Genomic DNA, 139,716 nt, shown 5'->3' with positions numbered 1-139,716 from the left:
TAGTTCCAACTGTGTACAGTACAGTCAAACACAGTTGTCTCGAAGTAAAATCTTGGTCCCTACATATTCTTTCTTTATTCAATCATTATTTAACCTGGGCTGAGTCTGGAAGTCCCTTCCAGTCCCAGATATGTACTTCCAGCACATGTTTACTCTGGTAAGTGGATCTCGCCTGACTCATCGGTCATCACCATTCAATTGATGATCAATAATGAAAGAAATGTTGAACATTTATTTCAGTTTTTTGTTCGTGTGTTGCATATGTTTTCCTGCCAGTCGGTAAATGTATCCCTTGTTTATTTCTCAGTTGTGTCGAACCTCAGATAACTCCAAGTATTTACGTAGGTCTGTTTAACTTCGACACAGTGATGTTTGACTGTACATTCATTCCTTCAGACACAGACTACTAGTTCCTCATCTCAAAAACCACTACAGTAAAAGTTTACTGAAAAATACAGCATTCACAGCGAATCCTTCTGTGAACCCACCAGGCAGATTGTTTTGAAACATACGTAGTGTTTCAATCTGTACAGAGAGGTAAGATATTCTTTTTGAGATATTTAAACTGGCTATGGAAGTTCAATGAAATGTGGTGTATCTAATCAGATCTCTATAAATATCTTTGGGACATTTCCACCAAGCATGGCCATTTAAGGTCAAGGTCAAAAGCTTATGCATACAGTATGCATACTTCTGTCAAAGTTCAAAGTCACATGTTCCCAGAAAATAAGGGTTGTAAACAGTTATATTTAACAATGAACTGGGTCATTAGCACTTTAAATACTATATCTGCAGGTGGTTTCTTTCACTTAGTGCTTGCAATGTACTACCTGTACATGCTGCTGAATATAGCCGCTCGCAGTCACCTGACTGTCGACCTTCAGTCGTAGTGTAACCACTTATTAAAACTCAATGATGATATTACTTGAAAAGTGCATTTGCTATTTCAGTCATTATTGTCAGTACTGTTCCTTGCTGCCGGAATGACTTGTTTTCACTGATCATCACAATATTTCCGGATTCTATTTCAAGTGGCTAGGACTCTGAACCAAAAGTGTATGTATCTTTTATACTGAGGTAACTAGAGTCATGGGATTTTAATAACCAGAAATGATTTCATTAAACTGGAAGTGCATATAACTTTCTTATTAATGTGGCTCCAGATATGAGACTTACTATTTTACTATTCTTTTATTAGACATGTATGTTTCAAGATTGGAAGTGATTTCGTTAAACTGGAAGTGCTTTTGACTTTGTGATTAAGGTACCTACAGACAACAGTTGTCATGCAGTGAGCGTATTGTTTCCAAACTGAAAGTGATGAAAATGAAACAGAAGCACTTATTTTAGGGCAGCTAGAGGTACAGGACTAAGTTGTACTGCATAGGACCACAGAAGGGACCAAAGTTGAATATTGATAAGGGCAGCTGTGAGCTGATTTGGAAAAGTCAAAATGGACGATGGTACATGATTCTAGTGGCAATGTTTTTGGGCATTATGGAAAAGATGCACATGGATGTGGCTGCTTCTATTTGTGCAGAGAATGCAAACACCTTTCTGGTTAGAACAGTTGTCTGTCAGTTTCATCCAGTACTCTGAAGAAGTTATTTGATAAGCATGTAAAGAGTATATTTAGAGATAGGTATGTAATATACTACTCAAAACAACTTTTTTCATATAATTATAGTTATCACACTCCAGTTTCATACTGATGTAAGAACTACATCGAAACATGGCTATATGTAATAAACCAGAAGTTGTTATCCATAAAGTTGTAGATTTTCTAGTTATAGTTAATCTGTCATGCCTTGAGAGATAAACTATAGTCATGACAAACATGGGTTTGGTGAAACTTGCGGCATGGCAACGTTCAGCTTCAAAGGTCCACAGGTTACAAACACTAAGCAGGTGAGCTACCCGGGGGGTTTGCTCGTCTGACAAGCGAGGTCATAGGACACGAGGGTGCAGGCGGGGCACAGTTGTGATACACCAGACTATTTTATGGTTTTCCTCTTAATTTAGGAGCAGAAGAAAGGTTGCACATATTGTAGATAATTACAAATGAGACAGACATGCACCCTTCTGAAGTCCCAGGTAGATCTCGCTGTGCAGAGTTGCATCCCTTGAGTACACCAGAAACCAATGATTGTGGGTTCAAAGCCCTTTTTGCCCAATTGTTTCTAAGCTTGTCAGCACCATACTTGTTCTCCAACATCAAGATGACACATTGTGATATAACTAGAAGACTAGAAGCCAGGCCCTGTAGGGAGGGATTGGTAGACCCATTGCCAGGCCCTGTAGGAAGGAATAGCTAGACCCTTTGCCAGGCCCAGTAGGGAGGGATTGGTAGACTCATTGCCAGGTCCTGTGGGGAGGGATAGGTAGACCCATTGCCAGGCCCTGTAGGAAGGAATAGCTAGACCCTTTGCCAGGCCCAGTAGGGAGGGATTGGTAGACTCATTGCCAGGCCCTGTAGGGAGGGATTGGTAGACCCATTGCCAGGCCCTGTAGGAAGGAATAGCTAGACCCTTTGCCAGGCCCAGTAGGGAGGGATTGGTAGACTCATTGCCAGGCCCTGTAGGGAGGGATAGGTAGACCCATTGCCAGGCCCTGTAGGGAGGGATAGGTAGACCCCTTGCCAGGCCCTGTGTGGAGGAATAGGTAGACCCATTGCCAGGCCCTGTGTGGAGGGATAGGTAGACCCATTGCCAGGCCCTGTGGGAAGGGATTGGTAGACCCATTGCAAGGCCCTGTAGGGAGGAATAGGTAGACCCATTGCCAGGCCCTGTAGGGAGGGATAGGTAGACCCATTGCCAGGCCCTGTGGGGAGGAATGGGTAGACCCATTGCCAGGTCCTGTGGGGAGGGATTGGTAGACCCATTGCCAGGCCCTGTAAGGAGGAATAGGTAGACCCATTGCCAGGCCCTGTGGGGAGGGATAGGTAGACCCATTGCCAGGCCCTGTAGGAAGGAATAGCTAGACCCATTGCCAGGCCCTGTGGGGAGGGATAGGTAGACCCATTGCCAGGCCCTGTGGGGAGGGATAGGTAGACTCATTGCCAGGCCCTGTGGGGAGGGATAGGTAGACCCATTGCCAGGCCTTGTAGGGAGGAATAGGTAGGCCCATTGCCAGGCCCTATAAGGAGGAATAGGTAGACCCATTGCCAGGCCCTGTAGGGAGGGATAGGTAGACCCATTGCCAGGCCCTGTATGGAGGGATAGGTAGACCCATTGCCAGGCCCTGTGGGGAGGAATAGCTAGACCCATTGCCAGGCCCCGTGGGGAGGGATAGGTAGACCCATAGCTAGGCCCTGTGGGGAGGGATTGGTAGACCCATTGCCAGGCCCTGTAGGGAGGAATAGGTAGACCAATGGTCATGCCCTGTGGGGAGGGATAGGTAGACCCATTGCCAGGCCCTATAAGGAGGAATAGGTAGACCCATTGCCAGGCCCTGTAGGGAGGGATAGGTAGACCCATTGCCAGGCCCTGTGTGGAGGGATAGGTAGACCCATTGCCAGGCCCTGTGGGGAGGGATTGGTAGACCCATTGCCAGGCCCTGTGGGGAGGAATAGCTAGACCCATTGCCAGGCCCCGTGGGGAGGGATAGGTAGACCCATAGCTAGGCCCTGTGGGGAGGGATTGGTAGACCCATTGCCAGGCCCTGTAGGGAGGAATAGGTAGACCAATGGCCAGGCCCTGTAGGGAGGGATAGGTAGACCCATTGCCAGGAGAATAGGTAGGCCGATACTGCTGACTCCGTTGATTGTGTGTCCTGTACCTATCGTATTCCCGTCCCTAGGCACATCTAGAAAACTGATATATAATATGAAGGAATGAGGGGACACCGCAACAGTAGCTGGTGCGTCATGTATGCCAATGGGTTGGATCGACGCTTACCACCAGCATAGGACAAATTCGAATGTGGAATGTTCACGGGAGTGGAGCCATGTGTGTAACTGGACATTGTCTCAGTGTAATTAGGGTCATCATTAAACAAGAGTTAGAAACGTTCACATTGGTTCTTGAATGACTTGATCCCAACTTGGATCAATATAACGACCTAATCTTATAGTCTATAACACGTCCTGCCTCCCATCCAAAGTTGAGCTTGTCTTTGGTGTCAATATGTACCCTGATCGGCAAGGATAGTTGTACGTCGAAACTGAAAGTGGAGTAACCTTACTAGCGTGACCTCAATAGTAATACACCCACGTGGAGTATGCCAGGTTCCGTTATGAGTTCATTGTGTAGAGTGAGGCATACAATTAAATATAACTCAGATTTTCGATTGCGGGGGAAGGGTTATTTCCCTTACATACTTCCCGCTCGCCCCAAAAGTGCAGATTTTATTAGACGGATGCTATCTTACAAGGTCGGCCTTGACTAAGAATGTACTTCCAGAAATAGGCTCTCTTCTCCGGCTATAAGGACAATAGCAGTATATTAAAGCGTTTTAATATGATAAAAGAGCATTTTACAACACCATGTGTAGCAAGGCCCCAGGCGTGCAGTTTTCATATGTTTGTACTCACAGCTGCCTGAGGAATGTACTTTTCAATTACTAAGATTGTGGATGGTGGACATAAACAGCATAGCTTTTGATGCAAACTGGAGAGTAATTGAGTTAAAGTTTAAGGTCTTATCGGCATTATTTCATCCACATAGCTACGTAACTTGAAGAAGAAACGTTACCAAACTGAAATTTGGACATGTTGGGTCCAAACCCCGAATAGTGTTTACGATATGTTTGAGAATCATTCGCCCAAACACAACAAAAACAACTTGCTGAGTAATGCACGTACCACAGTACCCAGATCAATGGAACTTGAGTTTGAAGTGAAACTTTGGCTGCACCTACATGCCAACCTACAAAGATATGGGTACAAAACGAACGATGTACTGTTCCTTCAAACCCGAACGTTGGACAGTGACAAAGAACATGCTAAGGTTAACGCTAAAACAGACAAAACAATCTGTTGGTATGATATATCAAGGAGCAACACATGACCACATCGCAAGGAGTTTGGGCTGTAGCTGAAAGAACCGGATCATGTCCTGTTAGAGGCAAAGTAGTCCAGGCAAAATAAAGTTTCACTCAGATCCAATTGCAACAGAATTTATTTCACCACAATGCATTTCTACAAGGCCCCGAAAACAACATACTAAAAGTCCCAAGCAATCCCAATTTGGGAAATATGTCAAATTTGCAAAGTCCAATATGGCCACCAACTATCAATATATCTTCCATGTTTCAGATGAGGTTCAACGTTTTCATGTAAAATAAAGCATGTATTATACTGCGAAATAGCCGTATTATGTTTCTAAAAGGATATTTTCAACTACTGAACGTTTTCGACTATTGACAAATCTGCAAAAATTCAAGATGGACGACAAGATTCCTAAATGGGTGATTACACTGTATGTGTGTGTTAACAGTGTGCTAGAACTTATATGCCTATGACTTGGAACGCTAACTCACTGAAGTATAGTTAACACTTTTAGATAGAAACTTTGTCACCAGAGCCCCCAGGTGGCCCAAAATTCCAAGATGACCGCCAAGAGATTGATGGCTAGACATAGAATATCAATACACTGTTGGTCTCTGATGACATATTTGAGTAATTTGAACTTCTACATTGGGGTAACCAGACCCAAGGCGCCATGTAGAATACTCAGTCATTTGTATAAATCCAATATAACCACAAAATATCAGTATTTATCTCTTAAATGGCATGTTTTGGAGAGTTTAAATTTCAATGTTTTTGTCTGAATCTACTTATTAACATGACAATAAACGCTATGACAAGTTTCGTTTTCATATTGTAAATACTTGTTGGAAACAAGTATGACCTATATGAGGTCTTTTAGAATTTACCCAGGACCAGTGGTTTCACAAGAAGTCGATGAGTTATCTCCCTTGTAGTTTATTTGTGGAATTCCAATAAAACCACCAAATACCAATATTTGAATATAAATCTGAAAACGTTTGATCCTCTGCTCATTCCATTACATGACTTTGTGATTCATGAATATTATAACGCGAAGAGTAGTGGCAAAGTTGTCATGGTGAATGCTGTAGATATTCATTGCAAGGTAATTGCCTCCTGCCACTACCACCTAAAAAACGCTACATGCGTATCCTCCATCTCAGGAATCATATTCAGTAATTTCTGTGACGTCATTAGCTGCGTCCAGAAGACTGTGTCGCTACAATATCAGGGGTCCGTTGCAAAGCGCCAATCGCTAGCAAGCGATGTACAGCGATTTGCCCCACAACGGTGCCCTTACTTTCAGTTAAGCAGCAATCGCTGGCTGAGGTCGCTTCGTTCTCAAACCCAAATGGCGGCAGGATTTAACAGCGGAACCAAAAATTCTTGACTGGATCAACTGGGAAATTGGCAAAGGCAGCTAACATCGAACCACTCTCAGTCTGTCCCACATCTACAAAGTAGTCATACATGTGTCGGCTTGTCATCAAACTTCTGTTACGTTGTTCATTAGGGCAAGGCAACCAAGCAGTAGATGCGCCGCCATTTGGGAAGAGTGAGCAAGCGCTTCGAGATGTTGCAGACCCCAGGTGATAAATCTCCATACTCAAAGCGATTCGTGGCTTGCAACGCGCCCAAGGGCTTTTAGACCATTACGAGACGTGACGTTGACACTGGAACAGAGACATCGAGGGGCTCGAGTTCTGCGATGCTGGTAGGACAGAAACTGGCAGAGTCATGTTCACAGGTGAACAGATTCTATCGTTTCGGAGCAGATAGAAGCATATGTATCCACCTCCGACGAGAAGAACGAACGTCGCGTTTTTGCGTTCAAGACGGTTGGAGGTAGCAGCATCTGTAGACAAGTCTATGCGGCATCATTAGCCCTGTCAAGGCGGCATCTGTGGCCAAGTCAAGACAGATCTGGTGATTTTGGAAGGAAGCGTTGGTAGCGTTACGTTGACCAGTATCCCTACCCTGTTTACCTATCGCTCTTGCAACAGAATCCCCGGACCCAGTTTCATCAAGATAACACAAGGCTTATACAACATCTTGTCTTGGCCAGACATACCACCAATAAAACACTTGTGAGAACACCTTGACCGTCAACTTTGAGCTCCACTAGGTCGCCTTATATCAAGGATCAGTTAGCACAGGTCCTGTGAGAAGAGTGAGTGAGTTGGGTTTAACGCTGCTTTTAACAGTATTCCAGTTATATCGCGGCGTGTCAGCTTAATGTGGGAGGAAAGCCCGAAGTGATGCAGGTCTCAGACGTTTACCACTTCGTTGAAACCCACGAGCACGGGTCCTGTGAGAAGAATGGCGTTGAATCCCATTTCTTGTGACCTGTCCGTCGTCGAGTTAGGGCGTGCATTGATGTTCGTGTTGTGCATACACAATACTGATTGAAGATTGTGACATTTTGAAGGATTAAAGAAAGTGTCATGTGCTGATTTCAATCTTGTTGGTTACTGAACAACTGACCCCATCCTCCAAACTGTGGACACAATACCTTCATTTTTGTTCTCATTCACGTCATAACTTGTAATGATACTGATAATTTATGTGAGAGTGGGAACGGGTTGTCAGATTAGGCTGAGTTTCATGGCGTATACGATAAAACAGGGGGCTGACCTGAGACCCAAACGTTTGTTTTAGTACATGATATAGACAGAATGTCGAATTATATCACATATGAGACTGTCTACTGTATATTCGACGCCAAGTGTCCATGACATCTTATACCTTGCTACAACCGTCTTGTCTCTGTGTCACACATCCCTACACACTCCAAGGCAGCGCTGACTTAGCATAACACCAATGCCACAGGCTAATTTGCATATCACGTGCCCGTTTCTCTTGTTTGTAAACAAAAGCGCTTTTTCAGAAATCAGAATAGAACAGACTAATGCAAGTATTTGGGGGGGGGGGGGGGGGGGGGGGGGGGCGCTTTACATATTGCATAATTATAAGAATATGCTACTAAAACTGCAACAGTAAGTTGCATCACAATACATATTTACATATGAAAGTGACCGAATCGATAGCTCTCCGTAGGGCTACGATGACAACACAATGTAAACATAGGATAACTACGCAAATAGAAGTAGTTTTTCACGATTTAGGATATTTCTCAATGAAAGTAAACCATTCTATGACATATGTTTAAATAGATATGTAGATTTGTCAAAAATTAATTTTTAATTTTTCTTAATTGTAATAAAGAAGTTGTTCATCCATAAATTCTTATCCTTACTTAAAAATGAAACAGATGAAAAACATATGCAATATCTTGAATGGACTGTGTAAGATGCGACGAATGGCAGAGGTACTGCTGGTATACTATTTTAATGACGTAGAACACATCAGGGGTACATACAAAAGTAAGAATGTGTGCAGTTATAACGGAAAAGGATTACTCTCGTAACATCCCCCTTTTCTTCCAAAAGTTAAGTAATATTAAAATACTGGTATATTGTGGCAGATAGGTTGAGAATAATGTACAGATTAGTTTCTTTAAAATATTCAAACTGCTTTATAAAACTTAACATGTTAACTAAGTAAAGTCTCTGTGGAATGTCCCTGAAATTCCTGTAGACAAAATACCATACTGAGAACACAACAAAGAAATTAAAACACAATGCTCTTTTTGCGTTTGAAGTCAAAATGAAACACTTCACAAATTGTGCTCATTCCTTGGCACAATTAGTAGGTAACAAAGTCTTTCAGTCTGGTTGGTGGTTTGACTGCTCTTGTCCAGGTGGTCTTGATGTTTTCCTTAGGAAGCTCTGCTGGTACTGGTGGTGATGAAGGAGGTGGTTTCACAACAGGCGATGTCTTGGTAGCAGTTGTCTTTTTCGCTGAGAATCTGGTTCAATCTCACTGGTAACTTCCGGCAACTGATTGCGCCTGTACTCTTGACCATCAATGTCAACAATGTATGACCTTGTCGACACTTGTCTGACGCAAGTCCCGTGACACCATTTACCCGTTGTGTCTGAAGGCACTGATTGAACACTACTGGTTGACCAACTGTGAGTTCAGGTAGCTACCTAGCATGATTGTCGTAATAGAGTTTAGCCTTTCTGTGCTTGAGGGCTTCCTTGGCACTGGCACTGTCAACAAGCTCAGGTTTCAGAAGTTGTGTAGCAACTGGGAGAGTTGTGCGTGTTCGACGCGACATAATTCTTTGTACAGGGCTACTGTACATACCTTCAGCAGGGGTATTACGCCATTCCAGGATTGCTTTCCATGGGTCTTTGCCTTCTCTTTGTGACTTTTTGATCAGCTTCTTTGCAATCTTTACAGCTGATTCGGCCTTGCCATTTGACTGACTGTGATAAGGCGACGTCGTGACATGGCTGAATTCCCAGTCTTTGGCAAACTGAGCAAACTCTCATGATGTGAGTTGTGGACTGTTATCCGACACTACGGTATCTGGTATGCCATGTCTACTAAACTGTGCCTTCATACACTCAACAATAGATGTGGAAGTTGTGTCTGTCAGCTTGTCAACTTCCCAGTAGTCTGAATGGTAGTCTACTTGAACAAGATATTCCTCATTATGTAGAGTGAAAAGATCCACACCAATCTTACTCCACGGACGTTCAGGCACTTCATGTGACACTAAGGTTTCCCTCTGCTGTTTGGGCCTCATTTCTGAACACACTGTGCATTGACCAACATGGTCCTTAATGTCTACAGTCATATTTGGCCAATATATAACATCACATGCCCTTCGGATGCATGCTTCGGCTCCGAGATGAACACTCAGTTCCTCTCGGAATGTCCAGTAGTCTCTGACACACACTGGAGTGTCCTCACGTTGTTCTGGCCAGCCAGCTAAGATGGTGGACTTGAGAGTCTGGAGATTGATGTCTTGTTGAGTGAGACGCTGAATTTGATCGAGACGCTGATCTGTGACAGTGATACATTCTGCAGCGTTAATATTCTCCATTTCGCTGATGAAGGAAGTGTCCTCCGAAACAGCAAAGACTTCATAATCTTTCAAAGTCGGCTCTATCTTCCTGAGTGTAAGTGAGGCTCGCGACAGGAAATCTGCAATGTACATCTCTGTGCCCTTCTTGTAGCGGACATCAAGGTGGTACTTTTGCAGACGTAGTATCATTCTCTGTAGCCTTCTGGGAGAAGAGAGAAGAGATTTCTTGAAGATAGTCTCAAGTGGCTTATGATCGGTTTGTACATTGATCAGCTCACGACCGTACACGTATTGATCAAAGCGTTCACAGCCGAACACCACAGCTAAGCATTCTTTTTCAATTTGTGCGTATTGCTGCTCTGTAGGAGTAAGGGATCTGGATGCAAAGCACACAGGTTGACCATTTTGAAGCAAGGTTGCACCTAGCCCTACTTCACTTGCATCTGCTTGTATGGTCACTTCTTCACGCACATCATAATATCTGAGCACAGGAGTGTTAGTCACTAAAGTCTTGATGCGCTCAAATGCAGCCTCATGGTGTTTGCCAACACCACACTGCGTCCATGTCCAGGAGACGTCGCAGTGGTTCACAGGCATCTGACAAACAAGGTAAGAATTTCGCCAGATAATTGATGAAACCAATGAAGCGTTGAACAGCTTTCTTGTCAGTTGGCTTGGGCATCTGTGATAGAACACACTTTGTCAAGGTCAGGTTTGAGACCTTCTGCTGTAAGAAGATGACCAAGGTAAGGTATTGCTGACCTCCGAAGTTTTAGTTTTGTTTTGTTCAACTTCAGGTTGATTGATATGCCTCTTTGTAGTAGACCGATGAGATTCTGGTCATGATCTCGTGTGGCCTCTTCAAATGTGTCTCAACAGCCAAAAGGCATTCGTAGCCACCTGTATCGTCCTAGAGGAGTCCAGAAGGTAGTTAGGTAGCTACTTGTTTTATCCAGTTCTATTTGCCAAAATCCATCTTTGGCATCCAAAGTCGAGAAGACTTTGGCTGTTCCAAGGAAGCACTTCATCAATTGTAGGAATCTGGTAGTGTGAACGTTTCAAAGCCTTATTCAAGCCTTTTGGATCCAGGGATATGCAAATCTTGTTTGGCTTTTTCACAACAACCATACTGCTGATCCAGTCGGTTGGTTGAGTCACTTTTGCCAACACACCTTTGTCAACAAGTTCATTGATTTTTTTCTTCACTTCACTTTTCATAGCAACGGCCATTCGACGAGGTTGATGCTGTACAGGTTTAACTGTTGGATCTACATCAAGATGGTAGGTTCCTGGCAAGCAGCCCAGTCCTTGAAACACATCACCATACTGGTTCATGACTTGTTCAAAGGTCAGAGGAGTAGCTTCACTGCTCACACTGTGAATGCTGTCATCAACTGTGACTGTCATCAATCCTAAAGACTCACAAGTTTCAGCTGATAGCAGTGGCTTCTGTGCACCCTCAAGGACTTGAAATTCCAGCACATGAACCTTGCCTATTACCTTGCACTGAAGTGACACTTTACCAAGAGGTTGAACCATTATATAACTTGAGCTTTGCGTTGCTCTCTTCGATTACAGGGTTTCCATCTTGAGCAATGTAGCTCAAATCTTTGTAGCTGACAAGATTACATGTGGAACCTGAATCTAGTTGACATTTAATGTCTTGAATCCACTTGGACCCTGGATAGTGTAAGTTCAGAGAGACAAATCACTGTTTGCCCTTGGATTTCACTGAGCCAACAAAGTGTTCATTGTAGAACACAGCCTCATCAGAACTCTCTTCACTGTCCTGATACTCCGAATCATCTGTGTCAACGTACCGCACAGTCTCTCGTTTTCTGAACTTACACACACTGGCAAAATGGTGTAATTTCTTACAGTTAGAACACTGTTTGATTTGCGTGTCGTAGTGCCCCACGGCAAATAGTAATCACAAATCTAAAAACTCCAAATGTTTATCGACTAACGGGATCGGCTCGCTGAGTTGGCTGATGCATCTCATCGTATCCCAATTGCGTGGGTCGATGCTCATGATGGAAATCACTGGATTGTCTGGTCCAGACTTGATTATTTACATACCACCGTCATATAGGTGGACAGAGGGGTATATATGTACTCGGAAACGTGTTCCTCATGATTAACAAGTTGACATTTATTTGTGAAAGGGGGCCCTGCAGCTGGTGTTCATCAAAAGGATAATAATTCCGGCCCTCCCGGTAAAACACCATTTGCAGACTGCAGCTTACACTCCCATTGGTTTTAGGAGATACACTCACTCATTTATTCAAGCCGGCCAAGCGTGTACCTATACACGACGCTAACTAGGTCAAAGTACTGAACTGAATATACGGGCCCGCGGCTGCATATATGATCGTGTGTACTAGCTGCACATTACATAATGCTACGCACAGGCAGTCGTGACTCATTGTATGTCACAAGGCTATTTGATCATACATTTGGTATTATGTTTGTGTGACCTTGTTTTGATAACTTCCTGTCTGGGTTTTCCTGACGATTTCCCCGGGGCGAGTGGGGAGTTTTAACTGTTAATTGGACAAATTGATAATAGATTCTGCATGATGCATGGAATTAGTGAATGAAAATAACTTTGTATAATACGGGAAATATTTCAGCTACAGGACGGTATGAATGTATATCTCTATTAAATGTTAAAGGTAAAGGTGTTTAATTGCATCGCACTCTTTTGTCCAACTCGGAAATGCCCTTCACATGTGAATCATCAAACGCTTTAATAGCTGTGGCTGTGAACGTTGTATCACCTATTAAGCAAAGGCTGCTGGACTATTGCTCGACATAGAGGGAAATGTTGAGAATAGGAAAGTTGAAAAAGTCATGCCAAAGTGACTAAAAGCTCCTCACAAGACTATATGACGAGGGATGACACATTAATGTTTTGTCTGATTCAATAAATTGAATTCAATAATTGTCAAGATCTTCGAATTCACTTTTAGAACAGATTTCAGGTGGGGGATTCTATAAATCTCTGATTCCAGGAAATGCAGGAATCTGGGATATAGCCCGTATGAAGTATGGAATTGTTTTCAATGCATATGTGGCAAGGCACCATGGCAAGGACCTTGTTGACTCCTTTAAAATGTCGTCAACTGAGATGTCCCAATCCAGTAGCTCCTGCACGCATCCCCCGTGTATCTGACAATCCGCGTGTGGTCATCATTATTTGAAAAAGCGTAAATATTTGTATTCACATCCATAAAGAGGCTGTACATAATGTTGATATCTCATATAAGAAATAAACAACTTGTGGTCGTTTGTCGTACAATAAAACACTGCTGGGAAATTAAACCACTCGGGGCTGCGGCCTTCTTGTTTTATTCTGCCCCAGTGTTTTATTGTACCATAAAACAACGACCAAGAAATGTTTATTTCTTATGTAAAAAAGATTATGGCTTTTTGTAACTGCACTGCACGTCGACAGATGGTCCTCCCTCGTGTATTTGCGTGGTCAGCTTCGCGCTGCATTACAAGTATCAGTAGCTTCGCGCTGCAGTACATGTATCAGTAGCCTCCCGCTGCAGTACATGTATCAGTAGCCTCGCGCTGCATTACATGTATCAGTAGCCTCCCGCTGCAGTACATGTATCAGTAGCCTCGCGCTGCAGTACATGTATCAGTAGCCTCCCGCTGCAGCACATGTATCAGTAGCCTCGCGCTGCATTACATGTATCAGTAGCCTCCCGCTGCAGTACATGTATCAGTAGCCTCGCGCTGCAGTACATGTATCAGTAGCCTCGCGCTGCTGTACATGTATCAGTAGCCTCGCGCTGCAGTACATGTATCAGTAGCCTCCCGCTGCAGCACATGTATCAGTAGCCTCTCACTACAGTACATGTATCAGTAGCCTCCCGCTGCAGTACATGTATCAGTAGCCTCCCGCTGCAGTACATGTATCAGTAGCCTCCCGCTGCAGTACATGTATCAGTAGCCTCGCGCTGCATTACATGTATCAGTAGCCTCTCACTACAGTACATGTATCAGTAGCCTCTCACTACAGTACATGTATCAGTAGCCTCTCACTACAGTACATGTATCAGTAGCCTCACGCTGCAGTATATGTAGTGGGGAGTGGGGAGTTTTAACTGTTAATTGGACAAATTATCAGTAGCCTCCCGCTGCAGTACATGTATCAGTAGCCTCGCGCTGCATTACATGTATCAGTAGCCTCTCACTACAGTACATGTATCAGTAGCCTCTCACTACAGTACATGTATCAGTAGCCTCTCACTACAGTACATGTATCAGTAGCCTCACGCTGCAGTATATGTATCAGTAGCCTCGCGAAATAGACGAACTGTTCATTCTAAAATATATTCACATTCTTTCATTTGTGTTAATCAACAATTTTGTGACGACATGAATTTGATTCCTTTTCGCCTCTTGAATACCAACTACATTGAATGTCATTGTTGTCCTATTACTCTATGTACCTATCCAGAACATGACGGAATCTTAAATACTAAAACATACACAGTGAACGACTCGATGAAGACACGTGTGATGGATACATGTAACATCATATTTCATATTTGTTACGCTCATAATGTTTAAGCTAAATTTGTCCTATTCAAAATGCCGCTCATCTTAACCTAGTTTCGAAAACATTTACGCTCAAATTACCGGCTTCGTATTCTGCATTTTCTGTTGCTAGGATAACAGGTGGCCTTGCAGAAGGGGGCATGGGAGATAGGGTGGGAATGCGGATGTATCCGATGTGCACTTCACGCCACGCTTTGCGTCACTCAGTAACACCCAATCTATGTTTAAACCTGCCACAACCACATTGGCATTCTCCTCTTTTCCCTGTCACCCAAATGATTGTATATGTGATTTAAGTATTTTCTGAAGTGAAAGGTTAAATGGTTTGAAATATAGTGAGGAAATGATTGACTCCGCTTGATTGCAATATTTTCTGCGGGACCTATTTCACAAATTTACGATAACCCTACAACCATTGTTAGTGTCACAGAAGCTCTAGCCTGTGACCTTCATGCAGAGTGGCCCCTGACCAGTAGGCACAGACTCCATGTTGACTGTTAATATTCATCGATGAACAGTTTGACTCCAAACTATTGCAGTCAAAACAACAATCATACTACCGAAAACGTTGTTCCTCAGAATAAAGAAGTTGACATCCATATATTCTCTTCCTTATGATATACCAGTATATTAAAAATAGATGCGCAAATCTGATTCGTATGCACTTGCATAACACATACACCACCAGGACTTACAACGAACTTGGAACAGTAATAACATGCAAATGTACAACTGATTTGCGCATCTAATTTCTATATCTTATATTATACATCTTATCTATGTTTGACTTCTTGCCTAATGATATGCACTCATTTTAAACATGTTTAAACGTGTTTAAATTCTAAACATGTTTAAATGTTTTTAAATTCTAAAGATGTTTAAACGTGTTTACATTCTAAACATGTTTAGCTTATGGGAATGTTGTGTTTAGGTGGTGTTTAGGCGGTGAGACGACAGTTCATTTCATTTGCTTAGACCCTAATCCGTGTTTATATAGAACGCACTAAATGTGTATCCCGCTTTGGATATAAACACTGCCCTAAACATGTTTAGATCTAAACATGTCTTGTATGTGTTTACATTCTTAACATTTTTACAGGGTATATGGGTTGGGAGCAGCGCATTTGGTGTCATGCGACAAATTACGTGACCTGGCATCTGCTTGTCGCCGGAAAATTCAAAAAAAAGTTTTAACATTGTTGACAGCTTATCAATGTAGGTACACAGAGCACGACAATGCCGTTTCATTTTGGAAATAATGCAAGCTGTACTTGTGTGTATATCAAGCATTATTCTAATGCTACTGTACATAACACTTTGATATTTATGATACTGACAGCTATATAATGTGTACAAATCAGCATAACACATACAGCGTCAGTGATGTAGAGACCAGTGCCTGCCGCATTTCCCTTTTCCCGAGTCTCGTTTGCCTTGATAACTTAAGAAGGGCCCTCAATTTTAAACAATCCATTTCATCATCGAATTAAGAAATTCGTTAATGCATATTTCGGTGTATGAATGCTATCCTCATAGGCGACTGATTGTAGATCGTTCTATTTTCCCTTTCGATAGCCAGGTCTTGTGAATGAGTTGATATATATGATAACGCCCCCGAATAGTACACGCAGAATAACATACGGATCCATCATGTTATTCTTTTAATTCGGCCAGTCTCTTTATGACTCTATACGTAAAATATGTGATGGTGATGCCGGATTGAGAAAAACATTAGACGAGTAATTTACTGCATCCGTGAGTGACTCAACAAATGGGTTCAATGATGAACGCCTGTGCGATGTGACTGAATCTTCGCAGCCCAGTAGCTACGCGAAAAATACCGTCTTTCTTCTATTAGAAGCCAGTTTTTCCTATACTTTTCTCAATTTATGGAACCTATGGAATCTATTTTGCACTTATACTACCGTGGGTGGTTTTCGAGATATAAACAATTTTCAAATTACCAAGATTCAAGATATGAGAACTGATACACAGTAGAATGTGTTACTATTTACAAGTGAACATAAAGTTTGAACGACAAAATCTGAAAACCCACATCCATAATGTCTATGAATGGAATGTAGGGAAACGGTTAACAACAATAGAGAACCCTATCTATGACGTGAATCATTCATGTATGCAGGTTAGAAGAATTTAAATGTCCAATATTAAAGCAAATGCTATTAATGGACGAATCTTGGACATGAATAGATTCAGTGTTATGGCTTATATTTCTGCTATAATTATGTTTCTCCACTTTAAAATGTCAAGATACAGAAGGGGTTTAGCATGCTTTTATTAAATGTTAACTTGTTTCAGAATCCTTTTACTTTTTACCTTTGTAACGAGTTACCATTTAGAGATGATCTCTTATCAGGTTAAAACACCAGGGAAAGAGTGAGTGAGTGAATGTGCATTACTAAATCTGAAACCTGGTAAATCTGCCGGTGAAGATGGAATACCACCTGATTAGGTTTTAGGTTATCAGGCACAATTCTTATACCATATTTAAAATTATTATTTAATAAAATTTGGAATACTGGAGTGTTTCGGGAGTCGTGGAACGTTGGTATAATATTACCATTGTACAAATCGGGTACAAGGTCTGAGCCCAGTATTTACAGGGGTATTTCTGTTTTAAATGTAACGGGAAAACTTTTATTACAGAAAGGCGTCTTAGAGTTTGGTTGGATGTGAATACTAGTACACGTAATCTTCTCTCTGAATCCCAGGCTGGTTTTCGCCCAAACTATTTAACGGTTGACAATTTATTTATATTGCAAGCTTTATGTTGCAAATATTTATGTAAACCTAGGGGTCGCTTTTATTGTGCATTTGTAGATTTCAAAAAAACGTTTCGATTATGTAGATAGAGAAAAAAATGTTATATTTACTTCTTACCAAAGGATGTCATGGGAAATTGTTTCTTGTTCTAAATTAAATGTATTCATCGGTAAAAGCTTGTATTAAAACACAGTGGTAGAATACAGTGCTTCCTAACATCTAATGGTGTACTCCAGGGATGTATATCATCTCCAGTCTTGTTTATTTTTTTCACAATCTCATCAAAATCAGACCTTTGTTCTCGCTACCGCTAAACAAAGATCTGAAGACATCCCATTAGGGGTCACGTCAGAATGACCTTTCATCCGACCAATGAGAGCGCCGCTTACCAGATCATGAAAGTGACAATCGGAATGTGAATTCTAATCATACAACCTCGAAAACTTTAACACGGGGTATTCCGAACGATATTTACAGGTTTAACGACTGATTCCATACAATCTAGACCATCTTATTGCCATTCCAGAATGTTCTTTTGTTTAGGTTTCAAATTTGTAATCGAGAATTTGTCAAAGTATGTTTCGAAGCGTAGTCGCCAATTTGAAATTAGTGCCGTAAAGCACGAGAAAGCTGCCTTCTGATTGGTCATTCTATTGGTCGGTCGGCAAGGTCGGTCTGACGTGACCCGTAATGGGATGTCCTTAGATCTTTGTTTAGCGGTAGCGAGAACTAAGGTCTGATTTTAATGAGATTGTTTTTTTCATTAATGAGCTTGTCACAGAAATATATAACGAATGTCATCATAGTGTGTTTGTCACACAAGCTATGAGAGATTTAATGTTACTTCTATTTGCTGGTGATATTATAATGTTTTCATACTCAGTAAATGGTCTACAGAAACATTCTTTGTGCAACAGATGGGGTTAGAAGTGTAATTGTTTTTAGAAATGGAGGTATCATTGCCAAAAATGAAAACTGGACGTATAGTAATATTTGTTATTTTCACGTGATTATTCCTTTGTTTCGATTCACGTCATGGAATTTCCATGAAAAAAAAAGACTTCTGACCAATCATCAAACACAAATGTGTTCACACCACGAGGCAAGTTTGTAAAACCTAGATACTACAACCTGAAAATAGGTTTAGAAGTGACCCATTTCAAAACTTAGGTTTGGAAGACGAATTGGTTTACAGGTTGTCAGGAACCTAATGCAAAATAGAGTAATACGGTGATAGGTTTATAAGTTGATATTCAACTCGTTTATGTTCCCCTCAACAGTTTGTAATTCAAACAATAAGACTGTGTACATGACCTCGGTATTTAGTTATTGGTTCATAGAAGTAAGGCTGAGATTGTCGGGTGGATAACAATTTAACCGGCTAATAAAACCTCTAAGTGTACCCAGGTCCCCACTGAGACTCACACGATGTGGATACATAGCCAAATAGTATTCACGACATTTGAGTGTTATTATTAGCTACACACATCTGTATGACTAGCAAGTTAAGGTATGCCTGGTCAACCGGTAATACCGCCCTACATATAAGTTTGTGCTCATACCACCAGTGTCTTTGGGTGTATTGGACAAAAAAGATTTTCTCAAGTATGTATTAAACCGTGTAAAAATGACTTCCTTAATGGTCAGACAGATGGTATTAAGTGCGTGGTGCATAAACAGGGTGTGTGCTTTGTCTTTGCGAGGGTATTTCGTGTTGGACAGGGTGACGCACTTAGCCGTATCCTATTAACGTATTGTGACAAGATTTAACTTTAAATCATCTATTACCCGATGATGAAGCTATAACACAATGTATGTTATATTGCGATCGCATACAGAGGAAAAGTGCATTGCCTAAAATACTTGCTGATCAAACGAGTAACTCTACTTTAGTCACATATTGTATCCGTATGGCATTGCACGATTCCTTCATAGAAAAGATAAACGAAACTATTAATTCACACCACTGTGTTGAAACCTGAACTTCTTGTCATTATTGTTAATTAAACATCAATAATGTAAAAACACCAATACATATAAGTTTATAAATACAATCATGCGTATAGAGCTATCTAGTCTCAGAGCTATCGTTTCTTTGTAAAATCTCATGCCACAACATGTGTTTAGAATTGTCCTATATAAACGTGATATATCATATATGTGGTGTATCCTTCGGATCTCAGCTTTCGGTATTTGTCTGTAAGGGGTGAAAAAGTTGAAAGCGCAATCTGGCTCTCGTAATTCAACTTCATAACTCTGGGGATATGCTCCAAACCTCTGCTGCAACTTTTTGTTATTTATGTCATATTTTTTTTTAAATTCAGAACTACAAAACTATTTTCAAAATGGTATCGCCATCGCTGCGTATTTTTATCTGTTCTGTCAGTTTTAGGACATTTATTTGCGAACAACATTGAAAGCATTTTATCTTGCTAAAGTATCTCCGTTATCTCTGTTAGAGCTCTGGGGGACATATATCAAACATCCTCCACTACCTGTGTTTAGTATTAAGGGTACCCGTGGGGATTTCGGTTTAGAATACGTCCACAATCCATGTGACATCGTACACCGACGGCGCGGATTGTTGCTTATCATATCAATTACTAGGCTGACTGGTCCACACTCGAGTATTAACAGGTCACCATCATATAGCTAGGATACTGCTAACAACACACGCATACACGCACGCACGCACGCAGGAACGCGTACACCAGTATCAACATGGCGAAAGGTAGTTAGTGATGGTGTTTGAGAGGGGACATCGCCATATCGCCCAGAGATATCCAGGCAGTATCGTGACAAAGCGATAGTACGATACGGAATATGTTCGAAACAAACCATTTTATAGCCGTTGTGATAAAAGTCATAAATCTATTAAGAACCTCCAGTTTCTTGTAAAAAGTTAAATCCACATACTTTTTATACTCCTTAAAAAAGAAACGCTTAACAAGAGTTTTAGTGTAGAAAGTAACACACACCGTACGCCTGATCACGTGTTGAGTGATACCATGCTGCAGACAGGACACATGTCCGACATGGAGACATGATATCAGGTGTCAGGGTCACGAGAACTCTACATCACGTGTTGAGTGATACCATGCTGCAGACAGGACTACAGTGGACACATGTCCGACATGGAGACATGATATGAGGTGTCAGGGTCACGAGAACTCTACATCACGTGTTGAGTGATACCATGCTGCAGACTGGACACGTGTCCGACATGGAGACATGATATGAGGTGTCAGGGTCACGAGAACTCTACATCACGTGCTGAGTGATACCATGCTGCAGACAGGACACGTGTCCGACATGGAGACATGATATGAGGTGTCAGGGTCACGAGAACTCTACATCACGTGTTGAGTGATACCATGCTGCAGACTGGACACGTGTCCGACATGGAGACATGATATGAGGTATCAGGGTCACGAGAACTCTACATCACGTGTTGAGTGATACCATGCTGCAGACAGGACTACAGTGGACACATGTCCGACATGGAGACATGATATGAGGTGTCAGGGTCACGAGAACTCTACATCAAGTGTTGAGTGATACCATGCTGCAGACAGGACACGTGTCCGACATGGAGACATGATATGAGGTGTCAGGGTCACGAGAACTCTACATCACGTGCTGAGTGATACCATGCTGCAGACAGGACAACAGTAGACACATGTCCGACATGGAGACATGATATGAGGTGTCAGGGTCACGAAAACTCTACATCACGTGTTGAGTGATACCATGCTGCAGACAGGACTACAGTGGACACATGTCCGACATGGAGACATGATATGAGGTGTCAGGGTCACGAGAACTCTACACCACGTGCTGAGTGATACCATGCTGCAGACAGGACACGTGTCCGACATGGAGACATGATATGAGGTGTCAGGGTCACGAGAACTCTACATCACGTGCTGAGTGATACCATGCTGCAGACAGGACACGTGTCCGACATGGAGACATGATATGAGGTGTCAGGGTCACGAGAACTCTACATCACGTGTTGAGTGATACCATGCTGCAGACTGGACACGTGTCCGACATGGAGACATGATATGAGGTGTCAGGGTCACGAGAACTCTACATCACGTGCTGAGTGATACCATGCTGCAGACAGGACACGTGTCTGACATGGAGACATGATATGAGGTGTCAGGGTCACGAGAACTCTACATCACGTGTTGAGTGATACCATGCTGCAGACTGGACACGTGTCCGACATGGAGACATGATATGAGGTGTCAGGGTCACGAGAACTCTACATCACGTGCTGAGTGATACCATGCTGCAGACAGGACACGTGTCCGACATGGTAGACATGATATGAGGTGTCAGGGTCACGAGAACTCTACATCACGTGTTGAGTGATACCATGCTGCAGACTGGACACGTGTCCGACATGGAGACATGATATGAGGTGTCAGGGTCACGAGAACTCTACATCACGTGTTGAGTGATACCATGCTGCAGACTGGACACGTGTCCGACATGGAGACATGATATGAGGTGTCAGGGTCACGAGAACTCTACATCACGTGTTGAGTGATACCATGCTGCAGACAGGACACATGTCCGACATGGAGACATGATATGAGGTGTCAGGGTCACGAGAACTCTACATCACGTGTTGAGTGATACCATGCTGCAGACTGGACACGTGTCCGACATGGAGACATGATATGAGGTGTCAGGGTCACGAGAACTCTACATCACGTGTGTTCACCGTCATGTACTGTAATAATACTTCATGTAACAGAGAAATTATGAGAATCTGCGGTTGATACACAATTTCTTTAAAAAATCATAATAACTAATGTTGCGTCAGTTTTAATATTTCTTGAAACAAAGCACGTTTTAGAATGACCATTGAATTCCTGGCTCAGAATAAACTGCAAGAACAATAGCATGACGTCATCGTACATATTTAATCATATTTATCATTACTATTTTCGCTTTCATTTATTACACAAATCTATTTTTCTACACATGTATCATACAAGAAGATTGAAGATAGGTTCATTCTACCAGCTTGTATGATTCAGTGATAATTACAACTATCCTATACAGTCCAACTGATCAGTCGTGTCGCCAACGAATAACAAAACGCTCATACAATGTGACTGTGGTTTTGCGGCTGGGGTGGAATAGTTTGTTATAGAAATACAACGAATCGTGCACCCATTAGGTGCATGGTAGTGTTATCGTCATGTCGTGTCGTTCTGTCGCTTTGTCGTTGTGTGTTATCGCTTTTTCGTTGTGACTGTATGGCAATATCGCTATATGGTCTCGTAATATCGCTTTATCGCAATATCGTGCGTATATCTCACGGCGATATAGCGATGGCCCCTCTCAGCCACCATACAGTAGTGGACTTTGCTTCGCACGGCTGTCGGGTAGCCTAGTGGTTAAAGCGTTCGCTCGTCAAGCCGAAGACACGGGTTCGATTCCAGACATGGGTACAATGTGTGATGCCCATTTCTGGTGTCCCCCGCCGTGATATTGCTGGAATATTGCTAAAAACGGCGTAAAACCATACTCACTCACTCATTCAATTTGCACGACTATTTGATTTTGCCACCATCAACGCGCTCTCGTACACCACTCAACTTGTGACAAGACAAGGCTAGTCTATTTATAAACGTGAGGTCATCGTTATTGGCGATAATCAATATCCAGATATTCGTGCTTGTCCAAACTCCTTTATATATGTGTGCGTCATGTTTGCTCTAGATATAATCGCGGTCATAATACCTGAGGTTATTTCCACCGTATCAGCGGAAACTAGTGGGACTTCCCCGTGAATTCCGCCCTGCAGGTCTGGGCTTGCTACACAGCATGCTTGCATCCATACCTTTGTATTTAAAGAAAAGGTACTTTATCCTCCTTCCCCACTGTGACTCTGAAACACCCAGCTCATAATGCACTACACGCCATATATGATAAGATTATATTTAGCGATTTCATATATAATATGCCATATAACCCCAATCATAATTGACTAGTTAACACAGATGACAAGCTGGAATATATTTAGTTGACGTCGATACCGAGCTGCACCAGTAGAAACGATTAATAATACAATCTAGATGATTGAAGATTAACATCTCTATGGTATCTAGGTAGTACTTGACAAACACATTCATAAATCGCAATACGACAGATTAAAATCTCGAAATTGAGCCACTCTTCCCTCTAAACCCCACCCTTTCTCCCGCCCTTCTCTCACAACCACACCCCTCACAACCACACCACTGCCCAGCACTTACTCATAACCACACACCTCACAACCACACCACTGCCCAGCACTTACTCACAACCACACCCCTCACAACCACACCACTGCCCAGCACTTACTCATAACTACACCCCTCACAACCACACCACTGCCCAGCACTTACTCACAACCACACCCCTCACAACCACACCACTGCCCAGCACATACTCACAACCACACCACTGCCCAGCACTTACTCACAACCACACCCCTCACAACCACACCCCTCACAACCACACCCCTCACAACCACACCCCTCACAACCACACCACTGCCCAGCACTTACTCACAACCACACAACTCACAACCACACCCCTCACAACCACACCACTGCCCAGCACTTACTCACAACCACATTCCTCACAACCACACCCCTCACAACCACACCACTGCCCAGCACTTACTCACAACCACACCCCTCACAACCACACCACTGCCCAGCACTTACTAACAACCACACCCCTCACAACCACACCCCTCACAACCACACCACTGCCCAGCACTTACTCACAACCACACAACTCACAACCACACCCCTCACAACCACACCCCTCACAACCACACCCCTCACAACCACACCACTGCCCAGCACTTACTCACAACCACACCCCTCACAACCACACCACTGCCCAGCACTTACTCACAACCACATCCCTCACAACCACACCACTCACAACCACACCCCTCACAACCACACCCCTCACAACCACACCACTGCCCAGCACTTACTCACAACCACACAACTCACAACCACACCCCTCACAACCACACCACTGCCCAGCACTTACTCACAACCACACCCCTCACAGCCACACCCCTCACAACCACACCACTGCCCAGCACTTACTCACAACCACACCCCTCACAACCACACCCCTCACAACCACACCACTGCCCAGCACTTACTCACAACCACACCCCTCACAACCACACCACTGCCCAGCACTTACTCACAACCACATCCCTCACAACCACACCACTCACAACCACACCCCTCACAACCACACCCCTCACAACCACACCACTGCCCAGCACTTACTCACAACCACACCCCTCACAACCACACCCCTCACAACCACACCACTGCCCAGCACTTACAACCACACCCCTCACAACCACACCCCTCACAACCACACCCCTCACAACCACACCACTGCCCAGCACTTACTCACAACCACACCCCTCACAACCACACCCCTCACAACCACACCACTGCCCAGCACCTACTCACAACCACATCCCTCACAACCACACCACTCACAACCACACCCCTCACAACCACACCCCTCACAACCACACCACTGCCCAGCACTTACTCACAACCACACCCCTCACAACCACACCACTGCCCAGCACTTACTCACAACCACACCCCTCACAACCACACCACTCACAACCACACCCCTCACAACCACACCCCTCACAACCACACCACTGCCCAGCACTTACTCACAACCACACCCCTCACAACCACACCCCTCACAACCACACCACTGCCCAGCACTTACAACCACACCCCTCACAACCACACCCCTCACAACCACACCCCTCACAACCACACCACTGCCCAGCACTTACTCACAACCACACCCCTCACAACCACACCCCTCACAACCACACCACTGCCCAGCACCTACTCACAACCACATCCCTCACAACCACACCACTCACAACCACACCCCTCACAACCACACCCCTCACAACCACACCACTGCCCAGCACTTACTCACAACCACACCCCTCACAACCACACCCCTCACAACCACACCACTGCCCAGCACTTACTCACAACCATACCACTCACAACCACACCCCTCACAACCACACCCCTCACAGCCACACCACTGCCCAGCACTTACTCACAACCACACCCCTCACAACCACACCCCTCACAACCACACCACTGCCCAGCACTTACTCATAACCACACCCCTCACAACCACACCACTGCCCAGCACTTACTCACAACCACACCCCTCACAACCACACCACTGCCCAGCACTTACTCACAACCACACAACTCACAACCACACCACTCACAACCACACCCCTCACAACCACACCCCTCACAACCACACCACTGCCCAGCACTTACTCACAACCACACCCCTCACAACCACACCCCTCACAACCACACCACTGCCCAGCACTTACTCACAACCACACCCCTCACAACCACACCCCTCACAACCACACCACTGCCCAGCACTTACTCACAACCACACAACTCACAACCACACCACTCACAACCACACCCCTCACAACCACACCCCTCACAACCACACCACTGCCCAGCACTTACTCACAACCACACCCCTCACAACCACACCCCTCACAACCACACCACTGCCCAGCACTTACTCATAACCACACCCCTCACAACCACACCACTGCCCAGCACTTACTCACAACCACACCCCTCACAACCACACCCCTCACAACCACACCACTGCCCAGCACTTACTCACAACCACACCACTCACAACCACACCCCTCACAACCACACCACTGCCCAGCACTTACTCACAACCACACCCCTCACAACCACACCCCTCACAACCACACCACTGCCCAGCACTTACTCACAACCACACCCCTCACAACCACACCCCTCACAACCACACCACTGCCCAGCACTTACTCACAACCACATCCCTCACAACCACACCACTCACAACCACACCCCTCACAACCACACCCCTCACAACCACACCACTGCCCAGCACTTACTCACAACCACACAACTCACAACCACACCACTGCCCAGCACTTACTCACAACCACACCCCTCACAACCACACCACTGCCCAGCACTTACTCACAACCACATCATATTACGTTCCCACACTCCCTTTCCCCGACCCACCCTTCCTCTCCCAAACCATCCCTCTCCCTCAGCTCAGTGTCATAGCCACCGACCGCGACACTTGGCCCCCACCCAATTCCCCCCGACCGATCCTCGGCTTCCTCTATCTCTGTAAATTCCAGCTCTATAGATTTCCAGGAATTGCTGGGAAAACCGGTCAAAAGTTTCAAGAAAGTCCAGGCAAACCCCAGAAATGTATATGTTGCCAATCCTCACCACAGGAACACCGACCCCAGCTGGAAGGCAGCGGCAAGGTCACGCAGCTATCAGTCTGACCTGTGGTCTTGCAGTGAGGTTATGTGGTACAGAAGTAATGATATGAGGACAGCAGTAACTGAATCAGCTGCAGTAACAGAGAAAGCCAGGATGACTGTCTTTGAAATGGCTGCGCTCTGCCCCTGCAGTGATGATGAAGACGTGGCGGTTGAGTGATTCACAGCGAAACCCTCACACATACGCCGGTGTCCCTAACACCTTAAATCTAATAATTGTTAGAAGAAGAAGAACCTTCGGGCCGTCTGCGAGTTTGTTGGCTATCATTAGTTATATGGCCCTGTGATCGGGACAGACTAAAATATAATGATAAAACCCATGTTACACGATCTTAGCAACTACATGGTGAACTGTTGAGTCTGGGGAGTATGCACCGTGGACATGCCCTGACGCATCGGTTCCACCTACAAACACAACGCTTCCATCGCGGTCTGGCGGTGTATCAGTTGTAATTGTAAGTGTAGGATGATGTACATAGATGTATCTAGGTGTATCCAAATATATATACATGTATCATGATGTGTCTCTAGGTGTATCATAGCGTTTCATGATGTATGTAAGAGTATGATGATGTATTTAGGTGTATCTGGGTGTATCCTGGGCTTCGGCTATATGATTTGGTTTTGCGCTGTTTCACGGCTCTCTATTCCCGTCGTCAACTTGCGCAACAAGAGTACATACTTTCTTTCACTCGGCAGTTTATATTGTATGCGTGGCTCTACACATGTACACACATATACATTTTTTACATATGAATCTTGTTCATATATCTGAGACTATTAAAGTTTTCTGAATGATTAATCTTTTGTCGCATAGCAAAGAATATGTCCGACTGAGTTTACTATTGTTTTTCTCACATATCGATATCATCTAGGTAAATTACATAAAGATATTAATTTAGGAAATGAATATAATGTGTAACATCTGAGGTATTTTATTCAACAGATTTTTGTACACTGAGTCACAGATGTCAGAAGTGTACAGCTGCTGAAGGTTCGGTACACTGTCAGTACAGCTGCTGAAGGTTCGGTACACTGTCAGTACAGCTGCTGAAGGTTCGGTACACTGTCAGTACAGCTGCTGAAGGTTCGGTACACTGTCAGTACAGCTGCTGAAGGTTCGGTACACTGTCAGTACAGCTGCTGAAGGTTCGGTACACTGTCAGTACAGCTGCTGAAGGTTCGGTACACTGTCAGTACAGCTGCTGAAGGTTCGGTACACTGTCAGTACAGCTGCTGAAGGTTCGGTACACTGTCAGTACAGATGCTGAAGGTTCGGTACACTGTCAGTACAGGTGCTGAAGGTTCGGTACACTGTCAGTACAGATGCTGAAAATTCGTGTCAGCTTAAAAAAATAGTGCCTGCATGTAACATTCTGATGTTCCCCAAAGCTAAGGAATAACCAGACTATAGAAACACAGAGATACGAATAAGAGATATTTAATAACGAATCATATATTTGCGCAGGCAGGGCCAACACATACGCTGTTGGGCTGTGTTTCCGCGGAGAAAAGCACTTCCACGTCAGGTGTTTTGTGTTCTCCCTGTGCGAATCTTCGGCATCTTCATGACGTGGACTGACGCACTGTGTTGACCCACACGTATCACCTTTTCATAACTGTCTTAGCTATTCCTGCACACTTGTCTGTATAACAGAAGAGGGAGTTTATTATATGTGCGGGTCATATATTGCAGGACAGCTTACAGGGGGATACAGCTTTTTTGAAAAGGGGGGTGCACAAGTAAGATCTATCTATTGTCTTTGGTGGTTATTTATACAGAAATAAAGATATTTTTCGCCCATGGCTTATATTAATGCCAAAAGGCATATGAGACACGATTTTTACATATTTAAATTTGTTATATTTGGGAGTTAGCGATACCTAAAAATATCACAATATGTTAACGCTTGTTTAATAACTACAACTGTGCACGTATTCTACGATGAAACATGAATGGTATACAGTGAACGATATGCAAGAGCGGCCAGAGGCCCAGATTGCATCACACATCATTTTGGGAATGATGGATTTAATATGCTGGCTGTCGTACAGACACTATATCTAATACCTGAATAAAAAGAGCATGTAGTAAGGAAATGGCATTCATCTTCGGTATCTGTGTGAGTACAATAATGTTTAACGTCACTCATGGTTCGCTTTCGCTCGTTTGATACGTTTTAAAACAACTTGTAAGATATATGGTATCTGACAGGTATACACCTTATATCGCATCACTTTAGCATCAATCAATGCATTTTTTCTATTCTCATGATGCAGTGGCGCATTAATACTTAACAGATACTTAATACTTATTAAGTAATTTCGTTGAGGTGAAAATTCGTCTTCTTGATAATCCACAGATATGGCGGAAGCCTTTTAGTGTAGGGTCACATTAGTTATGAGTAGTTGTTAGTCGGATCACGTCACTCGTGATAGTTGTGAGTGAGAGTGAGTGAGTATGGTTTTACGACGATTTCAGCAATATTCCAGCAATATCACGGCAAGAAACACCGGAAAATGGGCTTCACACATTGTACCCATGTGGGGAATCGAACCCGGTCTTCGGCGTGACGAGCCAACGCTTTAAGCGCCAGGGTACCTCAGCGTCTGCATGACTGTGTGTGTTATGTATTAACGAGCCAATGCGAAAATGAGCATAGACAAAATGCGTCGAGTGGTGTGATTTTCGGGTAAGAAACACTCTTACTGCACTCGTGACTCTCATATAACATTTATCTCACAACTCGCTTTCTCTCGTTAGATTCGTTTTGAAGCAATTCGTTGTAAGATAAATAGTATCTGACAGACACTCGTGTATTAAACACTATTTATTGCACCATTGATGTTGTTGTCGGTATATCGACAAGCTTTGTTCTTTGGTTGGAATCAGGGGACAGGTAGTCCACAGGTCACAGCAACTCGCGGGTCGTGCATGTTTCGAATCTTAGATGCGCCCTGATTCACCATGCGCGTGGTCGTTTTCCAGTGTCATCAAATTTAGATCTTTCACAAGAGAGCTGTCGTGTCCGATTTAAAACACTGATTTTAAAGACATTGCTCGTTTGTTTTGCCTGTGTGGCAAACATGGACGATTTTGATCACTTTGTCATTCTTCCCACACCATTAACTGTAAATCTGGACACGCGGCGCTGAATGACAAACTGCTCACTCACTGCTCATCTTTGTTGTATGACTTTCTTACAGCTGACCATATAAAGAGTTCAAATGTACATTAAGTCCATCATAGGTGAGTGCACTGAATCCGGTTGTCAGCTGGAACATTGCAATCTTCAGAACGTCAGCATGTGACAACTCTGTCATAACATAAGCAACATTCATCAGTGTTTCATATGGGTTTAGTTTAGGCACGTGTAACAGCGTGTTGTATCATCATTCTGTTATTTTATGCTAATGCTGCGTACACCCATGATGGCTGGCAGGGCCTAAACCCATCCATTTTGCGGCCTTCTGAATAGCACCATCTTTCTTGTGGCCTCTCCGTTCAAGATATATTAACATTAGATAGTGGATAAATGTGTTATTTATATATTTAATGGTGATGCTCCAGTTTCCTAAAAAAAACGTTTTAGAAAGAAGGTTAATAATCCATTGGGGCCTCGGTGCACCCGCTGTAACGTGGTGAACTACCCTTCTTCATATTTGCGCTATACATGGCGATTCTAACTTCATACACACTTGTGCAACAGAAAGTAAAATGTACAAATCCCAGAACTAAAAAAAAGACGGGAATTCCATTGTGAGCATATTTTCTGGGAACTACCTCTTGTCAATCAATATACACCGACGTCGTCGCTGTGAAGTCGTATTACCGTCACAGGATAAGACAGGGTCGGACGTGCAAGGCGCTGCAATGTTAGATGTATCAGATGTGATGACTTTCCATTACTTCGACAGTCAAGTCATGTGGATTTATATAGCACTGTGCGCTGCTGTAATGGGTGAGTATGATTGGCATATCTTTTAGTGTTTTATAATCTAAAAGCAGTGTGTTATAACCGAAATCCGTGTCAGCAATAACTACATATATCGATATCACTGTTTTGGTTAAAAGCAGCTTGACGTTACGGCCGACTGTATTTAAGAATTGACTTTCACTTTGTGTGAGTTTACTGGAAGTATGAACCTTAATAGAGTGAGGGCAAAACTGTATGAACGTCAGAGCTTGCGTCATACAATGTTTGGCCAATGTTTGACGTCACGGCCGAGTGTATTACATGTTCGTGTTGAGAGAAGGGCAGATAAAGGGGTTCTTGACGACACGGCCGAATGTATTAAGGATCCGTGTTGAGAGAAGGGACAAATATTGGGTTCTAGATGTTATGGTTTCGCATACTTTTTTAAAAATAAAACAACTAACAACTTTCGTAGGCTTTGTAGCATTATTGCGGCGAGCGATGTCACTGCTATATTACGTATTATCGTCTACATTTGTTTTTTAACGATTAAATACATTTAATTAGTCTGTGAAATTATTATTGTTGATGAATTTAGGTTTTTAAGAAGTGTGCAAAATCATTTTGGTTACAATGCCGTTCTCGTGTTCAAATATAAGGGGGAAAATATATATGTGTGTGTGTTCAAATATGTGTGTGTGTGTGTGTGTGTGTGTGTGTGTGTGCAGACACTATACTGGAGATTTTACGGCTCGCTCCGCAGCGCGGTGGAACATCGGCGGATTTCCCTATTTCACTCCGCATATCGTGGGGGGATATACATATACATAAAGGTGGATATACAAACACACACAAACTACATGCTATCTTATTGCATCATATTATTCTGTATGGCGTATGATGGCCAATCATCAACTGTATAAATATCCAAATGACGCATAAACCAATTGCAACATCTTCGTCCCTGTTACTGGTGCCTGGCCTGCTCTGTATTGTCAGATATGTGTACTATCTTAATCTCGGTATACCATTCAAACATCGGAATAAAATCGAAATACCTTACTGCTTAATTATAATTCGTTTACTATATTGCATATTTATATTGTATGTTAGGGAGGTCACATGGAAAATGTACGGGATTTTGACTGGAAATTATGTCACAGCTATTTTTGACAAGGCGGCTTTTCCCGTGTAAAAGTGATTCAGAACAATTCACGGTGCAAAGCATTTCAACATCTGAACGACGACTGACATAGGCTGTCTAATACCATGTTTGCTCCACAGAAAGGTTTTAGCTATGGCAGCTATAGCGTATTCATGTGTGCTCTTATGTACACTGCAGGTATGTGAACAGTTCAACTCTTTCCCGGTCTATATCTACAATGTACACCAACTGTCGGAGGGCGTCCCTCTCTATGCAATGTTTCAGTATCCATGTCCCAGTTCCATATTAACTGATATTAAAACCTATTATTTGTGTATTTAATTAATGTAACTGATTAAAACTACTTAAAAACATATATTTAATTGAGAAATGTATTGCTATAAAAAGGATGACCTAAATAACTTTAATATAAAAAATGACCTTTTTAAGTTTGAAATTTGACTTTGTTTCAAAACGTTTACATTTTTCATTTTAAGTGCATCATGATATATTGCAGTCTGAAATATGTCTATAATATGACTGAATACTACTGTAGTTTACAACTCTTAGAACAATAACAATTATAAACAAACAAAAACCTGATGTCTAAGTTGAACGAATGAGTGAGTGAGTTTGGTTTTACGCCGCTTTTAGCAATATTCCAGCAATATCACGGCGGGGGACACCAGAAATGGGCTTCACACATTGTACCCATGTCGGGATTCGAACCCGGGTCTTCGGCGTGACGAGCGAACGCTTTAACCACTAGGCTACCCGACCGCCCCCTAAGTTGAACGACCTTATGAATGATATGTATTTTAAATAAATAAATGACTGTCTCGTTTTATTTGAATGATTAACATACAGGTTAATACAATACAATTATTAATTGTTTATGGTGATGTCCAATGATTGAGCTCGGTAGTACTGCTCCTGTCGATGGTCGTGTGTCAGTTTATCTAAATCGAACGTTATATAAATGATCCAGATTAAGGAGTCCGGATGACACCTGTTTAATACGAACAAAGCATGAATCACACAGCAAGGTGAGCGGACGGGAAATGGGGTTTAACATCGCTGTCAGGATTACCATTACTTGACAAAGTCTTTAGTACAGGTAAAAATAGAAACACGTACATATCTGTGTTGGTATAACCAGGACAATGCTATACATATATAACTATATATATCAAGTCCACGTCATGTGTACACCCCATGCATCCAATGAAATATGTTTACGGTCTCCACGCGAAGCTTTGAATGCGGTCGATCTTTCACATTGATCATAGTTTCTCCTATGTTGCTTACAGTGACACACAGCATCACGTACATCATGAACATTTTTTTTCACAACGAAATCGGCGCTGAGTGAATAAACAAAGCTTACACAGGTTCCTGCAGGCTGTGACCACATATAAATGTGGCTGATCGTGTCGCCAGGGTACGATCTCACACAAGTCAACCAGCTCAACAGCTGGGGGAGGGTGCGCGTGTTCCAAATTTTGCATGTCTTCGAGTACCGTAGAACAGTTCAGACAAGATATCGAGGGTGGGAGTAGTATCAGCATCTGTATGACGTGCTTGTGTTTCAGCGCCTCGTGTTGACGGAGAAAAAATTTATGAGTGCTTTGTGGATGGACAATTTGTTCGTACACCAGCTGGTCACTTCTGTTGTAACCATAGGCTGGTGAGGGAAGGAGACAAGGGCTGCTGCTATGGTAAAGGTTAGTATTTACAACGCTCACTCTCAAATACTATATCATCTTGCAATCCTTCCACGTTGTCATCTGGTTGGGCTTGTTAACCGTATTTTGTGGTTTTCGAAATCGAAGAAGGATTTTATCAAATCAATTTTAAGTCCAAATCGCATATGTAATGAAAGGCTGGGAACGAATTCTGATATTAAACAAGAAAAAGACAAAATTAATTGCATAACAAGATATGTAAAGGGACGGTTGATGTAACAACAACACTGGGGACTAATGCCTCTCTGTTCCAGACACGACGGTGTTCAACACGAGGTACAACATCTGTTGTGCGGGGAGGGTCATGCCTAGGTATATCATGGAGTCTGGTGGAGAGGTCGAGCGCACGTGTTGCGGCAACAGGGCGATTCTTCTCAACCACAGCACCTGCTGTAACAATACAGTTGCAGAGTACTCCAAAGCAGGTGAGGTCTCGTAGGCAATAGTAGAATATATTTATTGTACTTCTCACTGAGAAATATTAATTTGGCTCCATGCTGTTGCTGACACCTATATAATTGTTTTGATAGTTTGCGAAGCACCCTTTGCAGTGTGACGAAGTAGACTGTATCAGTGACGGGGTACATAGTGTTCGCCCTGATTGTTGCCAATGTGTGCCCACCCCACACCCTATGTCAGCCAGTGTGCCCGTGTGATCATGTGTAAGCCCGTGTGATCATGTGTAAGCCCGTGTGATCATGTGTAGGCCAATGTGATCATGTGTAAGCCCGTGTGATCATGTGTAAACCCGTGTGATCATGTGTAGGCCAATGTGATCATGTGTAAGCCCGTGTGATCACGTGTAAGCCCGTGTGATCATGTGTAAGCCCGTGTGATCATGTGTAGGCCAATGTGATCATGTGTAAGCCCGTGTGATCATGTGTAAGCCCGTGTGATCATGTGTAGGCCAATGTGATCATGTGTAAGCCCGTGTGATCACGTGTAAGCCCGTGTGATCATGTGTAAGCCCGTGTGATCACGTGTAAGCCCGTGTGATCATGTGTAAGCCAGTGTGATACTGTGTAAGCCCGTGTGATCACGTGTAAGCCTGTGTGATCATATGTAAGCCCATGTGATCATGTGTAAGCCCGTGTGATCATATGTAAGCCCATGTGATCACGTGTAAGCCCGTGTGATCATGTGTAAGCCCGTGTGATCATGTGTAAGCCCGTGTGATCATGTGTAAGCCCGTGTGATCATGCGTAATCCAGTGTGATCATGTGTAAGCCCGTGTGATCATCTGTAAGACAGTGTGATACTGTGTAAGACAATGTGATCATGTGTAATCCGGTGTGATCATGTGTAAGCCCGTGTGATCATCTGTAAGACAGTGTGATACTGTGTAAGACAATGTGATCATGTGTAATCCGGTGTCATCATGTGTGAGGCCGTGTGATAATGTGTAAACCCGTGTGATACTGTGTAAGCGTAGATAATGTGTACAACAATGTGATAATGTGTAAGCCAATGTGATCATGTGTAGTCCAGTGCGATCATGTGTAAGCCTGTGTAATCATGTGTAAGCCCCTGTGATCATGTGTAAGCCTGTCATCATGTGTAAGGCCGTGTGATAATGTGTAAACTCGTGTGATACTGTGTAAGCGTAGATAATGTGTACAACAATGTGATAATGTGTAAGCCAATGTGATCATGTGTAGTCCAGTGCGATCATGTGTAAGCCTGTGTAATCATGTGTAAGCCCCTGTGATCATGTGTAAGCCTGTCATCATGTGTAAGGCCGTGTGATAATGTGTAAACTCGTGTGATACTGTGTAAGCGTAGATAATGTGTACAACAATGTGATAATGTGTAAGCCAATGTGATCATGTGTAGTCCAGTGCGATCATGTGTAAGCCTGTGTAATCATGTGTAAGCCCCTGTGATCATGTGTAAGACAATGTGATCATGTGTAAGGCCGTGTGATAATGTGTAAACCTGTGTGATAATGTGTAAACCCGTGTGATAACGTGTTAGATAGTGTGATCATATGTGAAAGCCAGTGTGGTCATGTGTAATCCAGTGTGATCATGTGTAATCCTGTGTGATCATGTGTCAGCCCGTGTGATAATGTGTAAACCTGTGTGATAATGTGTAAACCCGTGTGATACTGTGTAGGCCTGGATAATGTGTACGACAATGTGATAATGTGTAAGCCAATGTGATCATGTGTAGTCCAGTGTGATCATGTGTAAGCCTGTGTAATCATGTGTAAGCCCGTGTGATCATGTGTAAGCCTGTCATCATGTGTAAGCCCGTGTGATAATGTGTAAACCTGTGTGATAATGTGTAAACCCGTGTGATACTGTGTAAGCATGTGTGATAACGAGTAAGATAGTGTGATCATATGTGAAAGCCAGTGTGATCATGTGTAAGCCTGTGTGATAATGCGTGCCTATTCCCTCCTCCAGCCAACCCTGGTGACATGCAGTGCTGTGGAGGTCAGTTGGTCAACAGACATAAAACCCTCTGCTGCTATGCCGAGGACAACCCCAGCCAGGTGAGGAAACATGTGTCCGGCCCAAACTTCCAGTGCTGCGGCATCAAGGTGATAGACCAGAGGCTCCAACAGTGCAATAGGGTGAACGGCAAGGAAGTGGCTGTGGATCTCCAGAAGCAAGTGTGTGGAGGCCGAGTCATCAGTCTCCGCACTCACAAATGCTGTCTTGGTAAGTGCACATACCCAAGAATCATCAGAGAAGCAGCAAGGGAAAAGCAGCTTGACATATTTGGGACATATCTTTTCCAAATTTGGAATTTGTTTGTGAACTGTGGTTGGTAGCTTAAAAAGTCATTTCACACTTATTTTTCGGTTCTTTAAAAAAGTATGAGCTACATAGAAAATGACATACAAAGTGCATCACATGTTCACGCTGACTGCAGGTATAATATACTTTTACAAAATAATATACTTTTAGTCCATCAAAAGATATTTTTATATTATATACCAATACTTTATAAATACTTTTATTTATGTATATCAGACAGGGTGCACAATGTCCCTCACCTCAACCCGTGGAACATCGGGCAGGAAAACCCTGATGTACAGTGCTGTGGCCGGGCTGTGTACAACATCTCCACACAAACATGCTGTCCAGGCACAGGTCTAGCTGGCAACGTGGTGGGGAGGACAGAGCACCTGGCATGCTGTGGGGCAGGTGTGTATATAGCCGTGGGAGTGTCTCGTATGTCCGTGGGAGGGTCTGTTATGTCTGTGTGACGGTCTGTTATGTCCGTGTGAGGGTCTGTAATGTCCGTGTGAGGGTCTGTAATGTCCGTGTGAGGGTCTGAAATGTCTGTGTGAGGGGTCACGTATGTCCTCGTGAGGGTCTGTAATGCCTGTATGAGGGGTCTCGTATGTCTATGTGTCTGTAATGTCTGTGTGAGGGTCTGTAATGTCTGAGTGAGGGTCTGTAATGTCTGTGTGAGGGTCTGTAATGTCCGCGTAAGGGTCTGTAATGTCTGTGTGAGGGTTTGTGATGTCTGTGTGAGGGGTCTGATATGTCCGTGTGAGGGTCTCGTATGTCAGTGTGAGGGTCTGTAAGGTCCGTGTGAGGGTCTGTTTTGTCCGTGTGAGGGTCTGTAATGTCCGTGTGAGGGTCTGTAATGTCTGTGTGAGGGTCTGTAATGTCCGTGTGAGGGTCTGTAATGTCTGTGTGAGGGTCTGTTATGTCCGTGTGAGGGTGTGTAATGTCCATGTGAGGGTCTGTAATGTCTGTGTGAGGGTCTCTAATGTCTGTGTGAGGGTCCGTAATGTCTGTGTGAGGGTCCGTAATGTCCGCGTGAGGGTCTGTAATGTCTGTGTGAGGGTTTGTGATGTCTGTGTGAGGGGTCTGATATGTCCGTGTGAGGGTCTGTAAGGTCCGTGTGAGGGTCTGTTTTGTCCGTGTGAGGGTCTGTAATGTCTGTGTGAGGGTCTGTAATGTTTGTGTGAGGGGTCTCGTATGTCCGTGTGGGGGTCTGTTAATTCAGTGTGAGGTTCTGTAATGTCCGTGTGAGGGTCTGTAATGTCTGTGTGAGGGGTCTCGTATGTCCGTGTGAGGGTCTCGTATGTCAGTGCGAGGGTCTGTAATGTCCGTGCGAGGGTATGTAATGTCCGTGTGAGGACCCATAAAGATCCGTGGTAGAGTGAGGGGTCCGTGTGAGGGTCTGTCATGTCTGTGTGAGGGTCTCGTATGTCCGCGTGAGGAGGCTCGTATGTTCATGTGAGAGTCTGTTATGTTCGTGTTAAGGTATCGTATGTCTGTGTGAGGGGTCTCGTATGTCTGTGTGAGGGTCTGTAATGTCCGTGTGAGAGTCTCGTATGTCCATGTGGGGGTATTGTATGTCAGAGTGACGAGTCTTGTATGTCCGTTTGAGGTAGCCGAGAGCTAATATGGGGACGTGATGTAGGGTCATGTCTTGGGAGACCAATGTATCAGTATTGATGAGCAAGTGCATATATATTCAGTCATGTCACATGACAGTTGATACCTCCAGTATTGTCGCGTGACAGTTGATACCTCCAGTATTGTCACATGACCGTTGATACCCCCAGTATTGTTGCATGACAGTTGATATCTCCAGTATTGTCACATGACAGTTGATACCTCCAGTATTGTTGCATGACAGTTGATACCTGCAGTATTGTCACGACAGTTGATATCACCAGTATTGTTGCATGACTGTTGATATCTCCAGTATTGTCACATGACAGTTGATGCCTCCAGTATTGTTGCATGACAGTTGATACCTCCAGTATTGTTGCATGACAGTTGATACCTCCAGTATTGTCAAATGACCGTTGATACCCCCAGTATTGTTGCATGACAGTTGATACCTCCAGTATTGTCACATGACTGTTGATACCTCCAGTATTGTTGCATGACAGTTGATACCTCCAGTATTGTCACATGACAGTTGGTGCCACCAGTATTGTTGCATGACAGTTGAGATCTCCAGTATTGTCACATGACAGTTGATACCTCCAGTATTGTCACATTGCAGTTGATACATCCAGTATTGTTGCATGACAGGTGATGCCTCCAGTATTGTCACATGACAGTTGATATCTCCAGTATTGTCACATGACAGTTGATGCCCCCAGTATTGTTGCATGACAGTTGAGATCTCCAGTATTGTCGCATGACAGTTGATACCTCCAGTATTGTCACATGACAGTTGATACCTCCTGTATTGTCACATGACAGTTGATAGCTCCAGTATTGTCACATGACAGTTGATACCTCTAGTATTGTCACATGACAGTTGATAACTCCAGTATTGTCGCATGACCGTTGATACCTCCAGTATTGTCACATGAAAGTTGATACCTCCAGTATTGTTGCATGACAGTTGATATCTCCAGTATTGTCACATGACAGTTGATATCTCCAGTATTGTCACATGACAGTTGATATCTCCAGTATTGTCATATGACAGTTGATACCTCCAGTATTGTTACATGACAGCTGAGATCAGTATAGTCCTGCACTGTGTGTTATACTAGGTTCAGTGGACACTCGACATCAGTTGTGCTGCAAGGGCCATGCAGTGGCCAAGACCTCCCCCCAGGATCAGTGCTGTGGCCCCAAGGTCTTCAACCCCTACACGCACAGTTGCTGCGACGACATCACACCCTTCAACACACTCACTCATTACTGCTGTACAGGTAGGAACCTTCATTCAGTCTGACTTAACACACACTTAAGCTTGCTATAATGCTGAAGGACAGCACCCTGCTGCATGGAACATCTTGTAACCATCTTCCCAGTGGAAGAAACAGTACAGCATAAGCAGGTTTCTGCCTAGAGCTACAGTTGTTGTACATTGCATAACCCATTTTCCAGTCTTTAAAGTTTTACCTGTTGCTGATCATGTGACACGCCATATTTACAAGATACAGCACCACTTGACCCCCATTCTCTCCATTATCTCGTGTCATGTCTGCTGCAGGCAGCCCCAGTCAACCACTCAGGAAGGGCCAGGACTGCTGTCGTGGTTTCCCGATAGCCAGTCACCAGCTGTGCTGTTTTGGAACAACAGTCAACAAAATGTCAACACAGCATGACAGCTGCTGCCGAGGAGGAGACATCATCAACACATACAACAGCACACTGAAGGTATGTGCCCTCTTGCATCAGGGAAACACGATCACATGTATAGTGGCTCCATCATCACCAGACAGACACTAAACTTCTTTCTTGATGGCAAGCTTAGAACTGTGACCCTAAGAATCCATATGACTTTGTGTACTGCAGACAGACAAACAAATGACACTGACTTACACATACTGAACAGCAGAAGCATACAATGTGACACTGTGACAATGTGATCATCAGCATCCATATGGTGTTGTGTCCTGTAGAACTGTGACCATCAGAATTCATATGGCTTTCTGGTCTGTATATAACTGTAACGACACAACTCCACAACATCTAAGAACACACAGTTCATCACAAGTTCATAGATAAATCCTCCCCTTTACCTGTAATTTAAGATGCAAAAATGACCTTGGACAGATAGAACAGTAGTTACTTTTCTTTTAGCACTAAAGGTACATTTCATAACACTTGTTAATTGTGTCAGGTCATCCTCTGAACCAGGTTGAGACCTTTGCTCACAGGCTTTGTATGTTCTAGTCATGCAACCACTATACGGGAGATATAGAGATGAGGATCAGCCCCCGGGACACAGTGTGTGAGGGTGTTCGCTTCCTCCCTGAACAGGCTGTGTGCTGCAACAGTCAAGTCCACGACTTTCCTCCCGGAGACACTCTCGGCTGCTGCCGGCGCTGGGATCTGCAGCAGACAGTCTACAGTGAGACCACCCAGATGTGCTGCCAGGGTCACGTCCAAAATGAGTCACCCAATGAAGCGGAGTAAGAGAGCTTTGTTTGCCCTTCTATGATATCTCAACAGTACCACAATACAACACAGATGAAGCAGCTGAGATGCATTGATAATTCTGTATGGTGCAGTGTATGTCACAATGGGCTAAATATATGATTGTATGCTACAATGTTGGCTGTATAAAGATGCAAGAAAGTCAGCACTATTCATTCACTCAGTCATTTGTAGTGATGTCTCATCATGCAGACCACAATTCAATTTCCTATAGGAGTGAAATGTGTCTGCCCATTCTTAGTGTTGTGCCTTCATACAAATGACAATGTTACCATTTCTGCATGTGTCCCTGACTGTGCTGTAAATGGAAGCTTCCTAGAGCCGTGCCTGGAGCTGCTGATTGTGGATTCAAGTCCCTGAAAATCCTGCTCCTAGGGTTCCCAAGAGTAGTAACTTGTCATTGTCTGTTACCTGTGCTGTTATATAACTGAGACACTGTTTCAAGTGGCATGAAATTAAACTCATCATCCAGAGGACTAATATAGTGCTTACTGTAATGATAAGCAACTCCATGTATACTGTATGACACTAGTGATCTTGCTGTTATATCCAGATGCTGCAGGACCCAGGCCTATCACCTGTACAGTGGGCACAACCCCTGCCTGGTTTGTGTCCCAGGGGATGTCCTGCCCCCTCATCAGATGTGCTGTGTCAACCAGACATATGACAAGCGGTATGACGGGGATGCGTGCTGTGGACATGTGCCCTACTTCAGTCATGAGGAGACCTGCCGTAATGGGCAGGTGCAAGATGGTGACAGTTCATGTCAGTACACACAACAGCCTGGTGCCCAGATTAGCAGCGCCTGCAGCTATGGCTTCCCGTCGGTCCCTCTGATGGTGGCAGTAGTCCTGCTCTTCATGAACAGCAGGCTTGCATCTCTGTAGCACTAGGGCTGAACAGTATGGAGCAATACGGGTAATAGCTGCATAATCTCAAGCCATTATGCAGACAATCCACCAAGACGGTAGTGTATTTACTGGGAAGTCTTTCTGCAAGGTCACATGGTCAGAGGAAAGTACACAATCTCTGTGACTGGTGTCTCTGCATTGTAGTTTTCTATAATTGTTTTGATACAACAGTCACATTATGTTCTTGTCTTTTTTCGTAAATATCTCAAAAGTTACTGAATATCATAAGATTAAATACTATCGATGTTATGTATTTTTGCAGTCTAGTGAGTTATATATTTCATGGCCACCCAAATTATTTGTAAGCAATTTTCAGAATCACTTGTAGTGTCCTTACTAGGGCTAAAGAGCATACCATGGCCACTTGATGGACATCTGTTGACTGACAGAAATAGTGACCGACCTCGTGAAGTGAGTATTGGCCCTCAGTGATGAGGTCAGACAAATATTGACCGACCTTATGGCGTGGACAATAGTGACCGACCTTGTGATGTAGACATGCAAATAGTGACCAACCTCGTGGTGTGGAAAGACAAGTAGTGACTGAACTCTTGATGTGGGTATTCAGTATTAAACATGTGATAATGTATGTAGTACAGAGTTTAAATGTTGATCTCAGAACTGTGATATAATAAGAAACATTGGCAACATAACAGAGTCCTCATTCCCTACAGTCAAGAAATACTCCTTCATCCATGAACACATTACCTACCTGGGTTGCAAGTCTTTACAATTGCACTCAGATTCTGACAATCCATCAATATCTAGATATGCATGTGGTGTTACTGTTAGTTGTAAACAGTTGGCCATATTATGATATAGAAATGTCTAGTCAGAATATTCAGAATTCACAATCACCATGATTCAATTACATTGTCTAACACCAACCACAACAGAATGTTGGTGACATGTTACCACTTCGGTGAAATCCACGAGCACGGGTATGGTGCTGACAAACCTAGAAACATAATTGGGGCGAACCAAGATTCGAACCCACAATCATAGGATTCTGGCGGGCCCAAGGGACGCAACTCTGCACAGGGAATCACGGCGCCTTAGACGACTGTGCAACCGTGCCCTCGCTCAACTGGCGAACAGCTGTTTATTACTGTATCGTGCTGTTGAATGCTTTGTGTTGGAAATTCCTCACATATTGGGAGGCTGATTTGATAAGTGAATTTATCATCCAAAACTGGCTTCCACAGGAGATATTGCTTGGATTAGATCAAGCGATATCTACACTGTAGATATCGCTGCAGTAAAATTACATCACAATGCTTTGTAGACCATTGTGACGTCACAATCAAATGACATCACTAATGGCACTGCTACTGAAGCTGTTAGCAGTACTTTTTACACTGAAAACACTGCTAATTACTGTCTACAAATTGAAAAAGTTGGAAGAATGATGTTGGATGATAAATAAAATCTCACCCTCGTGTCTTTTGATATCAAATATATCAACACTCGTTGATAAATTTGATATCAAAAGACACTTGAGTGAGATTCTCTATATCTTCCATTGGAATTACACTGCCAATGCTGACTTACTAGAGAAGTTTTCATGAAATGAATGGAAGTAACACATAAACATGATAATCATGATGACACATTGAAACTGCGTGACCACAACAGCTTAGCTATGCAGTAAAAGTTGCTATGAATCTATGTACTGTAAATATGGACAGTTTTGAGCCATGAAATTACTGCACATGGCTAACAATAGCTTTAACTGCATCAGAAAAGTCCTGTTAAGATTACCAAATATCAAAGCTACTATTGCAGGTGTAATATTTGATAAGTAGGAAGCGACATGATGGAATGGTAAGTCAGTGTCAGTCAGTGATTGTTAAACTATAGATGCATCTGTTGTTGTAGTTGACTAGGGAGGTTGGAGCAGTGTGTTTATCTAACAGAATAAACTGTAACAAATGTCATATTTGGGATAACACTTTCTGAGTAAAGTCCAGATTCTCGTAGAGTATTGACATGTTAGAGTGACCATGTGTAATTAGGGAAACAGGATGTGAGGAATTAATTGTTTTATCATGTACTGACTGGTTTGACAATGGGTGGAAGTGAATTTAAAAAACACGCCTCCTTACATCTTTTGTTGGTCTGCAAAAATAACTGTGTTATGAAAATATTGCAAGTGTGTGTCACTTGTAGTTTTCGCAGTACTTTCCTGCTCGCAAAACTTTCCAGATTTACAGTAACCATGGTAACATCCCTTAATTTGTTGTAGCTGAAAAGGTCATGATGATGGTATATATTCAATGTTTCACAAATATAGGTATATGCTTGAATTCGCTTCAGTCATGTGCTTTTGTTTTATATTTTCATATTCTAAGAGTCAAAAAGTAATAAATTTTATAAATCATTATTGTCTTGTGTTTTGCCTTGATAAATTCTTGACAGAGATCTTAAACTTAATGTGTTGCTATTCAGTCTCTATGATTCAACAATGACAAAGGACAACTTTTGGATTAATGATACAACTTTATGACCACATCCGATGCAGAACAAGATGAGTGATGTGAACCACAACTCTGTGACCACGCTGGACGGACAACCATCAGTGTGGGGGAATGTCAACACAGTATATACATATCAAGTACAAAATGTCTCATACAAAAATATGGAAATCACTGAACAGAAAATTAAAATATTTCAATAATGCTTATAAATATACCTGAAATAAATAACCGAGAAAATGATTCAGTTTTTTTCAACAATGTAAGAAATGCAACTCCCAAAGGATGCTATGGAGACTGAGCAGATTCCTTCGGATGTGTGGGCGGGTGCCGAACACTTTCCCTGCAATGACACTAGTATGACCAAGTGGAATACACCATCAGTCCCATTGCAATCCAAAACCCTACTCTTGAGACAATACCTCACTGTGTGGAGATCAGAGGATACCGCCATTGTCAGGTGAACTCTCCAATCATCTGATTTCTGTATCTTGAAAATGACTATAACCTAATGTGAAAACAAAAACATTATAGTATTGTGGGTAATTTACACATCCTGATGTTTTTTCTTTGAGTGTTACATCATCTATATCCAAAAGAGTGTACTATCATGGGCATATTTGCATTTTCTAGCATTTTTCTATTTTGCTTAGATAGAAATTTCCAAATCAAGGCAATGAGTGAAGCAAAAATGTGTTTTACAAAGCTGACACAGGCTCGAGGAACAAAACAACCTTTATTTACAATGGTAGTCAAAGTTCACAAAAGGTTCACCTGACACGACCTTCTACTGAGGTGTGATGAGATTTTGTCATAGAGAGAGGAATTGTATGGCAGATCTGATTTTAATGAGATTGAATAAACTGTATGCTGTGAATGATTTAATGTATGCACCTTTCCGTGAAATGTCTCCGATATGGGTGAACTGGTGTTTCATGTGAGCTGTTTGTTACACTTTGTTGAGCTTGGTAACAATCAACACTCGGAGGTTCTGGTCAAATGATGTACACACACAAAGTCCCTCCTTGTCTGGGCTCCAGTCGAAGCTGCTGATTGGCTGAGTGGACATTGTGACATTCTGCAACAAGTTGACCGAGCCGACTACTCCCATGGCGACACCGTCACTGTCTTCTACAACACGCTTGTCGGGGTAGGAGCTGGGAACATAAAGTGCAGAGGATGGAGCTGTGGCCGACAATGATGGAGGACGTTTTGTGCCCACACATTACACACACAGGACAAAGAACAGTGTTAAATATGTTTAACTTTGAGCTTAAAACACATCTGTGACGTCATTCCATTGTTTGAACGCTCCATTATTTTTCGGGAATGGAGAGTTGCTTGTCAACTGTACAATATCTTGAAGCAACATTTGAATTAATTTCCACAAGGAACAGATGGAACTATTTTTTACATTTATTTACAAGTGAATATTTTCATTTTTCCGAAAACATGTGTCGTTAGATTTGAAAACACATTTGACAGCATATGAAGGCATGATGTGAAATTAACTATTAAATATTTTCATTATTTTGCATAATGCTTAAAAGCTCAAATTAAGATGTATATATTTTGTGTTAGAGCACGTTACCCATTACAATGTTAATATTTATGGCAGTTAGATAAACCTTTGACGAGAAAAATAAGGTAATATAAATATCGCTTGTTTGGGGCTCTATATTTCTTATTATACCTATCAGCATGTATTAACAATGTGCAAGCAATTGATAAATACTAGTTTAGGACCCAACGAAATTATGAAGAGCTGTGTACCATGCATTGTAAATGTCAGCTAACGACGGAGCTTGGCGCACGTGCAACAGCAACAGAGAACGCATTCCTCGTGCATCACGCAATGTCGACTCACGCAGTATAAATACAGACAACAAAGAGTTCTGGTTTATTTTTCAAATATTTTCAACTACAGAATATTTTGTCAAAGTGTAAAAGTAGGGATGAGTTGTAAGTAGGGGAATATCCTCGTAACTCTCCATTCCTTAAACATAATGGACCTCGTCCCCTGCAGGGCCTCCGCTCAATTATTTTTAAGGAATAGAGAGTTACTCGGACATTCCCCTCTACATAATACTGATAATTAAAGTTAAAATATAGTCGGCAAATATATTTGAGATGATCATAACATCTACGAATAACATCAACATGCAATTTATAGATGACTTTTACTCACAGGAATCCCAAGCATACAGTAATGGGATTCATGAGCAAGTCTAGTGTGCAAGTGTGACATTGTAAATACCAGTAAGACAAAAACAACATTGGCTTTAATGGCATATTGGAAGATTTATTGATATATTTAACACAACATTTGGTGCTCCTGTCAAATCATGTCGACTGTGTCACAACGCTTCAACATCCAGTCTGTAGAACATCCTGACGCTAGGTGTAAGTGGCTGAAAGGTTGGGAGTTTCTTCAGGATGGACTCGGTCTGACGTGACCCGTAATGGGATGTCCTCAGATCTTTGTTGAGCGGTAGCGAGAACTAAGGTCTGATTTTAATGAGATTGACTATTTCATGACAGTGGTGTGTGCCATACTGTACTATGGTCTACTCACTATTTCATGACAGTGGTGTGTACCTTACTGTACTATGGTCTACACACTATTTCATGACAGTGGTGTGTACCATACTGTACTATGGTCTACACACTATTTCATGACAGTGGTGTGTACCATACTGTACTATGGTCTACACACTATTTCATGACAGTGGTGTGTACCATACTGTACTATGGTCTACTCACTATTTCATGACAGTGGTGTGTACCATACTGTACTATGGTCTACACACTATTTCATGACAGTGGTGTGTACCATACTGTACTATGGTCTACACACTATTTCATGACAGTGGTGTGTACCATACTGTACTATGGTCTACACACTATTTCATGACAGTGATGTGTACCATACTGTACTATGGTCTACACACTATTTCATGACAGTGGTGTGTACCATACTGTACTATGGTCTACTCACTATTTCATGACAGTGATGTGTGACATACTGTACTATGGTCTACTCACTATTTCATGACAGTGGTGTGTACCATACTGTACTATGGTCTACTCACTATTTCATGACAGTGGTGTGTACCATACTGTACTATGGTCTACTCACTATTTCATGACAGTGGTGTGTGCCATACTGTACTATGGTCTACTCACTATTTCATGACAGTGATGTGTACCTTACTGTACTATGGTCTACTCACTATTTCATGACAGTGGTGTGTACCTTACTGTACTATGGTCTACTCACTATTTCATGACAGTGGTGTGTACCTTACTGTACTATGGTCTACACACTATTTCATGACAGTGGTGTGTACCATACTGTACTATGGTCTACACACTATTTCATGACAGTGGTGTGTACCATACTGTACTATGGTCTACTCACTATTTCATGAAAGTGGTGTGTGCCATACTGTACTATGGTCTACTCACTATTTCATGACAGTGGTGTGTACCTTACTGTACTATGGTCTACTCACTATTTCATGACAGTGGTGTGTACCTTACTGTACTATGGTCTACTCACTATTTCATGACAGTGGTGTGTACCATACTGTACTTTGGTCTATTTACTATTTCATGACAGTGATGTGTACCTTACTGTACTATAGTCTACTCACTATTTCCACAAGTTGAGGGATCCATTGCCTCCACCTGTCATGAAGATATCTCTGTTCTGGGGCAGATGCCGTGCCAACCACACTGTGGACTTGTGTGCCTGGCAACAACAAACACATCAACACTATTTAGAAGACATGGACTACATTTTGTACAAATGCCCCATTCTAAAGATACTTTAAAACACTAGAAAATACTGGTTATAAGATACAATGCTTATACAGCATCAATAAAACACCCAATGACCTAGGAATAACTGGGTTCACTAAATTGGTGTTGGTTTCTGCTGTCATTGCCAAGTTTCCCAGATCCAGTAGTTTGTACTGAGCTCCTGTCACACATGTACTCACTTTCTCCGACAAGCCTGTGAAGCCCTTCTTGGGATGCTGGGTCCTCATATCAAACACATGGAACTTGGCCTCCAGGGTTGTGGCTGCCAGCTTGTTCATGTTGATGTCCTTCCTGTCAAACTCCACACCACACACCTGAACACATAGAGCAGTACATAGTCAGGGACAAGCCTTCACAATCGGGAGAAGTCGCCACATGCATTCCTGATCAATGTGAGCAACTGAAATACACGAAAACATAAGTAACCTGCTGATTGGTTAGTGGGTTTGGGGGCTGTGTGATTATTCTTATGGTGATGAAGTATAGATGTATCCGGGGTCAGTGAAAGAAACTAACATGAATGTTTCACTAGGGCCACCACAGAGAGGTAGTTTCACTAGGGCCACCACAGGGTGGTAGTTTCACTAGGGCCACCACAGGGTGGTAGTTTCACTAGGGCCACCACAGAGAGGTAGTTTCAGTAGGGCCACCACAGGGAGGTAGTTTCACAAGGGCCACCACAGAGAGGTAGTTTCACTAGGGCCGTCACAGAGAGGTAGTTTCACTAGGGCCACCACAGGGTGGGAGTTTCACTTGGGCCAATACAGGGTGGTATTTTCACTGGGGCCACCACAGAGAAGTAGTTTCACTAGGGTCACCACAGGGTGGGAGTTTCACTAGGGTCACCACAGGGTGAGAGTTTCACTTGGGCCAATACAGGGTGGTATTTTCACTGGGGCCACCACAGAGAGGTAGTTTCACTAGGGCCACCACAGGGTGGGAGTTTCACTTGGGCCAATACAGGGTGGTATTTTCACTGGGGCCATCACAGAGAGGTAGTTTCACTAGGGCCACCACAGAGAGGTAGTTTCACTAGGGCCACCACAGAGAGGTAGTTTCACTAGGGCCACCACAGAGAGGTAGTTTCACTAGGGCCACCACAGAGAGGTAGTTTCACTAGGGCCACCACAGAGAGGTAGTTTCACTAGGGTCACCACAGAGAGGTAGTTTCACTAGGGCTACCACAGGGTGGTAGTTTCACTAAGCCCACGACAGGGAGGTAGTTTCACTAGGGCCACCACAGAGAGGTAGTTTCACTAGGGCCACCACGGGGAGGTAGTTTCACTAGGGCCACCACAGAGAGGTAGTTTCACTAGGGCCACCAGAGAGAGGTAGTTTCACTAGGGCCACCACAGAGTGGTAGTTTCACTAGGGCCATCACAGAGAGGTAGTTTCACTAGGGCCACCACAGGGTGGGAGTTTCACTTGGGCCATCACAGAGAGGTAGTTTCACTAGGGCCACCACGGGGAGGGAGTTTCACTAGGGCCACCACAGAGAGGTAGTTTCACAAGGGCCACCACAGAGAGGTAGTTTCACAAGGGCCACCACAGAGAGGTAGTTTCACAAGGGTCACCACAGAGAGGTAGTTTCACTAGGGTCACCACAGAGAGGTAGTTTCACTAGGGTCACCACAGAGAGGTAGTTTCACTTGGGTCACCACGGGGAGGTATTTTCACTAGGGCCACCACAGAGAGGTAGTTTCACTAGGGCCACCACAGAGAGGTAGTTTCACTAGTGCCACCACAGGGTGGTAGTTTCACTAGGGCCACCACAGGGTGGTAGTTTCACTTGGGTCACCACGGGGAGGTAGTTTTACTTGGGTCACCACAGGGTGGTAGTTTCACTTGGGTCACCACGGGGAGGTAGTTTTACTTGGGTCACCACAGGGTGGTAGTTTCACTTGGGTCACCACGGTGAGGTAGTTTTACTTGGGTCACCACAGGGTGGTAGTTTCACTTGGGTCACCACGGGGAGGTAGTTTTACTTGGGTCACCACAGGGTGGTAGTTTCACTAGTGCCACCACAGGGTGGTAGTTTCACTAGGGCCACCACAGGGTGGTAGTTTCACTTGGGTCACCACGGGGAGGTAGTTTTACTAGGCCCACCATGTGGTGGGCCAACAGGGCTAGTGATGTTCTAACTGCAGAAAAATAACTTCATATAAGAACTCACCCCATTTTTTATGTTTGTTTCCCATTTGAGTGCCATGTTTCTGAGGTCGAACAGCTTGACATCCCCGTTATCATATCCAGCACACACGCATCTCTCCTGGGCGTTGTACGCATTACCTGCACACAGGCAGCACAAGGTTTTCTTAAGCAGCATGCACATGGCAACATGGACATCTATCTTTTGATATGTCCAGGGTGCCAGCCGATTTCTTCATACAAGTTCTACTAAGATATTTTCACATCTGTCTTTAAGAACAGTGCTAACAAATATTCGCAAGAAAGATTAAATCTTCATTTCAAATACTGACGTATAAAAAATGTACAAATAACATCTGTGCCAGAATATAATACCTCGGGCAGGAATGGAGAAGTGATATTGCAAGACTTTGCAGTAAACCATGAAACATCCGATCCAGGTACGACTGAGCTTAAAGACAGGTTATTCTCTGCAGTATGTAAACACTTTGATTTGAAGACAAAAGCAAACAGAAACAATTTGAACAGGGTATATAATGTTTACAATTCCATGAGTTTGTGTTGCGTCATGTAATCGTCACATGCACAAAATGAGTTCTAATTCATTCATGCCAGGGATAGCGGAGTGCTTCATTGAGGCATGGTACAAGGGAGATAACTCCACCTACCAAAAGCCACACTCCAACAATCTCTCTTTGTCTCTCCTTCCCCTGGCTCCATCGTTGCCACTGGGTCATTTTTCTGTCGGGGATCCCAAACTTTCACAGACCCTACAACAAAGTATTCAAGGTTCACAAATATACAAGATGATCGAGGTTTGATTACCTTGTGTCTCAAGATTAACATAAATAATTATTAGGTTTAGTGAAACCGAGTACCAAATGTTTTGTCTTTTCTGAGGACAAGAAGTTTCCGATTTCCATTTGTATTTGCTATATAACTGTAATACTGCAAAAAGCCGCGTTAAACCCAACTCGCTCACTCACTCTACCCTTGAGGGCAGGCAGGAGGTGACCTCTACCCTTGAGGGCAGGCAGGAGGTGACCTCTACCCTTGAGGGCAGGCAGGAGGTGACCTCTAGCCTTGAGGGCAGGCAGGAGGTGACCTCTACCCTTGAGGGCAGGCAGGAGGTGACCTCTACCCTTGAGGGCAGGCAGGAGGTGACCTCTACCCTTGAAGGCAGGCAGGAGGTGACCTCTACCCTTGAAGGCAGGCAGGAGGTACACTCTACATGTGATGCAGACATTGATGAAAAACGCTACAGTGTCTACAGGCATTTTAACGTCGACAGCGCAGAGTGAAAAAACGACAATACATTGATTGTGAAGTGTATATTGAAATTGAGTCTGTGTCTGAGGTTTTGAGGCATGGGAACTTGAGTCAATTTTGTTCTCACTGCCAGCACTGGTCAGAGCTCTAATTGCCTGTGTACAAATCTAAAGATTATCTTAACTCTTTTGGCACAACAGAAAGTTTGGTGTATGTCTTCCTACCATCTCGACTCCCTGTGACAATCTCAGGTGCCCCTTCTCCTATACCCAGGCCTCCCACACCATCAATACAGTTGATGATCTCCTTGTGGGCCTTCACTGAATACACAGGCAGTTCAGTGGACTCGAGGTTCCTGAAACATTATATAACTGAAACCATCAACTGAATAATTTATCAAATAACAACTGTATTGAACTCATAAATCTGTGTTGATGGACCCTGTCTGCAACATATGGGTATCACATTTGACTGCATGCAGTCATCGAGCATTCATTCCAAGTACTGTCCCAAAATGAATCTTACATTGTTAAGCTATTGTATGATCTTGAGGTGTTAATCAACACTATAACAATGGTGTTGTGTGCAGAAAGGGAATTCCATTGTGATGTATTTACATCACATTTAATTGAGGTCCTCCAACCTTTGCGTATCACTGGATTGGATCAAAATTGGCGCATGCATCACTTTGAGCCAATCAGAACGCCGGGCACACCTTTGCGGATTTGTCTGACTTACTTCTGAGGTCAAACGACACCCGAGAAGCGACATGGCTACGGTTTGTGCTATTTTCACTCGCGATATCCATTTCGTATCGCTGGGATTAGATGTATACCTTTACCCAAACCCCCCAGGGTCGGTTTGAGGCTCATCAAGATGTGCGCTGGGCCTCACCATCAGTTAAATGTTGCCACCATCTTCCACGGGACCCAAGTCTGCTCGAAGGTGAGAATTTGCACGAATTTCCGCACTTTTGCACATATGCATACTCAATATGGGTAAATGACAACACGTAGCAAGTTCTGATTTTACGCATGTTATAAACAAGCATAATGCCTGTAACTACAAAATCGTTTTCGAATTAAGTATTTTGGCAACATCGGGCATTGAGTTAGCAGGTCATATTGCTGAAATGTGTCACACTGTAAACAAATATGACAGTGATCTGATTTCAGTAAGTGCAGAACAAAATCTGCTATTATTTACATTGAAGGACGATCTGGTGGATCTTGTATTCCTCTCTCTTAGATATGATTTATTTTGTTACAGATTTTTAGATATGATTTAGTTTCAAAATCACAAAACAAATCACAACAAGCCTATCTGTTAATATTGCAAATTACTCGAGCATAATATTGCAAATTACTCCAGTAGTAATAATTCTTTAAACATAGAATTGTAATCATTGTCAATGGTTTTCGTTCCAGAAAATCTTTCAATTTATTTCATATAAGTTCCCATTAAATCATGCTTTGACTATTTCAGCATTTCTATGAAGAGACAGGACCCATGCAGTAATGTGATATGGAATCATCCCTTCAAGCTTAGAAAGGAGAGGAAAATTTCATGAGAAGGAAGTGAATTACTGAAATATTTTGAAATAAAAAAACCTATCTTTGTTAATACAAGAAAATTATTGGTTTAGAATTGTTTGCAACATAAGTTATTCACTGGTAGTTGAAGCTTACTGATATACATTTTAGTGAAACAATATAACTGTTAAAAATGATTTTAAGTGTCAAGTCATTTTAAATAATATACTGGAAATAATAGCAAGATTTTTTTATGAATTCAGAGCAACATGGTCAAGTAATGATATAAATTATAATCTAATCAAGTAATTAATAATTATTCCAACCAGTTATTTAATTGATGCCGCATAAAAGTGAGATTAATGATTTAATTGCACTAACGTGGTTTAAAACTTAGCTTGTTAGCTCTTTCTATAGGACATAATCTTTCTTTTTAAATATTATTTAAAAAGAAATATTGAGTTGAAAGTGATTACCAGTATCATAACGCATGATACTTATTTCAAGATATTCAGAATTTGTAAAAACAAAGACACTATCTCCTTGCCACACCATGATCAGGCATTATCCAGAGTGTCTGATCAATTCTGATACAGAATATATTAGATAATTCTTAATACATTTCATATATAACTGTGATGAATATTGAAAATGTATTTAACCCAAAATGTAATTCTTTACCATGATTTGGGGAGACCTAGAAAAGGAACTGGTCTGAATCCCTGTTTGTGTGTATTACTTAAGGAAAAGTCATGTTCACACCAATATTTGTGAAGCATACTTGGGATATATGTTTAAATATCTAATGAACTCCAGGTGTCCAATTACCTGATATTTGCATTTAAATGTATGTTGCTTCATGCATAAGTAATACTTGTCAATTCACATGTGATTTGTTAAATAAAATATATATTATTTACTGTTATGTCCTAATTATTTCTTCTTACTAAGTAACAACCATGATCATGATGATGTCAACAGATAATTTTGTTGATTAAAGCTTTGAGCTTATGACATATTTAAGTCTTTGGATGGCATTTAGAAGAGATACACACAAGGAAGAGAAATTAAGGATGGTGGTGTTGCTCATAATTAAGAAGTTGACATCCATGAATTCTCTTCCTTATGAGATATTTGTTGTACTTAATTCACATGTTTAGCTGTTAACAGTAATAATTCTTGGATTCATGGCTAGTCTTTAGAATAAAAGATCATATATGAATTTTGATAAATAATGTACTGCTTTGATTTTATCAACTATTCTTTTATGATTATTCATTAAAAAGACCCACTAACTCTATGCCTTTTAGGTTATATAGGTTTTACTTAGAGCAGACAAATAACGTGGGCAATGTAACTGTTGACAATCTATTCAGAGATATCCACATGATTTGTAACTTGTGCTTGTGTTTACGGTTTCCAGTACTTTCCATACACTTAAATGACGATGGAAAGTAAAAACAAAATTTAGTGATGTGGCCCAGTCGTCTAAGGCGCCGCGATTCCCTGTGCAGAGTTGCGTCCCTTGGGCACGCCAGAAACCTATGATTGTGGGTTCGAATCCTGGTTCGCCCCGATTATGTTTCTAGGTTTGTCAGCACCATACCCGTGCTCGTGGGTTTCACCGAAGTGGTTAACGTCTGCGACCTGCATCACTTCGGGCTTTCCTGACACACCGTGATATAACTGGAATACTGTTAAAAGCGGTGTTAAACCCAACTCACTCACTCACTCACTCACTCGGATGATTAATATATTATTGACATGCTGTAAATTGGCAATATATTATGCTCTGCCTGACATGTGTGCTTCGAAGTAGTGCACAATTCTAACTTTCAGCCATGGTGACTTCTTCATTGACTGATACACCATTACATCTGACTTATGAATCATTCTCACTCCCGCTATGCAATTTGACAACTAAAATAGAACCCAAAACAGATCATATATAACTCTCTTCAGATATTTTTGACACATGACTGGTAACAAAGCTTTCTGAGCTAAATTCATCGCCCACGATTCAAGTGTCGCCGGCTGTGACGCCATAGTGAATAGCCAGTGGTTGAAACTTGAAAAAGACAAATTGGCTTACACAGACTATGCCCTAATTGGCTTCCACAGACTATGTCCTAATAATTCATGAAGCTTAGGTTTGGATGATGAGTATGTATTAATACAACCATAACACAGGCATTATGTCATATTATGTTTCAGTGACAGGATTTGTATACTCTGCAGATCCAAACATATTGGTACTTATCATGAACGTATATGTGCACTGCAGTTTGTGCCAAAGACTTTTTAGGTTACTCATCCGAACTTGGCTCTTAGCAGAATTTTTCATCTGATTATAGTGTTATGACATGGACTATTATTTCTGAGCTTACTAGACAGAATAGAATTTTACTAAACACAGGCTTCGGACTACTGGCAGACTGACATGGTACAGATATCTTGATATATGAAAAGCAATAATTACTTACCACATCTGCATCTTCCCATCAAAATCCCCTGTTGCTAGGAAACGTTGCTGCAGTGTTGATGCTCCAAATGTTGAACATTTAAATGTTTTGGCCTTTTCAACCTAGGAAAATTAGCACTGATTGACAGAAATTGAAGATGTAATTTCACAGATACCTTAATATATTCCTTAAACAGTGTTCATTCCATGGCATCATGCTTTGCCAAACAATCACCAAATTCTCTATACAGATGACTGAAAACACATAGGACCTAATCAAAATTCGGAGAGTGAATGAATGAGTTGGGTTTTAACAGTATTCCAGTTATATCATGGCGTGTCTGCTTAATGTTGGAGGAAAGCCCGAAATGATGCAGGTCTCAGATGTTTACCACTTCGGTGAAACCCACGAGCACGCGTATGGTGCTGACAAACCTAAAAAACATAATTGGTGCGAACCAGGATTCAAACCAACAATCATGGTTTTTTGTCGTGCCCACGGGACCAAAATTCGTAGCTCTAGACATTTTAAATATCTTGTATCTTCAGTTTTAACTTAATTTGACATAAAAATGTCTTTAATCAACTACCCACAAGTACAAGTTCGTCTGCCACAACAGTTGTTTTCTAAAAGCTAATACAAATGTTTGGACGCAATAACCATGATAACAAATCAATGATTCCTCCTATAACCAAGAGGAGTTGAAATTGAAAATACAAAGGTTAAATACGCAAACCTGCTACCCGAGTCTATGTCCTTAGATCTTACCTTGTGAACCAGTTTGACGTCGCCATGTGAGACTTCATACACCTGTATTGCCCCTGTTCCCCTTGCAAATCCCCCAATTACCACGAACTTAGCAGAACATGGAACCCATTTAGCATCGAAAAGAGTGTATTCCAAAGGCTTCTGGATATGAGCAATAATTTGTGGCTTATCCATGGTGCTTTCTGTAGGTCTGACTAGTTCTGGTCTACACGTGGGTAAACAACAGTAACTGTTTTGGTTTATAAACTCATTCACATGTCAAAACTTGATTTAGCAGATGATTCGAGAATGGCGGTTACTCTCTACATCGCGTTAGCAAGTTAGAATAACAGTGGAGCGATTCCTACGGAGGGTTTGAAAACTATATAAGGAGCTCAAAGGGAGCATTCATTGGGTTTAAGCTGGGCCCCGTCTCTAATATTACAATTTCTGTGTGATGCATTTATTTTACTTCAAAGCATATTATGTTTTCACAATAAGTTAGTTGCGCCTCCCAATCAGAGTCGGCGAGTTATAGCCTGCACCCCTTGTATATATGGTGTCCTTGGTTATTATGTGAATTCGAATAAACTAAATAATATTGTAAATGGATGAATACAATAAGGCATAGGTCATATGCTGGTATATCATGGTCTAAGACCTTTGACACTAACACTAATCCTCTTGAAATGATATCAAGAGAGAGGTGTCGAAACGGAACAATATCCTTTTTTACTGACATTTCATCAATATCATCGTCGTTACTATCATCATCATCATCATCATCATCATCCATAATCGTTGAATTATTATTTCAGCATGTTCTCATCTATCACTTATTTGACATCAACAAATTAAATCATCAGCTCTTTTAAGTAAATGACCTGATTCTGTTTGCTAAAGTGTTTTTAGTTTTGATTAATGACCTGATTCTGATTGCTATAGTATCTTAGTATTGGTTAATGACCTGATTCTGATTTTTTAGACCCGATACCGATTGCTAAAGTTTCGCAGTATTGATTAATGACCTGATTCCGATTGCTATAGTTTTTTCAGTTTTGATTGATGACCTGATTCTTATTGCTATAGTTTTTTTAGTTTCGAATAATGACCTGATTTCTACAGTGTCTTATTATTAGATAATTACCTGATTCTGATTTCTACAGTTTCTTAGTATTGGTTAATTACCTGATTCTGATTTCTAGTTTCTTAGTATTGGTTAATGACCTGATTCTGATTTCTATAGTTTCTTAGTATTGGTTAATGGCCTGATTCTGATTTCTATAGTTTCTTAGTATTGGTTAATTACCTGATTCTGATTTCTACAGTTTCTTAGTATTGGTTAATGACCTGATTCTGATTTCTATAGTTTCTTAGTATTGGTTAATTACCTGATTCTGATTTCTAGTTTCTTTGTATTGGTTAATTACCTGATTCTGATTTCTACAGTTTCTTAGTATTGGTTAATGACCTGATTCTGATTTCTATAGTTTCTTAGTATTGGTTAATGGCCTGATTCTGATTTCTTCAGTTTCTTAGTATTGGTTAATGACCTGATTCTGATTTCTACAGTTTCCTAGTATTGGTTAATTACCTGATTCTGATTTCTATAGTTTCTTAGTATTGGTTAATGACCTGATTCTGATTTCTATAGTTTCTTAGTATTGGTTAATGACCTGATTCTGATTTCTAGTTTCTTTGTATTGGTTAATGACCTGATTCTGATTTTTTAGACCCGATTCCGATAGCTATAGCTTTTTAGTTTTGATTAATGGGCTGATTCTGATGTGTATAGTTTCTCAGAACTGGCTAATAAACTGATTATGACTGCTGTAGTTATGCACTATTGGTTGATGACGTACATATTGTTGGCCCTAATCTTGTAGCGAGGCTAAGCACATTCGTCCCCTGATTCCATGTTCTGCAGTTGCTAATTGTACATCAGACAAGAGTGGATTATGATGTGGATTAGCCCTTTGTTGAATCAAACATAAAAAGTCCTTTGTCGTTAATCTTTACATAACAAATTCCAAAGAATACGTTTTAAAAATCAAGTAACAATTGTGAGCTAGATGAATTAATCTTCTCGTCTTTGTTAAATTAATGATAAAATCTGAATTATCTGACTAATTCTTGGTTCGAGTCTATTGGGTATATAATACTAACATGTAGACATTCATTTTAAATGATACTGCTTAAAACGCTGTTTCAGGCGACGTCTATCTTTTAGTGTGCTTGCCCAAGTGTGTAAAAGGCAATCTCATTAAAATCAGACCTTAGTTCTCGCTACAGCTAAACAAAGATCTGAGGACACCCCATTACGGGTCACGTCATACCGACCTAGCGCGAACTTTGACCGACCAATGGAATGACTGACAAGACGTCGACTTAGCCAATCAGAAGGCAGCTTTCTTGTGCTTTACAGCACTAATTTCAAATTGGCGACTACGCTTCGAAACATATTTTGCCAAATTCTCGATTAAAAATTTGAAATCCGAACAAAAGAACACCCTGGAATGCCAATAGATAGTCTAGATTGTATGGATTCAGTCGTTAAGCCTGTAACTATAGTTCGGATTACCCCAAGTTAACGTTTTCGAGGTTGCATGGTCAGAAATCACATTCCGACTGTCACTTTCATGATCTGTTAAGCGACGCTCTGATTGGTCGGATGTGAGGGATGTCCTCAGATTTTTGTTTAGCGGTAGCGAGAACTTAGATCTGATTTTACTGAGATTGTGTAAAATGTCGCATAAACTCACAACAGCGATACACTTATCGTGCCTTTTTTTATGCACGATACACGTCAGTAGAGTTTATGTATGTTTGATTCCTGCACTCGGTCAGTAGCTAAAGATCTGTAAAGAAATACATGTCGGCAAGGTGCAGAGGCAACACTGGGTTTTAAAAATTGCCATGCCTATTTGTGCTCAAGCAACTCAAAGTAAATTGGGTATACTGATTTATTTTGTTTATTTTTCGCAATTGCGCAGCATATCTGGAGCTCTGCATTGTACCACCTTGTACTCTATTTTCCCAGTAACAAAATATGTGCTTTTCGGTAAAAAACCCTGGCTGGTTGTGTGCAGGTGTCATCGAATCCTGACGGCGTGGATCTTTGCTCAAGACCCACTGCATGCATGGCTGGCCCAGGCTCCAGTCTTATACAGGTCGGGTTCCGGGTTAGATTTGCTCCCAAGCAACAAGTTTGCCTGGCGTAAGGGTCAACCTAATGGATCCGGTGGTCAGGCTAAGTGACATGGTTGTGGCCGCTTCTTGCTCTCGTCATTTTCCTCCATCTTGACTTTTGCACCTTTCTTGCTCTCGTCATTTTCCTCCCTCTTGACTTTTGCACCTTTCCTTTCTTCGTCGTTCTCTCTTAACTCTCCTTCCCAATTCTACATATCAGCCAATGAAAACACTTGTCACGCACCGCTGCGCCGGTAGCCTTAGGCCACGCCCCCAAATAGTTTTTTCGAATCCGACTACTGAGAGTGTGATTTCAGCACTTTCACTTGCGACATTTAAATACTTTCTACGAATGTTTATTTTTCCATCGGCAATTGACCTAATATATCTTAGACAACTGATATTCGCAACAAAATCGAACTATTGTTTTCACTTTACTCGCTCTTTAAGCAACACCCACTCACGCTGTTGACCCCACATGTATCCGAGGTCCGGTGCCTACTCGGTTTAATGATGGTACAGTGGCAACTCACTACCTTAACGACTTCTAAAGTCCAAAGACCGTCTCCGTGGTCTAGTGGTAGAGCGTCCGCCTGGACAGCGGAAAGACTGGGGTTCGATCCCCGACCGCATCACACCAAAAGACGTTAAAAGATGGTACTTGTCGTTACCCTGTCTGGCGCTCGGCATTAAGGGGCTTAAAAGCAAGGAATGGTCGGCTCCGAGTCAGTACACTGTATCTGGGTGCGGTATTCATGTTAAACTGCGGCATGGTATCTCAGTGGACTAGCACTATAAATCGGAATCAGTTCGGACTAGTACAAGCAGTCACACACATACTTGCATTTATCATATAATGGGTAGGTTTCTCGGCAGGATAAAGCCAACTGATAGAAACAATATCCGTTGGGGTCATATGCGGATAGAGATGCAAATATCAAAGGTCAAGCAGGGACTACTTTCACTGTTTATAAACAAACATGGCGTCGACCTCGTCATTCGGCGATCGAGTCAGAATTAACCATCAGGAATCTTGATAAACTACAGGGATAATTGCGATCATTATCAAGAGAACACTCTAATCTACTGAAAATCACTGTCAAACTGTGACGTAGCTAAGGCATTATATAAGTTTGGGCAACTTTAGAGATATAAATTTCGAAACAATTTTGCGAGGGCTCGAGGCCTAGCCAAGGGGGATCAGTAGCCATATCTGTGCTTGTAGACCTCTGCGGCTTGAAACCTTCTCCACAAGTTAAAATAGTTGGATTTGGCCGAAATATGTTTGAATTGTTGCCTTGTTTCGTTTTATCGCTGTGTGTACATCTGACTACACTTCTTAACGTTATGACATTACGGACCGACTCTCAACAACGTCTGACCGTGGCCGTGACGTCTCATAGACTAGGGTTAGAGTAGCTTCCCTTTGACAAAGAGCAGTTACTCTAGCGGAAGGACCGATGGATTGCCGAGAGAGGGAAATAAAAACTGTTGTTGTTTTGCGTATATGTTGCTTCGCCACTGTATAAGACACAGATTTCAGTTGGAACTATATTGGCTACTGTCACTGTCCGACTGACACATCACTTACCCTGTGACGGATGAAATATTAATGCGCGCATTCCAGGAAAACTCGCAATTAATGTTTCGGTTATGTATGTGAGAGAGGGAAAGCGATTTTGAAGCACAGAATTAAAGAATGACATTATATGATAAAGAGGTTATCACGCTTGTGTGTTTGGGGATGGTAAATATCCTGTATTAGGAATAAACACTACAGTCCGTTTGACTCCAAATGAGAACGATGAATTGCAAAATAACTCAAAAAAGTGTATGAAACATCAATACGGTACTTGACCAAGAATACCCTGTACCCAACAAAATCTGAATTTTGTTTATTTTAAGACCCATGACGGATGAAGTTCTTTAAGAAACTATCATGTAATTTTGTATAGAAATGTGTGCATGACACGTAGGGGGGACAAACCGTGGAAGGCACAGCGCAAGCACGGTCTGCACGTGCTACACAGTGACCGTGTTCATTCAATGACAAGATGCGCTACTCAGCAGATGTTAAACAGTTGATGTTGAATGTGTATGATTTCTTTAGAAGTGAAGCAGAAAGTGCAAAGCCTTTTTATGCAATAAATAAATTCTTGAAACGAGCTTCAAAAGCTCTTGGTATGTCCCCTCAGAAACTTAAAAATATTGTTAGTCGACGAGATACAAATAGTCAGGCCAAAGAGGTACGGAACATGTCAAAACCACACAAGGTTGATAAATCAGACAGTTTTCAGAGGGATCAAGTCATGGGGTGAAGGGGTGACTGATCGTAAAGGGGATCCAAGGGCTAAGGATAGACTTCGGGTAATTATATTAATAGCCATTAAACGGGTACCTAACCCTAATGATCGTAAAGGGGTGACTGATCGTAAAGGGGGTCCAAGGGCTAAGGATAGACTTCGGGTAATTATATTAATAGCCATTAAACGGGTACCTAACCCTAATGATCGTAAAGGGGTGATTTATCGTAAAGGGGTGATTTATCGCAAAGGGGATCCAAGGGCTAAGGATAGACTTCGGGTAATTATATTAATAGCCATTAAACGGGTACCGAACCCTAATGATCGTAAAGGGGTGATTTATCGTAAAGGGGATCCAACGGCTAAGGATAGAGCTCGGAGTAACCTACCCGAACACTGGCGACATTGGATGTGTTCAGCGCCAATATAATATCCCTAATAAACTGCATTCTTGTGCATAATAATGAAAATTAATGAACCGAAAAAATAATACATGTATATTAGTTCCCATTTATAACCATTTTATCCACTTGAATTACGAGAAAAACGAAATAAAAAATATATATAAAATAAAAGTGCTTTCGTAAACTAGCGATTGCTCAAAAATGCGCCGCCGCAGGCAATAATTAGTAAACAAATACTCAAAACTCTCAACCTCGCAGGGCGTATTCAATGATATTGCGTGTAGAGATGATAGATCACTGGGAGGAGCTTATGCACACACGATGACCCCTGACGTCACGGGGCATTGTTTCGCCGGTGTGACTGGCAACAAAATACTACAAATTACGTCATAGGGTATGATCACGTGTTTGAAAAGTTTGCGGTACTGTAATATAAAGGTGGGCCCACTTTAGTGAAATAATCTAGGACGCGACGTTAAACCCCATTTCACCTCACCTCCATGGTCGAAAGTCATACAAAGGGTACAACTGCAGGAAACAGTCATTATTAATCACCAACATGAAACAGTGTTAGAGACCATGGATATACAGTACTTACTTTCCTCTTTGAGAGAAAGCTGAAAGATAACTGGTGGATCTTGTCCTGAATGTTCACAGCGTAACATGACAATTTATTACCCAAAGGGTGAAATGACATGTGGTTAAATACTAAATCCACACACGCGTGAACAAGATAACCATGATCTCCTTGTCATACATGAAAGTTCATGCTGGAACCATTCAAGAAGAAATAAAAGTAGTATTCTCGAATGTTTATATCGTCTGAACAGTGAACCGCAATGAAAACCAATTGGGACCATGTGACGCCATTCAGATTGTGACGGCAAACACATAATGATGTTGTTCTCGTAGGGTGCAGGCTAAAACGGCACCTCAGCAAAACGTCACCGATTTCTCTGGCTAAAACGGCACCGCATTTGGCAAAAACGGCTACTATGGGTCGGGCTAAAACGGCATCTCTAATTTTAAAACGATAACAACGATTTTTGTAGTAATATATAGGGTTTATTTACATGGTATTTTATTAGTGATGTATATACATTTCCTCTTTTCAGATATAAGTAAATATAGGGTTTATTTACATGGTATTTGATTAGTGATTTACATTGAATTTCCTCTTTTCAGAGATAAGTAAATATGTTCATATATATACATATATGTCCATCGTCATCATCATCATCATCATCATCATCATCCTCTTCACAAAATTGGTCCATGAACAACAGAACATCCTTGTATCTTCGCCATACGTTGAAGATCTCCTCTTGACGAGATGTGGAAGATTTGCGCACATACGCCCTGAGTCCGTCCCTCCTGAATCAGTCGCGACTGTAGAGGCAACAGACTGGCCTCTCAAAACAGCTCTGGGATCAATCTGTAGATCCCCAGGACTGCTCACCCACCTTGTTGTTGATACGTCTGTGCCAACCTAAAACGTGAGAAAAAAAAGAAATTTTAATGTATAATAAAAACATTTTTATTGTTTAATATACTTTATTTTTATTGTTTGTATTTGTATTTGAACTATTTGTATTAGTATTACCTTCCACAAAGTTGTTGGTCCTGACAGCTATGTTGAACACAGACCAGGATCTGGGAGAGAAGGTGGGATGAGCAATCCACTGGGCTTGTAAGTAGTTTATGAGATCACGCAGTTTGCCAGTGGCCGGACACGCTGTTATCTTCAAAAACATCCTGGCTATGTCAGCGGCCGGTAGAAAGGGGAGTGCCATAATTTTCCTGATAAACTCGTGTATGGCATCATCCTCCATGTAGGCTACCTAGAATTTTTTCCTAGGCTGATTTTTTCTGACATTCTTCTCGCATGCAACACATCGAAAGGCCATTGTGAATAATTGTGTTCTGACAGCACCATGTTTGGCCTCTTAAATACAGTTTCATCTTAAATTGAGTAAAGGTACTTAAAACTTCAAAGCGTATAGTGTTTTCACAATAAGTTAACCGCGCCTCCCGTTCTCGTATCTGTGCTCGCGTTATGTAATATTGTAATATTGTGAAGGCAGGATGACAGTGATTGATTATTTTCACTTCCTCTACATAAAAGAAATCAAGCTAACACATACATTTAATTTCAAAACTAGAGACCTGTTAATTGCTACAGTAATAACCAGCTTTCATGTTCGTCCTTGCAGGCCACACCAAATCTAAAGGTAGATCAATCAAACAAATGATCATTGGTGTTATATTTGCTTAAACCATTTGCAAAGTCTATGGACCTGTTTTTATGGGTTTCTAGATAGATATCCAGTTGGTCCAAAATTTGCATCCAGCTAAAAACAAGGAATTTTTTATATGCCATCCTGATATATCATGATATATATCCCGCTCCAGAAAAATGTGAACGAAAGTTTGTTTTATAAGAATATCCTAGATGTATTTTCTGGTTGGGTTATTTGAAATTTTGCTTGAAGCTGCATTTTGTTTCATTTACCTTACAGAACATTTCCGTAAGATGCCCTAAACATTCCCTTCGCCACAACAAATTTGCCCGTTGGACAGTGAATATTTTTTTTAGAAAAATGGGAAACACCCCCATCAGAACTCCTCCCCATTGACCCATTTATTTTGTAGATAATGTCCCAAACTATTATCACCAAATGCAATATCTGTGAAAGTTTGACTTTAGTGTTCTTAAATGCATGGTCATGAATGTGATCCACTTTTGAAAACTTATTACAGAAAACAAAAACTATGTAAAAATGACATAATTTATTTTACATATATAAATGAGGAAGTCAACACTATAACGTCCACTACAATGCTCAACAACCATTAGAATGTATTGCTGGGGGTTGGCTAGAATGATAAAAATGCAGGTCAATAAAGCTTGACAACATTTGCATAACAAAGGGTAGAAATGTGATAGGCACCCTCAGAGGCTACATGTACATCTGTGCAGGTAGACGGGACTGCAATACAACAGGTGAAGTACACACAGGCACAGGAAATAGACATAAATAATACCCATGGAATACGTGGCCGTGAAGTGTGGAGTAAAGCCTGTATGATCGGAAGTAGCATTTCACCGTGTCCATATACCAGTCAAAGCAACATGTATACAAACATCTTCTAGGCCTATCACAGGGGGCCTTTGTTTCATCCAGTAACAAATTTGAGAATTTATGACACAGCTGGAATTCTACTAACAGGAATATCTATTCATTTGCTTATTTTACCCGTACAGTAGAAATTTGTACATGCATCAAATTAGATCAGTTTATATTTGGTTATTCAATAATACCTAAAATAATGTTGTTTGCATATTGTGAAATGGTATATTCTGAGACACTGGTGTATGGTTGTACCAAGCTACATTAAAACATTACATTGGCTACATGCGATTCTGATTACTTATACAGCAAGCTGCTGTTCTACAATATACAACAGTTGCCATGTGGAAGACGTGTGTCTTGAGCAGATCTAGATTTGTCAAGTGAAATACCTTTCGTTCACAAGAATGATTAATCAGCTGACTTTTCACTTTCCTGGAGAGACATGGAATGAGATAAAACTATCTTCCTTGTTTTAAAATCTGATGTTTCCAGAAACACAAAATTCCTTCCTAAGCAATCTTGTATACTAAATACTGAAGTATAAAATTTTAAACCATCTTACAAAACCATCCCTCGTGTAAAGTTAAGTCGTCACAAAATATCACATTTATAAAGACTGACAAGTAGAAATGAAAGGCAATATATCTAAATAAACACTAATACATGTAAAGGTGAACAAAGAGTGCTGATCAGATCTGGAGGATGTGAGGAACAAGGAACCCACCTCCCGTAGACCATGCACTGACAACACCCGTAGACCATGCACTGACAACACTCTGCAGCAGGTCACACTCAGTGGAGGACACAAGAGCACAGGAGATTGGTGGGGTAGCGTAAAAACTCATTCCTAATTTGATTTCAAAGATGGGACAACCTCTATTCCTGTATTGGTATGACTTGAGATGAAAAGTGAGGAAAGAGACGAACTGTTGAGTTGTGTAACTTTCAGTTTCTTACATACAGAGCATCCAGTTTTATATATACAAAAAAAACAGGAACAAAGTATTAAAATCTATTTCGATGTTAACCTTGGAAAGTATCACTTAGTACTCCAACTGGCCTGTCAGAATCCTGACGTGGATATCAACACTTCGTACCATTATCTATCACAAACAGCTTACACAGTTTTAACAGCATTTCAGGAACTAGTCAGTACACTGAAAATCATTGCACTTCCTTCATTTGTGTCATTGCTAGCCTGGTACTACATGTACTATGAGTAAGCCATGTGATGACTGTATATAACATGGTACCACTGCCACACACTGTTTAATAAATAGCCTGTACTGGACACATCTTCAGAAGGGAGGGGCCATCACAGTCTGCGGCACCTGGGGAACAGCAGACCCTCGTAACACTTACTGAGGGATTGTGGCCTTACAGAGACCTCCCCTGGGATAAGACTGCACATCAACATTCCATGTCGTCAAAGACAATAAATACTTGTCTGACAAACATGTAGAGGGTAAGTAATAAAAAGCACACAAGACATAAACATCATGACAAGAAACATCTTCTGTAAAATAAGTAATATCTATATTATTTATAACAAATTTGGTACACATAATCAACCAGGCAGCAATGATTAAACACTGAACATTGAACATTACTGATTATACGGAGAGCCTCCTTAGAGTGGTCCCTCGTTTTACCTTGGAGAACTCAATATGTCAGACTACACACCAACGCACATGGATCATAAATCATGCCTATATTTTATTCAGATAAATAAGTGACTAATTTTACCCAGCATCTAAAAGGTAAGTGAAGAGACTGATATTTCACACATCATAACTAAGAAAGAAAAAAACAATGTGCTACTCCACATTTAAATTTAATGGCTCCAGAATCTCAAGTAAAGTCATATGTACGACATACTTCATACATACTGCTACATACCTTATAATAATGATCTAGCCAGAGTTGCTGTACCTTCATATGTACAAATATAAAATTGTTTGCTGTTTATATTTGAAAATGATGAAAATCATCTTGTTCCCAGGTGTTAGAGTGTTCTACAGACACATGTTAAGAATGTCTGCTGGTTTGTATTTAGAGTATTTAACCTTTCTAAGAAAAATATCTCTCTGTACTATCAACTCTAAATGTCCAATGGAACAAAGAAGGAAGTTTGTGTGCTTTGTGTTGCGTTTGGTGCACTTCCTAACTGCAACACCAAATTCACACTTTACCTTAGTGGCATACAGGCAAATCATTAAGGTTAACATTTTCACATTAAAGGATAAAAACGTTTGATAATAATTTAACCCCTTTTAATTATATTTTTAAGAAATCACAACATCCATAGGTTAGTGTGATGTTTTTGCATACCAATGAGAAGATGCAGTGACATTCCATTGATGACGAGATGAAAAAGCACTTGAATACTGCTGATTGTGATAGTTTAAAGAACATTACAGCATTAATCCCTTCTTCTTCCATATGCACAATACGACATACTGCAAATTGCTTAATTGATTCCCTTCTTGCTTGATACATAATGCTGCATTTTTGACAATTAGGTCTTTAGTCAATGATTCCCGGCTTCACATTGGCAGATACACTGATTTGATGACGTTAGAGCACAACAGTTCAACATGTGGAGTGACAACCAGAAAACATCATAAATACAGCCTGTGTGTATACCAAGGCAATTGTGTGTTGTAGCAGAACTGAAGATAAGAGACCAAGGTCTGTGCGTAGCAGAACTGAAGATACAAGACCAAGGTCTGTGAGTAGCTGAACTGAAGATACAAGACCAAGGTCTGTGAGTAGCTGAACTGAAGATACAAGACCAAGGTCTGTGAGTAGCAGAACTGAAGATACAAGACCAAGGTCTGTGAGTAGCTGAACTGAAGATACAAGACCAAGGTCTGTGAGTAGCTGAACTGAAGATACAAGACCAAGGTCTGTGAGTAGCTGAATTGAAGATACGAGACCAAGGTCTGTGTGTAGTGGAACTGAAGATACGAGACCATGGTCTGTGTGTAGCAGAACTGTAGTTCCGAGACCAATGGTCTGTGTGTAGCAGAACTGTAGATCTGAGACCATGGTCTGTGTGTAGTGGAACTGTAGATCCCAGACCATGGTCTGTGTGCAGCAGAACAGTAGATCCAAGACCATGGTCTGTAAGTAGCAGAACTGTACTTCTTAGACTATGGTCTGTGTGTAGTGGAACTGTAGATCCGAGACCACGGTCTGTTTAGTGGAACTGTAGATCCGAGACCATGGTCTGTGTGACGGAACTGTAGATCCGAGACCATGGTCGGTGTACCGGAGCTGTAGACCTGAGACCAAGGTCTGTGTGTAGTGGAACTGAAGATACTAGACCAAGGTCTGTGTGTAGTGGAACTGCAGATACAAGACCATGGTCTGTGTGTAGTGGAACTGTAGATCCGAGACCATGGTCTTTGTGTTGTGGAACTGAAGATACGAAACCAAGGTCTGTGTGTAGTGGAACTGCAGATACGAGACCATGGTCTGTGTGTAGCAGAACTGTAGATCTGAGACCATGGTCTGTGTGTAGTGGAACTGTAGATCCCAGACCATGGTCTGTGTGCAGCAGAACATTAGATCCAAGACCATGGTCTGTAAGTAGCAGAACTGTACATCTTAGACTATGGTCTGTGTGTAGTGGAACTGTAGATCCGAGACCATGGTCTGTGTGTAGCAGAACTGTAGATCCGAGACCATGGTCTGTGTGACGGAACTGTAGATCCGAGACCATGGTCGGTGTACCGGAGCTGTAGACCTGAGACCAAGGTCTGTGTGTAGTGGAACTGAAGATACTAGATCAAGGTCTGTGTGTAGTGGAACTGCAGATACAAGACCATGGTCTGTGAGTAGTGGAACTGTAGATCCGAGACCATGGTCTGTGTGTAGTGGAACTGAAGATACGAGACCAAGGTCTGTGTGTAGTGGAACTGCAGATACGAGACCATGGTCTGTGTGTAGCAGAACTGTAGTTCCGAGACCAATGGTCTGTGTGTAGCAGAACTGTAGATCTGAGACCATGGTCTGTGTGTAGTGGAACTGTAGATCCCAGACCAAGGTCTGTGTGTAGTGGAACTGCAGATACGAGACCATGGTCTGTGTGTAGCAGAACTGTAGTTCCGAGACCATGGTCTGTGTACCGGAGCTGTAGACCCGAGACCATGGTCTGTGTGTAGTGGAAATGAAGACCCGAGACCATGGTCTGTGTACCGGAGCTGTAGACCCGAGACCATGCTCTGTGTGTAGCTGCAACATCTGATATGATTGTGAGCACTATAAAACTAATATATCTCCAACTCCCAGCCAATCCCAGACGCTGGCACTGAGACTGACCTTGGGCAGGAAGTCAGCATCTCCACAATATAACAAACACTGGCCGAAGAGCATAAGAATTGACACAAACAAGAACAGGAATGTAACAAAATTGTGCTTCAGAAGGCTTTTGATTTTTCTGCAGTAAACATGACAATGAGGTCCAGTTGTCCATATAATATGGTAATGAGTAATAGGGAGATATCTTCACCAACCATCACTTCCTCAATGCCCAAATTATCACCACACACCATGTAGTCTTAATATACTGAATAATCAATTTTGCAGATCAGACTCCTTGCAAGACGTCTCATGTTTCAGTGAATAACACCAAAAATCATTATTAATGTAAAATGATAAATAACATGGCCAATGTGTTTGAGGCCTTATTTACATTTAATATCCTACAAACCAATCTGCAATATACTGTTAGAAATTCTTTTGGGGCCTAAATTTACTACAGATCTGAGAATGATTATGCAAATGCTTTGCTCCCTTGTTGGGTACACCATTACAAATCAAGTGTCAGCTGGTGGTCACCTGCACGGTTTACCCGTCTACCTCCATTGCTGCCCAAAGGGAAGTGGGCACCTGCACTCGGATATTACTGCTACACAATATCTCTGTGTGAGAACTTCTGACAGACCCTGCATAGACCAGCATCAGATGAATATTCCATTCAGCCAATCAAAGTTTCTAAATTCTCAGTATGAGCGTGTGAAAAATTCAGAGCAGTATTTCTGATTTCTGTATCTCGGTACACAAAATAGAATAAACGGGCACTTGCAAAATAAAAGAGGCTGTGTTACTATATCTTTGTGGATATTTTATACATCCTGTTGTTCCTGAGCCTGTCTACACCCAAAAGGGTGTACTATATCAAAAGCATAAGGTTTCTTTTGTTAAAATTGAGGTGTAAAGAAAGGAATTCCCATTGTTACAAAAAACTTATACCTGATTGACCTTACGCATTCTTTACTTCGACCAAGTGGTCAAATTTCATTCTGGGTCCACCTGAGGCAACCTCCTAGGGTTGTCAGATTCTCAAGTAGAGAGGTACTTAAGTACACAGGACAAGATTGTGGTTTACTGTGACTGTATTCCCTTGACAGAATGAAGCATCTGAAGGATATGATTCACCACAGTCTACATGGTCTAGTCCTATCTAAATAGAGGTTGGACATGTTGTACATGATCATGAACAAAACAAACAAACACTGACACAGGTGTTTTTGTTGAGAATTACAAGAAGTGGAAGCGGCATGAAGCCACTGAAGTCATGTGGTTCCGACATATCATCATGGATTTTTTTACAATGGTTTCCTTTCCTCCAATAGAAATATTGAGATTAAACCTTTACATGTTTCCACTACCTGACATGACATGTCCGAGAGAAAAATGATGATCATTTGAACTATGACTTATATAGATACCTGACGTATGCTGAATGTATACAACCTTCTTGTTCTTGAAGGGATCACTTATCCTCTATCAAATAGAACATTATCTACTGGAACATTATGCATATATTGTTAAAATGACCTTTTCTGTACTTCAAAATGTTGATGACATTAATTTCAGACCATGCACTACGTATGACTACTGCCCAGTTGAAAGTTGTAAAGTCAGTCCTATGTATAACCTCCCAGGCAGTATAGTAGAGTGACACATGCTTGTGTTGGGAACATACCCTTCCTTTCACTCACCTTCACCTTACTGTCACAACTATCATCATTCAATTGGAGAAGAACAAGCTCCCTGCTCCCAGGGTAAGTCCCCAGTCCTGAGTCTATATCAAGTGTAGCACATAATAACACAAGAAGCTGACGGTCTAGTGCATACTGTATGTCAAATGCAATAGACATCTTGGTGAAGTCTACTTACACATTCAAACCATGTTTGCTCCTTCACTGTGGTAAACAAATGGTAAACAAAGTAGTTCTGTTATCACCCGTTTCACTGTAACTTACAATACACAAAACTGTATATGCTGATTTCGCACTGGGCTGTATCAAGTGTCTGACACAGTCTTGAACATTTCACACATAACAGCCTGTCTGCTGTCACACACACTCAACCAGCTGTCACTCAGTGGGAGGCTATGTACATCTCAGACACACCACAGGTTGCCATGGCAACTACTCCTCCTTGTGCTCCTGATTGGTGAGTAGGATCTCGCTGGATGTGTCACTGTTGTTTTCTCCAGCATTCTCCAGCAGTGGTACATCTGGAACACAGTAGAAATAATACAGAGATAATATACTAAAGCACTCACATTGGCCAATTCATGCCATTGGTTCCATTTGTTTGCAAAACCATGTGATGACATAGGAAACTTGCGGACTAATGAAAATGACACTGTGGAAGATGGGATATGAAAGGAATACGATAAAGGGTCTGAACCTAAACAAACTTGTCCCTGAAGACAATGTTACAGTGTCGTGTCACTGAAAATCAGACCCATAATAGACCTATGTTGGAGAATAAGTCAAGGATATTTATCTTTATACAATGGAGACTTACTGACTCATGTAGGAGACTGTAGTACATACAATCGTCTGTATCTACATTGTTAACAAATCTGCTATGCTGCATGCGGTAACTTACCCTCATTTGCCAGGTTATCATCTGATGCAGTGAAACTGCCCGCAGTCGCCTCTTGAGAAGCTATAGATCTCATGGAGGTACCACTGTCATACGTTTCCACAGTAACAGAAGTTGAGGCATCGCTCATGCTCACGTTGACTGTATCTAGTGAACCAAATATCTCAGATGTTCCATCTCTGTTGATGGTGCTTGTTGTCACTGTTGAATGCCTGTTTGTGTTGTCCCCGGCAACGGCAGTGTTGGTGCGCAGTGTTGGTGGAATGCTGGGAAGTGGTCTGAATTCAGTGGTAGGGTTCACTTGTGGCAGCTGTGAGGGCTGGTGATTTACACTTGGCCTGCAGTGCCCTGACGTGGCCTCGTCGTAAGTTGGGAGATGGACTCGCGTTGCGTCAGCATATGCCATCAGCGCCAGTCTGTCATGCTCATCTATGGAGTCGCTGTGAACACGTGAGTAAGGGAGGGGGGTGGTGCCAGGATGGAACAGGTGTGGGCGTGGCTTGCGGCGTCGAAACACAACAATGACCATGATAAGAAGCAGTACTCCCAAGACACTGCAAGCAGTGGCTATGACAATGACCAGTGTGCTGACGTGACTCCGCATGTCTGTGATGTTGCCTGTTGAATAAGTGTCCACCGGCCCCACATCTCCAGGGTCAACTGAGTCAAAGACAGTTTCACAATCAGAGACTGATCATATTAATTAACAATATTAAGTTACATAAAACAGAAATGGCTGTCACACGGTTCTGTCTGACCTGGAACGAAGCGAATGTTCTCCCAGTTTAAAGTAAGCTCAGTCATTGTCAGCTAAAACAACAATGCTAATCCTGCATGTAGTCGTATTGATCTTAACACTTTGTTGTCAGCTTAGCTAATTGAGAATTTAATCACCTGTTGATGAGAAACTCAGCTTAATTAAATTAACACTGCGTCATGAGCATGTAAATAAATAACAGTAAACACAACTTGTCGTTATCAATTGTAATCGCCAAGGGAGTGGCATGGAAAAAGCATATCGAACATACACTTGCTAAGAATGTTGCTTTATATTAAGTAATTTAAATCAGTGCAAAAACCTTCTCCCTTAACTCAGAAAAAACAACAGGCATAGTATTCAAACATAAAAACATGAAACCCGCCACCCCAATCCTCCAGCTAAACAATTAAACAATCAAATTTCAAAAACAAACCAAATTCTTAGGACTTATTTTCGATGAACATCTCACCTGGGATGCTCACATCCAAAACCTAACAACTAAATGCAGTAAAGACCTAAACACCCTAAGATGCCTTACTGGCTCTAACTGGGGAGCCTCCAAAGATTCCCTCCTCTCTCTCTACATATCACTAATTAGATCAAAACTAGACTACGGCTGCGCCATATACAACACCCTAAACAACTCTATCTAAAAAACTTGACTCAATACAATAACAGGCCCTCAAACTAATTACATGTACCCAACATGGCACCTCCTACACTTCACTTCAGGCCTTAATAGGAGAAATGCCACTAAGTCTACGCAGGGAACAGCTAAGCTTAAATTTCTGGGCCGCGTCCCAATCAAACCCTCTCATCCAAAACTTAATAAACCAAAATATCAGCCCCAAAAACCAAGCTCTAGCTCGTAAACACCCCTTACTTACCCCAATATCCCAAAGAATAACAAACTACCTCAATGAACACCAAATTAAAAATCTTAAACAAAACTGCAAACAATCAAATATCTTTACCCCTAAACTTAAAATACCCAAAATAGACACAACACTAGCTAGCCAAATAAATAAACAAACCGACCCAAACATAGTTAAAACCACCACACTAGCATACATACACGAAAATTGGCCAAATTGGTGTCACATTTACACGGACGGATCCTCAGATCCGACCTCCAAACACACAGGTTTCGGAGTCCATACCACACAACCAACTAAAACCACACAATCCTTCCGACTCCCAAACAACCAATCAATATTCACGTTAGAACTAATGGGCATGGCCTCAGCCCTCCATAATCAAGAATCCAAAAAACACAAAAAAATCCTAATACTTACCAACTCCCTAAGTGGACTGCAAGCCCTCCAAAACAAAAATACCCAAAACTGACCTAAATTAATAAATCAAATACTTAAAAGCTCCAACGACCTAACTAAGGCAGGCAAACAAATAACCTTCTTGTGGTTACCCGCCCACGTAGGAATATACGGTAATGAAAACGCCGATAAAGCAGCTAAACTATCCCTAAAAATCCCAGAAATAAGCTTAAACTTACCAATCTCAAAATCAGAAATTAAAAGCGTAAACAAGCAAAAAATCACCAAAAAATGGCATAACCTTTATCTAAACTCAAATAGCCAAATCAAAAATGTACTCAGCAAACCACTAACCAAACCAAAAATTCTCCATCCATCAAAAAAAATCGACAGAGTAATCACTAAACACCAAACAGGACACACCAACCTAAATAACCATCTAAAAAAATTTAAAAAACATACTACAGGTAACTGCCCACACTGCAAACAACTAGAAACCCCAGAACACGCACTCATCAACTGCACACACTACCTAAACACATCGAACCGCATTACAAACCACCCTCAATCTAAACAAGGCTCTCACTCTAGAAGCAATACTAAACCCACAAAATAAACTAGAAAACTTCAAGGCCTTAGGCGTATTCTTAATCAAAACGGAACTAATAAAACGCATCTAAAAACACTATAATCTACCAAATCAAAATTACATAAACAAACAAACATCCACCATACCCAGCTCCCTTAGTTCTCCTCCCCAACCCCATCGGCATCTATTCCAAATCTCAAAATTCCCAAATTCTATATAAGCAACCCCTAAAGCCCCCTCTTGGGTTGCACACACCACTTTCACCCATTTCGGAAACACATTAAATGGCCTGACCGGGCCCGTGTGCGAAATACGCATCAGTCGGAAAGCGCACGTTAAATCTCCAAAGTAAGTAAGTAAGTAAGTAAGTAAGTAAGTGCAAAAACCAAAGCAGAAAGTGTTTACTTAAATGTAGTGAAGACTATCAGCAGTAGTTCGCCATTTTGCCACAATGAATGATACCTCAATGGTGAAACGTTCTCCAAGACTTTTTCAAGTTAAATATGTTTTAATGTGTATCTAATGTCATTATTTCATGTACAAGAAAGATGAATGATCATTGCTTTTTGTATTGTCTTCAGTGGAACTTTTTGAACTCTGTATAATCCTGACAATGCCGTGAACCAGACCTTTTTACCGTTCCCACCCGAGTCTGAATTGGACAGATTCCACTGTATTTACTCTTCTCCTAGTGTAGTGACTTTCATTTCAGAATCTTTCACACTGCTTATGTCCACTTATATTGATGGTTCTAAATACTGTATCTTTGAAAATAAAGGATCATTTACAGGCTAAAATGCAATGTTTTCTGCGCAACAATAACAACAACCTTGTAGCCTGTATATATGGTATACCTGGAACACAGTAGGGCATCTCATGGTCCCAGGTGCCAATCATCGGGTTGGAGGTGCTCTGGACACAGGTGAGGAGTGACGCACCCTCCAGGTGGTAGCCAGTGTTGCATCCACACTCAACCTCCACCCCGCGGTAGAACGGCTGGCACAGTTGAAGGTCGGTGTTCGTCTCCTGATGACACTTGCAGTGACCGTAATTAATATTCCTCATATTTTGACAGTAGAAACTTGTTTCTGTGAGAAAATGAAACAGAAACATAACAAATTGTAGATAATGACAAACACTGATGATCAAATTATTTCAAAGAAATAAAATATAGTTTTGATTAAGAGTAGGTGAGGCTAAAGGACAGAGTAAGTGTGACTGACCACCGACAGGGAGACACTAGGAGGGGGTACTGGTGGGGATGGGTGAGGCTAAAGGACAGAGTAAGTGTGACTGACCACCGACAGGGAGACACTAGGAGGGGGTACTGGTGGGGATGGGTGAGGCTAAAGGACAGAGTAAGTGTGACTGACCACCGACAGGGAGACACTTGGAAGGGGTACTGGTGGGGGTGGGTGAGGCTAGAGGGCAGAGTAAGTGTGACTGACCACCGACAGGGAGACACTAGGAGGGGGTACTGGTGGGGGTACTGGTGGGGGTAGGTGAGGCTAGAGGGCAGAGCAAGTGTGACTGACCACCGACAGGGAGACACTAGGAGGGGGTACTGGTGGGGGGTGTAAGACTAGAGGGCAGGGTAAGTGTGACTGACCACCGACAGGGAGACACTTGGAAGGGGTACTGGTGGGGGTAGGTGAGGCTAGAGGGCAGAGTAAGTGTGACTGACCTCCGACAGGAAGACACTAGGAGGGGGTACTGGTGGGGGTACTGGTGGGGGTAGGTGAGGCTAGAGGGCAGAGCAAGTGTGACTGACCTCCGACAGGAAGACACTAGGAGGGGGTACTGGTGGGGGTACTGGTGGGGGTAGGTGAGGCTAGAGGGCAGAGTAAGTGTGACTGACCTCCGACAGGAAGACACTAGGAGGGGGTACTGGTGGGGGTACTGGTGGGGGTAGGTGAGGCTAGAGGGCAGAGCAAGTGTGACTGACCTCTGACAGGGAGACACTGGGAGGGGGGTATTGGTGGGGGGTGTAAGACTAGAGGGCAGGGTAAGTGTGACTGACCTCCAACAGGGAGATACTGGGAGGGGGGTATTGGTAGGGGGTGTAAGACTAGAGGGCAGGGTAAGTGTGACTGACCTCCTACAGGGAGACACTGGGAGGGGGGTATTGGTGGGGGGTGTAAGACTAGAGGGCAGGGTAAGTGTGACTGACCTCTGACAGGAAGACACTGGGAGGGGGGTATTGGTGGGGGGTGTAAGACTAGAGGGCAGGGTAAGTGTGACTGACCTCTGACAGGGAGACACTGGGAGGGGGGTATTGGTGCGGGGTGTAAGACTAGAGGGCAGGGTAAGTGTGACTGACCTCTGATAGGGAGACACTGGGAGGGGGGTATTGGTGGGGGCTGTAAGACAAGGAGGCAGAGTAAACATGACTGACCTTCAACAGGGGGGGAACTGGTTTGGAGGAGGAGGGGAGGAGTGGTGGGTGAGGCTAGAGGGCAGAGTAAGCATGACTGACCTCCAGCAGGGAGACACTGGGGAGGGATGCTGGACCAGGTGCTGGAGCTGAGACACTCCAACACCTCGTACCCCATCAGCTGGAAGCCATCGTGGCACTTGTAGGTCACCTTTGACCCGATGTAGTAGCTGCCAAAGATGTTCTTCGTGGTCAGTGAGTTTGTGAAGTAGCCAGCATTTATATCGGGTGGGGATTGACAAGTCTGCATCTTAACTGAAACAATGACAGAAAACAGCCCAATGAGTTAATGCATCTCTTAAGTTAATCTTAATGAGTTAATGCTTACAATATGACAGCTAGTTCTTTGTTGATGATCTGGGACTACAACTCTGGAACATGTCAGATGTTGGTGAACACTGGTACGACTCGTTAAACATGACCGTGAAAGTAAATACTGACCGCAGCGAGGAATGGGTCCAACCCATGCACCCCGGTGACAGGTCAGATTGGAGGCGCTGGGGTCGACGAACTCATAGCCTGCGTTGCAGATGTAGAGGATCTGGGAACCCTCCCCGACGACAGGAGGGTAGGATCGATACCGATACACAGCATGGGGCACTGTGGGGGCCAGGGGACACCGCTTCACTGAGAACCCAGATGATGTAACTGTCACACACAATACATGACAACACAGGGAAAATGGATGATGTAACTGTTCACACCCAATACATGACAACACAGGGAACATGGATGATGTAACCGTTCACACACAATACATGACAACACAGGACAATGGACGATGTAACCGTTCACTCACAAAACAAGACAACAAGGGAACATGGATGATGTAACTGTTCACACACAATACATGACACAGGGAACATAGACGATGTAACTGTCCACACACAACAAATGACACAGGGAACATAGACGATGTAACCATTCACACACAATACATGACACAGGGAACATGGACGATGTAACCATTCACAGACAATACATGATACAGGAACATGGACGATGTAACCATTCACAGACAATACATGATACAGGAACATGGACGATGTAACCATTCACAGACAATACATGACACAGGAACATGGACGATGTAACTGTCCACAGACAATACATGACACAGGAACATGGACAATGTAACTGTCCACAGACAACACATGACACAGGAACATGGATGATGTAACTGTCCACAGACAATACATGACACAGGAACATGGACGATGTAACTGTCCACAGACAATACATGACACAGGAACATGGACGATGTAACTGTCCACACACAATACATGACACAGGAACATGGACGATGTAACTGTTCACACACAACACATGACAAAGGGAACATAGACGATGTAACTGTCCACACACAACACATGACACAGGAACATGGACGATGTAACCATTCACACACAATACATGACACAGGGAACATAGACGATGTAACCGTTCACATACAGGCAGAGAAATTCTTCTGAGATTATTAACCTCTGACTGAAATCATCCAAACTTTATTCAGATGGAGATTGGACAACCAAGCCTTACCCTGTTCATACTAACACATGCAATGATATGCCTCAAGGTCAATTTTAATACCTAGTAACATTACAATTACATCATGATCATGGTCTCTTACTCCCAAAGAAATGATGATCTTTACATCAATTATCAGGTCATGATGGTAGAGTCTCAGGGTACATAAGCAGTTTATCAAGTATCAATCTAATTAACCCTCCAAAGGGGGTCAAATAAGGTGAATTTTCTAATCAGCCAATAACGCATGGAGGTTTCTAAGAGAGCAAAGCATTCTGAGCAGCATATCTGGACATGTAGTTCCTTATGGAGAATAGTAAAAGCTGCTGTTGATAATATATTGATAGACCTTGTCGTTTGAGAGTGTCAGGGCATCTACATCCATTCGGGTTTACTATGGACATGACATAGGGAACAATTGTGGTCAGCATGGGGTTTCTTTGTCAAGATTGGCATGAGCAAATCAAGGTAGTAAAGAAACAAAGATTTTAAATAGCTGACATCTGATTGGCTCAAGAAACCAGGCATCCTTATTTTGATTTGGTTGTCAATGATCTCTTAAGGTTCCCCTGACCTGGCCTCCCTTTCACAAAGCAATGTTAGAGCTACGACTGTCGTAAGTCTATGTCAAAGTATGGGAGTTACAATCGTCTTAGTGCCAAGTTTGCTTTGTTAAATTGGGCCCTGATTTCAATGTGATTGATCAAGTATACATTTTATGGCATGTTACACAGATGTGTGTTAAAGCAACTGACTTAAGCATTGCGGCAAGGGAGTTATTCCATCCTCCATGACCCATAGACCGATGGTGCTGCAGGTGATGCGGAAGCTCTCCTTGTAACCCTCAGTGATGGTAGTAAAGCCAGGATCACACACCACTGTAGCTTTCTGGGACTGGTTGAAAGGGGTCCAAGAATCGTAGCGAATCTTGGCGTTGAGGAAGTGTGGAGGCTGGCACCGTCCAATGTGTGCATGGTCTGTGAATCATACATATCAAGTAATACACAGTCCAAAAGAACTGTTTTCTAATGGCTTTTGTTACTCCTGCTGTCCATAAGTTAAGAAATGTGAGTGTTAAGCATGTTAAGCAATGTTTCAGCCATCATGGACTTTCGCAAGGCACATAACAGATAGTCAATACTGTCTGTCTTTGGACCTGAAACCCCTGAGTGATAGTGGGAGCTGGGACCATCATCAGTCTTTTTAGTAGGACACACTTAGAGAAACTCATAGGCTGCATACTTAACAAGTACCCTACTTATTTGGAAAGATGGTGTGCATTAGTGTCCAGAAAAAATAATATTCAACTTTGTGCATAGATATTTAACTTTGTGCGTAGATAGGTGGAAATGAGGACAATCTCAATAAAATCAGATCTTAGTTCTCCCTATCGCCAAACAATGATCTGAGGACATCCCATTACAGGACATGTCTGAATGACCTTTCATCTGACCAATCAAAGCGTCGCTTATCAGATCATGAAAGTGACAGTCGGAATGTGTTTTCAAATCATGCAACCTCGAAAACGTTAACACAGGGTAGGGTATTCCGAATGACAGTTACGGCCCATACGACTGATTCCGTCAAAATCATTGTCTGTCTCTTGCTTCCGTGGGATTAACATTTGCACTGTACGTGGGAAGCACTGCCATACAATCGCAACCAGATTTTAGACATTCTGGAATGTTTGTTTGTTCAGTTTTTAAAATTTTAATTGAGATTTGTGTCAACATATTTCTATAGTGTAGTCTGAAATGGAAGTCACCAGGTTGAAACGAGTGCCGTAAAGCTCGAGAAAGCTGCTTTCTAATTGGCTGAATTCGACTTCTTGTTAGTCGTTTCAGTGGTCGGTAAAAGTCAAAGATGGTCAGATCTTTGTTTAGCTGCAGCAAGAACTTAGATCTGATTTTAATGAGATTGAAATGAGGAGAGCTGTCATCTTGGCTGTTTGTTCAGAAACACTTTGCTCAAGGACTAATGGATAGAAACTCCAGTGACATTAATATAGCATGATAATGTCAGCCTTGTTTGGGATCACGAACAACTGGAAATAACAATAAAAGGATACCTTTAACATTGTTTAAGCATGTTAAGCAGGCCACTGATAGCTTCTGTAACATGATCACAAATCACAAACACCACAAGATAATGACGCCCATACATACCTTCAGTGAAGCTACAAGCTATGCACAAGTCACACATACACAAAGTCAACTTATCTCCCCGGGAAGTATGCATATGGAATGCATACAGTAATTGAAGTTATCTCCCCTTGTTGGGGCTGCCACTTCTGTCACCCTAAATTAATGTCTGCCAAGAACCTATCAATGTTTACAATACACCATGTATCAGTATTGGGAACAGATGCAAATGATGAAATATGACTTTTCAGAATACATCCCAAGTCTAGGCAGGATGAGAAGAAGCCAGTCGTTTCAGCTGCTGATGGCTTCATGCAGTACAGCAAGCTATCTTCCTGTTTTCTATATCCACCCAGTAATCAAAACTGACCAACATTTTCAGCATCTACCATGTTTACACATGGATTTGTTTAGATCATCACATGTGCTGAATCTGTCCTCTTGATTTTAAGTCAGAGTCATTTTTACAAGCTATGCACGCAAATATTAATGTGAAAGTTAATAGAAAAATTGCTTTCATAAACATTACCTAGGTTACTATTGTGATGTTGGAGAGAACTGAAAACCATGTGTTTAACCTTCAAGTACTGCCCCATTGCTGCTCTAGTTTACACCGGCAGGATCTAGACATGGTGCATCTCATGCTGTCAAATCATGGTTCCATCAAATTGACTTCAGCATGACCTTTAAATCTACCATATAGAAGAAGATGAGAAGAGCCCTGTAAATACAAGACAGTCTAGTAGTGAAATGTTCTCATGGACATCAAACAATCACAAGACCATCCATAGACTGTGTGGACATGATAAACAAAAGCTTACCTTTACAGATAGGACAGCATTCTCCAGTTATCTGTAGCTGGTCCATCTTGGGGCAGGTGAGCTGTGGGCACACGTTCTGTCTCTCACACATCATCCTCCCATGCTGAAAAGACAAGATGCCACACATACACGCATCAGTGAGTGAGTGAGTGAGTTGGGTTTAACGCCGCTTTTCAGTATTCCAGTTATATCGCGGCGTGTCAGCTTAATGTGGGAGGAAAGCCCAAAGTGATTCATGTCTCAGACGTTTACCACTTTGGTGAAACCCACGAGCACGGGTATGGTGCTGACAAACCTAGAAACATAATCGGGGCGAACCGGGATTCGAACCCACAATCATAGGTTTCTGGCGTGTCCAAGGGACACAACTCTGCACAGCGAATCAAGGCGCCTTAGACGACTGGGCCACCCGTGCCCCCCATACACGCATCAGAGATTGTGTGTAACATCACTGTACAAGTACTTGCTTGACACTCTACATGCAAGAGATAAATATAAGACATTCCCCATCATTAATGACAGTGTGTACAAACAGACCTTCTGTTCAGCCTAGCATGTCTTGTTCAAATAATAAAACTCCATACAAACATATTCACATACAATCTACTGACAATGATGTCAAGAGCCATGTTCAGACTAATAGCCTCAATGATTTCGGTCCAGACTGAATAGTATCAAATTTAAAGTCTCATGAAATATATTCCAGTCTTGATCACTCTCTTCCAGTTTTTCAGGCTGTAACCATGACAACAGTGATAAGGGAGTTCTGTACATAATGTACATCTACACTTTGCAGACATCTGTTCCACACGTGAAGATCCGGGGTAGAATAGGTACAGTACAGTGTTAAACAATGAACAAACAAACAGTTGTGTGTTCCGTATCATGAATGTTTCTCCCTTGTTAAAGACCAGCTATTGAGAGGAGCATGCTGTGGTTTACTTACATTACAGGCACATGTTACACAGGGCCTGGGATGGAACTCTTCTCCATGGTTGTAATGTTTTCCACTGTATATACACTGACCTGGAAATTCACAAACGTTTTGTAAAGAAAATGTTTTTTGCACAACTACGGAAATGACATGAGTGAATTTATGATGAAGAGATATGGTAAACAGCAGCAGTTTTAGTTGTATTAATACAGTGGGTTTGTGCTTTAATACAATTGTGATGAAAGTGATTAAAATAATGAATTTTTATGTGTTTTTAACTACCCCGGTATCTCTACCCCTCTCTACATAGAAATACACCAAGTCTGAATGGCTTCCTGGATTCCAGGCAGTGAATGTAGGAGTACTGCTTTGTGCATTAAAGACATATAGAAAGTACGGACACATTGGACTGTGATATGCATGTTCTGAGGAGCAGCTGCAAAGCCAAACTCATATCTAGAATGTATATAAATTTAATTCTTGGACATCCTGCATTGATTATTTTACAGCTCAATAGACGTGAAAGGGGTGCATATTTATTTGTGATGCAATCTAATTAAAATCAGATCTTAGTTCAATTACCCATGTTAACCTTTTTTGAGTTTTGAATGATCAGAAAACACATTTCAACTGTCACTTTCACAATATGGTAAGCAAAGCTCTGATTGGTAGGATGAAAAGTCATTCTGACGTGACCTGTAATGGGATGTCCTCATATCTTTGTTTAGTGGTTACGAGAACTTAGATCTGATATTAATGAGATTGTGACTGATCTTACATTTCATTCCCAGGGTACTGATACATAAAGATGAGTGTTTGATAGTAGAAGCGAGATATAAATGTATCCCCAACCCCAGTGTTGTCTACCACTTACCCGACTGTACAGAAGCCTGCACACAAACTGGCCCAGACGGGGGCTGCCACTGGCCGGTCTCCCCACACACCTGTTTGGCCTCCCCTACCATCTTGTAGCCTGAATTGCACTTGAACTTCCTTTGTCCATTGTACATATCTTGCTTCACCTCGCCATTCAGGAAGGACCCCAACTCTGGACACTGTACTACTGAAGCAGGCACATGGTATAATAACATGGTATCATATACACCACTGCCTATCTTAGTATCTAACTATTACTTAAAAGTATCAGATTGAATATATATATCAACATCTGTAAGTATATTTGTGTAACATTTGAATACCAATCCTGATACAAATAGTCAGGAATACTTCTTCTATGAACATGACATGAATGTGATACATTGTTATGATTGTAAACATACTTTCTGATTGTTACAAAGAAATAGCACAAATGACATGTTTGGTTACAATTTATAAATATCTAACCCCTCCAAGCAGGACATATTGGTGCATATCATCCTTTCATTGTAAAACTATGTAGCAGTAAATAGACATGAAAGAATAGATCAAGCTAGACTTGGTCCAGTCTCTTTGGCAATAATATTTCTAAGTCTATTAGAAATGTGTTATCACTGGAGATAATCAAGATAATCCTCTTATAGCTTTTTATCATCGTTTCACTGGATACAACTGTACATCATGCTCACCATTCAACCAAATCACATGAAAAGTGCTACAACTCTGAGAGGGAGGCAGGTGGGGAGAATCTGCAAGTCTGCTTGATTAGCAGACTGAGGGGTGTAGTGGTGTTTAGAAGTGCATAATGTATGTGATGTAATAGACAAAGAAGAATGGGACAAGTCTAGTTCATTTAAGAAAATGATGTATAATAAATGCAGTTCTACAAACCTGATTTAAACTTGGAATGACACGCTGGAATCCAAAAAAGAAGCCCTCCAAGAAGGAAATATACTGCCCGCATATTTACAAATCATCAACTGAAAAGTAAGAAATCCAAACATGATAAAATGCACATAAAAGAAACAACTCAATTATCATGATTATACACGTTTGAGAAAACATGTAGGAGCCCGGATTATTTTCTTATGATCCTCATGATAGCTGGGTGTAGAAATAATAACGTGCCCATGCACCTCTTCCTCAACAGATCCAACCATCAACTGAAAATTAATATCTTTTGAGCAAGTTTGACATTGAGAAAATGGGTTCAGCTGTTTAATTTGTAGATAGACGAATTTATAAGTTTATTGACTCAAAATCAAAATTTTCAGATGATACCAGGGGATTTAGTAGCTCCTTACCTCACAAAGATATCTGGGAATGGGTGTCTCAAACATGATTATTGACCATGCTGACCATTCTGACTGACAAATGTGCACAGGTTTCAATATTTACACCTGATAATTACAACTATCAAATATTTTGATAATTCAACATTTGTAATTTGTAAATATTGTTTACATAAACATGATAAAATTCCTGACAGGTAGACTTCAACTCTTTACTGAAGAGATTTTGACAGTATATTTGCCCAAAAATTGTTTCCAAACTTAAACATAATCAACCGTGCCCGGGGAATGATTGTGTTGGTAAATATTACTTCACCACGTTCATGATTGACATCTCTTTCCAAACACCTTCATCAGCTAACGATGTACAATGACACCCAGACTTGGTTTGGAAGCCTACACCTCAACTTCTGAAGGAATTAGCATGGTTGGGAATATCAACATATGGTTAAAATACTACATATCTATAATTTGTGTGTCCAGACAGTTGTTACTTTGAATGATTTCTTTGGGAACTGTCCCACCTGAACTAATGGGGTTAACTTTCACTGTATACATCTTTGTGACACACGTATAACAGAAAACATTGTGAACACTAGGGCTGTTACGATTCACCAGTGTATTCAGTGAACTGAAATGTATCCATTCATGAATTTAATTCGTTATTCAAGCATGTGCATTTACATAAAAATAACCACAAGAACATATTATATGCATAGCTTTCTTCAATAAACAACACTCTTATACTATTTAATTTGACAGTATTGTGGTCACTGCTCATTGTCGCATTTAAAGCAGATACTATAGTACCTGAATAAGTGCAGTATATAAATGTATAATATACTAATAATTAACAAACCATGTCCAATAATTTATGTTGTTATTGCTTCACTGAATATAACAAATAATACATCAGCTACTGACTTGTTATTGTATTCATGAATTAATATTTGTATTCGTTACCCTATATTCATAATACGAATCATATTCACCTCGTAACAAATTTGTTGCAGCCCTAGTGAACATAGTGACAACATGGAAGTAGAATCACGATACAGATGATCGTGGGTTAAACAAAGTGTTATCCAACATCTGTGGCCTTAAACATGTTAAAGAGGGTGAGTTATGTATTGAAGAATTATTGCTACAAGACGAGTATGCTGTCAACATTCAATTTGCCATTGTTGCCAGATCCTGAGATAGTAAACATTACAAGTTGGTAATGACACATCACACATGTTTTATCTGTTGCATAGTGGTCGCAATTATTCAAGAGAAGAAGCAAGCACACAGATCTATAGCTGAGATTATAAATCTAAACATTACTTGAACCATGACATCAACTAAAATATGCTTCTTCCATGCACAAAACTGAAGATGAACATGATACCAGACGTTCTATTCACGAACATGAACACCCATAAAAATGTTGGAAGAGAAATCAGATGGATGTGTGTACCAAAATTGTTAGGATGTCGTAAATTGTCCTATTTTAGGAATCTTCAAATATAGGCTAGACAACAGACAGTCAGGATGACACGACTGTCCTAAACACACATATTACCTTCTCGCAGACACCACAAAATGCATGTTACCACTGTCACTTGATTGTTCTTGGTCCGGCCGATGCCACAACAGTGGCAAGAGGAGCAAACTGGTTAATTAGCAGAATTAACACCACAAATGTCAATCACCTCTTACAATGTCAACAAAACCTCTGATCGGCAGCCATGTTATTTCACGTGACGTCATGAAACTTCTTGTACGCATGTCCGGATGTTGGGCTTGGATCAAAATAAATTTCAATGCTGGATCCGGACATTACACTCAGAAGCAAAACAATCATCGTTGGAACGCAGAGTGTCCGCATGCGGAGCATCGCGTGAAAAGTTCCACGTGTGTTCTGTATGTTTGGATCAATTGTGACTGGACAGTAGTGAAAGAGACGCTATATTGATGTGAATAATGCTTTAGTAGAAGCGAGACGAGTAGGGAACTCGGTGCTCTACCACAGCCCACCGTCATGTTCATGAAGATTGTCGGTGATTGTTTCCGCGGCTTATTCTTACATCTGCAGTATTGTGAGGATCAAATGTTATAGTCTGTTGGCTTTTCCCGAGTGGTCAGTAGAATCCACTTGGGACGTTATCTGACTGATAACTGATAGAGTTACTGACTTGGTCGTCCTTTTACTTCGCTAGCAGACGATATACGAAACCATTTGCAGCGATATATATTTTCCGAAGGTATTTCTTGTCAGTTGTGTATATTTTATAAATTAATTCCTGTCCATGTGAGCTGTGCAAAGGACCGTCAGACCCCCGTGTGTTTATGAGACTACAATCTGCAGTAACTGATTGATGCCGATGGTACCCGAGCTAAACAGGACAATTATACCGGAGACCAGGAACCTAAGACAATGGCTATGTTTGCGATGTTCCAAAGGTCTCGGTTAGGAAAATTTATTATATTCCTTGTATTCCTTGTGATAGTGTTGCAGGTGTTTCACATGTCGTTATTGACACGGCTCGAGGCAAAAGAGGCTTTGAACCGACATAAAGGACCAGTTGATCGCCAACTAAAGGTTAATACTCTACCAGAAATCGTGGATGACATGGAAGAAAAAGTTCGTAACTCCCACAGACTGGATTACAGTGGTACCTATCACGTCATAGCGAACCTCCTCACCGCAGAAAGTCACGATCCCGGCCAGAATAGAGACGATCTGGCCATTGTCACACAGTGTTCATCAAATCATTTACATCATTTATCTCATCTTTCACAAGTGTGGGATGGTCCAATCTCAGTGACAGTGTTCACCTTCGACAATAATATTGAAACGGCACTCAACCATATTGTGAAACTTTACTTATGCAGAGAAAAAATTCGTAAAACGACTTCTTTTCATTTGGTGTACCCACTCGACCGTGCCCCTCGGTCCTTAAGTGAGAGTTGGAAAGCGGTGAATTCTTGTGAGGAGGACATGTCAGTAGACCGAGAGAAGGCCCCAAACTATGCAATAGAGGGCATAGAGTACCCACAGAACCTACTCAGAAACCTCGCAATAAAAAACTCTGCGACATCGCTGGTGTTTATGGTCGACATCGATATGGTTCCATCGGAAAATCTTCACGGGGACTTCCTGTATCTATGGCGCACCGCTCTGAAAGCACGGGGAAATGAAACCAAGGATACAGTTTTTGTGGTGCCAGTATTTGAAGTGAAGGAGGGTGTCACAGTTCCTGATACTAAACCTAATTTGATAGGTGCGCTGGATCGGGCCGAGGTGAGACCCTTCTACATTGATCCTTGTAGTCCGTGTCAGACTTTTACTAATTACCCGAAATGGGTATCTTTGACGCATTCAAAAGGGATGCAGGTGGCATATTATATTAACTGGAAATACTCTTGGGAACCTTTCTACATCGCTGCTAAAGGCATGCCGCTTTACGACGAGCGCTTCAAACAGTATGGCTATAACCGGATAAGTCAGGTGCGTATATACACTTATACTTTTTCTGTTTGAACTATGACTTACTTTTGTGACTCTTCATAAAATAAAAGCTGGTTGTTAATAGCGATACACCCGCTCCTGGTGTTACCTGGACACGTGGGCATATGGGAACACGAAATTCTCCACACACAGTATACGTTGTGTATGTGGGGGTACCAGCTGCCTGAATCATATTACTTATTAAGCCGTCCAATGTGAAGGTCAAAGGTAACGGATATTTTGGTGGAAGGTGTGGTTAATTTAAACCCTTTTCCGTGTCGAATGTATATTGTAATCCTGTTTAAAGTCCGTGTTGGGCAAATTATGCTGGAAGATTACTTTGGGCTGCATGGGGCTAATCAATACAGAACGCATACCCACATATGCACGGAAGTTCATGCAGAGACCACCACAGGGAGTCTTGTTGCTGTTGCCACCAACAGCCTTGGACATCACATGCCACCCCAGAAGTGCCCCATGCTTGTCGAAAGAGATGACTTTAAATTTGGTAGTTATTTACTAATGAAAGTCGGGTGTATGGGATGCGAGATCTCACTGATTGCCAGAGCCTGTAAACAGGACAACAGGCACAACTCAATGTGCACCCCCAGTTCACGTTTAAAATATCACATGGACATCTGCTATAAAACATGAATATATCCGATTTTGTCCGAAATATGCATATGCTGTTTTGCTATTCTTGTCAAATATAACATGTTTATCTCCTGAGTGGCGCAGCCATGAGTAAGAAAATGTCAACTTTCTAACGTGTTAGGTCCAGCTGCGGTTATCGTATCCATTCATCGTTATGTTGCCAATGCCAGCTGCATGATGTACAGCCCACTTCTACATCTCCGACTGTCTATAAAATCATAAAATATTTTAAAACTAATATGTAGCTATCTCTTTCTCAGTCCCTTACACCAAAATATATATATGTCATGGAAAGTGAACACTGAACAAAGAGTATAGGTCAAACTAAAAAAGACCGGCAGCTTGTTTTCCGAAACCGTACCCGATTTTTGTTTTCGATCTGAAATTCTTATGTCAAGTTTGCTTTTGATGAAATAAAGTATACGTATCTGAGGTAATTCCAACAGCGCACATTGGCACACTTTTCTTTTGGGACGACCCGTAACCCCCAGTCGTGACATGCAGACAAAACATGAACCGACGAGGGTATGAGCAGGCTAGGCCACAAGATGAGATAAATACGTCATTTGACAAGAAAAGTCAAATGTTCTATTTGTTATAAATTTTCGAACTGATCTTACATATCTTAGTCTTAAAACTTATTATCATGCAGACTGAAAATAGTTCCGTCAAAACAATATTTCACCCGATTGAAGGAAGTGTTGATTTTTCTGTTTTCAGATAAATATATTTCTTCACTAAATACATAATAAATTCGTTTACTCCCAGCCATGTCCGATCCGGACTGCGGGTGTCTCCTATATGTTGACATAAAGTAACGTTTTAGACGTTTACATAACATTACTTGTACCCACTGTGTATCTTTTACTTTCCTAATACACAAGGGGCAGATAATTGGTAATTCCGGGTAGGTTATTTGTAATGCCCATAATCTTTTTTATCTGAGAAAAAATGTGTTTCTCAGTTGTTTAATTTTTGGAACGACGTCACGTAATATCGTTTGAAAAGACATCATGAAAGATGAGTGTCGCCATCCTCAGTTATATGGGACTATATATGCATCGTTCATTTATCCGTACCATACAGCAAGTGGGTTATATTATATGCTGTGTCACATGCACGTACATGTGTGGACCCTGCTGCGCTGTCGCCATACCCAGGGAACCAAGCTGGTTCGGTTGCTGCGCATGACGCGCACCCTTTGGTCGAGGGAGGGCCAGAGGATAATTTTTAGAGAACTGCAGGTGTTTGTCAACAATGTAATGAGTTCTAGGAAATGGAAAGAATAAAGCGGTCGTTCTGCTCCTGCTGAGTATGGTGTTGCATGGGCGTAGGTTGGTTAGTAGTTCAGATACCCACATACAGAGAACAGTATAGGCTTTGTTGACAACGGAGCACAAACATTGTTTGCTCAAATCAATGTACTTAACTAATGGTAATACGATTATTATATATTGAGATGTCACTAATTGCTCATTAATGGGTAGAGCTAATTCATAACTCAACAATTCATCAGCTGCCATGGCAGCCAGAATTTCAGTTCAGTGTGTATGGTGTTGTGACAAAAGGTGAGAACAAAACTTCCGCTACAAGAATCCGTTTCCATCACAACTCCCGCTTTTAATGTTACTCCTCTCAAGTTTTAATTTGCGTGTACAGGACGTTAAACATCATTTCACCTCACCTCACCTCACCTCACCTCACCTCACCTCACCTCACCTGTGATTTACGTAGAGTGTATATTTTGTGTGAATACTCTTGTTTGTTAAATTCATGTGCTGAAAATGATGTAGTTATGATTTAGTGGTATATTCACATCAGTCTAGTTAAGAGGGGGTGCAGTTGGATAGCCTAGTGGCTTCTGCCTTCACTCTTGACACGGAATGCTGGGGTTCGATCCCTACACAGTGTGTGAAGTCCATTTTGTATCTCTCCGCAAAGCGTCTACTCATTCACTCACTCACTCGCACACTCACTCTGTGTAATATGCAATCAAAGTAGACTTGGTGAAAGTAAGCAAGATGGCCGTGAATTAACAACAAAGATGTCTCTATGGTAATGAACCAGTGTGAGTTTCTGGTGTTGGGAGACATTTCATATAAAATCGATAACACTATTAATTTGCTTTGTTGTGCCTGGGTGATGCATGTGTGCGTTCCGTGTTGCTTCGTGTGGGTTTCCTGTGATAGAAACTAAAAAATATAGTCCACTAGTCCTTATTATGACAACATATAGCAACACACTTAAAAAGGGCAAATTCTACTAGTCCTTGTGATACCTTAACTATTGGGCAGTTTGGCAAGGACTATGGGACTAGTGCCAATTTCTAACGCTGGTTCCCTATTCGTGTGTTGGTTTTACCTCATGTTCACAGAGCGACCAACAGACAGAACGCTACATCTTTGAAAGTAACTACAACGTTCGTCTTTGGCGACCTTTAACCTGGTTGTTGATTTTTCAATCTAACATTACTTCGTATGTATGATATTTAGTTACATTTCATCCCCTGTCATCGCCGAGGACCAATTGTCGCCATCTATAGCGCGCACGTGATTGCATCTCGTTTTATTTTTGCTCGTTTTGATTGGAAGAGAGTAACATTTATCCGAAAACGATGAACAAAATTGACGCTTGTAAGGAAATATTAAAAATCGCACCATATTATAAGCACCTTGCTCAAATACAACTTTACAGACGGCGCGGGTGGTATCACGTGACTTCCTCATGTCAACAAACATCCAACAACACGATGATGGACATTTAGCTCCGCCATTGCTTACCATCTGACTCATTTATTTTAAAGAGTACAACTCTAAATCCATTAACTATTACATCTGGAAATCCATGCAGAGTACATTGTACGGATAAGCATGATTATGTTGATTGAATTTGGCGAAAATTGGTTTACGTCTGTTGGCAGACAACAAATTGATAACAAACATTGCTTATTAATTTCAATGAATGAAATAATTGAGTGCGGTACCAGAGATAGTAAAATAAACAAATATAACACAAGCCGTGCGCGCGTGATCACGTGGCACGTGCTGTTTAAAACTGAGAAAGTTGTATTTCCAATGTTTTGATTCCCTCTCGTCGCGTTATAACAGAAATCTACTCGAACTTATTCAACGGAGAGAAATTCTGGTATTTGAGGATAGTTTCGCAAAAAAATAAAGTTATTGTTACTGTAAAGTTCATGCTCGGAATATTTCACTGAAGTAACACTGAAAAAGGCGTTAGCTGATACTATCAAGCGGGGATATAAAGGGATTTGAAGAATTTTCTAAAGTTATGGAATTCTTTTTCAACATGGGGTAAATAACACAAACTTAAACTGTCACTTTTAGGACCTAGAGTGTTTTGGATATTCCTACGCGGCTCATTTCTGAGATTTTGAAGCGTCTGCGATTATTACGAGTGTCTACAAACATAACATATTATTACATGACCGTCACCTGCTGCTGCACCAAGTGTATCTGCGCATGGTAACCATGATTAACTGTGGTATCGTATAACAGTTGACTAGCTCTTTAAACCTGCGTAAGTCCGGACTAGTACAAGCAGCCACGTACGCACGTGTTTGTACGTCACTATATGAGTGAAATAATCTCGAATAACCTCAAATTACAGATCTATTTACATTTAGTCTTCTGCCGTTTACCAGTCACAGGGACATTTCAGAGGGTGACATTGTTTTGCTATTTGCCCAGGAAACCATTTGTCAGTCTCAAGTTTGTTTCTACTTGTGTAGCTGAGATTGATCCGATATGATTGATGCCCCAATGTTCTATTAAGTCATTGATTGAAGTCTCGGCCGTCCAGCGAGTCGTTTAGACCCAACAGGACCTTGCCTGAGCCAAGGTTGCCATCTGGACTCGCTGGAGCCTGTGTAATGAATAGACTATATTTGCTACTCCAACCGACGCCAGACCAGTAATGAGGGAGCAACCCACAAATCAATGGAATTCATTCTGTGCAGCAATTGGAATTGATTAATTAAGCCTTAAGTTTCTCTTTCTAGAAGTCACTCTAGTTACCCAGTAGGCACGATCTATTACCCCGAGGTAATATGGCCGTGGGACACTTTTTGTCGTCAAGATTCCCTTGTTCGGCAAACTGTAGAAAATGTGCCTGGAATTATTTGTGGGTGCTCATTGGCACAGCGAAGGCTTCCCATTGACTGAACCTGTATTGACGTCTCTATAGTACACTATAGGCAGCCCAGTACGTCTTCCAAGACAAACCGTAACTTAAAGACGTAAGCGTGATGTCTATTCCTGCACTGAGTTGTTCTGGCAATGGCCACACAATGATGGGTCATTGAAAATACTCCACTCGGGGCTTCACCCTAAATTGGCGTTCCTGCATTATTCTTCAACATGATTCTGACTTGAGGTTGCAGGTCCGGTCGTGTATTCTAGCCGTCTTGGGACCATTTCCAAATCGATTTGAATAAAACAGATTCAATAATGTCAATATCCCACCCATCTCTTCTTAAGGTGCGGAACATTACCGCGCCTGCTGTTTTGGACAGCAAGAGTATTCTGGATGGTAGACTAGGCTTCTTCAGAAGTTAGTGCATCTAGTGCCGGGCAAGAAGACATTGAGATTTATGTATACGACTTGTACAACATGTACAAGGATAAGGTACATTCTCACGGGCTCCCACAGCTAGATACCATTTCTAGATACCCGTAATGAGGCTGATGTGTACGAGAAGTGTAATGGCGTATAAGCATGGGAAAGTTCAGATTTCAAACAAAAGCCTTTTGAAGATGGCATACCCTGTATCCAAGCAACCATTAGTCGCACATATAGTACCTTAGTTCCACAAGTAGTTGAAAGGCAAACACAGCACACAGACTACGTTGCACCAGTTACATGGAGTCTATTGAAAATGCATAACGGATCTATAATACATTAGAACACCATGTGTGGAGATGACGATTTAAAGATTTCTTATCCAACAAAGGCTGTAATAGCTTTGTACTCCCAAACCCCTTCCATCAACTGGGGTGCCGCCATCCATAACCTCTTCACACTGAGTGTACAGGCTGTATAGACATGACGGAAGTTCTATCGCGGACTATGAGGAGGCAATATAGCAACTCTGTGAGTGAGGGGTAACTATGGTAAAACTACATACCATAATGTGTTCAATTAGGACACATACTTCTTTATCCGCACGTTGTGGCAGATATTTATTAATAACATTCGTCTTTGGCCCGATCTATTTAGAATTGAGACTCTGAGTTTTTACTCGCATGTGATCATTCACATTGATACCTTTTCTTTGGGTTTTGAATATATTGTACTCTCTAGGGCCCTGTCTATAGAGTATTTTAACTGATGACTAGACCTTTTTAAATATATGTTTTTCTAATTTTCATCTGTTTATGTGCTGCCTCAAGTGTGGCGTATAAACTGACGCCAGCGATACATGTCCAAGTTCGATCGTAGTTCGTACAGTAGATTTCATGTAGACATGATGCCTGCATTCGATCAGCAAATTAAGACCTGTAAATCAAGCACGGCACCTCCCCAAGCTGAAAAGGCTACATTGAGTACAATACAGTGTTGTTGTGCTATTGTGCTTTCTTTGACATTATATTCATGCGTATTTGTACGCAAACAACAAAACTAGATTGGGTTATGGTGATTTATTTTGCGTATTTTACACAAGCACGCAGCTGGAACCCCGACTATAAGTGTCAGTTGATATCTATGCATCCAGTTCACATCTTTGATTACAGCGTGAGACAGACGTCATAACACTAACAGCATCATCGTCTGTTACTCCTACAACGCTGGGTCACCAGGAGGGCAGCATTCGTCAAGTGTCTGAGACAATCACACGATCCTACATATCTCCCCCTGTAACAGTATGATATATGCAGCGTTTTGGTAGGCAATTACGACTGATTTATGGCAGTGCTCTCCCTAAACAACATTCCCTGCGTATTTGATGAGGTTATCTCGCGTGTACGCTTCAATAGACACGTGCATGATGGGCCATCAATGTTGTCCACTAAATTCACTGAATGTGTGAGGTCCACAATAGTGAATTACAAACGTTGCAACAAGAACTAATTGCGTGCGCGAATATCTGCATGGTAAACAACCGCTACGTGTGTGCTACCAGAGTTCAAGATAAGCCGCGTATGTGCATAAATAAACACATTAAATAAACTGAAATACGCAGACAAACTAAATCCTAGCCTATCAAATACAAAACAAGAACTATAAATACGCTATTCAAATAAAATTATATATATTGCAGTTTAGATAAAATGATTGCGTATCAGCCGATCGCCAAATACCGACAGTTACATTCGGAAAAGCTTCTGCGTCATACGTACTAATAGATGCCACATTGAAAAGCACATCGTGCCTAGTCGTGCCATGTACATGTTGAATCTTAATTAGTCGGCGCCTTTCTTACAATGCTAGGTTTTGTAAACAAACAAAAGCTTCCCGGATAAGGAGCCGCAAGCAGATGCAAAAGGGTAAACTACTATTCACATAGTTTTAAATGATTTACAGGGATTTTTACTAATCAGGTTTTAAGTTAAATACCCAAATTTCAAGAAACAGGTCGGGTAAAAAAAAATGAATCCCCTCTAAAACTTGTGGATACCCAGTCAAAATCAACCCCCTGGGGAAAATACCCAAATGACCAAATGCTTATCTATAGCTCTGTGCTGCTTCTATCAGTTGTTCATCGTTATCTATCGGTAAATTATATTAACATAATCTTGTTTTGTGACGCAGTCGGCAATATCCCAGACAGTCACTGCAGGCTGGGTAAAATATAGTCTTGGCCAGACAAGCCAGTATGGACAGCGACCCTTGACATGGTCCTACGACACGCAATAACCAAGATCTCACATTGCAACTACCTGAGTCATGCAGCACAGGGATACTGGGGGCCTATTCGGCCTCCACAAGGGGAAGGAACGTTAGTATAGGGCGGTGGCGGTGGGGTACACATGAGTACAATGTGTGAAGCTCATTTCTGGTGTCCCCCGCCGTGATATTGCTGAAAGCGGCGTAAAACCATACTCATTCACTAGTATAGGGCGGGTTTTTATCGCGTGATTGATGGTGAGGGTGCGATATGTTGGTAGACAAATGTTGTACATGTGAAACTACTTTATTCCATTCAGCTAATCAGCTGTAGATACATTAGCACAAGACAACCAATATTTTTTGTGGAAGAACCACGTTGAAAACCTGTAAGCAGACTCGATTATTAGACCGTCGTCATATAGCTTAAATATTGCTGAGTGCGGCGTTAAACAGCAAACAAAGAATCAAAAAACTATCGCAGAATTAGATGGTGCATCGTAAAATATTAATCTGGCATTTGGCATCGACTGACTTTCTATTCATCGTTAGATCAATTTATAGAGGGAGCCACTTAACACGATTACATTCGAGGAAGAATTTATATAGAGATGCAGAACCATACAACATTGCCACCAGACCATAGATGACATGGAAAACCTCTGTACTATTGATGAACACCATGAAGTTGCGGGGATTGAACCGAGAAAATATCAGCAGAAGACGAAATGTAACAAATGTTATATTTGGGATAACACTTTCTTAGTAAAGTACAGATTCTCTTACTTTTTTAGGTTGAGTCCCATCCGGGATTCCAACCCACACCAATTTTTGCTTTGTGGAAGCTTCGGCCGCTGAGTGGATTAGATCGCTGACTGTGTGTTCTGGCGATTAGGCGCCTCGCTCTAGTAGTGGGGACTCAACCCAAATAAGTACGAGAATCTGTACTTTACTAGGAAAGTGTTATCTCCAATACAACATTTGTTACATTTGACCACTTTCTAAATGGCATTGTGTGTTCATAGAAGACGAAATGCCCCCTCAACCGACACATGTGATTAAAATAGTCCATTTTACGCATGTTAGTCATTTTCAAAGTTTTGAAAGGTGTTTAACCTAACCAGGGTGCTTAAGGTGAAGGCATTTGCATTTCCTTGATATCAAACTCAGTTTTCTCAAATACATCTTTTTGAAGTCCCTTTCATTTCAACCTATGAACTCACTGTATACGACCAGACGAAGTCTTATGGACATCACGGAACGTTCCTAGTTTTGCAGAGGACGTGGCGACCTTGTGTCCCCAACACGTCAAGGTAGTGAGTGCCGGTACGCGTCTCTTCAGTCGTTACCAGAAGCTGTAACGTTAACACCAATGCTACTGCAGATAATTCAGCACTCGGCGTTCAATCTGGACTTCTGAGAAGTGAGCTCTGGAGACCAAGCCTGGCAATTTGGAAACAACACTCGAGGCCCTTCAGAAGCTGGGGCCGCCATACATGCAAGTTAGGAGGAGGCCCATGGAGGAAGATGGCCAACAGCAGATGGAGGTAGCAGCTAATTGTGAATTACAAGGCGGAGCACTCGTGTGAGAGAGCGGCAAGGGATTTGCCAAATTAGATGAAGCCGTGACGAGAGCAGTCCTTTCATTTCAGTTGTGTTATGGAGAGCATTACCTGTCGGCACCGGGGCTTTTGTGATGCATTTGCATGGGTAATGGAGAAGGATTTTACAGATTTTTTTAGGATGGCCTATCAGTACAACATTTGTAGTTATGATGCGTAACTCAAATTAATGCGAGAACTGACAATATAGTGCGCTGCACAAAGGTAAGAAAGGACAACCATGACAATTCTCAAATATCCGAATCAAATATATCGAGTTAAAAACTTCTGCTTTCACAGGCGTAATCGTGCTTCATCATATCAAATTCGTTCAGTGTAGGCGAGGGAAGCTCGAGAGAATATCGAGTCCTCTTATGTGGGCTATTTGATTTCACACGAACCATGCACCAGATTATATACATGTTAGGATGTACTGTTGCAATCACCTGTAAGCAACACCAATATTGGCGCACTGAAGACGTACGACACTGGTTGATGGAAACGAAATCGACGATTCTAACGACTGACAGAATGCGATGTCAAAGCCTAGATTCTACTCCTAAACCAAAAATCCCGTATTTGACAAAATCAAGAAAAATGATAGATGCATAATGTCGGTTGCACAGTGATACCAATGCATGATTTTAATTGACCAACTGATGGCTAAAATAGTCCTGCCAGCTCATGATGGTATTACATAATGTGTAATACGGCTGGGTGTTTATAAAGTTTGATGTTATCAATGAAAAATAAACACTCCCCGTTAGAATATAATTTGCACTGCTCTTTGCAGTAGAATAGACAGCTTGGATCATATAACATAATCAACTACAGGTTTTCCTACCACAGCCCCGAATATTCACATGCCGTCAAGACAAGGCTTGAATATTGCTGACTGCGGTGTAAAGTCTCGTTCGTTCCATCTGATTGTGCCGGATTCTTGCACGATGCATATCCATCAGCTGATGATTTCCGACCGACATTATCATTGATCCAGTGAACTGGAGCCATGTTTTATACAATTACCATGATTAAGACTGTTACAGTTTTAGAGTTGAACTTGGAAGTGCAGTTACGAAGACGATAACTTCGGAGATAAATTTTCGGGAAGTTGTCGAACATTACACTAGCAGCAGGACATAAAATTTGCCTCTGTGAAGCTCCGGCATATATACCTCGTATAGAGACATACTCATTAAAACATGATTATTTGCCAAGTCAAGGAAGTGTCGAATTTTGCTTAAAGATGGAATAAGCGTCTGCATAAGCACTAAGTGCAATGCCAGTTCCAGTTGATCATGTATATCAGCTATGAAACGTCACCGCATCAGAAACGAGGTTATTAGTTTGTGAATTTTAACTGGAAACTTTCTTAAGAATGTGTTCTGTTTGTTTCGTTTTGTTTTTGTTGTATAAAGCCACAGTCAACAATATTCCATCTTTATGACGGCGGTCTGTAAATAATCAAAATTGGACCAAACAATCCCGTGATTGACATCATGAACATGGATCTACACAACTGGGGTACGATGACATGCATCAGCCAAGTCAGCGAGCCACCCGATCCCGTTAGTCGCCTCTTGCGGCGTGTATGGGTTGGTGAAGACCATTCCTAAGCGAGATCTTCACGAGCATTCTGTAAGGCATGGTTTTGCACTACTATTGCCTTCTGTACTAAAAGTAGTTCTTACGGGATAAATGCGTTATATTGTTGTATTCATACGGCCAGTTATCAGGATAGCGAGCATTGATTTGTAAATTGGAGGCCTGAAATTGATGTGTCATGTAAATTGTATGATATATGATATATTTAATCAAATAGCTATTCCTATGAAAGCTCCGTAATTAAGCAGTTGCCTCTTATCTGATAAAGGGGTTGAATAATGTGATAGTCTGAATTTATTTTACTCTGCAATGTATTTTCACAACCAATAACTCACTATTTATGGGGGTACATACTTTTGTTGAATCGTTAAGATATTTTTGGTACCAAACTTCGCATACATGATAGCTTTACAGTTGGGTTACCAACTATTAGAGACAAATTAAAGAAAGAAAGATATTGCTATTCAGTAAGGTTACCTGATTTGCCGAATTAAAAATTTCTTGTTGATACACGATGAATGGACGTAGTCTTTTAAGTGAATGATGATATACGTGTAATTAAATAGTTATTTTCGAATTTGGGAAAGACATTGTGTGACTTAACTGGTTATGCATAGAATGCAAACACATTTCTGTAATAGTAGCAATAAAGCACACTTGTCTTCAGAAATACTCATGTTTTAGTCACTTTCTAAATGATTGCTTATTTTCCCGAATGTCCTGAGATAGTACAAGAGATGTAAATCCTTACGCAAAACCTATTTACAGTGATCTCGGTAATATTTGCAATATTCACAAATTCCCTATAGACGCACATTGACTTGCTCTGACAAAACTCTTTTCATTGTCATATATTCCCTACACGTTCCCTACGTTTCTCAACTGAATGGCAGATTCTTGTCTGGAATGTTATTATATGCTTGTATCACGCCATTCGATGTGACTGCATGTGTTCTTCCTCTTTTTGCCATTCTGGACAGGTGTATGCTCATGGGGAAACTATTGCCTGTAAGTCTATGCCCTTGCCCTGATGGGCAATACGGATATATATTGCGCCACAACGCACAATGGCCGTAACAGGCTGGATCCTAGTTTTCGTCCATCTTGAGACGCATCCAGAATGGGGATCGGTTTGCAACAATGGCTCCAGGATATGGGCAGTACGTGGGATAGTGATTCTAATGTAACCTGCTAACTGTCTCATTTGGACTCACTACCATCACCATTCTCTTGCCCTCCCTGTTGTATTGGGAAATGACAAATTGTGGGTTAAATCATAGATTGAGGCTGCATGTGGGTGATGGGCCTGATACAGGTAATTACTCCCCCGTCCTTCGATCCCCGCGTCCAGCCAAGTGGCAGACCTGGCTCCGGTAATTATTTATACTTACTGAAATCAGACCAGGAGTAGAGTGGCAATCATTGTATCAAGACTTAGAAGCAGATTCCGTGAGGCCATTATGAGATAGAGGTGAAATTTCCTCTCCACTTATACGAGTAGACCAACGGGCGGTAGATATCTGGCAGCCGTCTCGGAGCTTCACACCCAAACTGTGGGCCAGAGTGCTTCAGTCAGCAGGGACATGGTAGCCCGACAATTCCTAAAGGCTTGATATACTTGGGTAAGTGTATATATACGCTCATGAAGTCTGTGACGTGTCATACTGATGCCTTCGGAGCAAGTGAAAGTCGCATATGTACAGGACAGTTTGGTTAATCTGTGGGCATTGTCTGTATTGCTTTTGTGCTGACAAATGTCTGGTTGTGAACGGAGCTATAGCACACCAGAGCAACCATGCTTAGGGACAGTGTCACGTGCAGTTGTTATAACTATGAATAACGCAATAGCCATATAATTACATATCCTATCCTTGTTCTTGTTTAACATCCATAGTGTATCTGGATCCCTCTGTGGACCCTCACATGCTTCAGACATTCGTCTGATAACTCATCAAGTTGTACCTGCTTCCATCAGATCACCGACTAAGAAGCTCAGGGAAATAATACAATTCCATTTCAGCGACTTTATCCTCAATTACGACCTTCTCCATTACCATCCAGTTATAAGGTAAAGGATTGTTTGGAGATGTTGATGAAAGCAAACGATGGAAATGATCTAAAGAGAGGGTATGGCAATCCATAACCCCAGCATAGGGTGTTCCTGACGTGAAACAGAGAACAACAAAACTGCGATTACAAGATTGATGGCCAAGTAAGAACGCAATTATCCTGACAGGACCTTGAGCCACCATTGATTCTCATCACCGAAGCTTAAGACAAAAACTAGGGCTGTCGACATAATAGTTTGAGTAATTTGGCAAGGAGTTCCTGTTTTAGGATGGTCTTGTTTGAAATAGCTTTTCTTCTTTTACGATTTTCTTAATCGAGACTATTCAATATTCAAAAGCTCTCTTGAGTCTCTCCGCCAAATTTGACTCACGGTTACTATAATGACAACTTTTCGCTTGTGACATGTTCTTTTTCTTTTGACGTCAGCGGCAGGTAACCTCGGATACGTCCGATGGTCAGACACATATGGGCTTCATACGTGCATGACCAAACGCGCAAGCGGAGTTGATGTTGTGCTTTTCGTAGCACTTCACGTACCTTTCGGTGGGATGAGCCATGCAAAGTCTCAGCAGTGTACACGGAACGGTTCATTCGTGAGCAACTCGTGTTATTCCGGGACAAGCGGAATAGCGAATCGTGCCCCTCGCATGGCCATTTTTGCGACCGGGTTCCGTCAAACGGGCATACCTAAAACAATTGTCAACTCGTTGCGTAATGGTTCACATATATTTCCCCATATATCATATATATTCCAGATGTAATTTAAAGCACATCGGGACATGCGAAATTATACAGTATGATTGAACACATTTAACTATGTATTGGGTACATTTTTAGATGCAAGATATATGTAAAATCAAAAATTATTTCTGAGGGATTCTTTGACGAAGAACTTGAAATCATACGCGCATTCTGATTGGTTTGTCGTATTTTCGCACATAACATTCATCGATAGGGGACGAGTCTGCTTGCAGGTTACGGAAAGGGGCGAGTGGTGACGAATGGGAACGCTTTAGATGGACCAAACCTGTGGACGGACGACAGACAGACATTTCGGACATTTTGACTTTATTTATTTATCATTTACAGATTAAAATAAATAAATGCAGCAAAAAGCGTTTGGGTGATACTGGCACAGTCAGGCTGGTTTGGCACATCATTAGCTGAGGGCCGCTGCCCCCTCTACTCGCAGCCCAGAATTGTGCAATAAATACCTAAACCTTCCCACGGAGTGTATTTCCTGACTTTACTCAAAAGCATGACCAAAGCCAACACACGACCGACATGTGCTATGTTCAGTGGCCTGCTTGAGTGTCCTTATCGTTGTATTTTCAACTGCGTGTGTCTTTACTATTTTCAGAAGCAATTAACAGTAAAATTATATGCTTTTTCGGCACTCTACGGGTAATATATATTTCTTATAGGGGTCTGTAGTTCTGACTTATTCATTAGTAACACATACATTATCCATCATTGATTATTTATCCATCCGAAAGCCTTTCTATCTGTATAGTATGTGTCATGACCTGTACGACGGCGGCCGTTCTATTTGTACAGTATGTGGCATGACCTGTACGACGGCGGCCGTTCTATCTGTACAGTGTGTGGCATGACCTGTACGACGGCGGCCTTTCCATCTGTACAGTGTGTGGCATGACCTGTACGACGGCGGCCGTTCTATCTATACAGTGTGTGGCATGACCTGTACGACGGCGGCCTTTCCATCTGTACAGTGTGTGGCATGACCTGTACGACGGCGGCCGTTCCATCTGTACAGTGTGTGGCATGACCTGTACGACGGCGGCCGTTCCATCTGTACAGTGTGTGGCATGACCTGTACGACGGCGGCCGTTCCATCTGTACAGTGTGTGGCATGACCTGTACGACGGCGGCCGTTCTATCTATACAGTGTGTGGCATGACCTGTACGACGGCGGCCGTTCTATCTGTACAGTGTGTGGCATGACCTGTACGACGGCGGCCGTTCTATCTGTACAGTGTGTGGCATGACCTGTACGACGGCGGCCGTTCCATATGTACAGTGTGTGGCATGACCTGTACGACGGCGGCCGTTCTATCTGTACAGTGTGTGGCATGACCTGTACGACGGGGGCCGTTCTATCTGTACAGTGTGTGGCATGACCTGTACGACGGCGGGCGTTTCATCTGTACAGTGTGTGGCATGACCTGTACGACGGCGGCCGTTCTATCTGTACAGTGTGTGGCATGACCTGTACGACGGCGGCCGTTTCATCTGTACAGTGTGTGGCATGACCTGTACGACGGCGGCCGTTCTATCTGTACAGTGTGTGGCATGACCTGTACGACGGCGGCCGTTCTATCTGTACAGTGTGTGGCATGACCTGTACGACGGCGGCCGTTCTATCTGTACAGTGTGTGGCATGACCTGTACGACGGTGGCCGTTCTATCTGTACAGTGTGTGGCATGACCTGTACGACGGCGGCCGTTCCATCTGTACAGTGTGTGGCATGATCTGTACGACGGCGGCCGTTCTATCTGTACAGTGTGTGGCATGACCTGTACGACGGCGGCCGTTCTATCTGTACAGTGTGTGGCATGACCTGGACGGCGGCGGGAAGGACGCAGTCTTTAGAGTTGTCGTGTGATCTGGTGCGCACGACAGTGCTGACATCACCGCAGTTACTGACTCGATACAGCAATAACTCAATTGGATCACAGGCTGGCTTTCAACACATTTGAGAAGTCAGAATGTCTCATTGTCTAAAGACTATTGAATATTCCTGGAGAGTTATGGCGTTTTCATAGTAGACAGCTCCCCAGGGATCGTATTTCAAACCACTATTTTTAGATGGAGACATGCAACTATGGATTTCTTTAAAGTTCAATGTGTCTCTAAAACCACTTGGATATATAAAAAGACGGTGAACTATTGATTATGAAGACATTGTGTCCCATGGGCTTAACATTGCTGTATTGGTATTGGTGGATATTGATGGGAACCAAGTTTACATAAGATGTTTGTCCTAGCTTTTTATTATCATTTTCAGTTGGGTAAAAGGGATTGTGGTTTTCTGAACTTTTGTCTCTCTCAATAAATTCATGGTGGAAATATCCAGGAATATTGAGCTGTGTTAGACCAGCACTCACCCAGCTTTGGGATGTGTGACCTTCGCTTCATCGCGCTACTAGGGTCCGATTTTTCTAACTTGGTTGAAAGTATAAAGTCGTTAAAAGAACCATGAGTTTCGAGAGGGTTTTTCCCGCGTATAACTGAACCTTCTGAACGCGGAGATGATATTTCAAATTATCTCGTCTGTTATCATGATAAAATCTGAAGCGCAGTACCTAATAGAAATTAGATGAATAAAATTTCACCGATTTGCTCATCCGTAATATTAGTCAAACAGGGTCTAGGTGAAACTGATTGATTACAACGTACTAGAAGCGAAACTCAATTCCTAAACTAGCTGGGTGTAGCAATGGTGTGCGTTATACAGGCCATAGACACTGGAAGTCAATTACGTGGTCCGCATCTGCAATCGGAACTACACACCCCATGCATTCAACTCTCATCCGCGCTTGTTCTTGTTAAAAACACGAATCAATATTTTAGCAAAATCTCTTCTATTGGAGAAGTTCTAAAGTCAAACAAATCGACATCTGAAGTTCTATTTTCATTATAAGGCCGCTGTTCATAGTACAGTGCCAAATGATGCTAGGTCTATTGTATAATCCTCTTGATCTCACACCAAGGGCTGTTCGCCACACAACAAGATGGCGTCAATATTTCATGGCTGTGTTACACTGGTCAAGTCTCCAGGGACCTCTTTACAGGGGACAATCGATATGTTTAAGCAGATGTACTATTGTCACCACTTAAGGTCCCAATTATTTGAATACGTCTATGGCAGCGTGTCCTGTAACAATTCATAAAGCTCACGAAGAACTGACAAAATACCTGAACTGTTCACACTGACTATATAATTAGAGAAATTATTTAATTAGCCTGACCTGGTTTTATTCCTGTTACACATCTTTACGTAAATATGCAGTGATCAGGATAGCTACCACAGTTGCTGTGTGTTTAAATTTAATAAATGCCGCATGAAGAGATCGTGTGGTTTTTACTGGTCGTCCTGGGGTCTGACCTTTAGCAGCCTTTTGTCCGGCGAGGTCGGGAATCACGCATGAAGGCAGCGGAATGCACAGATAGATGATATAGATTTCTCCATTGATCTGTTTGCCGATACGATCTTCATATTCTTATATTTAGATTGATAACATTGCACGCAAGGATTAGAACTCCAGTATACACTTACTCCTTCCACTGCATACATAGTGAACAGCTTTGAAGGAGATTGACGTTATCATCATGCTCAAGCCTACGGTTATCCCCTCTTCCATTGCGCCCACATTAACACGTCGATGTCGACAATCTCCAGAGGTAAGCAGTACGCCGTTTGGAAGCTTTTTCAACTTCCACATATGGCTGATATTTGCACATAAACCACTGGGATTGAAGCATTATTATATATTGATGGCCTGTCGATTAAGGCTTTGTTCTGGAGTTTAGATGTCGTGCCCAAAGCTGTGTAACGGACGTTTATTTCGATCGTTGTGCCGTGGTTAACCACAGTTAAGCCATGGTCTAAATACCCGCCGTCAAGGAATCCGTGATGAACTCCCTCTTAATTTCCTCACGAGTGATAGCGAAATCATGATACAAATTCTCTAACAGGAAATACCTCTTTCATGGCTAATGTATGTAAAGAAATATTGATGTTTTCATGTAGGTATGTTTCAAACTGCAGTAAGACATATGACCCAAGGGCAGAATGGGATGGTTATTTGTGCAGGGCTAGTAATTGTTTGCTAAGAGTGTCCACATAGCGGAACTTGTGTAATTATACAAGAGCTTGCAAGACGTTGCATGTTGTCGCAGAATATGAGGTGAAATGGGGTTTAACGTCGCTTCAAGATTATTGCACTTATATAGCGACGTGCATGTACGTGTGTGTGTTTGTGTGGCTGCTTGTACTAGTCCGGACTGATGCCGATTTATAGTGCTAGCTCACTGAGATACCATCGCAGTTTAACATGAAAACCCCACTCAGACACAGTATACTGACTCCGAGCCGACCAGTCCTTGTTTTAGCCCCTTAATGCCGAGCCGAAGGGTAACAACAAGTACCCTCTTTTAACGTCTTTTGGTATGACGCGGTCGGGGATCGAACCCCGGACCTTCCGCTCTCCGGGCGGACGCTCACCACTAGACCACGGAGGCGGTCCCGCAGAATATAATTTGTTTTGACGGTGGTTGTGTATTGACGAATGCAATATATTCAAGATACTGATGATCAAATGTTAGTTCTTTGAGGTAAATGGGGTTTAACGCCGTGTTTGAGATTATTGCACTTATATAGCGACATGCATGCACGTGTATGTGTGTGTGTGAGAGAGAGAGAGAGAGAGAGAGAGAGAGAGAGAGAGAGATGTATACCCCACTCAGACCCCACTCAGACACAGTATACCGACTCTGGGCCGACCAGTCCTTGTTTTAGCCAATTTATGCCGATCGCCAGGCAGGGTAGCAACAAGTATAATCATTTACGTCTTTTGGTATGACACGGCTGGGGATCAAACCCCGGACCTTCCGCTCTCCGGGCGGACACTCTACCACTAGACCAAAGCGGCGATCGGCATTACAAAATTAGAGTATATGGATATATGGATGAACAACTTCTTGAAACGTCGGTGAAACGCCGCTCCGAATTGTAATAAAGAAGTTGCTTATCCATATATCTTGTCCTTACTGATCAAATGTAACTTGTTTTGCCACGTTCCTGCTCGCCCAGAAACAAGATTGGTGCCCTTGCCCTTCATCTGTTGTCTTGCACGTTATGGAGCCTACGTCCGACCGAAGCTGCCGTGATATAGCTGGAATGGTGGACTATACTTTTCCACTGAACAGACTCGCAAAAGTTCCTCTGGTTGCGATCCTTTGACTATAACCAAATAACGCAAAGGTCCGCAGACAGTACCTGACATTCACGTTTTATAGCATTGCTCTCGGTTGCACATTTCCACAAAATGCTGATTATGTCTAACTTGTCAATCAGCACATTGTTTTGGCGCATTGCATAGGCCCGTGCATGCCTCGCCAGTGTTGCAAGAACTTCTGCTGTTTGTTATATGTTCCGCACAGCGTAAAATAGACCCTCGTTTCAGAGGAAGTCGAATTTTGTGAACTTGTGTTGTTATAAAAGGCAACCAAGCGGCGCGAATACGTTTCGATTGCGCCAGACGTCGTCGGACTTAACTAGAGAATGGAGGTATAAATATGTACTATTATGATGTGTAAAGTTATTTTTATGAGCGATGAGACGCGGCAATGTATAGTGGTACAAAGTTACGTCCCTCCGTGGGCCAGGGTCCACCAATCGTGGGTACAAACCCTAGTTTATGTTCTTGATTTATCAGTATCACCCCGTCCTCGTGAGTTTCACGACGGGATAAACGCCTAAGACCTGCACCAATTCAGACTTCCCTTCCACATCAAGCTGACGCTCCGTGATATAACTGGAGTAATGACAAACCAAACCAATTCCTGCAGTTGTGTTCCAGATGAAGGCTTGGCGTACACAACCTTATACGCTTCACGATGAGGGTAGTGTACAGCTACATTGACTGAAACACATTTCTATTATTACAAATTCATCGAACTAAGAACAGTTTAAACTCAAAAGTTCTAAGGCGAAATGTGTCACACCGTGTCAACGACGATATCATTACATTTCAATTGCCCGTGAACAACTTCCTATGAAGTCCTTTTCACACGTAGCGATATTATAATGCACACGTAGTTTGTTACTTACTTACTTACTTACGTTTGGAGATTTAACGTGCGCTTTCCGACTGGAGCGTATTTCGCACACGGGCCCGGTCGGGCCATTTAGCGTGGTTTTGAAGGGAAAATAAAGGTGTTGCAACCAGAGGGGGGTTTTAGTGGTTGCTTATATAAGTTTTGGAGATTTTGAAATTTGGAATGCATGCCTAGGGGTGTGGTAGTGTACTAAGGGAGTGTGTTGGTGTGTGTTTGTTTGTTTATGTGGTGTGGTTGAGTGTTTTTAGATGCGGATCATTAGATTGGTTTTAGTTAAGTATACGCCTAGTGCTTTAAATTTTTCTATATTGTTATGTGGATTTAGGATTGATTCTAGGGTTATGGCTTTATCTACTTTTAGATTTGTTTGGAGTGTTGCTCGGTGGGTTTGGTAGTGCGTGCAGTGTAAGAGTGCATGTTCTATTGTTTCCAGGTGTGGGCAGTGTGGGCATTTTCCGGTTGCGTGTTTTTTGATTTTTAGGAGTTGACTGTTTAGTTTAGTGTGACCTGTTTGGAGTTTGGTGATTATTCTATCAATTTTCTTGGATGGATGGAGGATTTTAGGTTTGGTTAGAGGTTTTTTGAGGATTTTGATTATCTGTGTGTTTGTTTTTAGGTATGTCTTATGCCATTTTTGGGTGATTTTACGTTTGTTAATGCTTTTGATCTCTGCTTTAGATATTGGTAGATTAAGGCTTATTTCAGGAATTTTGAGGGATTTTTTGGCGGCTTGATCGGCGTTTTCGTTTCCATATATTCCTACGTGGGCTGGGATCCAGATAAATGCTATTTGTTTGCCTGCCTCTGTTAAGTTATTTGCGCTTTTGAGTATTTGGTTAATGAGTTTAGGGCGGTTTTTGGTGTTTTTATTTTGGAGGGCCTGTAGTCCACTTAGTGAGTCTGTGAGTATTAGGATTTTTTTATGTTTTTTAGCATGTTGGTTATGGAGGGCGGATGCTATGCCCATTAACTCTGCAGTGAAGATGGATTGGTTGTTTGGGAGTCGATAAGATTGAGTGTTCCTATTTGGTTGTGCTATGTGGACTCCGAAACCAGTGCGATTTGTGATCGGATCGGAAGATCCGTCTGTGTAGATGTGGCACCAATTTGGCCAGTTTTCGTGTATGTAAGCTAGTGTGGTGGATTTAGCTATGTTTGGATCGGTTTGTTTGTTTATTGAGTTTGCCAGAGATGTGTCTATTTGGGGGATTTTTAGTTTTGGGGTAAATATATTTGATGGTTTGCAGTTTTGTTGGAGGTTATCTATTTGGTTTTCGTTTAGGTAGTTGAAAATTCGTTGAGATATTGGAGTAAGTAAAGGGTGCTTCCTAGTTAGAGCCTGGTTACGAGGGCGGATATTTTCGTTTATGAGGTTTTGGATGAGAGGGTTTGATTGGGACGAGGCCCAGAAATTAAGGGTTAAGTGTTGCCTACGTAGGTTTAGTGGCATTTCTCCTGTTAAGGCCTGAAGTGAAGTGAGAGAGGTGCCATGTTGGGAACGTGTGACTATTTTAAGAGCTTGGTATTGGATTGAGTCTAGTTTTTTGGTTAGGTTATTGCTAAGCGTATCATAGATCGCACATCCGTAATCTAATTTAGACCTAATTAGTGATGTGTAGAGAGAGAGTAGAGTATCTTTGGAGGCCCCCCAGTTGGAGCCGGTGAGGCATCTTAGTGCGTTTAGATCTTTGCTGCATTTAGTTGTTAAGTTTTTAACGTGGGCCTCCCATGTTAGGTGTTGATCGAAGATTAGCCCTAGGAATTTGGTTTGTTTTTGGAACTTAATTGGTTTATTGTTTAATTTAAGATTTGGGGTGGTGTGTTTCATTTTTCGGTGTTTGAAGACTATTCCTGTAGTTTTTTCGGAGTTTAGGGAGAAGCCCCACTTGTCTGCCCATTGCTGTATTTTATTTAGGGATTTTTGGAGTAGATTTTGGGAAGTTGACATACTTTTTGTGCGGATCCAGAGGGCTCCGTCATCTGCGAATTTGGATGTTTTAATTTTAGGGGATAGGCCCTCGAAGAGGTCATTGATCATTATGTTAAAGAGTGTTGGGCTAAGAATGCTGCCCTGGGGAGTGCCGTTTTCTAGGGGACACTGGTCCGATAGAACCTGGTCTATACCCACTGTGATTTTTCGGTTATTTAGGAAGTCCTGGATGTAGTTAACGATTTGTCCTTTTAGTCCTATTTTTTTAAGTTTTTGAATTAGCCCGTTGTGCCAAACCATGTCGAATGCTTTTGAGAAGTCCAAGAAGATGCCTGTAGTATATTGTTTGTTGAGTTGTCCTGTTTTGATCTCCTGTTCTAACCGGGCGAGATTGTCTAGAGTTGAGCGGCCAGGAGTGAACCCGCTTTGGTCTGTATTTATGGTGTTGTTTAGAGTTAGGTAGTGTTGTAATCTATTTTTGGTCATAGATTCCATTACTTTACATAAGTTTGAGGTCAGAGATATTGGCCTGTAAGAGTTAGCTTGGTTTGTAGGTTTGTCGGGTTTAGGGATAGGGATAACTAGAGCCTGTTTCCAAGAGGTTGGTACCTGGCCGTTTAGGTAGATTAGATTATAGAGTTTGAGTAGTGACTGTAGTAGCTTGGGAGGGAGTTTTTTGATTATTTGGTAGGATGTTAGGTCTAGTCCTGGGGCTGTTCCCTTTTTCCTGTTTTGGAGTACATAGTTTAGTTCTTCTATTGTGAAGGGTTGGTTTATTTCTAGGTTATCGTTTAATTCTTTGGTAGGTTTGGATTCTGTTTTGAGTTTTGTTTGGAATTTATCACTGAAGTTTTTGTTACTGCTGATGGTCGAAAAGTGTTTAGCTAGGTTATTTGCTTTTTCGCTGGGGTTGGTTGAGTTATTTATATTAGGAGTTTTTTTGTGTCTTTTTAGGCCTCTAATGGCATGAATTTTGCGCCAGACCGTCCTGGCATCTGTGCGGTTATTTAATCCCTCGCAAAATTTTTTCCAGTCCCTGGTTTTGGCTATTTTGACTAGGTTTTGGACCTCATGGTTTAGTTTGTGGGCTATAGGTATGTAGTTATGGTCGCGTTTGGCTTTATTGAAGGCTTTTTTACGTTTTTGTCTGGTTTGTTCTATTTCCTCGTTCCACCAGGGTACTGAGGGTTTGCCTGATTTGTTTGCTTTTCTAAAGGGTATTGAATTTTTAGCTGAGGTGATTATGTATTCTGTTAGGTTTTTGCAGAAGGTTTCTGGGTCATTATGTTCTATCTCGTTTAGATTGGCTTGTTTGCAGATATTTTGGAATTTATCCCAGTTAGCCTGGTTATAGTTAAATTTTGGTTCTGAGTTTTCGGGTTTGTCGGGGACGTTGGTATTTCCTATGGTTATGTTTATTGGGAAGTGGTCACTTCCTAGTGGGGCGTCGTGAACTTCCCATTGAGTGCTTTGGGCTAAGTCTGAGGTGCATATACTTAGGTCGATAGCCGACATGTCTCTATTGCTTTTATCATATCTGGTTGGTTGGTTATTGTTAAGTAATACGAAATCGTTGGCCTCTATCCATTCAGAGATTATTTTACCGTGATTGTCTATTTTTTCCCCCGTGCCCCAGGAGGGGTGGTGGGCATTAAAGTCTCCTAGGAAAATTGTTGACTTTTTGCCTATTTGTTGAAGTATGTTTAGATCCTCTGCTTGGATTTTTTGTTGATGCCAGTGGTAGATATTTATGATGTTTATTTTTTTGTTGTTTAGGGTGATTTGAATACCGTTGGTTTCTAGGTTTGGGGTGTTTATTTTGATCTCTTCATAGTTTAAGTCTTCTCTAATTAGTATGGCTAAGCCTCCTGATGCTCTAGTTGTTTTGGTTTTAGGACGATCTGTTCTGACTATGTTATAGTTGGCTAAGTTAAATTTTGATTTATTTGAGAATTTAGTTTCTTGGATGCATGCTACATGCGGTCCTTTGTTTAGTTTAAATTTTGCTTTTAGTTCGTGGCTGTGCGAGTTAAGCCCGCCAGCATTCCACTGAAAAATATTTAGTCCTGCCATTATTTGGGTTTTTAGTGTTTGGAGATTGGTTGTTTTATGGGATTATTTTATATATCTGAGATAATTAGTTGGTAACCTGTATTGAAGTCTTTATAGTTTTGGGTGGTGAGTTTGAGTTTGAATGCTACTTTATGCAGGGCTTTAGTGCTAGCATCTGGATTTATTTGTTTTAGCATGTAAGCTAGAAGGAGAGTAACACTATTTAGCGTGTTTTTGGGGAGAGTTTGGGGTTTACGTTGTAGTTTTTTGGTTCTTTTAGGTGCTGAGCGTGTTATTTCGTTTACGTCATCATCGGTTTCTACTTCGTAATAGTCTGAGTTATCGTTGTTTAGTTCCTCACTCTCCATGGGGGTTGGTAGCGTCTCTGGTTGTGTTTGCGTGTGCGTGCTGGGCGTGTCTGTGTCTTGGCTGCTGGTTGGATTTTCGGGTTTTGCCTGCTCGGGTGTGGTTGTTGTTGCCCTGGTGGCTGTAGGCTGAGTGGTGGAAGGTTGGGTGATGGCAGGTATAATGCGGTTTGTTTTGCGTGCAGGTGTGGATGTTGTGAGAGGGTTGGGGGTGGTGAAGGTTTGGGGGTGGTGTGGGTAGTGGGTGTGGGTGGTGATTGCTGGGTGTACTTCCTGGAGGATACCATCCCATGCGGAGTTTAGATGTCGGGGAATGTTTGGTTGCGGTGTGGGTATGAGTGGTTGTTTCGTGTGCTGTGTTAGTTTTCTTGTTTGGTGTTTGGCCGTATCTATATTAATGTGTCTGTTGGCCTGTTGTGTGAGAGTGTGCCTGTGTGGGCATTTGTTAGAGAGTGAGGAGTGGTTTGTTGTTTTACAGTGTATGCACCATGGTGCGCAAATCCCTGGGCATTCTGTTTGGGCGCATTTCCTGCATTTGGTTTTTTTAAAATTACATCCGTTTGCTGTATGGTTGTATTGAAGGCAGTTAGAGCATTGTTTTACCTGTTTAATATAAGGTTTTACTTCTAGTTTTGTTGATGCGCCGAAAGAGATGAATTTTGGGGCTTCAGGATATTTAGCAGTTTTTTGAAAGTTGACGATAACGATAGGGGTGTTTGAGGTCTTTCCATTCCTATTTGAAGTTATCCTCCTAGTGCTAGTGATTTTGGGTTGAGGGGAGGTGTCTGTGTTATCGTTTGCTTCGTTAGCGTACATTATTAAGTCACCTTCTGTTTCTCTAGGGTTAACCCTAATTACACCTCTGGTGTAGAGCTGCCAGTTTGGAGTTTGATGTGTGACTGTAAATTGGAAGATTTGCGTTATCTTTTTGGCTGCGTTTAGGGATTGTAGGTCGGGGAAGATTATCTGGAATCCTTTATTTACTTCTTTGATTTTATCGAAATTGATTTTTTGTTTTTTGAACCAAATGCCTACTTTATTAACTGTAGTTTGTTCAGAAGCCTGCTACTTTATATGTTAACCCCTCACATTGTCCAGGTGTCTGGAGCCAGTCTGGGTCGAGTTATCTGGTGTTTGTATAATGCCCACCGAGTTGACATCGGGTCGCTTTAGCAGGTTCGTGGTGTTGCCAGCTTTCCCTCTGTTCACTCCAGGAGTAAGCAGCTTATCAAGCAATAATGACCACCTTCCCAGGCTAGTCTGGGTAAACATTTCACCCAACCCATAGTAAGTGCTTCTTGTCACCCCGAGGGAGGCGGGATTATAACAACTCGTGTCCAATCTTGTACCCAGTCCCCCTCTATATCAAATGTCATAGAGTCCTACCATATAAATTGCACAGACCAAGCTAGACATTCTCTTTGGGCGATGCACGAGTCCAGTGGGTAGGGAGTTAGATCAACCAACACAAGGACTAGATTTGATCCCCTGTGGTCTCCTCACTCATTGCTGCTGAACTTAGGACCGCGTTCGGGTAGCCAAGTCTCTACAGGTCCGCACTTGGTACTAAAATTCCGGATTCGAATGAACTTTGCTTAAAGCTGCGAAAAACCCTCGCACCTCTTCACTCACTCACTCACTCACTCACTCACTGTAGATGATCTCGCAACTGTCACCTGGTTGGTTGTCCCTCCGTCGTGGATTGTTTCTTGTTTAACGCCGCACTCAGCAAGATTCCAGCTATATATCGGCTGCGTGGATCGATGCTCATGATGTAAATCACTGGGTTGTCTTGTCAAGACTCGATTGTTTACAGACAGCCGTCATATAGCGGGACCATTGCTGGGTGCGGCGTAAAACAACAAACAAAACAAGTCAGCCAAGTTGACAACCCGATCCCGTTAATCGTCTCTTACGGCAAGCAATGGTTTTTGAAGATCTATTCTAACCCGGACGTCGTGGATTGATGCTCGCACCATTGACTACTGATTTGCTCGGCCCAGGCTCGATCACTCCACCTCCTCACAATAGTGTTGACTGTCGAGTGCGAGTCCCTAATATCACGAGAACCACTAATGCGACCCTTTAAGATCCGGGTTAGAATAGGTCTTCAGCAACTCATGCTTACCGTAAAAGGTGACCATGCTTGTCGTAAGAGGCGACTAAGGGGATCGGGTGGTCAGGCTAGCTGAATTTGTTGATGATACATGTCATCGTATCCAAAAATACGTCGATCGATGCTCATGTTGTTGGTTACTGGATTATCTGGTCCATATAGCTGGAATAGTGCTGAGTGCGACGTTGAACAACAGACAGCAAGTGTCGTTCCTTAAAACGACTGGAACCATTGATGCAAGCATAAAGTGTCGTTCCCTAAAACCACTAGAACCATTGATGCAAACGGCAAGTCTCATTCCCTAAAACCACTAAAACCATTGATGCAAGCAGAAAGTGTCGTTCCCTTAAACCACTAGAACCCTTGATGCAAACGGCAAGTCTCATTCCCTAAAACCACTAAAACCATTGATGCAAGCAGAAAGTGTCGTTCCCTAAAACCACTGGAACCATTGACGCAAGCAGCAAGTGACATTCCTTTAAACCACTAGAACCGTTGTGGCAAGCAGCAAGTGCCATTCCTTAAAACCACTAGAACCATTGATGCAAGCAGAAAGTGACATTCCTTAAAACCACTAGAACCATTGACGCAAGCAGCAAGTGACATTCCTTTAAACCACTAGAACCGTTGTGGCAAGCAGCAAGTGCCATTCCTTAAAACCACTAGAACCATTGTGGCAAGCAGAAAGTGTCGTTCCCTAAAACCACTAGAACCATTAGTGCAAACAGCAAGTCTCATTCCCTAAAACCACTAGAACCATTGATGCAAGCATAAAGTGTCGTTCCCTAAAACCACTAGAACCCTTTATGCAAACAGCAAGTCTCATTCCCTAAAACCACTAGAACCATTGATGCAAGCAGAAAGTGTCGTTCCCTAAAACCACTAGAACCCTTTATGCAAACAGCAAGTGTCATTCCCTAAAACCACTAGAACCATTGTGGCAAGCGGCAAGTGACATTCCTTAAAACCACTAGAACCGTTGTGGCAAGCAGCAAGTGACATTCCTTAAAACCACTAGAACCATTGATGCAAGCATAAAGTGTCGTTCCCTAAAACCACTAGAACCATTGATGCAAGCAGCAAGTGACATTCCCTAAAACCACTAGAACCGTTGTGGCAAGCAGCAAGTGACATTCCCTAAAACCACTAGAACCATTGTGGCAAGCAGCAAGTAGACATTCCCTAAAACCAATAAAACCATTGATGCAAGCATAAAGTGTCGTTCCCTAAAACCACTAGAACCCTTGATGCAAACAGCAAGTGTCATTCCCTAAAACCACTAAAACCATTGTGGCAAGCAGCAAGTGACATTCCTTAAAACCACTAGAACCATTGTGGCAAGCAGCAAGTGACATTCCTTAAAACCACTAGAACCATTAATGCAAACCTTTATTATGAAAATGATTTGAAGTCTGAATTTTCGAGTGTCTAATCTACAGAGTGTCCTCTTGGTCTTGTGGATAGAGCGTCTGCCCGGAGAACGGAAGGTCGGTGGCTCAATCCCCGGTCGCGTCATAACAAAAAGACGTTAAAAGATGGTACTTGTTGTTACACTGCCTGGCGCTCGGCATAAAGGGGTTAAGACAAGGACTGGTCGGCTCAGCCAGTATTCTGTTATTCTGGGAAGGGTATTCATGTTAATCTGCGGTTGGTATCTCAGTGGGCTAGCACAATAAAAACAGCTTTAGTGTGGACGTGTGAGACGATCGTCGTTAAACTGGGCACCTATCTATACCAGTTTAGAGGAATGAATTGAAGGTAAAAGATGCGTGAGGCAGTTAGTGTTACAGGGACGGTGGAAAGGCGGGATCGGTTCCTACGAAGAACATGGGATGCCGTTGTTAATTTTTTGCCATATTTTGCCGGATATACCGGATTTGCCGGATCTGTGGAAATAGGTAATACTCTTCTGGTCTAGTATAGGAGACATCTGAGCTGCGACGTCAGTGTGTCCGGTGGGTCCTCGTTAATAGATCAGCGTGCCATGTAATACGGAAGTCCTATAACTATATGCCAGTCTCTTGTCTCGTGATCTGACAGTGACGCCGTACTCCAACTAACTACAGGGCACCAGTAGTTTAGGATTAATGCCTTGTCTATCCTGTCTCAGGAAGCAGTCAAATGCAGTAATATTAGCTTTGACATAAAGCCATTGGCGGCCATCCCTAGGTATAGGAGAACTGGATGCCTGGATATGCGGTTAAACGGTTAAGAAGATTTATTGTAACCTTTGGCAGTGTGATCCATGGTAATGAAGGGTTTTGTTGGGAAATAACAGGGGAGAACGACGGTGTGGCATAGACCCAGGCTGAGGCACGTCGCTACTCGCTTTTCATTGCAATCGTTAGGGAGTGTAAATATCTGCTTTAACACACTCAACTCAAGCTTCATCAGCAACTGCATTTCTTTCTTTGTTTGATTGGCTATCAGGATTGGTCTTGCATTAGTTTTGAAAGGGAGGAATTATGGATGTTTTTTGTTGGACATGAACAGCTGGGGGTTAGATCGCTTCTAGGTCTCTCTTGAGGAATCCCATTTGGTCATCTCGGGTATAAAACGTGTGTCCGCCCCGCCATGTTGCAGCTCGTGGGTCACAGTGCATGGGATGGGGAGCGGGGATTGCGTCCTTCTGTGTGACCAGCACTTCAAGCGCAAATATGACACGTATCTTTCATTTATGATGTTCTTGGGGAAGATATATATGAAGGCGGATGTTTTTGGTTTGAATTTGTGTTTAAGGCCCTAAAACGGGTAATCAGTGGAGCAGGTGTTTTTGTAAATTATGAAGAGACGAGGCCTGATTGGTTTCGACTTGAGTGGACCTTCACTTGCACTCTTTTCCGGTGGAGATCCTTACACAAGTCGCAGCCGATTTCTATACTGAGAATTGACAAAATAATATGCCCCGATTCCAGCTGCATGCTGGCTGGTGAGTAGATGCTGTGGAACAATATACTCGTAATGGTAGAGGCGAGGCATGTTTGCCACTTCCAAGGATATAGGTTGAAAAAAAATGTTTCGATCTATATATCGTTCCTACACTGGCAAATGTTGTTAATGTTGGTGAAGAAAGTCGATGGCAATATTATGTTCGGATTGATCCAAGCGAAAAGGAACTTACTACACAAAACCATGAATGGTTCAAGTCAAATGTATACGGCTACCATGGTTACTGTTATTTTCGTTAGGTATGATGGTGAAAAGTTTTTTTGGACATTTATACATATTCGGATAGATGTCACCTGCGAGATGTGGCTTGATTGCACCTGCAAGTTGATAAAATGCATTTGCATTTCAATGTTTTCCGTCAACATTCTGAGGAACGTATGAACAACTGTCCTAAACAATACTAGTGATTATGTTATGAAGTAAACATCGATTGTTTATTGTGAGCAAAGGTGTAGTCCAGGATACTATACACATGTGGACTGGTCTGTTCCCTATGCGAAAACAGCACAAACCTTACCTGCATGATGTTAGGATGAAGGATTACAACCCCGATGACGCTTCCAGTGTCCTAAAAGAAAGTAGGCATGTCTGCGCATCATGTGTCGTGAATATGATGATGGTTACACCACGAATGGTTCTTTTTGATGACATACCTTTTGCACATAGCTTGATCATGATGAGGGCATATTTCGAGATAAACTCGACGCTTGTTCAACATATCAAGAGACAAATGTATATTTTGTTCATGTTTTTGAAGTCACCAAATATCGCCAAACCGACCCTCCTTTTGCAGTGTATTATATTTCCCATGGCCCCATTTGTTAAAACAGCTTAGTTCGAACCATATGAGGTAACATGGGTGGCCCAGTCTAAAGCGCCGCAGTTTGCTGTGCAGACTTGCTCCCCTTAACTCACCTTTAATTGTGGGTTCGAATCCCAGTTCGCTTCGATAATGTTTCTAGGTTTGTCAGCACCATACCCGTACTCGTGGGTTTCACATAAATTGTAAACATCGGAGACCAGCATCACTTCGAGCTCTCCTCCAACAGTAAGCTGACACACCGTGATTTGTCTGCAATACTCTTTTAAGAGACGTTAAACCAAACTCATTCAAACCATATGAAATGTCATGCGGCCACAACTAGCCGTTAATACATGCGATGCTGAGAGGGTGACATCAATTCCGAAACGAAGCCATAGTTTCAAACTGGTACAGGATATATAATATAACACAATGAAGATGGTTGCACAGAAACTATCGTTTTACAATACCTTTTAGTTACCCTCCTTGGAACAACATATCCCGCACCTAATGGTTCTTCGTCTGCTGCAACTTCTATGATTGTGCTCAAGGGCACCCATTATCACAACAGTCAGGAGGTTGTGGAATTAACAGGTAATCCACTACCGCCTGACTATCGTGGACATTGGCGTTACTCATTAACTGGTGTTGGTTTAGTGGGACACAAGTGCTATTCTTTATCGTGCAATTACCTTGGATTCCAAGAGCAGACTAGGGCCAAGACCCTGACTTCCGAATGTCATCGTTTCTCAAACACGGCTTCCTAAACATTGATGGGAGGGGTGTTCGTTGATGATTGATTCCACTAATAAACTGCGGTCATGGCTGGCGGCTGCATCTGTCTCCCACCTGGCGCCTGTCTACTGTGAACTCCACACCGACGGAACGCTATGTTCAACGGTACCCCAAATAACAGACGATAAAACAACAAAATGGAATCAAATTCCAACAAAATACCAACATGTACGTAGAGATCGCAAAGACCAAACCTTTTGAAGTACGAAATTGTGCCCTTTGGGCGAGCCAGGATTCGCTGTTCTTTTAGAGAGAATCTGCAAAACTAGGGATATTTTTGTTTATAACTACGTGTCTAAACAATAAACATATCAATATTTTTTGTAAAAACATCTTGCAACAGTGTATTTTTGGTGCCAGGCAGTTTATCTTTTTCAGCAGTTCGATAACATCCCACGCCTGAAACGCCAAGATTTCCCTGCACAATACTGTTGAAAGCGCGTGAAACCCAATTCAGTTACCACTCACTTTAGCCAAACTACTTGAAGTTTACTTAACCATTGGATGTTGATTGAACACTAGTAGCCATGACTCATTTGTGGATGTGGAGTGAAATGGTCAAATGCTGCTCGACTGATAACAAGTGTGAAGTAAGGTTGTTAAGTTAACACGCAGGGTCTGTCCGGAGTGTGTCGCAAGCATCAAGGGAAGTTCGAGGGGAAAACACGATGTGACTGAAAGTAGACCTCTAGAGATGAAAGGCGTCCAGCAGGCGTTTATACGGAAGAAGACTGACTTACATAGGGCGGAGTACAGCTCTGAACACAGCTTGCCTGTATCAAATATTCGTGGTCATTTTTACAAACCATATTTGTGTCATAACAACAAAGATCGTGACGTCCTTACCTCGAGTATCATCATTGACTTTTATGGTTACAGTTCGACTGAGGATCAAACAATCAATCAGCTTTACACCTAATTTTACATATACATGCACATGTTAAGCATTATGGAGATAGAGGTATACGAGTAGAGAAGCATAAGCTCACGTCGACACATGGGCAGTCATCGGCAGTCATGTGATTGCGAGCGGCTATGTTTAGCAGCGTGCGCAGCGCGCGTTTATTACCAGCACGGACTGAAAGAAAAAGACGTGCAGACGTAGTATTGAAAGCGCTATTGACCAAGGTCACTGCTAAATATAACGCAGTCACCTGACTGTCGATTCCTAACCGAATTGTAACCACCTGATCAAATCTCAATGATCTGTATCGGTAGCAAAATGGATATATCCTGAAAAGGGCCCTTTTTTCATTTCTGTGAGTAATATTCCTTATGGCTTGCCTTCACTTTGAAAGTATTAGTACACATGCAGACAGATACCTTCTGTAAAATCGTTGCGATATTTCGTCATTCTATTTCAAGTGGCGTGGACTATTTAGTCTGACGTGGCATCTTTATTCATTTCTTGAACCGTATCTAAACTGACAGCCCCGTTGGCAATAAGGGATAAAATAGATCCACAGTTGCTCATTCTTGTCGTCAGAGCGGACCTTTATATACAGGTCCGTGCATGGGGACCCATGAAGATTCGGGTTAGAATCGGTCATGAGCAACCCATGCTGCCGTGAGAGGTGGCTATGTTTGTCGTAAGAGGCGACTAACGGGAATTGGGTGGTCAAGTTCACTGATTTGGTTGATGCGTGTCATCGTATAACAACTGCCTACATCGGTGCTCATTATGTTAGTTACTGGATTGTTTGGTCCAGACTCGCTGTATCTGTCATACAGCTGGAATATTGCGGAGTGCGGCGTTCAACAACAAACTTATTAACATGGGGATCAGTGACCTGGTTGATCGCGTGCCAGCGTACCTGGCTGTTGGGACATTGGTCATGGCATTCACTGGTTTGTTATAAACAGGCCTCCGTCGTATAGCTGGTGGGTGAATTCTGAGTGGGCCAACAAGCAACTACCAAACTATAGAGAATTATGGGAACGTTGTGCTCGCGAGGACTGTGTACAGGCTCTGTTTAATACGAAGGCGGTGATATTCTGGTCACGCACACGGGAATTATAGTTGTTTCTTTGAATTCTTTGCTAACCATGGGTAGTGATCTCAGCAACAAGAAGATGAGAGGAGAACTGTGTCGGTGATCTTTGTCGTTGAAGAAGAGTATCAGTATAGAAGAGCTTGTTTCAAATTGAGAAGGGGAAGATGGACTAAAGTGTCCAGTTACAATGCACTGCTACCTGGCGTCTGAAGGAACCCCGCGTCTCAGCATTATTACAAGATATGTACTAGTATGTGGTCCACGGATAACTGCCCAGCTAATGGAATATCTCGAGAACACAACTAACAGGACCAGCTACCTATTCCATAATCGATTGCATTGGATAGCTATACCCTTATTTATATACGACCGTCTATGAATCATTTATATAGCATCCATTATCTCTAACAAAGTCTTTGTGCTAAATATTGATTGATGTTGATTCTCGGTGAATGGTGGTTCGATTATTGCAGATAGCGCCATATATTTATCAACATGGGCTAACATCGTCTTGTGGTCATATAGAATGTGCTACTTTCACATATACAGTTTACATTCTTTTACGCATTGTTACTAAATTATACTAACTGTCACACTTCTGAGGAGTCCATTGAGGGAGTTTCTTTCCTGTGAAGATGTAGGTCGGGGTGGGTGTTCGTACAGGTGAGGATGTACATGTTGGTATAGGTGAAGATGTACATGTTGGTATAGGCGAAGATGTAGAAGTTGGTATAGGTGAGGATGTAGATGTTGGTATAGGTGAAGATGTACATGTTGGTACAGGTGAATATGTACATGTTGATATAGGTGAATATGTAGATGTTGGTATAGGTGAGGATGTACGTGTTGGTACAGGTGAATATGTACATGTTGGTATAGGTGAAGATGTAAATGTTTGTATAGGTGAGGATGTAGATGTTGGTATAGGTGAGGATGTACATGTTGGTATAGGTGAGGATGTACATGTTGGTACAGGTGAATATGTACATGTTCGGTATAGGTGAATATGTACATGTTGGTATAGGTGAAGATGTACATGTTGGTATAGGAGAAGATGTACATGTTGGTATAGGTGAAGACGTACATGTTGGTATAGGTGAGGATGTAGATGTTGGTATAGGTGAGGATGTACATGTTGGTAATAGATGTACATGTTGGTATAGGTGAAGATGTACATGTTGGTATAGGTGAAGATGTAGATGTTGGTATAGGTGAGGATGTAGATGTTGGTATAGGTGAAGATGTAGATGTTGGTATAGGTGAGGATGTACATGTGGGTATAGGTGAAGATGTACATGTTGGTATAGGTGAGTATGTCTTCCTTCAAGCATCTTACCATCCCAGGTCCGGTAGTCCGGTGGTCAGGGATGGGTCTGTCGCAGAGTATAGATCCTACACCGAGGACTGTCTGTAGTGTGCACATCACATTCATGTGTTCTCCTATCACGTTCAAAATTTGTTGATGCCTCTCAAATATTGGGACATTTATCCACATCGTACCTCCATGTGACCTTATCATGTGCCGTTTACAGTCACGATTGAAGTTTTGTTTGTTTGTTTGTTTGTTTAACGCCGCACTCAGCAGTATTCAAGCTGTATAACGGCAGTCTGTAAATAATCGAATCTTGACCAGACAAGCCAGTGATTGATCTCGTCAGTTGGGATCTGTGACATGCATCAACCAAGTCAGTGAGCCTGACCACCCGATCCCGGTAGTCGCCTCTTACGACAAGTATGGTCGCCTCTTAAGGCAAGCATGGGTTGCTGAAGACCTATTCAAACCCGGATCTTCACGGGTCTCAACTGGTACCTGTTCTTATCTATTAAAAACGTTATGTCTTCGATATGTCTGTCGTAGATGGGTGCGTTCACAGTGCGACTAGAGTACAATATATTTATCATGACTCTAGAAGAAAACCCCGTGGGGATTCCGGTTTGAAATAGGTCCCCAGCAACCTATGCTGGTCGGGAGAGCCGACCAAATGAATCGAGTGGTAGGGCTATGTAACATGGTTGATTGCTAGGTGACATGGTTGATCGCATGTCATCATTACCCGAAGGCATAGATCGTTGTTCACAATATCGATCTCTGTATTGTCTGCTCCCGACTCCATTGTTTACAGAAAGCCGACACAAAGCGGGAATATTACTGAGTAAGACGTTAACTAGAAAAATTTAGAACAGTCCAAGACAGCTTTTATGACCAAAGGCTTGTGTCGTGCACTCAATAGAAAATATCATTGGCCGGGATATGAGTATTTCACGCTTGCTGAAAATTCGTTTACATCAGATGTAAAGCTGTAATGTGTAACTTCTTCAAACTTGTGATTTGGCTTGTAATGCACGCACTATTGGTGATACGGCGTTTTATGTATATATATACACTTTGTTTGGCGTTCAGGCTGGGATATAACGTTTGGTGGTCGTCCAGGACGTTAGTGCTCTTCTGAATGTCTGGTTAAGTAATAGGAAGCATTACTCGCTGCCACTGATCACACAGATGATTCGTCTAGCCACCCTAACCAACTTACTGACACATCTACAACTCTTACTCTCCGTGCTTTGTCAGCATTCACGTACTGCTCTAGGGCCTGTGAACTGGTTAACCACGGACAAAGTTGACCTTATCGTATAGAACCCAGACTCTAGGGTGTGAAGGCATGGTACCTGATAAATATTTTACTGTACTGTAAACGTCTTGTCTGGGATAAGGTCATCCCATTTCAGGCTCCCTTTTTTAGCTTTAAAAAGTCACTTGGCCTAAATCCCAGATTACGTTAGGTGTATGACAGGTTGACCCCAACTCTGACAGGCGTCGTTTTGTTAACACAGAACCATCAGACGCACCAACGGGATAGCAGTAGATGCTTTTCTATTCAGGATTGTATATGTGTTGTGTCCACTGAATCTCGACGTGAATAAAAAACCGTACAAGGAGCCATGGACACTATCATTAGCGGAGGCCGGCTCTCGGTATTACAGATGGCTGACCACCAGATCGAACGTCATTCTCGAACACACATACTGGCCACTCTGGTCATGTCCATAGCATATGGGAGGGATATTAGTTTCTTGGATTATTTGACATTTCTTATGACTTATTAGTAGAACATATTACTGCTCTGACATTTGGAATGTGTATAGTGAGAATGCCAGGGTCATTCAGGAAATGGCAGTTAAACCTAGGAAGAGTTGCCAAGGAATGAAGGCAATGCGTGTAGCTTGGTTTGTCCATGTCGCCGCGACATCGAGCTCCGTGTCTATACTGATTGCCTAAGCACCTGCGCTGACATAATATATTAGGTTTTGTCAACGAATTGCGAGATCTCCCCGATGGTGCCTCTCCGCAGGTGACTCGGCAGAATAAGTCCCCTTTGCCCCGTTGGACATTAGAGCCGATTATATGGATCGGGGGCTTGCATGTACTAAATGGCCGAATGGGTGTCGTCGTGACCCAAAGGGGGTGGGGGGGGGGGGGGGGGGGGGGTGGGGGGCAAAAGGTGCAGTAGCGAGTATGGTTTTACGCTGTTTTTAGCAACATTCCAGCAATATCACGTAAAAGAACATCCACCTTTCTGCTCTGGCTATTATGTTCAGGATAGAGCACCACGACATGTTACGGTATGGGAGGTAGATGCTTGTTACCAGAGTGCAGGTGCAGGTTAATAAACAGCCTTAATATGGCTACAGTGACAGGTTAACGAATTGTATGTATGTGGCTCCCTCTGACAGGACAGCTGTAGACATTCTATGATAGTAAAACACATATTTAAGAAATAAACGACTCGTGGTTGTTGTTTATAGTACAATAAAAGAATATCTGCAGTGTTATATTGTACGATAAACAACGACCACGGTTCGGTTTAAGGATTTCAATAAATTGTACAAGCTTTTAAAACATTTACCCGTATTTAAATCTTGATGACACCCTGAATACCATCCGACCTCGGATAACTCCATTCTATGAACAGGGGAGTTAAGTTTGGTATTCTCACAATTTTCACGTCGATTATCTGCACATTTTCTCCCAATTTCGATTTTCATATCTCTCCCAATTTAGGGTGCGATCGGTCGGCCAGTCCTTTCATCTGCATTGTCCAGCTACATGGGGAACAACTCACTTTAGACACTTCACTCTCAAAAATAACGTCGTCCAATATACGACGTCATCAAGTTGCGAATCTCCACAGATGACGTCATGATGGAACAATCGTGAAATAAACTACGCTTCGTTCTTCATTGTTCTTTGCGATTTATTGCGTAGCTATCTTATGTAAGTGTCTAAACGTGTTTCATTACTTGGCGTTTTCATATTGCTAAATGTTTCACAATTAAACAATTACTAACAATGGAGATTTGGACAATCACCCCACCTCCTCGTATTAATTCCAGTTTGTTACACAGTACCCTTGAGTCGGGAATCTTCCTTGCCAGTGATAATTGTTAAACTTGTGAAAGCATTGTGAAAGTTTTCTTAAACCCTAGGGATTTGGCAAATACTGCTATTTCGAAAACTTCCTCTTGTTTGATGTGACAGTTTACGCGCTTCAATCAAATTACAGAAGTAACGGCGCCGGAACAGCCTGTGTGTTTGGTCATCTGTGTGATTGGGCGAGGGGTATATATCACACTGCTGCCTGCTGTGAACGTGTTCAGATAGTGAGAGCAGATGGACTGATTGATTAATTAGCACATTAAGAGAAAGTTTTTAATCGACAAGAGATAGATAGTGACAGCAGTTAAAATGTCATAGTTTAATGGTGACATTCTGGTGTGTAAGTCTGTATCTGCCATAACATTGTTACCGAGCTTAGTTAATTAACCAGCTATATTACATCTTGACCTGCTTCTTTTTTATAAATTAAATGTAAATGGGGTTGACATTACATACGCAAGAAAGACGACCGAACTTGGCTTTATGTGCCCTCGTACAGGATGACAATTGAAACCGACCTTCCACATTCTGTATAGATTAAGACGTGGCATTTCCTACGGTTGTTTGACCGCCGATGGTTCCACTGGCTGTGGATCCGAGAAGTGGGGAAAGGGGAACTCTCTTCATGGAAGACCCGAGAAGGGGAAGACGCCATATTGCTTTTCCTAGTCGCAAGCATGTTACCAAGATATGATCGAAATAATGTCAATATTACATATCCTAGATTAAACGGGTAGGTACTGAAGATTGTAATTGTAATGTGTAGTACATTAAATAATATTTGTAGCTTTCTTCATACATGGACCGCCTCTGTGGTAGAGTGTCCGCCTGGAGAGCGGAGGGTCCGGGGTTCGATCGCCGGCCGCGTCTTACCAAAAGACGTTAAAAGATGGTCTTTATTGTTACCTGCCTGGTGCTCGGCATTAAGGGGCTAAAACAAGGACTGGTCGGCTCGGAGTGAGTATACCGTGTCTGAGTAGGGTATTCATGTTAAATTGCTGAATGGTATCTCTGGGCTAGCACTATAAAATCGGCATTAGTCCGGACTAGTACAAGCAGCTGCACGCACGCACACACACTCGCACACAAGCACTCACGTACACACGAACGCACACACGCACGTGCATGCTTGTCGCTACAGAAGTGCAATAATCTGCCGATGTGACGTTTGACTCACTCACTCATACATGTTTGATCATGTGTAAACATGAAACGTTTTGTGAATATCAACCTCTTTTTAGTTTTGAACGTTTCTTGCCCTCTCATCAGGTGAATACTGAGCGAGCGTGTGTAGAATTTGTATATGCTGATGTGAGTTCATCAAAGATAATAATATACACGCGTGACAATAAGGCCGCGGTGAAAACAGTGATGACGGCGTGATAACCAAGCTGACTAGCGTAGCCACCAAGCGGTTCATTTGGGGGTGATAATGATTGCATCTAGACAATATTTATACACATGGAAATTAGTTAAGCAACACCCGTATTTTCTCAGACTAAGCAACTTTAACGAAGTAGTGCATGAAATGTGTAAAAGATTTCCATACCAAATAAATTATTTAGTGAAAAGAAAGGGTTGAGGAGGAACATAGCCAAGATTACTATGGAATAATGTGGGTTGGTTATTTTTAGATGTTACAGATTTGGAAAATGACTTAATTTCATCCAAACAAATTACGAATGTCGCTTTTGTTGCACAGACTAAACTGTCAGTACCATGCACACTTCCGGTTTACGGAATTGAAGAACAATGTCCTGCAATTACATATATTGACTTTCCATCAGTATCTTGTTTCAAATCTCTGAATTTGATTCTGAGGAATTCTATCCCCTTCTGTCCCATTTAAGGCCGTCGTGTTCGACAAAGAGACCCACCTGCCCATACGCTCAATGAATTGACTGCATACTTTACATGGGAAATGGGACAGTATATTTCTTTCTTCTTCACGTACCTGGAAGCAGGGCCTACCTGTTTTAAAGATGTGCTGTATTAGGCATGTATTGTCTTTAACAATAGGTGATGACATTAAACCGGAAGTGCCTATGTCTTTAGGGACTTGTCATTTATTATTGCACCCGTGAAGATCCGGGTTAGAACAGGTATTCAGCAACACATTATTGCCGTATTCGGCGACTATGCTGGTCGTAAGAGGCGACTAACGGGATCGGGAATCCGCACGGGGTTTTATTCTAGAGTCATGTTAAACATATTGTGCTGTACTTGCACTGTGAACACACACATCTGCAACTGACATATTGAAGAAATAACTTTTTTAATAGATAGGAACAGGTACTAGTTAAGACCCGTGAAGATACGGGTCTTCAGCAACCCATGCTTGCCTTAAGAGGCGACCATGCTTGTCATAAGCGGCGACTAACGGGATCTGGTGGTCAGGCACGCTGACTTGGTTGATTCATGTCATCGTAACCCAATTGCGTAGATCGATGCCCATGATGTCAGTCACTGGCTTGTCTGGTCCAGATTCGATTATTTACAGATCGCCGTCATATAGCTGAAACAATGCCGAGTGCGGCGTTACAGTCCGATTAATTGCATCGGGAATAGTCTATTAAATGCTAATACTGTATGGCAATACGGCAATGAATACCATGTACCCAACAAAACCTGCTGTTCGTTATTTTTATCCCCATCACTAACGTTGTGTTCAATCGTCCAACGTTGTATCTGACGATACCCGATATCAACACTCTCAGATCACAGTGGAAAGGGTGATGTCCAAGCCGGCGTGACCTTGACCTTTGTGTAATTGTCAACCATCTCAATTTAATCATTACATAGAGTTGTGGTTTTGTAGCCCCCGAAGGAAAGGTCATGTCCATCCGTTGCAGCCACGTCACACTATCTCCTTGAAGGGTATTAGACGTCGGAGCCTTGCTGTCTGGATCCTGCATACTGTGATATGGTACATTGTCCATTGTAATAAGGGACTTGGCAGGCAAAGCAGGGACCAATTTATTTTTCACCCACTGCAGAAATACCTTGCCGATCATTTCTTTAGCACAGCCAGTGAGCCAGCATGGAGAATAATAAGTGTTTCACCTTTTCCGATTTCCTTTTTCCTCCTTACAGTCCCCCACTTTCTCCCAAACACCCCCACTGGGTACCCACTGACTGCTGGCTGTGTCACAGGCATTTACCCACGTCTCGTCTAGGAAAACAGGCTTATATCCTTCTTCACGTTTCTGCTTGATGGTTCGAAGATGATGATTTCGGAGACAAAGGACGTCAGATCGTTCACATGACACAACCCTTTTGTCCCCGCTGATCTTTTTGTATCAGTATATCCACATCTATGAAAAAGTTACTATAGATTGTATTTTATAACAATTTAAACATGTTCAGTTCCAAGGTATTTCTTCAAGAGTCTTAGTGACAATTGCACCTCTGTTTTTTGTCTAATATATCAACCCTACATGGTTTTGAAATGTTCCCAACCTGCTTCTGATTGCTGGAGTCTCGACGACGGACATTTTTCAGCTTGTTAGGAGACACACCAAGAGCTTTAGAAGCTCGTTTCAAGTATTTATTAATGGCATGAAAGGGTTTTCCTCTTTCATCTTCTCATTGAAAGAAATCATACACCTTAAAAATCAACTGGTTCACATCGGCTGAGTAGTGCATCTTCGTATGCCATGTAACACGTGCAGTACGTGTCTGCACTGTTCCTCCTACCTTTGTACCCGTTCAAGATGTCAACTTGTACCCGTTCAAGATGTCAACTTGTACATATAAAAACCTGATATTGTTGGGTTCAGGAGTATTCATTGTCGTGTACCGTATTGGCATTTAATAGACTATTCCCGATTTTTAGTTATTTTGCAATTCATCGTTGCCATTTGGAGCCAAACGGACTGTAATATTCACCCTTGTTTGCATCGCCAAAGGGAGGGACAAGGGACTTCTCAACCATATCCAGTCAACTTAGGTCAATAATTAAACAATGTCTTGAAACATCTTGTACACATCATCAAAATCAAGAGTTGTTAATTGGTATCGTACCCATGTCGTGAGAGCCGGCTGAAGGGGATCGGTTGGATGACTCGGTGACTTAGTCTGGTCCATACCAAATGTTTGCAGGCTGCTGTGATGTAACTGGACTACCGTTTACCTCGTATCATACAACATTTAAGTGCACCGATAATCGTTTAAACCCAGATCCATATCTGACTATCTTTATTCAACATGTTCAGAGCTGTGGTAGTTTGAACACGGATTTCAAACAAGTCAAACTATGAACAAGAACAATGTGTCACAGTATGTGCTATGTATACAGTTTACTGTTTGACTACGTTTTAGATTTAACTACAAGTTGTGATGTGTTCCATGTAGTCCGTCTCCAAGGCCCTAGAGAATATATTAAAGAAGTACTACGCAAGTCAAGAATGATTGGGCAAGTCTAGATTGCCTCAGCTCTAGGAATAATTAAGAATTGTTCTAGGCTCCCTTTATAGTTTTCATAGTGTGTGAGTGTGTGCGTGTGCGTGTGCGTGTATGTAAAAATAAGATAAGTTTATTTCTGGGTCTAAATGACTGTCTATGTTCCGTGTTGCAGGTGTGCGAGCTGCACGTGTCCGGCTACCAGTTCGCTGTACTCAACAATGCATTCCTGGCCCACAGAGGCTTCAAGAGGAGGGGGGATTTCCACGCCACCAAGAACCAGGAACTTACCAAGAACAAAATTCTGTTTACAAAGTTTAAGGATGAACTGAAAGTCAAGTACCCAAACTCCACCGGAACATGTTTGTGATGTGGCGGTTGTCGATTAACCTTTCCATGTCACGGAGGGTAAATCGGTGGTGTCTACAAACAGTTCGTGGTCCACAACTACCTGAGGTGGGTGGGTGCTACGTTGTAGAGCGAAGGTCTGCTTGGTAACAGAGTAGCAGAGGGGTTATATGACCAAAGGATGATATCAGTGCAATATCTGTTTACACGTTCATGTATTACAAATGACATAGTTAATGAAACAGATGTATGTTTGGAAAATGGTATGGAAGCACTTGTTCGACGCCTGTAATGTTTTCTTTCAGGAATCATTGCCACAACTCGTCATGTTATTTTTTATAATATACCAAATGTCCGTAAGGTGATGTGGCAAGATATTCATAGATAGGTAATTGATGGGGTACTGTAAGGCGGGTCATGAGCATACATGACAGCTAACAGCTTTAACAAGCGCAAGAACACATTGTATTTTGGTATTATAATGGTTACGTGTAGTCAAGCGATAACTGAATGGTTCGGCCAATATCAAGTCGTAACCACACAATATGAAATGTACTTCACATTGCCATCGAAACAAATCGGGAAACATGGAATATGTGTAATGTTTGTTGTGATGACGAACTGTGAGACATTTGGTTGTTTGTGTGCCCAGTTTCTGTACGTTGGTATCCAGCAGATGCGGGGGGCTTTGGGCTTGTCATACAGGACAATTTGTGAAAGAGGTGCCTTTAACTACTTGAATGATTTCAATTTTCTTTTATTCCCATGTAACGTCGATAGCTATTGATACCATGTAACTGCAGGAATGGGAAACTATATTAAATGGCATAACATGCTTGAACGAACTGGACAGGGTTTCAGCAGGATACGAGTCTGAAGTGACAGGTTGGTGTCCCAGAGTTCGGGCTACGCAGAACATGGCAGTACAGATACCATGGACGACGTCGATGTGACTAACATTCCTGTAACCTGACTATATGGCATGTCAGGGTTGCTACTGAGCGCACTTTTCGGCTTTCTGTACAAGGAAGACCATTGAAACAGTTTTAAACTGGGAGTTACACGGGGGAGTTTGTAAGTTGTGTCGTCTTCATTTGAATTATTTAAGCCTGGGGTAAGTATGTTCTTCTCTAGGAATTCCTGTTGAGCAGATATGATTTTGTATACATTTTGCCTTCAATCCATGTGGTGTATAACTAGTGTATTTTCTGCATAAACGAATCACAATAATGGTATGTTATGTTCTTTCTGTTGGTGTGTCAGAAGTAAAGTGGTTCGGTATACAGTAACACATATGAAGCTCTAGTCCTCGCCACTTGAAATAGAATAACAAAATATCGCGATGGTTAATTAACGAAGATCGCTGCATGTGTCCTAATACTTATAGAGTGAAAACAAACCATTCCGACGATAAGGAATATTATTTACAGTAATGGCACACAATTTCATAGAGTTTTTGTCACGAAATATCCATTTTTCCAGCGATAAACACTATCTTTGAGTTTTGATAACGTGGTTACAATCCAGGTAAGCTTCGGCAGTCAGGTGGCATTATTTGTGCAGCGAACGTACTCTACCAAAACGAACTGAAAGAAAAACGTGCAGATGTAGGATGTAAAGCGCTGTTGACCATGTTCACTGCTACGTATAACCGCTCGCAGTCACCCATTGCCGATTGCAGTACCCGAGTGCGGCACACTCTATGCAAGACACAGAGACTGGTTACATTACATCTGATAAACCGTCGGCAAAAGGAACCGTGCCGATTTACACACTGTCAATAACATCAGGTTGCGAATTTGAAAATAATACAGATACTGAATCGGCATTCTACCTTGAAAACTGAATAAAACAGATCACCTTACATTTGATCAAGGGGGCACGGGTGGCCCAGTCGTCTAAGGCGCCGCGACTCGCTGTGCAGAGTTGCGTCCCTTGGGCACGCCAGAAACCTATGATAGTGGGTTCGAATTCCGGTTCGCCCCAATTATGTTTCTAGGTTTGTCAGCACCATACCCGTGCTCGTGGGTTTCACCGAAGTGGTAAACGTCTAAGACCTGCATCACTTCGGGCTTTCCTCCCACATTAAGCTGACACGCCGTGATATAACTTAAATAATGTTAAAAGCGGCGTTAAACCCAACTCACTCACTCACATTTGATCATCTTACTTTCAAATCATAAAACGTTTACTGAACAACAAAAGTTCCTGTGACACTGAATAAGATTTCATGAAAAGTTATGGGTTTTTTACCAAATCTGAAACAATTTCGGTTTGCAACAGATAAAAGACTCCTGTAAGTGTTCAAATGGTTTAATTTGCCATACTGACTTCAGAAAATGCGTGATTTCATAATAAAAAAAAGCATGAACATGCCAAAATGTCAATTTACAAATCAATAGCGTGTGTGTCCACTTCTGGTTGCGAGGCAAGCAACACATCTTCGTCTCATGGAATGGACCAGGCGTCGCACAAAGTCCTGTGGGATATCTATCCATATCTGCTGGAGCATGTTTCGAAGTACCTGGAGTGTCTGTGGAACACGTGGTTTACGTCGAAGGCGCCGATCCATCTCATCCCACATGTGCTCGATGGGTGAGATCAGGGGAGCGAGCCGACCAGGGGATGACATTCACGTTGTTTTGTTGAAGAGAATCCTGAACAAGTCGAGCAATGTGAGGCCAGGCGTTGTCATGTTGCCATGACGACGCAAAAACGGTAGAACAACAGAGCCGATGATTTCGTCGCGGTAGCGCTGTCCATTGAGATTTCCCTCTTCCACTATCAAACGGGTCCTCTGTCTTGCTGTAATCCCACCCCATACCATAACGCTGCCGACCCCGAACTGATCTTCTTCCATGACACAATGATTTACGTAACTTTCACCTCGACGTCGGTACACTCGAATCCGTCCATCGCTGTGGCTGAGGCCGTCCAGCGTAGACGCTGTCTACACCACTGTTGACGTGCCTGACTGTGTTTTCCTGTCAAAATGGGACGTCTGCCGGGTCTTCTGGCGACAATCACTGCACATCTGAGGCGACGACGTACGGTTTGTGAAGATATTCGTCGAAGGACAGGGATGCGTCTTGCAGTCACTGTTGCTGGCTGGAATCGATTTCGTTGTTGTGTTGTTCGAATCCAGTTGTCTTGTCGTTTATTGATTACACGTGGCCTACCACTCCGAGGATGGTCTCTGACTGCATTCGTCTATTACCAACTTTACCATAAACACCAAATGGTGTTTCTGTGGGTGTTAAATTCTCTTGCAACATCACGTTGACTCGATCCTGCTTCAAGCATACCAATGGCTCGCAGACGCTCATTTTCGGACAGGTGTGGCATTTCGTAATGTTGAATAATTGCGTAATTTTGTTGTTTTTCCGAGTGGTTGTCAGCACAATGCTAAACATTGCATATGGAATCCCGTTAACTCACATGTTTTTATACCCATTCTTGGGTAGGGAAATGCTTGGGGCTTGCATAAAAGTGAACTTTTGCATGGAATGCATGCTTTTCTGTAGCGGTTGCGTTTTTGTGAGTTGATTCCATACATGTACTGCAATACTGAAAACCAAACTTTACTTGTTTGAAAAATACACTAAAATATTGGTGTCACAGGAACTTTTGTTGTTGAGTATAGATCTCCTTCCCTGGTATCAGAACATGGTGTGTCCCCTTTCACGAGTCCAATAGAAGTACTTCCAAGAAACGCATTTACAAATATGAAAATTCTGCTTTGGTCACTTTTAGAAATATGGAGGTTCTATGTTTTCTAACTGCTTTTGTTTATGAATTCGACCTACCAGGGCCAAGTCAGGTTAAGTTTTAACTGTATACATCTATTTTATTTGCGCGACTAGTACAATAACCACTTACAACCTACAAACATCTAACGAAAGAAACTCCTTACTTTTTAAATATTACTTGAATCCATTATGATCTCCGACGTCTGCAAACACAGTATGAACAGAGCAAGCCTTCCGACACAAGCAAATGCCTCTACAACTTTCTATAAACGGATGACAAAATACGCTGCACTGTAAGAGTAATATTGAAGGCATGTACAGCAACTAAAGCTGTCCATGGCGTTTGGTGTACTTACACTAGCTGTTTACTCCAGGTCTAAGTAAAATTACCATATGGAAATCTATAGGAAGTCTCTGAAAGAAGGGATTTTAAAATCAAGCAAAAGCAAAAAGGTGACCGTTTCCATTCGTAAAGCCGAATCGTTTTTCAGCTATTTAGCTTATTTATTCGAATTTCAATAAGGTAAATGAATTAAGAAATTCAGTTCCTGTTAAACATGAGAGCCTCTTCGATTCCTCCAGTGCGTTGACATTTAGAATTGACTTAGCTTTGTAATGTCAGCCAACATAAATTCGGAATTGCGTGTGGCATGCAAACAAATTGATCACCAAATCGTGCTGCGTTAACACAGACCAAATCAAACGGTGTCTTTGTCAGGTGCTTTTGTGGGCAGAGTGACAGCTGGTTGCTCGTGCAGCACGAGCTTGTAATCGCTGTCACATTTACAACGGACTTCACGAGGCTGATCAGACTTGCGTGTCTTGTATGTGGACATGCGACTCCAAGAGGGTTCCAGCTCAAGGCGAAGGTAATATTCTCGTAAATACATTCTGCAGCATCGATGTTCACCAAAACAGCGTCATCACGTCGAGGTGTTTTTGACGATTATCCAGTCACACAAACTAGCTAGCTATTCTGAAACTGAATAAGTCTTGTTCATCATTTTGCTACTACAGTTACAAGCCTGCGTTTCATCAACTAAATACACCTTCCTAGATTGTATGAATATATTTTCTGTAAAAAAGAAAAGAAACGCAAAAGTAGTCAAATCATAATATCTGACAGTGTTGTGGACATCCATACAAAATTAATACCCGAAATGAATTGATCAATTCTGCATGGATTGGGATTGATTTGTGTGGAAAGAATAAGGTCCTGAAAAAGTTTGGTGAAAACATGGAAACATCTCAAAAGCAACTACGTGAGGGCCTGGCGCCACACCAACATGACATGCACGTGCAAAAAAAAAAAACACTTGTTGGGCAATACACACGTTGGGTTTCCATGTGCATGCCATCACAATCTTACAGCAAGTGAACAAAACATCATGCCAGGACGGATGGAAGCCCAACGCAACAACGCCATCGGCCGAGCGCAAATACGAGGATCGTCGGCTGCAACGTTTCTTGTGCCAAGAGTATGGAGACAGGTTTCGCCGTGCGGTAATACTGTTATGCCCAAATTTGTTATTAAATATAGCTTTGTATTCTTGACTAAATTATGTGTATGTCAACTTGTTTTCGTCGCTATATGGCTAAACTTTAACTCACTCACTCTCCGTGCGGATGGTTGACGTCATGTTTACAGGCGATGCACGAAAGTGCATATAAGAAAAGGGACAGAATTGGTGGTGGTATTGTTATATGGGCAGTCTTTTCCTACACTGGTAGAACAGACTGGTTCAAGTTCTGGGGAATTTAACTTCACAATGTTACACGGATGAGATTTTCGGTCACACGGCATTTCCATTATGCAAGAAGCGAACGTCAACGCCGGACCTCACACGGCAACACTCACAACAGCCTTTAAATTTGTCAGGAATTACAACATCCAGGTCCTGCCAATCTACTGTTCCATGAGCGCCATATGGAACCTGGCTCAATGACATTGTGTACCAATTTGTAACAATCGATTACCACATGTTGAAATGTACATCTAAATTCACATTTGCGTTGGTTTTTTTGGCAGAGTATATATATGAAGTCTATATCATGGTGAAACGTGCTTCTCGAATATCGCGAACGTTCATGTGGTACAATAGACAAATATAATGTTTTGATATCTGAGTCAAGTACAGAGTACATGTACTTTAAAATGATACTTTTGGGACCATATATCAAAATCTGACGTGTAAGAAAAGAACCAGTTATGTTCGTATTGGGTACAGTGAGGCTCGACGCCTTGCGTCCGTTACAGTACTGGACTGCGAAGCTTGCCCTGGTCTTGTATCATCTTGCCAAGGACAGCTTACCGTGTCAGCAGTAATCTGTCGGTGTTCCTCGCCATAAGAGTTTCACTGTGAATCAACGTTGAGAATTATTTGTGAAAATATAACCATTTGGAAAGGTTATTTCTCTTTGGTCTTCCTTTTATGGAGAACATATGAAGACCTGGGCGAATTGCGTGTGCAAATAGGCTAACATGTGCTCTCTGTTACTGAATTACAATCTTGTACAAATGTCATCTCTCGAATTGATTCAACATCGTCTCCATACAAAGAAATTGTGATTTCCAAGGCAACCAAATTTAAGAAAAGCAATGTTGGGCCACTGATGTTCATTTTACCAAGATAAGTGATTACCTTTGGCATGTGCGAGAATACAAAACATAGTAGCCTTATTTGTACCAGTCCTTAGCCGGAGAAGCAGCAGTTAACTCGTCTCTACTCTTTCTTAAATCTACCATTTATCATACATTCTACAATACTGCTTTGCTTTTCTACAATCCTAATTTCAATTGTGAATAATTCATTTAAATCAATCTGAAGGCAAGGATGATAACAAATCCAAATATATACTCAACAATAAAAGTTCCTGTGACACCAATATTTTAGTTTATCATATAATGGGTAGGTTTCTCGACAGGATAAGGCCAACGGATAAAAACGATATCCGTTGGGGTCATATGCGGATAGAGATGCAAATATCAAAGGTCAAGTAGGACTACTTTCACTGTTTATAAACAAACATGGGGTCGCCCTCGTCATTCGGCGATCGAGTCAGAATTAACCATCGGGAATCTGGATAAACTACAGGGTGGTTGCTATCATTATAAAAAAACAGTCTAACATACTGAAAATCAGTGTCTAACTGTGACTGTGCATTTTATAAGTTTTGGCAACTTTGGAGATATAAATTTCGAAACAATTTTGCGAGGGCACGAGGACGAGCCAAGCGGGATCAGTAGCCATATCTGTGCTTGTAGACCCCTGCGGCTTGAAACCTTCTCCCCAAATTAAAATAGTTGTATTTGGCCGAAATATGTTTGAATTGTTACCTTGTTTCGTTTTGTCGCCGTGTGTACATCTGACTACACTTCTTAACGTTATGACAGAACAGACCGACTGTCAACAACATCTGACTGTGGCCGTGACGTCTCATAGACTAGGTTTATAGTAGTTTCCCTTTGACAAAGGGCAGTTACTCTAGCGAATAGACCGATGGATTGCCGCGAAAGGCAATTTAGGCCTACCTTTAGAATACAGTACCACAAACTTTTCAAACACGTGATCATATCCTATGACGTAATTTGTAGTATTTTGTTGCCAGTCACACCGGCGAAACAATGCCCTGTGACGTCAGGGGTCATCGAGTGTGCATAAGCTCCTCTCAGTGATCTATCATCTCTGCACGAAATGTCACTGAATACGCCAAGTGCTGTGGAGAGTTTTGAATATTTGTTTACTGAATATAGCCTGCGGCGGCGCATTTTATAGCAAGCGCTAGTTTACGAAAGCACTTTTATTTTTTATATATTTTTTATTTCGTTTTTCTCGTAATTCAAGTGGCTAAAAGGGTTATAAATGGGAACTAATATACATATATTATTTTTTCGTTGCACTAATTTTCATTATTATGCACAAGAATGTAGTTTGTTAGGGATATCATAGTGGTGCTGAACACATCCAAATGTCGCCAGTGTTAGGGTAGGTTACCCCGAACTCTATCCTTAACCCTTGGATCCCCTTTACGATAAATCACCCCTTTACGGTCATTAGGGTTAGGAACCCGTTTAGTGGCTATTAGATTACCCTAAGTCTATCCTTAACCCTTGGATCCCCTTTACGATCAATCACCCCTTTACGATCATTAGGGTTAGGGGCTAGGTACTCGTTTAGTGGCTATTGTAGATTATATAGCGGCTCCTTATATATTTCCCATAAAAACGTTGAGTAAAAAGGATGAAATGGTTTTGTGTCGAATATTTTGGCTACTGGAAACTGTCCTGGAACATTCACACAAGCCACTTTCACCGGCTACATTTTTCATTACTGATTCAAAAGCGAACTCACCGTTGTGTCGTCACTAGTCATGCTTATTCCTCCATCGTTCCTTACTATTATCCACATCATCCATACAGTGTTCCCTACCACACTTTTCTGTCACAAAAATCACCCGACGAATTATTAAATACCATATCATTCATGCGCACTCGCGAGTTCGACGTCTGACGTCTGACGCCTGGAGCCGTTTTCAGTTCGCGGCATATCGGCTCATTCCTCACCACCCGGTATCTTGTAGATTACGGAATGGGACGAGTGTGCCAAATGGCATCGGGATCATTCGTAAGTGTCCGTAGACTAAAGTCACGAGACACCATGCCTACCCGTAACCTTCGTAAGTGTCCGTCACCTATTCGACCCTTTTCGTACAGTTCCGTAACGTCATAGGCATGACTAGGTAAACTTGCACTAAGTTTAATAGTGTGGACGTAGCTCAGTCGGTTAGCTGTCAGGCTAACAATCCGAAGGTCGCGGGTTCGCGTCCGACGGATTCTCACTGAAACTGGTTGCTTGTCTTGTGACATGTGACCTACGGCAGAAATCGTCCTCACGAGAAGTTGTGGTACTGTATTCTAAAGGTGCTCCGCAATATAAAACAACTGTTGCTTCGCCACTGTATAAGAAACAGATTTTAGTTGGAACTATACTGGCTACTGTCACTGTCCGACTGACACATCACTTACCCTGTGACGTAATAAATATTAATGCGCGCATTCCAGGAAAACTCGCAATGTTTCGGTAATGTTTGTGAGAGAGGGAAAGCGATTTTGAAACACAGAATTAAAGAATGACATTATATGATAAAGAGGTTATCACGCTTGTGTGTTTGGGGATGGTAAATATCCTGCATTAGGAATAAACACTATGTATGTAGCTCGCCAAGGCTCGCTAAATACAATGTTTATTCCTACTGCAGGATATTTTCCATCCCCAAACACACTCGCGTGATAACCTCTATGTATTTTTCAAACAAGTAAAGTTTGGTTTTCAATATTGTAGTACATGTATGGAATCAAGTCACAAAAACGCAACTGCTACAGAAAAGCATGCATTCCATGCAAAAGTTTACTTTTATGCAAGCCCCATGCATTTCACTACCCAAGAATGGGTATAAAAACATGTGCCTTAACGGGATTCCATATATACTGAACACCAAAAGAAACGCGAAATCTTCAAGTTCCTATTTAATATGGGAAAATGGTTGTGAAAACGGTTGGCTGCTATGATTCAATTGTAATGGGCTTTAATTGTTGCAAAATGACCCTAACCAGAGTTAAGGGCAGTGAGCTCTTAATCCACAGCGCTCAAACGCACCGACGTTGAAGTCAGTGTGGGATGGATACGCACGAAATGCACGTGCTGGTTATGCCGCAAAAACTGTCCGTGAAGATGTTGTCTTTAAAAGCCACGAAAGTGTCACTGTGAATCATTCACTCATCAACGTCAGTGACAATGCCATGACTGTCACATATCGATCGAGAGAGAGCTATTGGGCAACTTCAAGCTGGTGAGAGTGTTCAGAGAGTTGCAAACACCTTTAACGTCCACGTTTCCACCATCTACCGTCTGCAGGAAAGATTCCAGACAACCAACAGCACCAGAGACAGGCATCGTACCGGCAGACCACGTGTGACAACACAACGTCAGGACCGTCACATTCACAGGTCACATCTGCGAGGACGTTTCCTGTCGGCCAGAGAAACTGCTAGGAACGTCGTTGGAAACCACGGGAGGGCTGTAAGTTCCAACACAGTAAGACGGCGACTTCGTGACAGAGGGCCTCAGTGTAGGCGACCATCACAAGGTCCTGTTCTCACTCAACGTCACCGTCTCCTGAGACTACAGTGGGCCCAAGCACGCTTGAATTGGCGTCATCAGCAGTGGAGAAGAGTTCTGTTCTCTGATGAAAGTCGGTATCGTGTTGATCGTGCCGATGGACGTGTTAGAGTATG

The 139,716-nt window shown here is 42.1% G+C and overlaps 5 protein-coding genes across 8 annotated transcripts; 3 read left to right on the top strand and 2 right to left on the bottom strand.

The window, feature by feature from the left end:
* Nucleotides 1-20,006: 20,006 nt before the first annotated feature.
* Nucleotides 20,007-25,938, top strand: LOC139443577 (uncharacterized). The gene is made up of 2 exons (XM_071224547.1): nt 20,007-20,016; nt 23,645-25,938. The coding sequence occupies exons 1-2, from the start codon at nt 20,007-20,009 to the stop codon at nt 25,936-25,938; spliced, it is 2,304 nt and encodes a 767-aa protein (XP_071080648.1).
* Nucleotides 25,939-31,891: 5,953 nt separating this feature from the next.
* On the top strand, nt 31,892-42,570 carry LOC139443908 (uncharacterized). Its single transcript, XM_071224799.1, has 9 exons — nt 31,892-31,968; nt 33,363-33,494; nt 33,770-33,940; nt 35,924-36,181; nt 36,497-36,670; nt 39,001-39,162; nt 39,447-39,613; nt 40,133-40,371; nt 40,950-42,570. Exons 1-9 carry the CDS (start codon nt 31,896-31,898, stop codon nt 41,281-41,283), a joined length of 1,710 nt encoding a protein of 569 aa, XP_071080900.1. The 5' UTR covers nt 31,892-31,895; the 3' UTR covers nt 41,284-42,570.
* Nucleotides 42,571-43,819: 1,249 nt separating this feature from the next.
* Nucleotides 43,820-56,090, bottom strand: LOC139442421 (dynein axonemal assembly factor 10-like). 2 transcript variants are annotated; one of them, XR_011651693.1, is made up of 9 exons: nt 55,786-56,090; nt 55,039-55,139; nt 51,248-51,378; nt 50,423-50,524; nt 49,780-49,895; nt 47,786-47,920; nt 47,438-47,535; nt 44,676-44,938; nt 43,820-44,289 (listed from the first exon to the last, which is right to left on the bottom strand). XR_011651693.1 is itself a non-coding variant. In XM_071223234.1 (8 exons), exons 1-8 carry the CDS (start codon nt 55,957-55,959, stop codon nt 44,731-44,733), a joined length of 1,065 nt encoding a protein of 354 aa, XP_071079335.1. In that variant the 5' UTR covers nt 55,960-56,090; the 3' UTR covers nt 43,820-44,730. The 2 variants fall into 2 exon arrangements, 1 of the variants encoding a protein (XP_071079335.1); XM_071223234.1 differs by having other exon boundaries at nt 43,820-44,938.
* An 8,347-nt stretch (nt 56,091-64,437) lies between these two features.
* LOC139441986 (sushi domain-containing protein 4-like) lies at nt 64,438-86,086 on the bottom strand. Of its 3 annotated transcripts, none has more exons than XM_071222734.1 (11): nt 86,046-86,086; nt 83,951-84,039; nt 83,058-83,246; nt 82,196-82,275; nt 81,250-81,352; nt 79,043-79,264; nt 77,202-77,387; nt 76,803-77,015; nt 75,181-75,414; nt 71,707-72,363; nt 64,438-71,326 (listed from the first exon to the last, which is right to left on the bottom strand). In XM_071222734.1, the coding sequence occupies exons 2-11, from the start codon at nt 84,021-84,023 to the stop codon at nt 71,238-71,240; spliced, it is 2,046 nt and encodes a 681-aa protein (XP_071078835.1). In that variant the 5' UTR covers nt 84,024-84,039; nt 86,046-86,086; the 3' UTR covers nt 64,438-71,237. The 3 variants fall into 3 exon arrangements, with proteins under 3 accessions (XP_071078835.1, XP_071078834.1, XP_071078836.1); XM_071222733.1 differs by having other exon boundaries at nt 85,916-86,083; XM_071222735.1 differs by having other exon boundaries at nt 83,058-83,243; nt 85,916-86,083.
* Nucleotides 86,087-86,171: 85 nt separating this feature from the next.
* Nucleotides 86,172-130,878, top strand: LOC139442669 (beta-1,4-glucuronyltransferase 1-like). The gene is made up of 2 exons (XM_071223532.1): nt 86,172-87,844; nt 129,500-130,878. Exons 1-2 carry the CDS (start codon nt 86,771-86,773, stop codon nt 129,692-129,694), a joined length of 1,269 nt encoding a protein of 422 aa, XP_071079633.1. The 5' UTR covers nt 86,172-86,770; the 3' UTR covers nt 129,695-130,878.
* Nucleotides 130,879-139,716: the final 8,838 nt, after the last annotated feature.

This window comes from Haliotis cracherodii, unplaced genomic scaffold (assembly GCF_022045235.1).
Source record: "Haliotis cracherodii isolate W230 unplaced genomic scaffold, xgHalCrac1.p SCAF_5, whole genome shotgun sequence".
NCBI classification, from domain to species: domain Eukaryota; kingdom Metazoa; phylum Mollusca; class Gastropoda; order Lepetellida; family Haliotidae; genus Haliotis; species Haliotis cracherodii.
This window is presented reverse-complemented; position numbering and strand designations above follow the sequence as displayed.

What these genes read in the sequence shown, in the direction of transcription:
- LOC139442421 (XM_071223234.1), bottom strand. Translation starts at nt 55,959, where the DNA reads ATGGATAAGCCACAAATTATTGCTCATATCCAGAAGCCTTTGGAATAC. An exon ending in TTGTTGGAGTGTGGCTTTTG is followed by an intron (nt 49,896 to 50,422) that starts GTAGGTGGAGTT and finishes GCCTGTGTGCAG; the next exon opens with GTAATGCGTACAACGCCCAG. An exon ending in TCCCTCAACTTGTGGAAATA is followed by an intron (nt 44,939 to 47,437) that starts GTGAGTAGACTA and finishes TTATGTTCCCAG; the next exon opens with CTCCTACCCCGACAAGCGTG.
- LOC139443908 (XM_071224799.1), top strand. Translation starts at nt 31,896, where the DNA reads ATGTTTGCTCCACAGAAAGGTTTTAGCTATGGCAGCTATAGCGTATTC. An exon ending in GGGCTGCTGCTATGGTAAAG is followed by an intron (nt 33,495 to 33,769) that starts GTTAGTATTTAC and finishes TCTCTGTTCCAG; the next exon opens with ACACGACGGTGTTCAACACG. An exon ending in CATACAACAGCACACTGAAG is followed by an intron (nt 39,614 to 40,132) that starts GTATGTGCCCTC and finishes TGTATGTTCTAG; the next exon opens with TCATGCAACCACTATACGGG.
- LOC139442669 (XM_071223532.1), top strand. Translation starts at nt 86,771, where the DNA reads ATGGCTATGTTTGCGATGTTCCAAAGGTCTCGGTTAGGAAAATTTATT. An exon ending in GCTATAACCGGATAAGTCAG is followed by an intron (nt 87,845 to 129,499) that starts GTGCGTATATAC and finishes TCCGTGTTGCAG; the next exon opens with GTGTGCGAGCTGCACGTGTC.
- LOC139441986 (XM_071222734.1), bottom strand. Translation starts at nt 84,023, where the DNA reads ATGCGGGCAGTATATTTCCTTCTTGGAGGGCTTCTTTTTTGGATTCCA. An exon ending in TCCCTTGCCGCAATGCTTAA is followed by an intron (nt 77,388 to 79,042) that starts GTCAGTTGCTTT and finishes CTGGGTTCTCAG; the next exon opens with TGAAGCGGTGTCCCCTGGCC. An exon ending in TGGACCCATTCCTCGCTGCG is followed by an intron (nt 77,016 to 77,201) that starts GTCAGTATTTAC and finishes TCATTGTTTCAG; the next exon opens with TTAAGATGCAGACTTGTCAA.